The sequence below is a fragment of the Thamnophis elegans genome, chromosome Z, assembly GCF_009769535.1.
Source record: "Thamnophis elegans isolate rThaEle1 chromosome Z, rThaEle1.pri, whole genome shotgun sequence".
In the NCBI taxonomy this organism is placed as follows: Eukaryota; Metazoa; Chordata; class Lepidosauria; order Squamata; family Colubridae; genus Thamnophis; species Thamnophis elegans.
Window position 1 is genome coordinate 108,367,653 of NC_045558.1, and position 144,179 is coordinate 108,511,831.

General features: G+C 38.6%; 5 protein-coding genes and 1 long non-coding RNA gene across 8 annotated transcripts; 4 read left to right on the forward strand and 2 right to left on the reverse strand.

The window, feature by feature from the left end:
* The first annotated feature begins 10,391 nt into the window (after positions 1-10,391).
* On the forward strand, positions 10,392-39,622 carry TRIM28 (tripartite motif containing 28). Of its 2 annotated transcripts, XM_032234881.1 has the most exons (18): positions 10,392-10,853; positions 21,568-21,680; positions 21,792-21,924; positions 22,087-22,222; positions 23,655-23,771; positions 26,153-26,267; positions 28,465-28,611; positions 28,805-28,919; positions 29,125-29,252; positions 29,396-29,533; positions 29,789-29,819; positions 30,136-30,172; positions 31,258-31,456; positions 32,478-32,788; positions 34,051-34,171; positions 35,655-35,729; positions 36,224-36,358; positions 38,125-39,622. In XM_032234881.1, exons 1-18 carry the CDS (start codon positions 10,598-10,600, stop codon positions 38,347-38,349), a joined length of 2,532 nt encoding a protein of 843 aa, XP_032090772.1. In that variant the 5' UTR covers positions 10,392-10,597; the 3' UTR covers positions 38,350-39,622. The 2 variants fall into 2 exon arrangements, with proteins under 2 accessions (XP_032090772.1, XP_032090773.1); XM_032234882.1 differs by lacking the exon at positions 29,396-29,533 and having other exon boundaries at positions 10,394-10,853.
* Positions 39,623-42,630: 3,008 nt separating this feature from the next.
* Positions 42,631-54,610, forward strand: UBE2M (ubiquitin conjugating enzyme E2 M). Its single transcript, XM_032235614.1, has 6 exons — positions 42,631-43,223; positions 44,819-44,913; positions 46,867-46,905; positions 49,613-49,716; positions 50,831-50,894; positions 52,915-54,610. Exons 1-6 carry the CDS (start codon positions 43,115-43,117, stop codon positions 53,053-53,055), a joined length of 552 nt encoding a protein of 183 aa, XP_032091505.1. The 5' UTR covers positions 42,631-43,114; the 3' UTR covers positions 53,056-54,610.
* A 3,621-nt stretch (positions 54,611-58,231) lies between these two features.
* Positions 58,232-67,164, forward strand: CHMP2A (charged multivesicular body protein 2A). The gene is made up of 6 exons (XM_032235613.1): positions 58,232-58,329; positions 61,047-61,240; positions 61,334-61,513; positions 63,508-63,638; positions 64,130-64,191; positions 65,977-67,164. The coding sequence occupies exons 2-6, from the start codon at positions 61,073-61,075 to the stop codon at positions 66,096-66,098; spliced, it is 663 nt and encodes a 220-aa protein (XP_032091504.1). The 5' UTR covers positions 58,232-58,329; positions 61,047-61,072; the 3' UTR covers positions 66,099-67,164.
* A 338-nt stretch (positions 67,165-67,502) lies between these two features.
* Positions 67,503-85,685, reverse strand: LOC116521017. Its single transcript, XR_004256875.1, has 3 exons — positions 85,491-85,685; positions 68,917-69,022; positions 67,503-68,036 (listed from the first exon to the last, which is right to left on the reverse strand). It is a non-coding gene; the product is annotated as an uncharacterized LOC116521017 (long non-coding RNA).
* Positions 82,762-105,210, forward strand: LOC116521013 (natterin-3-like). 2 transcript variants are annotated; one of them, XM_032235611.1, is made up of 4 exons: positions 82,762-84,569; positions 92,155-93,604; positions 102,170-102,296; positions 104,077-105,210. In XM_032235611.1, exons 3-4 carry the CDS (start codon positions 102,170-102,172, stop codon positions 105,105-105,107), a joined length of 1,158 nt encoding a protein of 385 aa, XP_032091502.1. In that variant the 5' UTR covers positions 82,762-84,569; positions 92,155-93,604; the 3' UTR covers positions 105,108-105,210. The 2 variants fall into 2 exon arrangements, with proteins under 2 accessions (XP_032091502.1, XP_032091501.1); XM_032235610.1 differs by lacking the exon at positions 92,155-93,604.
* LOC116521014 (natterin-4-like) lies at positions 89,655-92,144 on the reverse strand. Its single transcript, XM_032235612.1, has one exon. It carries the CDS (start codon positions 91,299-91,301, stop codon positions 90,330-90,332), a length of 972 nt encoding a protein of 323 aa, XP_032091503.1. The 5' UTR covers positions 91,302-92,144; the 3' UTR covers positions 89,655-90,329.
* Positions 105,211-144,179: the final 38,969 nt, after the last annotated feature.

The following is a 144,179-nucleotide window of genomic DNA, read 5'->3' on the forward strand; positions in this document are numbered from 1 at the left end:
ACAACGTCCCTGTGCTAACGGGGACTTACCCAACAAGGGAATTCATTAGTGGTGACAGGGTTTTTGCACATAATTTGGGGGGGCAACCAAGGTGGGTTCCAGCTACCTTTATCAAAGTAACAGGGCCCTGTTCTTACAGAGTTCTTCTGAATGATGGGCGGCAATGGTGGCGTTATATTGATCACCTGTGCCGCCGCGAGAGCCCGAGGGGACAGCATAATGACGAGGTCCATCCCAACAACGAAAGACTGTACACCGCCTGCCAGCCTAGCCCAGCTACAAATCTCATTCCCCACACGTTTCCGACCGTCGATCCGCTGCTGGTTAACTTACCTGTGGAGCAACAACCTTCTCCCAGGGTGGAGTCATCACGGCTACCTGATGAGCATCATGTTCCGGAACACCAAAAAATACCAGCTCCTCCTCCACAGGCTCCTACCCAAGCCCTGCATCGTTCCGAGCAAATCCGGAGATGGCCGGCCTATCTATCCGACTACGCCTGCACGAACTTGGGAGAAAGAGGTGTTGTGTCCAAGCCATGGCGACCACGCAGTATCAATCAGTACTAGTGGGTGCCAGGATTGGCATATTCGCGAGGGCATAGTCAGCAGGAGCTAGCGTTGTCTGATTGGTTGCCAGTTTGACAGCCGCACTATAAATAGCTGTCAATCCGGAATTCTCTGTTCCATTTGTATTAGATTGTTGTAGTTAGTCAATAAAGAGTGTTGTTTCAGAAAAGATCATCTCAGTCTATTCACATTACACTGAGTATATAATATTTTTATATATTTTACATATTTTAGAATATTAATACACAACTTATTATTTCCCCACATCCAAATCATCCAAAACCTGGAATCATTGCTCTAAACCATGGCTATTAATCTCCTGCCCCATGGGTTGGATGTGTCATGTGCTGGTCACACACTGTTTAGAAAAGGGGACAACTGATATGTCACATGACATCGCTATGATGGCTTGAGTTTGACATCCCCTGCTCTAAACTATTCTACGTAGAACTCATTGTTTTATAAAATAAGCATTTTCATTTTGTTTTTATGGAATATATTGAGGAATTCTGTATAGGTTTTAAGACAGCTGACTTTCAACATAAGCAGTGATGTTGGAATTGCCAGTTTTTTTTGTTTCTCTCATCTGATTATTATAATATAAAAAACTGTTGTACAGATAATGTCAGAAGAATAGACAGCAAGTTTATACAAGAAAGTAGTATTTTTTAAAGTAATGCTCATATTTTCCAAATAAGGTGATGCTCATTTCACCCACTAGTTTATCCAACAACTGTTCACTGATTTTGCACTTACAAACTGCAGTGAGTGCTTTACCTCTTCTCAGGCATTTTGTTTAACACATTCATGAGGATATATATAGTTCACCAAATGTAGCCTTAACAGAGGTGGGTTGCTCCCAGTTTGACCAACTGCGCCCGAACCAGTAGTAAAGAAATTGGCAACCTGCCACTGGTCCTTAAGTCATATTTCTCTAGAGCAGGAGTCCTAAACATTTTGTCATTACAACTTCCTTTTCGTTTTCTTTTATTTGTATGCCGCCCTTTTCCCTGGGGGGACTCAGGGCGGCTCACAATTCAGAAGGGTGGGGGGGCAAGACAAACAGTATTCCAAACATGGAGACAATAGAACATATTAAAAGAAGGCACAACAGTCACACAATTCGGGTGGGGTTAAAATCTTAACCCCAGGCCAGCCGGGACAGCCAGATCTTTAAAGCGGCGTGGAAGGATTGGAGGGTGGCGAGGGTCCGAATCTCCACGGGGAGTTCGTTCCAGAGGGTCGGAGCAGCCACCGAGAAGGCTCTCCTCCGGGTAGTTGCCAGTCTGCACTGGCTGGAAGATGGAATTCGGAGGAGGCCTAATCGATGCGATCGGATCGGTCTAGTGGAGGTAATTGGCAGTAGGTGGTCTCTCAGATCTTTTGTAATCTTAAAGTACCTATCATGGGAAACTTTCTGAAACTGAAATGCTTGTCATGTTGCTCTTGCTCTTTAATAAAAATCTGGACTTGCAATAACCTGAAATAGGCATCTCTCTTTTTGACAGTCCCATATTTCATGTTTCTCAATTTCATGTTGATCTTTTTCTCTAACTTTGATTGTATTATTGAATAGAGAGAAATGAAATCCAGTTTTCATCAAAAGTATAATCAACAAATATAACAATTGCTGTTTGGATTAGTTCTTGTTAGAACATAAGAAAGCTTCAAAAACTTTTCACATCCTATCTACTGCAGGTATTGTAAAACATTTGAGTTTTGTTTGTTGCTGCTATTCAAATCAATACATTTTTTTTAATTTTCTTATATACATATGGAATTACTCATAAGCCTTAGTAATTAATTTATTGTTGCTTCATCAAAAGCATTTTGCATTGAACCATGGACAATATAGGGTGTGCAACCATCTCCAAATGAAATAATTCTAGGAACTAGTTCTTTCAGTCTGCAGAAAATACTGTTTTTCCATATCCTTGGTTTACCACCAAAGTTAATACAGGTAATCCTTGACAGTTCATTTACTAATCATTCAAAGTTACAACGGCAATGAAAAAAGTGACTTATGACCATATTCACAGTTATGACAAAGGTAATAAATATGAATCATGTGATCACATAAATCACATGATCAAAATTCAAATGCTTGGCAACAGGCTCATATTTATGACAGTTGCTGTGTCCCAGGGTCATGTGATCTCTTTTTGCGACTTTCTGACAAGCAAAGTCAATGGGGAAGCCACATTCATTTAACAACTGGGTTACTAACTTATCAACTGCAGTGATTCACTTAACGATTAAAGCAAGAAAGGTCATAAAATGGGGCAAAACTTACTTAACAAACATCTCACTTAATAAAAGAAATGTGGTGCTCAATAGTGTTCTTAAGACAAGGACTACCTGTATTCCAGCAATGTTATCAGCACCTAATCAATTGCTTTCTTATAAATTCTTTTTCATGAATTGATTTTGAAAAGGCCATATATATTTCTACACAAAATAAGGTAGACATTCTTCCTAGCACAAATACAAAGATTTTTACTTTCTTTCTGCACAATATTTAACAAATCATTACAGGTATTATTTTAGTGTCTTTTCTATTAGAAGTATTAATTGACATTTACTGTCCTCCGGGATTGGGCGGCCTATAAATTGATTTAATAAATTAATAAATAAAATAGAAATGCATAATGCTTATTTTAAAACTACATTCAACATAATTTAAATTATACAATCTCCTAGAGATATCCATAGTTTCAGCATATTTCTTTACAAAAGGAAAAACTTTGCATGCAACCATGCGCGCATGATGTTGGATGATAGTGCAAGAGTTATGATTTGCACAGAAAGCAAACCACCCATGACTGCTAATGTGAAGGTTTCCCCCCAGTAGATGTCCTTCCCAAACATGTAGATGTTTGCTTGTGTATCATTTGAGTAATGTTAACAGGAATGATTATCAGGAGTCTTAAATTTGATAAGTATTCCCAGTATTTGCAAATACGAGATATCGTATTTCCTCAAAAATAAGAAAGGGTCTTATTTTCTTTTGACCCCTGAAATAAACACTTGGCCTTATATTTGGGAAGGTATTATTATTTTTGAGGTGCAGGAGGCAGTGAATGTGGTCACCTCATGGCTGCTGCTCTGCTGCAATATTTTCAGGGATGGCTTATTTTTGGAGGGCTTATTTTAGTGCATGTGCTCAAAAGCCCAATTGGACTTATTATCCAGGGAGGTCTTATTTTCAGGGAAACAGGGTATTTGCCTGAAGTATCTAAAATACAATAAATTAAGTCTGGTCACTTGTGCCTTCAGTTAAAATTAAATGATCCATCTGAGAATCACTTTATTGTAGTAGTTCAGTTACTGGATTAGAACCTGAGAAACATGACCTCTAGTTTTCCTCTAAGTATGGAAGACTGTTAGATGCAGTGGTGGAGTCCTACCAGTTCAGACAGGTTCGGCAGAACGGGAGTGGTTTGGCGACCTAGATCACTGGAACCGGCAGCTACCCAGGCCTGCCACGCCCCTGAACCAGTTCTCCAGGCGGTGCAGGAGGCGCTGCCATCTTGTTTTTTGCTTCTGCACAGAACAATTATTGCACTGCGCATGCATGTGCATCAAGCATGTGTGCGCATAAGGCGCAGCCATGAGCAAACCAGTAGTGACTGCAAGAACCCATCCCTGGTTAGAAGATTTTAGGTCAGTTATTCTCTTCCTCAAGCCCTTCTGCCTTATTGTAGCAGGAAGCGAGATGGGCGTAGAATGAACAGATAAGTGAAGAATTCCAGGAGTATATGCCAAAAATATTTATTTCCAGATGATGTGGAGGTCATTCCAACTTCCCAGCCAAAGGAAGATACCACAGATAGATAATCACATCATAAATTCTTGCTGCAAAGAAGGCACTGTATTTCACCAACAAAACCCCATGGATAGATAATGTAAAAAGACAACAATGAAAACTGCTTTAAATCCTGCTTGTTGCTATGCGTGATTTATCTCTAGAGAGCGATTACAAGATCCTCAAAGGAACAAACAGTTATTTCCTTTTCAGCAATGACTTCCTTTGAAAATACACTAGTCTTCAGAACATTTAAAACATTTAAAAACGTCTGCTTTGAAATCAACATTTTTGCTACCTAGAAACATTTTGTAGGATGGATTTGTAGCATTAGGGAGAAATATTTCTTCTCTCTCCAACAGCAAACTGCTTTTCAATATAGCCCATCCTCACATGGTGTGAATTTTGAATCTCTTTTTAATCTCTATGAAAAGAAGAATGCTAGAAACTGTCTTTCAAGTTTATTTAGTAGTACCATTGTTTTAGGGGTTAACTTTATTTACACTATCCCATTTGCATGTATCTCTGCAGATCATCAACATGTTTGTTCAGTTCAGAATAATTTTATTTTGGATTCGATTTGCAAGGCAGTTGTATGAGCTTTAACCAAAGAAAAGGAAATAACTAAAGTGATTTTTCTGATTGATTTGTGCTTTAGAGCAATATTGAATAAAATTCAGAAATAAGATACAAGGATAATCTATGATCTTGGAAAATATCTGCAATTCTTAGCGCTGGCAATTCTATCTTGGGTTTCGGGAATTGTGATTCACCAACATATCAAAGTTAAAGGAATGAATCAGACAATTTGACAAAGAAATTAAGATCTATTGTGGAAGATGGCCTGGTAAATAACAAACAAGAATTAGCAGCCAGTACAGAGAACTGAACCTGAAGGCTTTACTGACTTTGCTTTTGAATTGTGTACAGTTGAGAGCTGAATCATAAAATTGTAGTCTAAACTGCAAGACTGTCCTAATTACTGTTATGTTTTTTTTTTTAAGACCACTTTTAAAGTCAGGGAAGCCAATTGATTATTTATTAATGCAATTTTAAAGTATGGAGTAAACAAAAAATTTCAACTGAAATAGACTAACTCCTTAAATACACTATAGGCTTTTGTGCATGTGTAAAATCCTTTCCCAAATTTTAGGTAAAATACCATATATTAAATCTCATTTTATACATACACACACTAAGTCTTTTTTTGCTCTTTTATGCAAGTGGCAACCCCACTGAGATTTAATAGACATTTTACTTTAACAGACTTTTCATTAGTTCCATTAAACTGAGGGTTCATTTATTTCATTCCCAGGTAAGATTTATGATTGTCTAAAAGCACTGTCTCTTTATATTATGAAGTTCAGATTCTAAACTGCAGAGTGTTGCAGGAAAATATAAACTCAGATTAATGTACCTGAAATGATGAACAATGTCTGTCTATCTAGAGAACCTAACTGGAATCCATACTCCCTGTTAATACCATCAGTGTCCTTCAGTATATAATGTTGGTCATACTGAATACAATATTCTGACATTTTATTGCCTTTTTTCACATTCCCAGAATTTGTAGCTAATATAAAGGTAAGCATAAAAGTTATGGCTTACTGTTTTAAGTTTTATCAACCTCTGACAGTTAACAAAATGTGAAGAATTGAATATAGAACTGAATAATGGAAGAGTACCTTGGATGAAGATATCCAGTGATTAATTAATTCAAATACAATGGACAGCATAGTGGATGGAGAAGTTATGTAACTAAATGCCCATTTCCCTTTTAAGTTTCTATTGCAAGCCCTGACCCATTAAGATATTCTCAAAGTTATGTAGCAACTGAGTAAAGAAATAAGAGAAGGAATGATTGTATTTCTCCTGACAATGCAAAAGCATAAACTAATCCTGATCTTTCTACTTTACTATATTAACATCTAAATAGCCTTACCTTTTACCCTGCAAGTGTACCCTGCAGATCACACCCAAGGAAATAAGAGGAAGTTATTGTGACTTGCCCAATAATTAAATGTAAGTTTTTTTTTTTAGTTGCCATCCATATAAATGTGCTATAAGGTTTTTTTTTTGCAATCTTGTAATTTTTCAATATATTGGCAAGGCAGAGACTTGTAATGTAATGTAATAAATAGTTCAAAGCAATTTTTGTTTTTGTTTTACAAGGTAAAATGGCTCAGCTAAACCCAAAGAAATCTCATTGTCTTAACAGTTAAGATTCATACATACTACACTTTGCTAATTTTAAATTTGGTTCATTTTAGGTACATTAAATTATATATCACTATAGAACATAGACTGTCATAATATATTTTACAATGCATTGGTTGAAAATGAGTTAAGTTGGATATTACTCTCAGAATGTTTTATCTGGTTTGTATTTTTCTTCACTGAACACCACTTCCTATATATTGTTATGCAAAAAAGTGATTGTTGGAAGAAAATTTCCTGTTTGTTTCCCAGCTGGGAAGCAACACCGATGCTGAGAAGAAATAGACATGAAAGCCAGCTGCCAGAAAAGGGATCCTTTAATTCAGGAAGGCAAGAAAAGTAGTGACACAGCTCAATCCTTCCTAGTTTGTAAGCGAACTTGGAAGTGTCACTCCAAAAGTGATATATGAATCCCCAACAAAACTTAGCATCTCCTGTATTGCATTCACACATTATATCAAGCGAGCCACTGGCCACTATATTGTGCGAACTCGGCTATACTGGTTTATAAATTTCTTCTTCCATTCAATTGTGTCCAATTTTCAGACTACCTGAAAAATCTCCTTGCAGTTTTCTTGGCAAGGTTTTCCAAGTGGTTTGCTATTGCCTACTGGCTATGGCTGAGTCACGTAGCCGTAGCCAGCTTTACACCTAAGATGGGACTAGAACTCATAATCTCCCCATTGCTATCTTGATGCAATAAGAGCTAATTAAATAGTAGAAATACTGGATCATATCTCCCTCTATTGTATTCCTGCACTTGGTGTAAACTCATTTCAAGAATAGCAGGATACAGATTTAAAAAATTATAGAAAATACTATGGGAGGTAGTTTATTTAGGATAACCCTAAATGGGAACGGATAGGTTGGTCAACAAAAATTATGTGTTTTTACTTAAAGGTCAAGAAGCAATAATGGAAAGGTATGGAACCACATGCATAGCACCACTTCAGAAGAGGGATTTCAAAAAAGTGAGATTTAGAAGACCACAAAAATGCAGTTCCGCAAAAATGAATCAAGCCTACAAAATAAAAATGTGTTCAGAATGTGGAGAGTATCACCATTATTTCACAGGTCATTGGAAAAGGCACCTGAAATCCAGAGCTCCCTCTCCAGCTGTTTTAACAAGAGTTCAGTCTTTTACTGAGAAGACCAGGAACACAGATAGTTTTGTTTGTAAATATTGCAGAGCCTGGTGATCTGTCACAAAAAAAGACAGGACAAAATCCTCTCAGGGTGGATTTGGAGAGTGGATTTGGAGGGGAAAACCCTCCCAGCACCAAATGTAAGCTACATCTACTTTACAGGAACAAAGGGTCTCAAACTGCAAACAGATTAATGGTTAGAAGTTATGCCCCAAGCAACTGCATACTGGTATACAGTACACCCATGGTATGGTAGGCATGCAAATTAGAAAAACATACACTAGGCAATTTCTTATTCCTACTCTGCTTTGTGCTACCCTATAGTGACCAGAAATCCCACTTTTGGCGGGACAGTCCCGATTTTTAACAATTTGTCCCGTATTCCGCGGCGTTTTAAAAAAGTCCCGATTTTTTGAAAGAATGCACGACAATCTAGAGAACGGCAGGAGATACCAGAGCTCCTGTTTCTGCGCATGCGCACACCACTTCCCCGGCCTCAATCTGGGAGAGCCACCAGAGTTCCCCAGACTGTCCCTTTCGCCTACTTCTCCAAAGCTCCGCAGCCCCCGAGTGTGACAAGTCAGCTATCGCTTTTGCTGACCTGGAACCATTTCTGCCTCAGAGACGGAAGCCGCTTTCCTGATTAAAACTGGGTTTCAGGTGTGATCCAAATAAGGCTGCGAAGACTTCCCAAATCTTTTTTTTTTTAAGAGTAATGCTATCACGGACTGGGCTGTTTGGTCCTTCCCCGACCCGCTCCAACGCCTTGTCAGAATCCGGAAGCGGGCTTGTTCCCTCTTTTAGGAGAAACAATGGAGTCGGTGGGGATGACATCAAGGTAAATATGCCAGCGATTACTCTTACCTGGGCTGGGGGGAGGGTGTTTCTGGATGTCTTAGGCATCATCCCCCCACCCCACCTGCTGAATTGTTCCGCGTCCTGAAAACTTATCCTTTGGCTCTTTCCTTCCCCTTTGACTTCCACGTGCAATTGCAAACCAGCCCTACGCCTCCTTCCGTTGCTTCTCCAGGAGAGAGAGAGAGAGAGAGAGAGAGAGGGAGGGAGAGACGGAGAGAGAGAGATATGGAGTCCTTTCTGGCCCGAGGTTCCGCTTTGAAGGCTCTGCGGAAGCGTAGATGGCACTTCTGAGCGCGTGCAAAGTGTTTTCCCTCCCCTTCCTCTTGGGGATTCCCACGGCCAGGCAGATTAAGACTGGTTCTTTCCCGTCTGACCGGGGTCAGGGGTGAATGAAGGGAAGGGAAGCTCTCGGGTGAACGAATGAACGACAGCCCGGCCTCGCTCAGCGCCTTGCTTGCGTGCAGGGGATGTTCCACTCTTAGGGAGAAGCCCAGGGCCAGAGAGTGTGCGGAAAGCCGATTTCTGGGAGTCGCCTTTGTTCCCAGGTCTCAGGTCATCACCATCGCCTGGCGAGAGAAGGGAGAAAAGCGAAGGAAGCTTTTAAATGAGTGGGGGGGATGCTTTGTCCGTTTATCAGCGTTTGCTTTCCCAGTCCAAGTGGGGCGGCTTTGGGATGCGAGCCAAGCTGGCACTGCGTGGGGAACCCCGCCGTGATGCAGCTGAGCTTCCCACAAAGGGAGACCGCAAAGGGAGGAGCGGATGTTGTAGATAATGGAGAAATACTTTGTCTCTAACCTATGTGGAGTCTCTTATGACCATATAGAAAATTTTTAATCAAGCCCCCCCTCCCCCGGTCAATAGTGTCCCACTTTACCAATGTTAAAATCTGGTCACCTTACTGATTAACCACAACAGTAAACTAGTTCTGTTTGTAAACTACAGTGTATATGTGAGCCCAACTACGTGAATTCAAAATAATCATTTAAGTTGAATGTGTGAACTCTAGCTTTTTTTGTCTAATGCTATTCATAATTTATAAACTCAGCTATCATTTTAAAAAATTAGCTCCAAAAACTAGCTAACCTCTGCTTATATTTCTCTCCCTCTCCATATATTAGTGTCACTTGAGAATCTATCTGCAGTTACCTAGGAAACAGTATAATAACCTAAAAGCTTCACCCTTTTCAGCCATTTACTGTACTGCCTGAGAAAAGGGGAGTTTGGTTTCCAACATGGAGGCTAAGAAGAATTCGCTTAGGCAGCCGCACAGATGGACTTCAATGATTGGCTCGACCCTCCAGGTAGCTTCTCAGTTTGAGGCAGTTACTGGCTGTTTTCCCGCCAATCCCAAACCCCGCTCCATTTCAGCCGGATGAATTCCAGGTTGCCATGGTTTCAATCTCTTAACCTTCTTTCGTTTGATCCTCCCCTTTTCGAAAAGGCGAACCTAGACCTTTTCCGTTTCTGATTTGTTCCTCGATAAAAATCTAAACAAATCTACTAGAATCCCATTGGATAGATACCTTTTTCTCCTTTATTTGAACTTTCCTTAAAAAAAATAACGTTGACTATTGGTTGGGTTAAACGTCTATCTGTAACGCAACACCCTTTCTGAAGATACGGTCCAATTGGGCGGAGAACAGTAAAAAAAAGAAGAAACCTCCCCCCCTTTAAACAACTTGTCCCAAATCCACGCCGCCCTCCCTCCCTCCCCCCGCCTTAAATTACCCGTGGTTCAGTCGGCGAAGTGGGTGGGGCATAAGGAGGAGGGGCACTGGAGCGAGCGAGCAGTCACAATCAGGCCTCCCTCTGTGACGGTGAGCTGCGCGCGCTGTTTTCGTTGTCTAGCGAACTCGCGTGCAGCGCCTTCCAGGTCCCAGCGGCTCCAAGGCTCGCGAGGTCCAAGTCCTGCACGCGCCTACGTTTTCGCGGCTTTTCGGCTTGGTGCCGGCAATAATCAGTAGAAGCAAACCGCAGAAGCAGACAGCAGCTCCGGGACGGCGATGTCGGCCTCTGGGACTGCAACGGTCTCTGCTCCAGCGGAAGCCGGCGGAGGCGGTGTCGCCGGGGACAAGCAACGCTCCTCCTCTTCTGCTCCGCTCAACGTGGAAGGCATCGACTTGCTGGAAAAATGCGGCGTGTGCCGAGAGCGGCTCCGCTCCGAGCGCGATCCACGGCTCCTTCCTTGCCTCCACACCGTCTGCAAGGAGTGCATCAAAGTCGAGGCCGTCTCGGGTGGCAACAACAAGGACGGGCAAGGTAAGAATAGACCTGGGAAGCAGGAGGGGAGAGCCCGGGAACTCTTTTTCCTACCCGAGGTGGAGGAAATGCAAAGGGAGAAAGACGGGGAAAGGTTCTGCAATGGGCAAACATGTTTTTGCTGGGAGCTTTTATTATTCCCCCGTTCTCCCCGCTGCGGATTTGCAGCACCGGAGATTTTTTCTCTGGATGGACTTGGAAGCGCTTCTTGCCCGCGGATTGGCTCCCGCGCCTAAAGGGAGAGAGGGAGGGAATCTGCCGTACGTGATTTTGTGTGTTTACCCGGGGGGGGAGAGGAGAGGTGGGGGTGGAGGCCCCCTGCATACTTGTCCCTTGGACGCCTGTAAGATTGGTGTGTAAAAAAAATGGAGGAAGGGGGAAAGGGGCGGTGAATGAAGGCGGGAGATGGTGGGTGGCTGTGGGGGTGGGGGAGAGAAAGCAGACACGAGGCGGGGGATGGATGGGTTCCGTCCTTGGCTCTTTCTTTCAGTTGGGCGCCTTGGGATTCCTTTCTTAGCCAGAGAACTTGTTGCCGGGGGTGTGGGGGAGGGACAGATTGCATCAGCTTTTTTTTGCTTAAGCAGGGGTGGGGGTTAGAAATGATTTTTGCTTCCCCGCGGGAAGGACGGATGTATGGCGGCGGGGGATGCAGCCAGAGAGGCGTGGCCATGCGCATTCCGACGAGTCGAGTTTGTTCAGCCCTGGAGCTCCTATCGCGAGAAGTGGAGCCCGAGAGGGGATGGGTGAAGGGGGGGCAGGCAACAGCCCCCCCCCTCCATATTTTTTAATTACTGGCTGCTTTTATCAACTGGGCGAAAGCCTCTGGAAGGGTCCGCGGCAGTTCATTTTAGGAAGGAAATAGCTTTCTTAATCCTGTGCCACCTAGTTGTATTCTCAAGACACGCGGGATGTAAAATCGCAAAACCGTGTTTTAGGTTAATTCATTGTATTTGGGGGGGGGGATGCCACCACATACACGCACCCTCAAATTTATATTGCTTGCAAAATCGCATCTTAGATTACATATATATATATATAAACGATGGAGAATATTGGACATTTTGTATGCCTGCCTAACCAGAAATACTGGCATTTTAAAGAATGAATAAATGATTGTTTTCTTTTCAGTTCTTTCCTGATTTTCATCTCCTGTATTGTCTGGGGAAAAAAATCAAGATCGCCCCCTCCCCCCCAAAAAAACCCTATCTTTAGTTGACAAAAGATTGGGTTGTTTCATGCTACAGTGTTATCCAGCATAGTGCCTCAATATTCGTTCTCCTGTTTACCAATCCTGTCTTCCTTCTGCCTCCCTTTTGAAAAGTTGCTTAATTGTATCCTGATTTTTGTTGTACCATTCCTTCTATGCAAGATTATTTCTTTTGGTTTTCTTCCTACTTTAGCTGCTATCTCTTTTCAGCACATCATCAGGTAATGGAAAAACCACCTTATCATTTAAAATATAAGGGCAGGAATTTTTTTTCCTGATTCAGAATTCTGCTAGATTTCTCTGAGCTGGTTTGTTCATCCTTCCAGCTCTCATTTGAGCATCTCCCAAGTTAAAATGATGCATAATAAAAAAGTGGTTTCAGGATCAGATTAACTCCCAGAAAGAAGAGAGACATCCTGTCATATCTAGTTCTTGTTTAGTTGTTCAATTAAAAGCTTGACTATTTTCTGGGCAAAACTACTTTCTGGAGAGATGATTGAATCTGGTATAAATAACAGGAACTCCTGTTTTGCATATTGCAGTCAAGTAAACAATGCTATAGGATATAAAGGTAAAGATATACTTCATAAAACTGAAAAAAGTTTTCACACTTATGACCCCTGTAACATCCCCACAGTCGTGATTCACATACAGATGCTCAACAACTGACTCAGTTATGATGGTTGCAGTGTCCTGGAGTCATGTGATCCTATTTTGCGACCTAAAGTCAATGGAGAAATCAGATTCACTTTACAGCCAATTCACTTAACAAATATGGTAAGAAAAATAGTAAAATGGGGCAAAACTCACGTTACAAATTTCTCACTTTACAAATTTTGGGCTCAATTGTTATAAGTTGAGGACTATGTATAGCGCTAAATGAAGTCTTTGGGTCACAAATATCCTCTTTATGTGCAGTGAAAATATAAAATATTAAAGCCCTTACTTGGATGGAAAGAAAACTGGTGGGTGGACTGTTCAAATGAGGCAAGCATGCTGTACTGTTCTCTCTTTTTCTGGGAAATACCTTCACCACCAGATGGATTTGCAACTGGCTGACAAACCGTACGCAACGTGTAGTCCTTAATGGGTCTAAGTCTACATGGAGAGAAGCAAGTAGTGGGATACCACAAGGTTCTGACTTAGGCCCAGTACTCTTCAATATCTTCATAAATGACTTAGATAAGGAAATAGAAGGGGAACTTACCACATTTATAGATGATACTAAGCTGGCAGGAATAGCTAACACTCAAGAAGATAGGCTCAAGATCCAAATGGATCTTGACAGACCTGAATACTGAGCCCTATCTAACAAAATGAAATTCATTGTAGAGAAAAGTGAAGCCCTACACTTAGGTAAGGAAAACCAAAAGTTTTGGTTTTTATATAAACTGGGTGAAACCACATTTAATAGCAAAAACTCAGGGATCTTGGATTTTTAGTGGACAACCAGCTAAATATGAACCAGCAGTGTGTAGCCGCAGCCAAAAAAGTCAATGCAGTCTTAAATTGCATTAATAGAGGAATACAATCAAGATCAAGTGAAGTACTAATACCACTCTATATAGCTCTGATAAGACCACACCTAGAGTACTGCATCCAGTTTTGGTCAGACTATTAAAAAGATGTTGAGACTCTAGAAAAAGTGCAGACAAGAGCAACCAGGATGATTAGGGGACTAGAAACTAAAACATGAACTGTTACAGGAACTGGGCATGGCTAGTCTAGTGAAGAGAAGGACCAGGAGAGACATGATAGCATTGTTCCAATATTTGAAAGGCAGCCACAGAGAGAAGGTTAAGCTATTTTTCAAAGCACCTAAAGGCCAGAGAAGGAATAATGGATGGAAACTGGCCAGAGAGATTCAGCCTAGAAACAAGGAGGAACTTTCTTACAGAACAATCCACCAATGGAACAGCTTGCCTTTGGAAGTTGTGGGAGCTTCATCACTTGAGACTTTCAAGAAGAGATTGGACTGCCATTTGTCAGAAATAGTGTAATGACTCCTGCTTGAGCAGGGGGTTGGACTAGATGACCCACAAGGTCCTTCCAACTCTGTTAATCTGTTAAAATTGCGCACACTGCAGATATTATAATGGCTGGATGCTAGTTTTCCAAGTAAATAAAGGAGTTCAAAATCCATGAAGGAAAGAAAGGATGCAATTCCCATATTCAGAGGCTTGCCCTGGTATATTCATGCAGTGGACTGAGGTGAAATAAATCTTATCTAATATACCTTAAAATGTCAAAATGCAAGTAAAGAATGTTCTGTTTGAATAATTTATACAAGAGAAAAAGATAGGCAGGGCAGTCTCTGCCTGTGACAAGATAATTTCCTAGATTACTGCCACAGAGCCATATAGAGCTTTATACAATTACTTAGAACTGCATTTGAAATCACTGATAACCAATGAAGTCCTGGTGATATGATACGACAGTAGTGAATCTGCCCAATAAACATGCACTGGTTACAACTCCTGAATGATCATATTAGAATTATTTTAATTAGCAATCTGAAATTCTGTAGCATTTCTTAGATTACACATTTTTGGCTTTTAGAAGGAGTTGAGCAATACAGAAGCCAGTCTGATGTGTTGCTGGCTTTGAGCTGAGCTTGTTCAGTTTTCTGATTCCCATCCCACTTATAATATATATTCCAGATTCCATAGCTTACATCAGGCACATTTAAAATATGACATGTTATGAATCTGTTCTTTCTCTTTCATCTAGGTCAGCAAAGGCATGTTTGTACCGGAAGAAGTAATATACTAAACAGTCCTCTAAGAGTCATTGAATTGGCTGGCCAACATATATGATTATTAAGATGGTGGAGGTTATTGCAATTGAGTAAGGGCTTTAAGGGGTGTGTATGTAAAACTAGAGTAAATTCCACAGCCAATATTTTTGTGTAACTTTAATATTTTGGATAGTAGCAGAATTGAGGGGGGAAAATCCTCGTTTTGTAGTCGCAACAGGCAAGATCTTGTTATTCTTTTATTCTTTTGAACTTTGTGTGTGTTTGTGTAAGAAAGATAAATGCAGCAGCTGAAAACTGCAATCCTACCATACCTTCACCAAGATATGCACTGTATTGTTTGGTTAATTTTGATAAGAACATGTTGGAGACAGGCTGGGAGAATAATAGATAAAAACCTTTTCACCACACAATTTTTTGGGGGGATAAGAGTAAAGACAAAGAGAAACGGGGGATGATGTGCTGGCAGGAAGATAAGAGTTGGCTGAGCTGTTTGGGGCTTTTGGAAAGAAGGAAGTGGTGGCTGGCAAATCATAATGGATTAATAGCTTTAACTGCTGAAGGCAAACTTGTTCCAAAGTCAGGCTAATTGCTGAAGGATTTCAGAAGGCTACTGAAAAAAGGAAATGACCAAGCAACATGTGGGAAGATAAACCATTGTCAGATCATTTTCAAAAGGAAAATTAAATAACAAAAGTCCTGCTAGCCCAAAGTGCCTGTCAAGCATAATTAATGTATTGCTTAATTCTTAAGAGAATGGAGGTGGGGATGGGTTTACAAATAGCTATTAACTGTATAGGCAATAGCTATTACACTGCAGGCAAAAAAATAGTTAACTTAGAAATGCTTGAACAGCTACTCAGAAATCAATTTGCTGTTTTGTTGCCTCATCACAAAAAGAGGTCGAAAGGCAGCAGGAGAGTGGAGGAGAAACAGGATGTATTTGTTTAAGTCTTGGCTGAAATGCTGCTTGACTGAAAAAATCGACACCCCAAAAGCTCTTCAGAATAGTTTGGTCTAGTGCAGGGGTCAGCAACCCGCAGCTCTGGAGCTGCATGTGGCCTTTTCGTCCCTCTGCTGCAGCTGCTTGTCGCATGTCTGCTTCACAATTAATAGGGCTTTTGGTTAGAACAGGTAGAGGAAAAAGGATGCCGTGCTAGAAGGAGACTGGTGGGGAAAGTGAACTTCTAGTCAGCTCCAGAACTAAATGGGGGGGGGGGCCTTCCATTTAGGGTCTCAAAGGAGACTCTTGAGTGTTTGAGGTTGCTGACTGCCTGTCTAGTGGTTAAGGGATTGGACTAGAAACCAGGAAACAGTTTAGTCCCACCTTAGACATGAAAACTGACTAGTGACTTTGCACCAATTGCTCTCTCTGCAAAACTCACCTCACCTACAGAGTAGTAGTTGTGGGGGGGGGGGGGGAAAGGAGAAGGACTTGTTAGCATGTTCACTGCCTTGAGTTATTTGTATAAACGAAAGGTGGAATTAAAAAAATATTATATCTTGCCTTTATTTTCATAAGTAACTCAATGTGGGGGAATATATCCAACACACATTTCTCCTATTTTCCCTACAATAGGGGAGGGGGTTGGACTGAGAGACTGACTCGCCCAAAATCGCCCAGCTGCTTTCATGCCTAAGGCAGGATTTGAGTCTCCCACTTTGTAGCTGGTTCCCTTAACCACTAGACCAAACTCTTTGCCTGTCCTGCCCCAACTTGGTCCCCTAAGTAAGAACGATCCTCTACTTCATTTGGTGTGAAGAGTTTGCTTTAGTAAAGGCCAAGTGGATTACAGTATAGAAGAGTTAGAAATGAAATTTGCACCAAACTTTCCCAGTTAACTTTCCCCATTCAGTTCTTCTCTAGTCCTCCCCCGGCAAAGCCCTTATTGTCCAATAGAATTTGTTTTGGGAACTATCTCCTCAAGGCCCTTTGCATTCCGCTTCCAGCGCTTTGTCCTTGGGATGATGTCTCTAGAAGATAAGATGCAGCTGGCGAATGGTAGCGGTTCTGACTGGTTCTCAAAACTTCCAATAATTTCCCCCCTCCCCAAATGAATGAATGAATATATATCTGGCACAGTTAGAGGGCTAAGATTTTAAAGAACACATGTTCATTTGTCCAGAGCACTTCTGTAGCAGACCAGATCACACTAGTGTGTTCTGATAGGTGGAAAGCAGCAATAAATGGAAAAAAGCAGTACAGCAATGCAGTTTATTCCTCCCACCCCACCTCCAATTCTTAAAATTTCAGGTCTAATGCTGGTGTTGGCCCTTTAATTGCATCCCCATAAATATAACTTATCTACATTGCAAGGAAAGGGGAAGCATAGAAGTCTAAAGAAGACTCTCCAACAGTTTTGATGAGAGTCTCAGTTATCTGACAGCAGAGATAACAAGGCAAGAAATGTACAATATGTCCTTTTTCAGATCAATAGCTTCCTCCTGTCAGGGACTGTATGTTTTGATAAATCTCAGAACTTCAGGCTAGACTATAGATTTGAATAGATTTTATTTTAAAAAGTATCCATTTCCTATTGTGCATGGCATGAGAAAAAAAACCCATTTTCTCATTGCAGGTTGCTATTTTGAAGAGGTAATAAGAGAAGTCTTAACTATTTTTCTATTGGGATTTTGCAGAATTGAGTTTTATCAATTTTGTCCACTTAAAGATATGTGAACTTCAACTCCCACAATTCCTGACAGCAAGCTGGCTGGAAAATTTTGGGAGTTGAAGTCTACAGGTGTTCAAGCTGCCAATAATGAGAAATGGTACTGAAAGTGGATTACAGTATAGCAGAGTTAGAACTGAAATTCGCACCAAACTTTCAGTTAACTTTCCCCATTCAGTTCTTCTCTAGTCCTTCCTCCTCCCCCCTCCCCCCCCCCCCCGGCAAAGCCCTTATTGTCCAATAGAATTTGTTTTGGGAACTATCTCCTCAAGGCCCTTTGCATTCCGCTTCCAGCGCTTTGTCCCTGGGATGATGTCTCTAGAAGATAAGATGCATAGTTAGCCTTCTCTCCTCCCAACCGGCTAAGACTAAACCTTTTTTTCCCTGTCTCCAGAAATAATAAACACATAAATTCCTGATGTAAACATATCAGGAAATTTTATTTTCTCATATTATGCTAACTGAATGTCTTTTGATTGGGAAACAATTCAAATTGGTAGAAACTTGACTGACAAGCAATTAAGCATTTTTGTGATAATATTCAACTAAAGTATGTATAGATGAAAAAGAGAGCAAAATAAGCTGCAGTTAAAGTAATTTGCATATTTACTTATACTACCTGCAGCTGTTTTTCTATTCTTTCCTGGAAGATTCAGAATTTTGTTCCTAGATCAGAAGTACATTTTGATGTAGATAGATTTGCCCCAGAACCGTAAACTCAGCCACATGCAAAACCTTTGTGCTCATATGCTTCAAACAAGAGCAATGCGTGTAACTGAATAAGGCAGGTGAGAGAAAGTGTTAAACCAAAGTTGCTTGCTCCCAGGTAAAACAGTTTGTACTTTTAACATCTTAACAATCCTAACATGATTTTAACCATTTCAACCATATTCTAAGATACTTAACCCCGTACAGTTTTGCTAAATAGCAAATCTTGGTTGCTTTCTAAGGATAATGTCTGTCTTGCTTACATTGATTTTATGAAGCTGCTTCTTACTATCTATTAGCTAGTCTAGTCTGGTGCATTATTTGGGTGTATAAGACATCTGTAGGGCTCCTTCTGCCTCTAGATAGTTTTTCTGATACTGGAAATCCTGTTTCTCAGTGTCGTGTCCTGCCCCTGTCCCCCCCCCAAGTCTTTAAAACATTTCTATGATAGATAACATTGTCCCAATTATTCCAGATGAATTCTGTGGGGTAGTGCTACATAAAGTTTAATTCTGAGGTTATCCTATCCTATTAAAAGTTTAATTCTGGGACATACATACCCTATCAGGGTTTGTTTTCTTGATTCACCTATCCAAAAATGCAGCTTTTTGCGTTGCTGAATTCATATACACGCACACTCACAAAATCATGTATACATGATTACATGCATACACACCTTGTCAGACTTCATTTTCTTGGTTCCATTGAAAATGCAGCTTTTTGCATTGCTGAATTCTGCCCCATAATCCCTTTGGGGGATAGGAGGCCATCATTTAGGTTGGGGCCACTTCTAATTTCAAGGAGGATGCAGAGCAAGATGTCTTGAGCAAGAAACCACATTTTACAGTGAGATGAAACTGAGACGCATGTACCGTATTTTTTGGAGTATAAGACGCACCTTTTCCTCCCAAAAAAAGAGGGTGAAAATCTGGGTATGTCTTATACACAGAATCTAGCATTTTTGGCCTCCCGAAACCCTGCCCCGTGCATCCCATTTTTTGCAAAAGGCCTGCAAAGTGCTCCTGGGAGCTGAGGAGGGCAAAAAGAAGCAAATAATGGGGCCATTTTTTGCCCTCTGCAGCCTTCAGGAACACACTACACCTCTCACACCCTTTGCCTACCCCATTTTTGCTCTCTCAAATCCCCCGCACATTGCATTTTTGTCCTCCCTGGCCCCCAGGAGCATTTTCAGGCCTCTCAAACTCTCTGCACGCCCCATTTTTTTTTTTTTTTTTTTTTTTGCAAAAAATGGGTCATTTTTACAAAAAATGGCATTTTTTTGCCTTCCTCAGCCCCCAGGAGCTTTGCTCTCCCCGGTCCCCAGGAGTACTTTGCAGGCCTCTCAAACTCTGCATGCCCCCTTTTCATTAAAAAACGGGGTGTGCAGAGAGTTTGGGAGGATGCAGAGTGCTCCTGGGGTCCAGGAGGGCAAAACCTTTTTTTAAAATTTATTTCAAAATCTTGGTATGTCTTATACTCTGGTGCATCTTATAGTCCAAAAAATATGGTACATGCATGTGCGTGTAAATGTTATTTGTGTGTAAAAAAAAGTTTGAGGTAAGTTATCACAAGATAGTTTAAATTATTGCAGCAAATTCTTATGCTCAATAAATTCCAAATGATTTTAATTAGATTTATATAAGAAAACACCAGACAATGTGGGTAATGTGATCCAAACATTTTTTTTTTCTAAGCAAAATTTAAAACATAAAATTGGCTGGCATGGAAATTGCCACTATATCACAGATTCTCATGGTGCTATACTTTAATTTGAAAATGAGTTATTTCCTGATAACTGCCTTTGAAAAACCTTTAAAGGATTTCTTTTGAATTTAAATGACAAAAGCCCTGTTCTAAACATTTCTTTTGTAAAATGGCTAAGAGTAAGATCCAAGTTGCTGTGTCTGACATGATGAAGATACTTTGAATGCTAAGTAATAGCAATGAATGAGGAAATAACTAGGTGGAAGGGGAGAAAAAAAAATCATTTGCTTTTTGGAGCCTACACTGTTGGATAAGTCAGTAGGGTGTACCAATGAGGGGTGAATGGAAAGAGTTAATCGCTGGTGCCTGAAAGCTAATAAACAGATAAGCAAGCCAGATGATAGAAAGTAGAAATATTGGACTCTGAATATGCGTTAAGAACATTTTAATATAATTTTATCAAGTGAAAATATTGTTTGTTTTATTGCTTTTATTTATTTAATTAGCCTTTTTGTCTGAAATACTAGCTTTTCGGACTAATAAGATAACTTTCCAGACATCTGGTTCTGTTTCTACTAATTCAAGGCCAAAAGTACGGGAAACATGGTGATAACTGGAAAGTTATCATATTTTCACTTGATAAGATTATATAAAAAGGCGCCTGAGAAGTTAGAGAAAAAGGATTTCTCATAACACAGTTGCAATAAACTATTTGCAAGGATTCTTTTGTCAACAAGAAGCAGTTCAGTTTAAAAACCATCCTGTGACTGTAGTTCATTTTATTTGCCACATCCCAATTTGCTCATTTTAGAAGAGAAGAATTGTCTTTTATTGGAATATTTTTCTGTTATGTGTGTATATTCCTAATGATGAAGATTGTGTGTATGGAAGGCAGTAGCTATTGCAGTGATAATTTGAATAGTGAGTTAGTGCCCTTTGTGAGATAATCTAGTGAGGGGGATACCCATGGATGAAGGGGTCCTGTTGTGGTCAAAAGTCGCTGAGGCCAAAAATGGCCATATTCTATGTATAAGACGCACCAACATTTCTTTTAGGGGCGGGGTGGGGGAGAGTGTCTTATGCTCTGAAAAGTATAGTACATCCAAATGGTGATAGACAGGAGGCATACAAACAGAAGCCAGAGAGTGGGCTGCACATGAGGACGGCACTCCTGATGCTTAATACTGATGGTGTATTCTGGCCAAGGCCTTGGTTAGCAGAGCTTCATATGCCTACTCAAGAAACCATTGCTAGACCCTACTATTCTACAATTTTCTTCCAGGCTCCCATCACCCCATTCTAGGAAAGATGATTGAGAAGGAGATGGCATTGCAACTGCAGAAGATGCTGGTGGAAACTGATTATCTGAACCCTTTTTAGTCAGGTTTTGGGTGCAGATATCTTTAGGAGGAGATTTCTAGCAAGAGTGTAACATAAGTATAAGTAACAATGTTATCATTGGCAATATTATTCAGTCTTTTTATAAGTAAATTTATCGAAAGCTGAAGAAATGACAGAAGAAAAAATTGAGCAGTATTTTGGCAAAGTTTCTTAACCTTATATTAAGTTTCTTGACCTTATATATGTTAAAAACTGTTGATCAAGAAAGAAGTGTTTGCTTTTGTTCTGTACACCTGCAGATTTCAAATTTCCTTTTTTATCCCCCAGTGGTTGACTGCCCAGTTTGCAAGCATCAGTGTTATCTAAAAGACATTGTGGAGAATTACTTTTTGAGGGATGGTGACACTGAAGCTCTTGGTGATGCTAGAGATGCTAACCAGGTAATGTTTACTTTCTGAATGTGACTTGCCTATTTCACATCTCCAGAGCTGGGGATGAGACCTCCTTTTTTTAATTGATTGATTGATTAATCAGTAGCCTTTTCCTATTAGTGTTGCACTAGCTGTGAAGATAATGCCCCTGCCACCAGCTTTTGTGTGGAGTGCCAAGAGCCCCTGTGTGAGACATGTGTGGAGGCCCATCAGAGAGTGAAGTACACTAAGGACCATACAGTCCGATCCACAGGTACGCAGTAATACAAAGAGAAGGCCTCATGATCCTAATCACAGAGGCTGGTATAAAAAATAATAATAAAATTGACTTGGGGGATATGCTAAACAGATAAGGCATACAAATAATAAACCCTTAGTCCACATAAGTAACCATTTTGTTACTGTTTCTCTTGAGGCTCCTCCAAATCACAGGCAAGGGAGAAGACTATCTACTGCTCTGTCCACAAACTCGAGCCTCTTGTTCTCTTCTGTGACACCTGTGACACCCTGACATGCCGGGACTGTCAGCTGAATGCTCACAAAGATCACCAGTAAGCTTTCCTATAGATTGTATAATCATATTCCTGTTAATTTTGGATGATTGTGCAGTTTCCTAGGAATGTAGGGTTCATTATCCTGGGCCAGTGGAATTAGCAGCCCTCTCAGGTCTTAGATACTTCTGTCTGTCTGTCTTTGTGCCCTATGGTGAACTTTCCTCAACACATTTTTTTTAACGGTAATATCTGCATGAGAATATGGGGATTTTAATAGATTTAGTATTTTTAATTTGAGTATTGATAAGTACTGTTTGAGGACATTGTAAATGCTACAGTTTCTGGGTAACAGAGTTTCAAGTGACCATCCTAACTTTGCTTCTCCTTTATTTATTTTTTTTGGAACACATATATGTACTTTCCATTAGATGTTCTTAAATGTGCTTTTTTAAAAACAAAAAACACCAGACTGTTTCTGTATTCAGCAGCTTTTAGTTCTCCCACTTTGTGAAAAAGGTTTTAAAAAAATCAATATAACGTGTTAGAAGATAATTGAATGTGTGTGCTGTCCAGCAGATTTGTCTGCTTTATGTCTAGCAGTACTCTTCCTTCTCTGGCCTTGGTTGAAATGAGTTATCGATACAGGTTCAGTGTTCAGTGACTGGACTTGCACCAATACTGAACAAGTTGTACTTATGACAGGTCCGTGGACTTCCAGCTGTGACAATGATGCAGCAGTCACGATCATGATTTCTGATGCTTCCTGCTGGCTCCTCACAAGCAAAGTCAATGGGGAAGCCAGCAGGAAGTCAAGCTGTTGCAGTCATGTGGGTCTGTTGTGGCCCAGATTTTGACGATGAGGAGATTGGGGAAGAGCTTGGGCCAGTTCTAGAGTTTGGGGAAGGCTCTGATGGATGCTCTGCGTCAAACACAGATAAGAACCAAGGCCATTCAACATTTCCCAGCCACCAAAGAGGCAGCTGCCTTTGGAGGCTGATATGAGTGAGGAGGAAGAACAGCTGGGGCTGGGAGCTCAAGACCTTGCAATTATAGCAAGGAACTGATAAGGTCTGTTAACTGCAGTTAGCTCCTTGAAGGATTATTTCCTGGACTTTTCAGTGGGTGAATACAATTAATTCACAAGAGGTAAATAAGGATGGATTTTTCATGACAAGGAGTCTGTTGCTTCTGCTAAGGCTGGGTCAGAACAGGGTCTTCCTTTAACTGCCCATGTGATCCTCACTTAACAGAGGCAGTTATGACTGGCGAAATTGCTATTGCTAAGTGGCACAATTACATGATGTCACACTTTATGACCGTGTCATTTAACGGTGACAATTGTGGTCTTGTTTGCTGTCAATTAACATTAAGTCCATGTAATGTCAAATAAGTTAAGAAACTTTCTCCTGCAATTGCTTAACTAACTGTGTACAAATAGTGTGTATGCTGATGCTCCATTTTGATACAGATGTTTTAATAATCTCTGTAGGTACCAGTTCTTGGACGATGCAGTCAAGAATCAGCGCAAGATGCTGGCTTCATTGGTCAAGCGCCTTGGGGATAAAAACGCTAATCTCCAGAAATCAACCAAGGAAGTGCGCACCTCGTAAGTGTCCTTTGCTAAGAAACTCTGATCCTTAAGTATTTCCATTGACATGTCTAAACCTTGAGGAAAGAGAAAGACAGCTCCTTCTGATGCATTCCTGAGGAGTTTAGGCTATAAAATTGAAAAACATTTCATAGTTATGAGTCTTAACATCTAGCATTGTAAAACTGGAAGTTTGAGGATAAAATAGTGACATTAATGGATGGAACGTAAACAACTCCACTCAGCAGCACCATAGTTCATGTGTGCAAGCCTCCCTTTCAGTTCTCATGGGACTACATCACCTCACTTCCCTATCTCAAATACCTGAGCTCCCCCTCTCCATTATTATGGTAGCCAATAGCTATTATGCAGAAGAAACCTTTGCTGGAGATCCAGCTGACATTTGTCTTGTGATGCATTATAAAGCCATGAACAAGTTTTAGGAGGTGCATATCTCTTCTTTAAAACCAGTATAATGTGACATATCCATTTATACAAAATAATAAATCAATTATAATAAAAATGTAAATCCAAGAAAGCGTCTTCCTATTTGGAAAGAAAAATATTGCTATATTCTATGTCTGCTGCTATTCTTTGTGTCAGTCTTCTGTAACTTGGCATCTTCCACTATTTTGGCTCTTTATATTCCCAGAAAAGATCTGTTTTATATATAAATTTTATGTTTATTTCCAAAGTTGAGAGAGAGACACACAGAGAGAGACTGTTTCCTCTCTTGAAAAACAGGCCCACAATTTATGAACGTCTACATCTATATTTGCTAAATTGGTATATAACATTGCCATATAATAAATATAGAAATCTATTATCAATTAATCAATTTGACCAACTAAAAATTCAGGCAACAGGCAGTCCCAACAACAAAGCAAAATTTCAAACAATACATTAACAATCTGTTATTACAATATATTTTACTTGCAGGAAGATCACAAGCAGACTGTAATCTCTCAAACTAACTGCAGCCATTGTCTTTGATCTGTCCAGGATCAAATACCATCGTTTGATTCTTTATAATAAAAACAACTTCTGGTCTATCATCTTCACTTTTCTTTAAGATTTATAAATGGGATCTTTTTAAACAGCTGCTTCTCACTCCCCCAAAATTTAAGTCTCCATTAAAGATATCTTCATAGTATGTGTTCAGTAATTTTCCCTGAAAATTGGAATATGTGTCTTCTAGTTACACATGATGGTTCTATTCCACAATGTTCATTCAACTTTCCTAAGAGTGTCCTGTTCATTAATGCCCCTTTTCAGCCTTCCCTACCAAATCTCAGGTTTTCAAGCGAAACTCTTTGCCTTTCAAATCTTTACAACAAATTCAATTGCATGGCTGATTTAACTACTATTCTTATCTGGATGTTGCCTTAAGGATGATTTGAAATTGTGACAAATTCACCAAACCTTTAATTTTTCATTTAAAGCTTGTAAGTAAGCAATTTTTTTAAACAAAAGTTTTCAAGAAGGCTTTAAGGTTGACGTCATCTTAGTCCCATCTCTTTTATATGTCTTTTGGGGGTATTGTAGGATATGTAGAATGGATACTATTCAAAATGCTTAATTTATTATTGACTGGGTTTTAATATAATCCCAATCTTCCTTATAACCAAGCTTTCACAACAGAGTAAGCTGGTCCAGGAAAGGCCGCAATTGCAATCTTTCTACAAAAGATTGTCACTAAAGATAAGTAGGGATGTGCAACACATGTGCAGTGTTTTAGACAATACAGGTAGTCCTTGACTTGCAGCCATTCTTTTAGTGGCCATTCGAAGTTACAGTGGCAATGAAAAAAGTGAATTAATGAATGGTCCTCATACTCAAAACCATTGTAGCATTTCCAGAGTCACATGATTAAAATTTGGGCACTTGGCAACTAGCATGTATTTACAGTGATTGCAGAGGTGTCACTTGATCACTAGTTGCAAACCTTCCTAGTTGGCTTCCAACAAGCAAAGTCAATGGGAAAAGCTGTATTCACTTAACGACCATGTGATCTACTTAACAACTTTTATGATTTGCTTAACCAATGAAAAAAGGTCAAAATTGGGCATGTCTCACTTAACAGCAGCTTTCATTAGCAATGGAAATTGTGGTCCAAATTGTGATTGTGTAAGTCGAGGATTATCTGTAGTGTTGGCAAATTAAGGAAGATAGGAAAAGAAAAATGCTGGGAAAATTGGCCCATGTGTGTAGGTTATGTAGAACAGAAAGATGTTTTTATTTCTGCTGTAACCTGGAATAACATCTTCCAAACAGTAGCCTACCTGAAACAAGAATAACATCTTTATTTTGGGTTAGGAACAAAATGGGGTTGTTGTTTTTTTGCATACCCCAGTTGTAAGTAATTGTAGAGTAAGAAAACTATGTTAATGCCTCAACAGGATCCGGCAGGTGGCAGATGTGCAGAAACGTGTGCAGGTAGATGTGAAGATGTCTATCTTGCAAATTATGAAGGAGCTCAATAAACGTGCTAAGGTGCTGGTTAGTGAAGCACAGGTAAGATAGGAATGAGAATTTTGGCAAGTACAGTGTGTAATGTTGAACTACAAACCTCTATAGTTGCAGGATACACTAGGCCACCCTATAAATTTGTTTGTCAGTGTCCTCATTTTATCTTTCAAAGTATTTGATTAGTTTTATTACTGCATAAGGATTGTACAAAAATAGATAAAAAATAGAAATAGCAATAGCACTTAGGCTTATAGACCACTATATAGCCCTCTCTAAGCAGTTTGCAGAGTCAGCATATTACCCCCAACAATTTGGGTCATTTTACCCACCTCCGAAGGATGGAAGACTGAGTCAACCTTGAGCCTGTTGAGATTTGCCAAATCGGCAGTCAGCAGGAGTAGCCTGCAGTAAGTAGTACTATACTCTAACCACTCCACCACCGGGGCTCAAATGCAAGAAGTAATGTAAAAGTACTTTTAAAATGTAAAAGAAGTTCAATCATTCCTTCATTTTTTTTCCATCAAGCACTCTTACTTATATATTTATATGTTAAATTTCAGTAGTTGTTTATATCAGTTTGTCATTTTTTTTCAATTGTTTTTAGTATTTTTTTAAAAAGCTACATTCCAAATTCCTTTCTTTGCCTTGCTGCATAGTCTGTTGTAAGGTAGATTTCTTCTTCTGAGTTTGGGTTGACTTCTGTTGTGAATATATATAATTTCTTCTTGGTTGTGGTTATATATTCTCCCAATTTTGGTTTTCTATTTCTGTATTGTTGGCAATGTTTTTACCCCCAAATTGAAATATTGTTTCTTGTCGCTATTGTGATACCTTACATTTATATTCGAATAATTTCTAAGAAAAATATGTAATTTCAATTCAGATTTTATTTTTAAATTCCCTGAATGTTTTGATTTATTTCCAGTATTTAAAAAAAGCCTGACCTATCAATCACTTAGGATAGATTATTCCTTTTTAAAGACATTTCCATTATTTATTGTTATATTGATTTGTCCATTGACAATGGAATTATATAACATCTATATAACATTTTGTTCCAATTACCTCTTAAATTAGAGCTTGAACTAGAGTTTACTTATTTCTCCTCCATGAATCCATTGCACTTTGTAGGTTTTTATCCAGTTTGTCAATTTTTTTTATAGTTATCGTCTCAGTGTAGTGTTTTAGTTACAATGTATAGGTACAGTCTAATAAATGATTTTGATTTTATATGTATTTTAAATTCTTTTGTCTTAAGGTCCCTTCTTTTTTAAAGATTGTTTTCTCCTCATTACTTGAAAATACATTACTGTTATAAGTTCCTTCTTTGTTCTTATTATGTCTTTAATCTGTTTCCTGCATCTGAAGATTTCAAACTGGCATAAGTGATTAAATGTTCCTTACTGAAGTTGTTCTTAGAGTAAAACAGTATTTGACTGGTGATGCTAATGGTGAAATAATTGGTTTCATCTTTCTTTTAAAAGATTCCAGATTTTTAACAACTTTACCTTACAGTGCATTGTTTCATCATTTTTGCCCTTTTGTTTGTCTTTCATTCTCTTTATTCAAACAAATGGCTAGTAATCAGTCCTCCAGTGGGTGCACAATCCCACAGTTCCCATTTCATGGCAAAAGCCTCTTTTCCTAATATTTCCCTATGCAAGAAACTTTTTGAAAGCCAAAGAATTGGATATTCCCCTTCCTCAAACTCTTGGATGCAGAACCCCAGAATTCACATTAGTTAATTTTGACGTGCAAAACAAATGGAAGATTAATATCTGATAATCTTAATAGTAGCTGACTACACAAAATAGTCTCTATTGAAAGTTGTTTCCGTATTCAGGAATTCACTGGTCTCTCACCAGTGTTTGAAGACTTTTGATTTGGTGGTAAAATAAGGTATAAACCATCCCTAGTATCCACAATCTTCAGAAATGATGTTTCTTTTTTTAATTCGATTCATCATCTCTTGAACAGCCCACATTATATTCTCCTGGGCGTAACCTTTTGCTAACCAATGATCTATTCTAGATACCTGTGCTATCTTTCAATTCTCAGAATCTGCTTTCAGTTAGGAAAAAAAAGGTTTTTTGATGTCTATAAAGTACAGGATAGCATAGAACCATGGGAGGCTACGTATACTACCATTGTAAAATTTCCAGGAAAGGCTGTCTTATCTGCCTTGATTATGTGAACTTGCCTTGCACTTCTGTTTCTTTACCTAAGTTTTGCTGTTTTCCAGAAAGTCACTGAAGGCCAACAAGAGAAACTGGAAAGGCAGCATTGGGCGATGACGAAGCTGCAGCGTCACCAAGAACATATCCTGCGCTTTGCTAATTGGGCCTTGGAGAGTGACAACAACACTGCATTGCTGCTCTCAAAGAAACTGGTAAATGTCCCTTGGTTAATAGATGGTTGGGGGGGAAATGAAGTTTAAGAATTAAGTGACTTGGCCTGCCTCTGTTTTTCTATTTTCATGTATCTAATGGCAATGTAAAACATAACTTATATTTTTGTTGTTTCACATATAATTGGTGTTTTGTCCCTCTCTTTTATCTTCTTCCATTTTTTTCTTGCTTTAGATTTATTTTCAACTGCACCGGGCTCTAAAGATGATTGTGGATCCAGTGGAACCTCATGGAGACATGAAGTTCCAGTGGGATTTAAATGCCTGGATCAAGAGTGCAGAGACTTTTGGTAAGTGATGGTGAAATTAAATTCTTCCTGCTCAGAAGATGTTGGAGTCTTTGATTTGAGCTGTATTTCCAGGGGGAAGAAAGGATAAGGATCAGCAAAGTTAGAGAACATAGAAAATCATGAGTTTTTCCAAAGCATTAATTGAGAGTTGATATTGTGGGATTGAAAATGCCAGCCAGCTTCAAATCTTTCTTCTTTTCCTCAGGTCAAATAGTGTCAGAACGGAGTGGTTTGCCGGTGACTGCCAATGCCCAAACACCCCAACAGCGGACTAACACTGCTTCTGCTGCATCAGGAGTGGCGGTCAGACAAGGTTCTGTCCCCCCTTCTCAGGTACTGGTACTTGTTTGTGCAGTTTTCTCTCCAGTGACAGCCCGGTGCATCTGAACCAGCAGTTTAGCTGGTCAACCCGTCTCTATGATCTGGGAGATGCTAACAGGGTAGTTACAGGCTTCGTGGTACACTTTTCTATGTAGGGAGTCCAACAGATGTCTCTGCAGACAAGCATAATGAATAAGGGAGCTTTGCTTCAGCCTGTGCTGCCTTCCAACAGCCAGCGGCAGGCCATCCCCGACTGCTATATCAATGATGCCAGTGCCTCTTCTGCTGGACAGGTGAGCAGAAAACAGGACAAGGAAGAGTCCTTAATGCACGAGCATGCTTGGTAGTGCACTGATGAAATGAGATGGAAGCTGGTGCCGATTCTTCCTAGAAGAGAATACATTAAATTGAAAAACTGCAGTCGGGGGCCCTGTTTTATACAAGGCCAAGAAACAACTAAAGATACATTGCTAAAAGATGGTGAGGAATCCGTTTTGGACTTAGCCGTGTATTGTATTTAATACGATATTTTTTCACATTTCTTTCAGCCAATGGACATTGGTGACGGCTTTGGTGTAGGTAAGGAATATGAAGAGGAATGTGGTATGTTCAATAAGAGTCTAGAGCAGGGATGTCAAACTGGCGACCTGCTTTTCCAATGGGAAAAATGTTACATGACGGCAGTGTGATGCCGTGAGTTTGACACTCCTGGTCTAGGGAAAGCCCATTCTTTAGTTGTTGTTTCACTTTACTTGTAGTTTGATAGAAGTAAAATGTCAGTCCTGCCTGGACAAAAAAATCACAGTGGAAATTTTGTTGGGAGGATGGAATGGGGGATTACGCATGAGCTTCTTGACACTTGTTTCTTTTTTCTTTTTTCTTTTTTTTACAACAGAAGGATCATATTCTGGTGAAGTATCTGGAATGAAAAGGTAAGTCGTGCTTATTTCTTTCGCTATGTTTTTTTTAGAGTGCTGGAATCCATCCTGAAATAGTTCCAGATGTTTTGAATATTGGGACTTAACATCCATTTTGTTTTTTTATTCTTAAGAATGCCTTCGGTTATGTGACAGAAAATAAGGTCTTGTCTTGCAGGAAAAAGTTTGCTTGATTATGGAAAGCAGTATTGGCATTCAGGGCCTCTATATTGAGAAGAAAATCATAGAGAGCAGATTGGAGTTTGAACTGTTGGATTATTTTATTTTACCCCAGAGAAACATGTCTAATTCCATATCCTCTGCCTGTATATATTAGAATGTAGGAAATGCCACTGAAGAAGCATTTGAACTATCTACAGAGAAGACTTATATAAGTTACTGTGTATTCATTGGAAGGTTCATTACCATCAACATGAACACCACATGTGAAGATTGACAACCCCCTCCCCCCCTTTTATGTCTGTGTTGATGAATAATGGCAAATACATCTTCAGATTTTTTTTTATGACAACATTCCTTTTAGGTTTATAAGATGCTTAGAACACTTGTACAGAAAAGAGAAAAGGTTAATTTATAAATAATGTTCATTTTTTTTCCTGAAAGTAGATTTGGGGACAGCCATTGAGAATAGTAAATTGCATTGCCATGGCGTAAGTTGCATAAACTTTTTTTCCTTGCTTGGCACAAACTACAGGAAAGAGTAATATATAAGATCTGACTATTCTAAAGTTGAATCAACAAGATACTCTCCTTCTCCAAAAGGTAACAGTAGTAAAAAATGTTGTACTGCTGAACTCCATGCAACTGTACAATCAGAATCTACAACCAGCCTCCGTAAAGAATCGGAAGCAGGGGTCTCTATGGATAAATGCCTTATTAATAAGATAATTTGGAGTAGAGGACGTGTCTTAAACAAAAGGTTCCCAACTTGAAGATGCATTTTGGATTAGCTACTGTAAAATAAGCCTTTTGATAATGTTTCAGTGTGGAGTTTAATTTAGCCCTGTGATTTTGGAATTTTTATTGTAGTAGAATTAACCCTGTCCTATTAACCTAACATGATCCCTGCGTGTACCTAGAACCCGTGTCCAGGATGGAGAAACTGGTCTTGTGCGGAAAGTGCCCCGGGTTAGTCTGGAGCGGCTGGATGTGGATTTGACATCAGATAACCAGCCACCTGTCTTCAAAGTCTTTCCGGGCAATTCCCGTGAAGATTACAATCTCATTGTGATTGAACAAGGAGGTCAAGGTGTAGCGGGGCTACCAAATGCAGTGAAGGTCAGCATTGTTTTCTTTTTAGAATAGTCTATTTCTGGGTAAGTTGGCAGAAAGCAGTCTTGATTGCTTGATAAAAGCTCTTATCTGTCGTATATATTATGAAGTGCCAGCACCAGCTCTTGCAGCATGGAAGCAGGAATAGGCCACGGAGGTTGGAGCAATACTATGTGTGTGGCAGGGAGGAAGAATGAGTGAGAAAGGAAGCAGACATATGAGATCTTTTAAAAATTGTGTTAAGGGTGTTCTGGAATTTGATTTCTAGGATCACCAGGTAACTTGAATTAAAAAGAAATGGGGGGAGGGGGAAGGTTATAATTGTCTAGAACCATGATGATGAACCTATAGCATGCATGCCACAGGTGGCACACGGAGCCATTTGTCAGGGCACGCGAGGCGTTGCCCTGTCAGCTGGCCAGCTGACCTGACTTCTTTTGAGGCCGTTTTTTGATCTCCGGAGGCTTCCCTGAAGCCTCCAAAGCACAAAAAACCAACCCTATGGGCAAACCAGAAGTTCAGGAGCAGACTTCTGGTTTGCTCATAGGACCGTTTTTCGCCCTCCAAGAGGCTTCAGGAGGCTTCCCTGAAGGCTCCGGAGATCAAAAGTCACCATTCCCAAACTTCCGGGTTCCCCGTAGGTCTGGATGGTGGTGGTGGTGGGGAGTTGAGGTTGTAGCCTCAACTTCTTACAATATCTCAAGATACATCTAGATTGAATTACATTTGGCTGAAATGGGTTTCTCTCTGGGTTTGGGCTTGACAACTATTTTACACAATAAGAAAAGGATCTTGCAGTGATTCTTTAGGGTCTGTTCTACCTTGAAGATAATTATCCATAAAGAAGAATGACAACAAATCATGAAGGTAACATAGAGATCTCCTTAAGGGTAATAAAACTACCAAGTTCATGCCAGGGATGCCGTTTAAATTATCTGTCCTAATGAGTTTCCTTTTGTTTCTTTTTTTCCTTTGTCCTGCTTTTTTTGCCTATTTTTCTTATGCGTTGTCTTTTTTTGTCCTCCAGGAGGAGCAAATGGAGGCAGCTATAGAGCATCCTACTTCTGCTGTAGAGACTAAAGACACCAAGCCAGTTATCTTGCCCCAGGATGCCCTCCTTCCAGAAGGCTCTGCAGCCCCCCGGCTGATCTCCCCCACTGGCAGCACCAGCTCTGCCATGGAAATGCAGTCCGTTCATAGCCATGATGGCACAGCTAATGGGGAGGAAAATGCTTGCTGCAGGATCTGCCTGAAAACTGGTGCTGTAGTCATGTGTGATAGTTGCAGAAAGTGCTACCACTTGGATTGTCACCTGCCTGCCCTTCAGGAAATCCCTGGGTACAGGCTTTTGTATACATAGTTTTCCTTTTTGTGGAAGGGTAGAAAATGTAGTTTTCAGCAAATCTAGTATTTTCATCCTTGTAACATGCAAAACCAAAAACCCAGAAGATAAGCTGCAATATCTGTGTCATTATAATTATTGCCTTTTCTCTCCTTTTGCCTAACCCTCTTAAGTTCTTTTGCCTGATCGGAACTCATGTGGTAGAATATTACAATTGCTGTTCTGTGTTTCATTTTTTTCTAAGCCAGATAAGATTTGGAAATGAAACAAGAGCACTCTTTTCACACACTGTAAGAATTGTTGTTCTAATGAGATCTCAGGCACTTAGTGGTGGTGAGAAAAAGTGCAGTCATGGCTTGCTATGAAGTTTGGAGACCCAGTTGGATTAAATGAGTCATTGCTTTAAGTCCCCTTTCTTGTACAATTCTTGCAAAGGTATAACAAGAAACAGGGCTCTTGGAAAAGTGCTGTTCTCATATATATTAATAATTAAAATGAAATAAGAATTAAAACCTCTTGTAAAGGCAAGCTTCATAGAATTAGAAGGCATAGTGATTGATTGATTGAACTATCATCTCAACTTTGGGAAACCCTGAAGTTTCATGATACTTATGGGACATGCAGTAATCGAGATATGAAATACTTTATATATATTTTTTAAACAATAAGATATTTTAAATGTTAAGGTCAGAAATGAGTAGTATAACAGAATCACTGTTAAAACAAAATGTTTGGGTAACATTAAAAAAAGCAATTGTTCATCCACTAAAAGCAAATGCATAACTTCCTATTAAAATTCCACTACTATGCCTTTTGAACATTTGGCAGTATAGTGACTGTTGGCCTGAATAGAACAGACTGTTAGTGTAACTTTTTGGGAATCAAAATGACAACAGTGTTGACAGGTATATAGCACCGACCTAATTTTTTTTAGTTCAGAATATAATTGATGTCAGTGCAAATGGGTGAGCTCATATATTTAATAGAAAGTTAAATTGGCCAGACAAAAGAACAGGTTACCTGAATGTAAAACCTCTTTCTACAATTCTTTTCAATAGAAGCATTTTCTAGTTGTGTCTGGGTTTACATAGAAGGCCTAAAAGCATTATTTGGAGAATAAAGATTGCAACTTGACTTTAAAGCAGTCTTTAACGAACAGTTAACGGTTGCTATAGCTATCTATCTGCTTATAGGTGCCCTGTGGCCTACTTTGCTGCTTTAAGTTAACTGTATATTTAACATGCTTTTTATTTTGCAGCCAGGATTGGAAATGCCTACTGTGTTCTGATCCAGTAATAGCCATTGGAGAAGATGGAACTGAATTGGCTGCAGTCTTCAAAGATGGAGAAGCAAAAATGCTGTCAAGTGTTGACCAGAAGGTTGGTCTAACTGAGAGATGGGATGACACTGATTGCAGGGAAAAGAGTATGCTCTAATGTTAAATGCACTCTTCAGAAATTGGTTTGAGACAATGAAAGACATCAAATGACAGCCTGATGCTGTTCATATCTAGGGGCCTATTGGAGTATGATGGATGGATCAACTGAAGATTTAGAGTAGGTTATGTTAGACTTCTAACTAGTCTCTTTACCCACACACATTCCAAAACACAAGGCAGGACCTAACGGAATTTGCCCACAATAGAGTGCATTTTAGTTGTAGAGCAGGAGTAGGCAATTTCCCAAGGGGCAATATGAGAAACGGACTGTTGTGGAGGGCTGAATCAATAGACTGAACTTACTACTGCTCAATACTAATTTTATTGCTTTATAAAAAGCAGAAAATTATATGGTTTTGATTTGCTGCCACTGGTAATACATGTTACCCTAAAGCTAAAGCTATGAAAATGTGGCCTAGATCAAATACCAATCATTATTTTATTTTTAACATAATTTACTTTTAACCTTCACAAAACACTACTAGAAATGGGCATTTTGTTGCTAAAGAGCAACAGTTAATTAACTTTATACAAAAAGTAATGGCATTCAGTCTGTCTGTTTCATTCTGTATTTCACCAAAATGTTCAATTACTTCCTGTTGCTGTCGGTGATGATCTCAGCCCGGTCACAGTTGGAGTTGGTTCATTTAATTCCTAATTCCCAATTGATATTATGCATGCTGGACAGGGATAGCCAAAGCCCTGGGCTGTAAAATGTCCAAGTCTCTTGCAGAGGGACCAGGTCAATTTTTTGCTTTGAATCCCATAATCAAATGGGACAGTGCAACATTGGCAAGAAGGAAAATAAAGCTAAAGAGGATAGAAACTGGGAGATGATGAGTTCTAGTTTATCTAGCCAGTTGAGGTAGTCATTCTCAATCCTAGAAAGTAGGCAGTATAAACTGTTTCTGGAAATTTTGTCAAAAGAACTTCAGGGGCAGTCCAGAAAATTGCCAGATGACAAGAATGATTTAAAGATGCCAGCTCCCACTCGCAAATTATTTTAAATACTGGGCAGCAAATGTGAATGTAGGATTTCTACATCATAGAGAAAGGAAGCTTATAAAATTCTCTGATTAAATCCTGGCTAATATATTGCTTATAATTTATTGTTTAACTGAAATGTTAATTGTAACCTTTTATAATACATAAAAGCCATGAAGACTAGAAAAGAAAAAGAGAAATTTCTGATAAACGTGTAGGTTCTCCTTGAAGTGTCTCTGAAGTAGAAAGACTGTAAAAGTCAAGCAAGTCAGTGCTTTAAAAATAACAGGGTGGAGGCTTGTTTTGATTTTTGTTTATTTAATTCAGCTGGCAATTGTGTCTGATTATAAGGAAGTTGTGTTTAATATAACACGTGATCTCCATTCATTGGTAAGACCAGATGATTCCCAATAATCTACCTTTGATCTTGTTTTTTACAGAGATGTGAACGAGTTCTCCTTGAGCTTCTTTGTTCTGAACCATGCAGGCCTCTTCACAGGCTTTCCAATGCTCCAGTGAGTTTTTCCCATTGAGTTGTATTTTATGAGTCAGAAAGTATAAATTTAAATAACTTGGATTCTAGCACAATTTATGTAGGTGAAAAAAATTAACCGGTGCTTGGCAAGTATTAATTATTTTTCTTAGTGCCAAGCAGTTCAGTTCTTAATGAAATCATCTAATTCTGGGATTTAAGCTTTGACTCCTTGGTTTCTGTCCTTTTGGTCTGCTCTTACTAATCCACACACATACACACGAAGTTTACAGTAATATAAGTAGCATGGAATATTTTACAAACATGTCTATTAAAAATAGCAGCGTGTTAAGAGTAATTGTTATTAATGAAACACTTGTTTTTAATACAGCCTTTTACAACCACCTTTATAAATCACCATTACAAGTTTTTGAGAAAAGCTAGCTTTTGGCTATTAAAATGCATATGTTTGAAACAACTTTTGATAGAAGATTTATGATAAAACCATAAAATTTTCCTTTCTGCTTTATTTTCCAGGAGGGGCAGAACACAATTGACTTGACTTTGATAAGAGCAAAGTTACAGCGGAAACTGTCACCACCCTATGCATCTCCTGATGAATTTGCAGATGACGTTTGGAAGATGTTCAGGCAGTTTAACAAGCTGACTGAGGTGAGGCTTTCTTCTGCTTGGAAGAACAAAAACAAAAGTCGTGTCATAAAATTCAAAGAGATAAACTGGCAAACTGTAAGCCAACAATCCTTCACAGGTGTCTGGAAACTTTAGAGCAGTGGTTCTCAACCTGTGGGTCACGACCCCTTTCGAACGACCCTTTCACAGGGGTCGCCTAAGACCATCGGAAAACACATATTTTCGATAGTCTTAGGAACTGAAACCCCTGCGTGCCAGTGTTTGGAGCCAGGGGAGCAGTGGCGGCAGGTGCTGCCTTGCGAAAGGGAGGGGCTACCTGACGAGCGGCGGCACGAGGACAGCCAGTGCCCAGCTAATTGCGACACAAGAAGCACCGGCGGATGGATCAGATGGCTGCGCTTGATGAGGGGAGGGGAGAATGGAGCGCCGGCGAGGCAGCGCCCTGAGAAGTGGCTGGGCCGAGCTCGGTCTCCCAGTGGGGAGGGGAGGGGACGCCAGGAAGAAGGAGCCGAGAACTGAGGCAGGAAGGATGTCCCTTCAGTCCGCAGCCTCCTCCTCGGAGACTCTGAGGCTCTCACAGGCACTATGCAGCAGCTGGCTCCAGACGTTTGGGTTTTTCCTTTTCTGTAAAAACCTGTGTCCATTCACAAGGAGAGACCCACCTTTGTTTCCTTCCCTTTATGATAAATCATAAAGAACCAGTAGGATGATGAAAAATAGGAGGGGATATCCAACCTAGTACTATATTTCTCTTGGATCCATTTTTTTTTACTGTTTTTCTTCTCTGTTTTATTTTTATTTGTTAACAACTGAAATGTTTCATGGACTTTTTGTAACAAGGTTAGAGATTATATTATATTACATATATTATTTTCATTAGCAAAGCATTTCACAATATATAATTACATATTGTTTTTGTAATTAATCACTATGCTTTAATTATGTTCAATTTGCAATAATGAAAATACATCCAGCATATCAGATATTTACATTACAATTCATAACAGTAGCAAAATTACAGTTATGAATTAGCTACAAAAATAATTTTGTGGTTGGGGGGGTCACAACAACATGAGGAACTGTATTAAAGAGTCGTGGCATTGGGAAGGTTGAGAACCACTGCTTTAGAGGATGCGAGATAGACCAGCTAGGCAATCACTTAGTGCATCATAATGGTATTGCATGATTCCTGTGTTGAAAGGCTTCTATGGTTGCTAGTTGTTTTCCAAATCTAATTTAAGGTGTGTATTGAGACTATCTGAAGGATAGCCTGTTATATTATGAACTTGTCTGGATGCTAAGGAAGGAAGGCTCTTAGAAACTTTTATAGGCCACTGGCCCATTAATTAGGCACACATTTATATGTAACATTCTTTGGCAATGTAAAGTACTTTCCTGAGAATTGCATAACCTTTTCCCCCCACTGCTTAGAGAAGATCCAATTCCTTCCCAATCATTTTTTTAAAACCCTGTTTACATTTTTGTACTTAAATCCCTATTATATTTTGTAATGTAAATTATTTATCTTTTTATTTGTTGGCCATTTAAAATACTTAGTTGAATAGAATTTGAAAAAAATAAACTATCAAATGCACCACTACATCTGTTCTCAAGGGGCTACTTCTGGCACTAGCCAACAGCTGCTGATTTTGATGTAATACGTGTTATGTACGTGAAGATTTATGAGATCTGGGAACGTGTAGCATATTCCTTGCACTGATCTTGGCTGGTGGTATCAGTTGGGCAGGATTCCAAATGTTTTACTCCCCACCCCCTTTACTTTTTAGGATAAGGAGGATGTTCAGTCCATCATTGTTCTGCAACGCTTCTTTGAAGCCAAACTGAGTGCTGCCTTTGGTGACCGGAAATTTTCAGCCCTGCGTGAGCCAATCAACATTGATGAACCACAAAAAGAAAACACACTTGCTTCCCGTGTTTCCCCGGTCACTGATCCGGGTGAGGCCATGTCTTCTAAGGCTGATAGCAGTGGGGATGAGGGAATGGCAAGCTAAAAGGTTACTTTTTTCAATGGACCACCATTGAAAATGGACCACCATTCCATGGAGACGAAATGAGGGAGCTGCCAATTTAACTCACTCTCACCCACCCCCCTCCACTCTTTCGGTCCCCTGGTCCCCCTTTGACCTTTTCTGCACCTCTCTGCTTTTTTTGGAGAGTTATTGTAGATCTTGACTGGTTAGATCAGTATTTCTCAACCTCAGCAACTTCCCAGCTAGCATGGTACTGGGAAATTCTGGGAGTTAAAAATCCACACATCTGAAAGTTGCTGAGGTTGAGAAATACTGGCTTAGATAATGTTATAAATGGTCTGAACAGTTTTTTTCTTGATAAATTTTATCCCTTGTTCTCACAGAGATACTTTGTGGTTTTCTTTTTTTTTTGTATTGAAAGGATAATTAATCTGAGGTAATCTAGAAGTCTATATATCATGTTTTACAGTTGGATTTTTTTTGTCAAGTCCTAATGGGAACAGTATAGAAGTTCCCTTTATTAACACTTTCTCAAATTTTCACTAAGGAAAAAAACTTGGTGTTAAATATCTCCATTTTAAATTGCTTCTCCTTAAAATGACTACTTAGATTAAAAGTTATACAGATTTTAATGTCTCACCTGGTTTTTTGACAGATTTTATGCCCTTGTTCTGATTTTTTTGGTAATATGGTAATAGCAATTAATAAAATTGAGCTAATTAATGCTCTCCAATTTAACTCCTTTTTGCTCCTGATGGGAACAATATAGAGATTCGTTTTTTTAAAACCACTGAGGAGGAAGCTGTTATTGCATCCTCCAATAAGGAATCACTGCCCCTTCAAATATACTGGACTACTCTTGGTGAATTCTTAGACACTAATTGTTTTGAGAATCAAGATCAGTCTTAATCTCTGTTTCATAAGAGGATAAAGAACATCTTGTTTTGGTATAATTGATGAACTTCCCAATTGTGGTACCAGCCTAGATGGACAGCTGACAAAAGTAACAGTTGGCCCGCCAAGACAGCTTTCTTCTCAAATGGTTATTGCTTTCTCTGAAAATGGAATTTTTTTGCTTTTGTTTGCTCAAGAAGAGTCACGTCTGTTTCCATAGTTCAGGATAGTTGTAGATTTTTTAAGCTGCCTTTCTGGCTCTACATTTCTTCAAAAGCTTTCTGGCCCAGTAGTTTTATTCATTGTCCCAAGAAACGTTTTCATGGAGATGTGCTTTTTAATTTGCTTATGTATAGACTTGGCTTCTTTCATGTTTAAAAAATAAATGATGTTTACAATTTCTGTGTCTTGTCAATTACAAAACATTTCATAACTAACTAATAACATAATAACTATAAATGTAAGGGGGTTGCTGAGAGATAATAATTTGGTTTTTAAGTGTAATCAAGTCTGCCTTCATATGATGCCATTCTTAAATGATGTTTGATTAGATCACTCTTTGTACTTTTGTGTTTAACCTTATAATTACCATTTTCCCAATTTAGCCCTGTCTTGAGATGTATACTCCAATGTTTCTGACTTCATCTTTTGTGGAATTAACAAAATTAAACAGGATCTTTTCTGTGCATATTTGGATTAAAGACATGAGCTAGACTTAAACTTTCTTTCTTTTGGTTAAGTTCATCCTGTTTCTTAAAAGATTAAAGCAACATACTAACTTAACTACAAAGCAAACCAACAAGATTTCTTTTTAAATCAAAAAGTGAAGACAAGGTATATCATGAAATTCCTGGCTCAAGATCTCCAAGCTCAATTCATGCTGGTGAAAAGAATATCTGCAACAAATATGCCAGAACTGTAATTGTGTAAAAGCAGCACACATAAAAAGCTGTTTTTCCATCTTGACTTCAGAATAAATACAACTTATTCCATAATAAATTAAAAACATGATTGATGAAATCATACATATAATATCTATACAATTAAACTATAACTATAAATAATTAATTTATATTGTATATAAAATACCGGTAAATGGAAATGAGAGAGCTAAGGAAGGGGTTACAATGATTTTAAGATATAAATATTTCATATGGGTAAATGGGGGCAAATTTGTAGATCACGAAATTTGGTGGCAGAGGCACTGCCAGGAAGTTTAAAAAGTTAACTGAAGGTTTTTACTATTCTATTTAGTAATCTTTTTACTAAAGGACATGGAAGTAATGTTGGAAATGGAAAGAGTAGTTTCTGAGAAAACCTCAAAGATCACAATAGGACATTACATTTATTAAATTGTGAATTCTATAAGAATTGCTGTGGGAACTAGTAGGTTAGTGTGAAGGCCTGCTAAAGCAAATGTAGAGAGCATTTCCAAAATGGAAAATACCAGTTCTGGGGGGAAATGATAAAATAGTGGCAGAATACTATGAGACTGAGATTGGCATATCCTTGGGAAGGCTTGCCTACAGCCTCAAACAGAACTGAAAAAATGACTTATGACCAATCTTTGTATTTACTGTGGTTGACCAGTCGCATGATCAAAATTTTGGCACTTGGGCAACAGATACGCATTCACAAGAGCTGCAGCATTCCAGGGTCATGTGATTGTTGTGTGGCCTTCACAGCTGGGGGAAGTCAGATTCATTTAAAGATAGGATCCTCTTAAATGCAGTGAGTTGCTTTACAAACCTGATGAAAAAGGTCATAAAATCAAGCCCGTCACTATACAACTGCCGTGCTTGACACCTGAAACATCCCAGTTGTCATAAGACTGTCTCCAGGGGATCAAAACAAGCTGTGACTAACAAACTTGGCCAAATCTATTGTGGCTTCAAGGGTGTTTCTATTGTAGTTTCCTTGACTAGGATACCAAATTCATTTCCGTTGCCTTTTGGGATAGCTTTGTCACTTCATAGTCTAACCTACAATGCTGGGATGAACTTAAAAGTAGTAATTTCTCACAGAAGTACTAATCAATTTTACTTAACTAGCGCCAAGAATTACATATTGCCGTCTAGCTGGGCCCCCTTAATGAACTTAGACAAAGGGGGGGGGGCTTAAGCATTTGAAGCACCTCAGAAACACCAAATTTTCTGCAGAAGAAAGTTTCCAGGTTTTACCATTCAAGCTGAGCCATATGCGACTGCAGAAAACAAATACAGGTAGTCCTAAACTTAAAACAGTTCATTTAGTGATCGAAGTTACAAAGGCACTGGAAAAAGTGACATGACTGTTTCACACTTATTATCATTGCAGAATTCCCCATGGTCACATGATAAAAATCCAGGTATTCAGCAACTTGTTCCTATTTATGAAAGTTGCAGTGTCCTGGGATCATGGGAACAGCTTTTGCACTCTTCCAATAAGCAAAAGCAAATGGGGAAGCCAGGTTAACTTAACAGCCGTGTTACTAAGTTAACTGCACTGATTCACCTAGCAACTGTGGTAAAGGTTGTAAAATGGGGCAACATCCTCTTAAGTTTAAGCAACATAAATTTGGGGCTCAGTTGCGGTCATAAATTGAGGATCAGCTGTATATAAAGTAGTTTCAAAATGTTAGCACTAATAGTGGGAGGCTCATTAAAAACTACCGAATGTAAGAAAGCGGCAGAAGAAATCTTGAAAATAAAGCTATTTAAACCCATTTGACAAAATGCAAGGATTAGGAGGCTCATGGATGTAACAACTACCCCACCATACATACTATTGTTAAAACATGAAACAATTGGGAAGCTAATCTGTGGGGAAGTAGAATCTATATATGGGTTTCTGTGGAAACCTGCTGTACCAGCTAGATGGGCAAGTTAAAAGCAGAAACGTTTCCCCATTAACTGCATGAGCACAGTTGAACGTAAAAGAGACAAAGCAAGACGGATTTCCTCGCAAACCCTTATTTCCGTTATGCACGTGGGCGACTTTATTAGGCAGGCTCAAGCGCTCTGCGCAAAACGGGGCTGGCAGAAATATATTCGCTTCTCTTTCAGCATTCGCGGGGCATTTACTGAGACGTGATTTTAAGCAACTATATATTAAAATAAAAACTTCCTGGAATAGTTGTTTTCCTCCTCCGCAACGCTTGCCCCGCATATTACCATAATCAATTGGGAACCGGACATTTTAAAAAAGCGCCATGACGCTGTGACTCTTGAGGGAGTCCCAGAATTCTAAGAGGAGAGCCGAATGCCGGGCGGAAATCCCTGCCTCGGATGCTTTAGCCGGAAGCCGCCCGAGGAGATTAGAAAACAGAAAGCCGAATCGGAAAACCACGAGGAAAACTTAAAAAAAAAAAAAAAACCGCCTCGGCTGAGCCTTCAATTTGGAAAGCTTTCCAAAGCGTCACTCGTCTCCGAGCGAACGCGGCGGAGTTCTTTCGGAGAGTCGGCAAGTGGGCGGAGCTTGAGAGCAAAAGACGGAAGTTGCCGACGTTCTTCCGGGAAGGGCCGAAGAGGGCTATCCGTTGCCGTCCGACTCACACACCGATCCCGCAAATAGGGAAAGCGGCGGCGTTGGCGGCGGCGGCGTTCTGAGGCGGGGTTGCCCCGGTTGCTTCGCCCTTTCCCTGACTCGTTCTCCTCTCCTCCCCGTCTCCTCTCCCCCCCACCCCTCGCCCGGCTTCCCTGATCTTCCCGTCCCGTTCTCTCGGCCGGCCAGGCAAGGCCAGGCCGCGGGAATCGCCATTCCCCCCTCCCCCCGGTCCTACTTTTCCCTCTCCTTCTCTTTTTCCCGAGAGCCGAACCTAGTATTGGGCTGGGCCTGGCTGCGGTAGCCAGTGGGGGACAAGTCGAGGCCAGGGGTCAGACGGGCGGAGGAACAGTTCGCCGAGCCAGCCAAGATGATCAAGCTATTCTCGCTGAAACAGCAGAAGAAGGAGGAGGAATCGGCCGGCGGCACCAAAGGCTCCAGCAAGAAAGCCTCTGCCGCTCAGCTCCGCATCCAGAAAGGTTAGGTGGGGGGGAGGTATAAAGGATGGGCAGCTAAGCTTTGGCTTCTAAGGGCAGAGAAACAAAAGCCAGGCCGGCGAAGGCAGGGCTCCTCCTGTTTCTCCTCCCGTACCGCACAAGGATCCTCCGATATAGTCCTATTGTGGCTCTCGACAGGATGAAAACTTTGCCCACTCAGGGCTTTCCCTTCTTCTCCTTGTTGGACATCGCGGTTTTGCATTTATTTTCACTTTTTAGTGCCAGTGGTTTTTTTGTTTTGTTTTTCTTAACGTATATTTATCTAGTGATCCCCTGCAGTCCCTTAAGAGAGGTAAAGTGTGCCTGGAAAGCCTTTCTTGCTTAGTGAACGCCCCAGCATAGTACACAAAAATATCTGCTATAACGTCCTACCTGTAAACAATTACCTCAACTCCACTGCAATAATATATGAATACACAGGCAAACAATAGATACAAACTCAAAGTAAACTGCTCCAAAATTGATTGCAGAAAATAGGACTTCAGCAGTAGAGTGGTCAAGAGTGCCTGGAACACTCTACCTGATTCCTTGTTAGTTCCTCAAACCCTTTAACCTTAAACCTTAATCTTAATCTTTAACCTTAAACTGTCCACCATGGGCCTTGCATGTTTCCTAAGAGGTCCCTAAAGGGGCGAGCATAAGCGCACCAGCGTGCAGACTGTCCCTGTCCTATTGTCCCCATTAATATGCACTCTTTTTATGTGTTCATGGCCATGTTATACTATTTATATCCATCTATTTGTAGCAATCCCATGGGATAACGTCCATGTCTGTACTAATACCTGTTATTTTGTACATGTTGACAAATAAATAAATAAAGTGGCTGCTTAAGGAGTTCATGGGAAGATCCTGATTCCTTTTGCTGCCAGAACTCTTTGGTTAATCTTAAGAGTCTGGCTTTTCAGCCTCACCAAACCTATCTTCTTTACATGATTAGTTATAAACACTATAAATGGCCTGAAGTGATTTGTAGATACCTGAATGCTTCTCAAACTGCATATTGCTGTTTTTTTTCCTTGTCCTTCCTCTACAAAGTTTTTGGCTATTGAACAACTCCACTTGTTTTACTATAAACGTTGAAGTTAGAATAAGCTATGAGGTGTTTTCTATAAATTACCTTGTACACATGTTGTATTTTATAATTTCAAATTTTCTGTTTAAAATAACTAATATTCTTGTCTTTCATTTTAAATCATGCCTATAACATACTGTCTTACGGTAACTTGGTTGTTCCTTAATAGTTGTCAGTTCTTATGTAGAAGCAGATATTGTTTCTTTTTGTAAGATATATAGTGAATGCAAATTTCCAAAAAGCTCTCCTCGATCCATTTTAAGAAGATTAGAACATCATGAGATTGGATCAAATTTGCCTTGTGGTCTTGTCAGGAAACTCTTGATTTAGGTTTATTTTCTTTTTTTCTAAAAGTTTGCAGAGAAATGTATCAATTTTTACTTAATGATCAACATAAAGAGCAAATACATATTTTGGTTTGGGAATAGAGATGTACTTTTCCACTGTGATGGCTCTAACCATCTGTCTTCTCTAAACTGGCAATTTCTTCTGCTTTTCCTGACAGATATAAATGAACTGAATTTGCCGAAAACATGTGAAATAGACTTTTCAGACCAGGACGATCTTCTCAATTTTAAGCTAGTTATCTGCCCTGATGAGGTGAGTGATGTCCGTGCAGTAGCTATACATACTGTGCTATTTGAACCTGAAGCCCCATTATTAGTGAGTTAATAGGTTGTGCCCAGTTCTGGTGGATTTTCTCCCACCTTCCCTTTTGTACTTTCCTCCATTATACAAAGGGATGGTTGATATAATTTATTTGGAGAAAAACCACTTACTGAAAATAGCTTAAATCATTAGAGCTCTTGTATTTGAAATTGTGAAGAGTAATATCAGAGGGATGATATTGTCTGGGAAATTCCATCTTGATGTTATTCATTACATCCTGCCATATTTTTTATTTACTTCTTATACATTCCCTTCTCAGCTTGCCAGTGCACCATAAATATTAAATTGTTTATTTTTTGTTTTTAGGGTAACGATAGTATAATATTTCCCAAAATTGGCTCTTTTTAATTTAAATGTGCAGAAGGCGAAGTGTGGCTTTTAAAAATATATATATGGTGCATATAAAAAGTCTGCATACATATTAAAATGTCAGATTTCTGAGATGTAAACAATCAGACCAAAATTTGATTTATCTTGGGCTGATATTTTTACATCTCAAAAACCTTCCAACAATAAGATATCTTTGATTCTTTGTTAAATCTATTCAGACTATTGTTTTGGCTGTAAAAGGCAACTGAGTAAATGTCAGAAAAATCTTACTAGAACACTTGAATTTTCTATGGCCTTGCTCAGAGTCATGGAGATGTATACTAATTAACATCAGCTTGAATGTGATTGTTAATACTGAACACAGCCACCTCCCTACTTACAAGAGTGTGCATGTTTAATGTAACCATGTTATATATTTGATATTGTTATTTCACCCCCCATCCCACCCAACACACAAAAGAGATTGCAGTTCATTTTTCAGTTGAGATGCACAGCATATAGTAAAGATGGAAAAATTTTTGAAAAATCTTGGTCTGATTTTTTTTACAACTCAAAAACCCCAGCATTTTAACAGAGGTGTGGAGACTTTTTATATCTACTATAAATGGCTTTGTCCACACATGAGTATTCTATTTCTTCAGATGCTGGTCTTAAGTAATGATTGATTGGGAAACTTTGTGAGTGGGATGATTCAGTAAACCTGGTATGTCAAACTCGCATCATCACAGTTGCATCATGTGACTGATTGGGACTTTTTAACCTTCACTAAACTGGGGGTGAGCTTGGCCAGCATCCGGCCCACGGACCGTGAGTTTGACAGCCCTGCAGTAGACCAATGTATCCTATTATATTGGTATTCATATCAGTATATGTGATATTTATACTTTTGTACTTTAAGTCCATCATTATTGCTTAAAATTGTTCACATTTTGAATGCAATGTGCTGCATTCGTACAAAGGTAGGCAAAGTGTCTTCACAAAATAAGTTAATCTAAAGCGAGAATGTTAGATGAGAGGATGATAAGGAGAACTTTTAAAATAATTCTATTTTTAATCAATATGATGCAATAACCTTAAAGCACATGTATAAAAATACACAAGATGAATCTCTGTGACAACTTTTTTTGTGAGAAAAAATTCCCGGATTACTTTGATTCAGAATAATGAAGCATAATCCCATTCAGAAGTCAGAATGTTTGCAAATAAAGTCCTCTTCTGAGTACAATGTCCTGTCTGCTACCCTTTTTGCTTCTTTATTTGCAGAAATGCATGTAAAGCTAAGCAGCAAAGAATTCCCAATTTTCCATGTATTTTAGGCCTATTCTAGATTGGGTAGCTGATCGTGTTTCCAGGATTTGGAAATGTGAAGTAAAGATATATAGCCTAAAATGATAAACATCTGGAGAAATTGATGGTTTGTGTTAAGGGATTGGAAAGAGAACTGCTTTGTTGTAACTTTAGTGCTGTCAACCTCCCATTTGCCCACAGCTGAAATTTATTAGAGTTGTTTATTGAAAACATACTTGCTTAAATTATCCAATGTTTGTCTTACAGGGATTCTATAAAGGTGGAAAATTTGTGTTCAGTTTTAAGGTAAGCAATCTATCTGCTTGCTATCTAAGATATCCAATAGGATAAATACTATATAATTTAGCTTTTTTAGTGCAGAAAACAACATGGATAATAATACCATTTCTTGGATTTCAGCCATTCCTGTGTAATTTGGGTAGCAACATACGGATGAATGATGTCAGCATAACAACAATTTAATTCAGGGCAGAGATTGGGAATTATAGATTGCCATAAATCAAATATGTTTGGTGCTTCATGTTTTCTATTTAGAGTGGAGCTGGGTTTTGCTTCTGAAGTGGGGAAAATCTCTTAATTGTTTGGGACTCAATCAGTAGATTGATTACTTAATGAGCAATTGTGTAGAATCCCAAGTATGCTTGGAACTATGATAAAGAAGAGGAGGAGTCCTCAACAAAGTTTGCTCTAGATATTTTGCCTGTTAAAGGGTGTTGATAAAATAAATCACTTGCTGAGAATGAAACGAATTTTGGAAAAGAGTAATAATAAGAAATAGTCCTAATTATTGTGAATGAAACTGTTAATAGTTACTGTCTGAGCTTCTGTGTATGGATTTTCAGAACTTGACATGATCTATCTTTCAAAATTAATTGTAAGTTAATTGGATATGAAAAAATGGACATTTTATGTTTGTAATATAACATACTTACAAATTATGGATTATTTGACTGGTTTGCTGCACTTAAAATATCATTGTGATTCAGATAACATGTCCTAAAAATTGCCTGTTGGGTACACATGGTAGTCTATGACAACCGCCTATGTGACTTCACAACTTTCTGTACAAATGATGAGATTAGAAATCAGATCCATTATAATTTTTGTTTCTTAAAATAATACCTGAAGAAATTGCTTCCATGATGTATTAACTGTCTGAAATATAAGCTGGCTTGCTAGGCAGATATGCCACAGTTTTCTAATAAGATAGTCGTACATATGCTCAGCATATACTTCATAGGTGTATATTGACATTGCAATAGCTTCAGTTTTCATTTAAATAAAATCTAGTAATGAATATTAATACATGTCTGAATACGTAGGTTGGTTAAAGCACAGGACAGCCAAAAATTGCTTGAATTTGAATTCCTTTTATATATTAGAAGAACTTCTGCCAGTCTTTCTAATAAAAATACTTAGGATAAACTATGTATACTTTCCTTTGTGTCAAAAGTTAGGCTATAAAAATTTTAAAACAATTGTGTTAAAATACTGTATTTTTTGATGCACCTAGCTTTTGGGAGGAAAACAAGAAAAAAAGAATCTGCCTCTGCCTCCTTGCAGCAAAGAACAAACAGCATGGTCAGCTTCACACAACCTAATTTAGCACAAGCAGCTGATTGGTGGTTGGATCAGCCTCCTGGAATATTGCTTATCAGCTATTTCAGGCTGCAGGGATCGCCACTGCAGCCCATCACCGCTGCCCATCGCTGCCTCTGCGTGCCCCATTTTCAGCCTTTGTGAGCTCCATTTTTTTGCCTTCGCATGTCCTGTTTTTGGCACATTCCGGGCAGCCGGGATCGCCATTGCTGCAGCCTGGAATGGGCAAAAATGGAGTGTGCGGAGGCCAAAAACGGGGCAGGTAGAGATGGCAGATCCAGCTGCCGATGCTCAATCTGGCTGTGCTGAAGCTAACCAGGCTGTTTTCTATTTTCTGCAAAGAGGCAAATTGATGGGAAGCAGAGGCCAAAAGGTGGGAGCTTGTGAGTGGCTGAATGGCAGCAACATTTGCTGTATAAAATGCGCAGACATTTCCACCCACTTTTGGGTGGTTGCGGGGGGAAGTGTGTCTTACACCAAAAAATACGGTAATGCTAATATAGAAACTTTAGAAAACCTGTGTCTTTAATTGGAGATTAAGAAAGCAGGAAACTTCATGCTGTGGCAGTATCTGCCATTTCTTTCTTAACTTTGCTAAAAATCTGTTCAGTGAGTCAGAACTACGGTACAAATACAATTAGAACATTTTATGGCTGTTTATCAGAAGAGAAAGGAAAGGGTGTAATATTCACATTTCTGCTGAGAATTCCAGAGAAAATTAGTCTTTCTTTCCTGAGGTGACAAAAATGAAATATTAAAACAGTTTTAAATAAAGTGATTAGACAAAAGGACTCTTATGGGAAGCAACTTGGAAAGTTTTCAAAAATTCGCAGTACTTCAGGGAAAGTATTTAAGATTCCTGCTTTTACACTAAGTGCTCATGAAAAAATGCTACTGTCTTTGAAACAATTGCATTTTTATTGCATCCTTCCAAATTTTCATAATGGTATGTATGGTTCATTATTTTACTCTATGGTTATTATTTGGATCTTTGGTCAGTGTTCATACTTATAAGGATTTGAAGCTCATAGTTTCAGCAACTTGGTTGTACCAAAACAGCCACATAAACAAATGTTTCACATTGAAATCTTGATTGAATAAGTGGCTATCAGTTATCTGGATACATTGTATTATATACATTGATAAAAAAGCCAGGATTCCTCTCATGTTTCTCCATTCTAGTTTGGGGCATAGCATGCCTCAAAATATAACTTACCTTCTGTATCACTCAGATATGGCAAAACCCTAAATCTACTGGCAAAAAAATAGTGAAAAATGGCAAACCATAGATAGTTATATAGATTGCCCAAAGTTTTGGTAGGAACATTGAATGGACAATATTGAACATGAAAAAAATGACACGGTGTCTTTCTGTTTTGTGTTTTGCTTGCAGGTCGGGCAAGGTTACCCACATGATCCTCCCAAAGTCAAGTGTGAGACTATGGTGTATCACCCAAATATAGATTTAGAAGGCAATGTTTGCCTAAATATCCTCAGGTACAAAACATATTCTGATGTTCTTATATATTCTCTTTTCATTATTATATATAATATTTTCTTATTTGCAGGATTAGAGGAAGTTTAAGAACAAACATTGCAGAAATATCAAACAACTTATAAAATATTTTTATATAATATAATAATAGTATATAATGCTTTTTGAGGCAAAGTGTATTCACTGACTGATGAAATGAATTTACTGAATAAAGCATGGTTCACAGATTGTAGGAAACAAGGGGTGGGCAAATCTTTGCCTGTAGATTCTGTGGCTCTCAGAGTTGCCTTTGACCATTATTTGCTGAAAATTGGTGGCACAGTTTCTTCATCATCTCAAGGCAAATGCATAAAATTTACTGCAAGTTCTACAATTTATCACAATTAATCCTTTCAAACAAACAAACAATTTTTTTTAGCATCACTCACTTTGCATCATTGCCCATTCATTGTAGCCCTTGGTTTTCACACAAAATGTTACGTATGATCTCCAGATTTCAACAGTTGTTGACTTCTGTGCTAAACTATGTTGATTGGATTCATGTAACAGGGAAACCCAAAGACATTGCATTATAATTTTGTGCTTATGAATCTAGTTATACTAAGGAGTGTGGAAGAGGGCTTGCAAAGGTCATGCCAAACCTTATGCCCCCAGGATGTAGTGAACTGGCACTGCCCTCAGCTGCAGCCAGCATAGATTAGGGAAGGCAGTTTTCCATTCTAGTGGGTGTATTTCTAAATACTGCTCATTTTTTAAAAAGTATTTGGAATGTTAAAAATATTTGTTTGTTTTTTTAAATCTTGTTTTGCCATAGTAATTAAAAGGGTAATGAACAAAAAAACTTTTTAGAAGCTTGACAAAAAATTTACTCATGGGATATTGTCACTTTTTAATTACAATTTTATGTAATTAGATACTGCCTTCTGTTTCAAAGGTCTAAGAACTGTTGACTTCATTTTTTAAGGATTTGGGATATTGAGGATATTTCGATTTGGATCACTTTTCATACAATTTTATTTTATTTTAACAATGTGAATTTAAATCAATATTATTTTGTTATTTTTCATTTGGGTAAACTTTCCTGCGCTCATTTTTCATTATCTTTCTGGCCGACAGAGAGGACTGGAAGCCTGTACTAACAATAAACTCTATAATTTATGGCCTGCAGTATCTCTTCTTGGTAAGTATATGTGGAAAGGAGGTGTGAAACAGTGGTACTAAGACTAGAGCACTATTTTCCTGCTCAATCTGGGCAGGAAGAATTAATGTAAGATTGAGGGGAAGAAATGTTCCTCAAGATCTGTAGTGTTCTAGGTTTAGGTGGATTGTGAATGAAATAAAAGCAAGTTTGTATCATTACATTTTGGGAAGATTATCTGATGTACTGTCTACCAGTTGGAAGGGGAATTTCCCTGTACACAAGATTATACTTGATAATAACTGCAAAATAAAACAGTTGGAAGACCGTTTATAGGGTGTGGCTAATATGAGAACGTTTGCACTCAAGTAGAGTGCTTTAAATCAAGTTTTTAGCTTTTTAATAGTTTTTTCTGAATAAATCTGACTACTCAAAATTAAAGCATTTATTTCCAAAAAGATGGAACTTTTCTACACTATCCAAAAGTGTGATCTCAAAACCCTTTTATCTTGCTCCTTCTGTTTTTCAGTATAGTGTCTTTGAATACTGTTTGTATACTGTTAACTAAAATGTTATGTTCACAGAATGTTACATCAGTGCATTTATTTTTGTGAAATAAATTAGAAATGTAAAAAATATATGGCCCTCTGAATTTCCAAAATGGCATCATACATTTGACAATTCAGAAAGTTCCACAGTGAAATTTTTAATCAATATATTAATTCTTTATGACATAAGTAAATATTCATGTGATTGTGGGATACCCTTGAAGTGGGATGGTAGGGCTACACTCCCAAAAATTATTTAAGCAGAGTTTAATTTAAATTATTACATCAAATATAATATTTATTAGGTTAAATATAATACCTAGTTTTGTCATTTCAATTTGAGAAATACAATTTGGAATGTTTAGAACAGATTTAGATTTAAATCCCTTTGGCCTAAATATGTATGGCTTATATGTAAAGGGCACTCCATAACCTATCATGTAACAAATGCTTAACAGCCTGTTGTATTAATAACATATTGTCTTTTTTCATCTACAAAAATAAGTTCAATCATTTTAAAGAAGATGGATGAATTGTCTATTTGTGGCATATCTATAGAGCCTTGAAGTATAATTAAAATTAAGTTATTATAAAGTGGGAAGTAGTATACAGATGTTTTTTCATAAAAATAAGCAATTCACATATATTTTTAAATGTATTTAAATAGAATTTTTGACAGCCTGACTTGCACAAATTATGTGAAGTAGTACAAAAATTTCTCTGGGTTTTTAACTTCCTAGTTTATTGGCAAAAAGAGATCATTTTCCAAAAAGTAGTTCCATTCTATAACAATAGTAACTTTCATATATTGGGTTCTGGTTCATCTTAACAGTTTTGATTGATTTGTATCAAGATATATGAGAATGACCTTGGGAGATCAGATGAAGAGAAGCTACCTAGGGAATGACCAGATATGAGAAACCATAAGCCACATCTGCTTATAGAGGGCAGAGCAAGACCTCTATAGGAGGGATTCTCCTTAAATTATCAAGTCTGTAAAAGTGATAGCAAGAAAATTATACTTTTGAAACTTGTAAGATTATTTTAATGTAGTTTTATAATAAAGTAGAATTAGCTTATCTGGTGATACTTTCTGTTTGATATACCCAGTAAGGCTGACATTAATTTTGCTAATCTCAATGTGGAATTCTCTTGCCCTCACTTTTATAGCTCAATAATTTAGGAAATAAACTTCATCTTTTCTCATATGGGAAAAAGTTAGGGGCTCTTAAGAGAACATTGGTGTATAAAATGTGAAACTCATCTATTGAGAATCAAGTTAGGAAGGGTCTGTTCTTTTGGAGCACTGCTTATGCTAGTTGGCAAATACTAGCTTATGCTAGGACAAAATTATAGTGGGTGAAAACTGATTTTTTTAAAACAGATAGTTAAATAATCAAATGGGAGTAAGATGCTATTGCGTATTTTTGCAGCCTGATTAAAATAGACTTCTTGTACATGAAAGTCTTTAACCACAAACCCTGGTATTTAATGGTGTTTTCTTCCCTCTCTAGGAGCCAAACCCTGAAGACCCCTTGAACAAAGAGGCTGCTGAAGTACTCCAGAACAACAGACGCCTGTTTGAGCAGAATGTCCAGCGCTCGATGCGGGGTGGATATATTGGTTCCACCTACTTTGAGCGCTGCCTCAAATAAAACTGACTGGCTCCGGGCACAAACTTGCTCCCCCTCCCCTCCCCTCATCTCCCTTCTAGCTCTTTTAAGGGACTCGGCCAACACCGCTGCCTTCAAGGGGGCACAGGAGTCAGAAATGGCAGGGGGCCCTTTCCATCTTTTTTCTCCCCTTTCCTCCTCCCATCTGCTCACCCTACTGCCCCCTGCCAGCCTGGAGCTTCAGCAGCTACTGCCTCACCAGATCCTTGTACCTCCCTCACTGCTCTCTCTCTGCTGCTGTGGGGTGAGGGCTGAGGTTACTGCTGCTTCTTTGTCTCACTCCTTGTGTTGGGGTAGCCACCTGTTTCTGACTGTGTGGGACCCAATCAGTCTTTCTGGGAGCTGTGGTTTTGCTGCTAAGAACAGAAGGCTCCCTATGTGCTCTGGCATTCCTTCCTGCAAGTGCAGTGTTATTCAGCTGCGAGATCTGCAGGCCACTTTCCTCTCCTGCTGGGCACCATGGCTTCTGACCGTAACTATTTATTAAATGGGGGAGGCTCTTGAGGACTGGTGGAAGGCTGGAGCAGGGTGCTCAGCTGCCTTCACTCCGCCCCAGGTATTGTGGCTCAAGGGGGAGGGGCTTGGCCAGGCCTGGGATATTTCTTCTAGGATCAACTCACTTGGATGTTTTGTTTTTAAGGAAAAGCTAATAAAGCCACCACCATCACCATCAAACACACCAATGCTAATAGTAGTAGTAATAAAAGTAACAGGGACACTGCTGATCCTACTGTTGTCAACCAGGGCCTGCCCAGCAATGAACTCTACTCTGCCTCTCCAGTGACTCCTGCAAGTCCCTGGCCAACATAAAGCCACTGTAATTCTAGTGTGTCGGGTTATTAAAGGGGAATGTTAGCACATTCAATTTGCCCCCTTGCCTTTCATTTTCTGCTTCCTTCTTCCCTGGTTGGTGCAAGGGTGGAGTGGGCAGAGGAAAGTAATATATATTGGTTTGAACAGTGGTCACAGTGACGTTCTGGGCCATCCAGAGAAACAGATGGAAGAAACTGGAGGTGAGTGCTGAAGAAGTGATGGGAACATTTTGACAATGTTGACTTTGACATACTAGTTAGACACATTTTCCCCATAAATAGAAGTATAGTTGCCACAATTGATACAGAATACTATGCCTGCATATCCGGACATCTCAGTGTAGTTGTTAGAGCAGAATTGATTTTATGACTGTTCTATGATGTAGGATCTAACAAAGATTCTGACCTTCCACCATAATAAATTCTGCTTTGCTGATAAAATCCATTTCACAAACTGCCTCTAGAAAATTGCATTAGTGATACTACCGATTCGTTCTAAGCATATGCATCTAGTGTAGCTTTGCTGTGAGCTTAACCTGATCTGGGTCTATGCTACAATTGATGTGAGAGATTGCACTTTTTACTAGAATTGGAGATAAACTGATAGGAGATTTTACACAAAACTAAATGTATCATAGCCTTCCTTGAGCTCCCACATTCAGAAAGGAAAGTCATTGGTACACTCTATACAAACATATATTCAGTGCCCGTGTATACAATGAAGAAAGAAGGTTGTAAGAAAATTTACTAATAAAAGTTCTATTTAGCAGCCTTGTACATCTTTAACATTTCCCAGTTCCCTCCTGCTTACGTTTTGAGAATTGTTCTTTAAAATTGTTAACTATGCTAATGAAAATTTCTAGTGTAGAGATAGTTCTAAACTAACATTTTAGTGACTGTCAAAGTTACAATGGCACTAAAAAAGTGACATGACTTTTTCACACCATTGTAGCATCCCCATGGTCACATGATCCAAATTCATATGCTTGGTAACTGGTTCATATGACTTGCGATGTTCTGGGGTCATGTGATCCCCTTTTCTGACTTCCTGACAAGTGAAATAAATAGATTCACTAAGCACCCTTGCTACTAACTTAACTACAGCGATTAACTGTCAAGAAAGGTCATAAAATGTGGCAAAACTCACAACAAATGTCTTTAACAACAGAAATTTTGGATTCAATTGTTGAAAATTAAGGACTATTTGTGCTATTTATGTAATAAAATACATGGTGCCTTGCAGCATCTGGATTGGGTGAATTTTGCAACTGCATGCTATGTCATCAAATAATTGTTTTCAGAACCGCATACTTTAGAAAATGTTGGGTCTTTTCTCAACTTTCCTTTCAATACAGGCTGTTGTTTCTAAAACTTCAAATGAAAAAGTAGAATATGTCCCATTTTCATGGTGTTGTACTAGTAGCTGAATGAAACACAGACAATCCTGAGTGTGTCTATGAAGTTTCTGCACTTCTGTTGTGAAGGTGTGGGCAGCGGATCTGAACATTTAAGTCTATAACCTGTCCTACATGAAACACTACAAATTCTTTTCAACAAATTTATTAGTGTGATCAACTGGAAATAGTTAATGATTCAGGATTGCAGAAAAGCAAAGTCTTTTCTAAGCCTATAAAAATAATTTATAGACTGAAACATGCCTATCTATTTAGCCCTGAAGTGTCTTGGTAACCAATAGGCCATGACCATAATAAAGCACTAGTGCTTAATTGCTGGTGGTAAAACAGAATTGATACTTTTCTGTCTTTCCCACCCTTTCCCTCTTTCAATTGTCATTTTTATTACCTCAGTTTGTGATAGTATAAGGCATGTGTCTAAATGACACATGCTAGGAGCCAAGAAGACAATAGGGAAGGTCAGCTGTCATCACCACCTTGCTTCAAGATTCTCAGAAGCTTCTGTTTAGCTCTTACATCATTCTTTGGGCATTTTGTACTAACAAGTCATACAAAACACTCAATTGTCCCCTCTTCATGCTGCCTAATGAGATCATTCTGCTTATGTGCATCATGAATCCTCGGCTTGGACCAAATGTTATTTAATCATACTGGGCCTCTGCATTTATGAATGTGCATGCTTATGCATATTCCTGGCCTGAGTGACTGATGCAGTTGAGATTTCATTCCGACCATCTCTAGCCAGCACAGCTGCCAATATAGCTAACTAGAAGAGTTGTAGTCTGGCTTCTTTTAAAAAAAATTGACAGTGGCAAGGATGGAGCCAGGAATGTTATCTATCCAAACCATATTGTACTATCACAGGGTATTTTTAATGCAGTGTTTTTTAAGAAACGTAATCTTAAAGAGCTCAAAGGAAATAAGTCCTGAATACAAAGTGGAGATAGTTACTTTCCTTCTTTATTCCTCCAAAATAAAGAATATGGCGTGCTTTTTGGCTATGAGCAGACCTGCAATGTACAGTAAATGATAAATGTTCCACTGATCACTTTGTTTTCTGGCCAAGTGAGGGAATGACCGAAAAGCAATATTCTTGTCCTTTTTGCATAGTTAACAAATTTCAGCCCAAAGAAGTGATGTCATGGACAAATCCATGTAATATTGACAGCATCATGGAGGTGGAATACCCTTTTAAAAAATTCAGAATTTGTTTTCAAGTACAAAGTACATTCAAGCCTGCTTACCTTTTGCTTACCTTTTTTTGAACTCAGAGCCAGCTATGTGTTATCATCTAATACATTTTTATATAGTTAACTATCATATGAAATGAAATTTCTAGCTGGTTAAAATGATGGTTTCATATCATTTTACCTCACTGTGATTTGTGGAACAAAACATCAAAACTTGGCCAAGCTCTGCAGACTTAGCCAATTTTATGTATTGAAGTCTTAATAAATATATTGTGGCAAAAATATTTGTGTCAGAAAAATCAACATGTCATATAAATATGCAAAAGTGACAGACAGGAACAACTTTGTAAGCAATTGGAGCAAAAAAGATGTGCAGCAGAGCGCATAGAAAAATTTCCATACAGAAGAAGTGGTAGGTTCATTTGCAAACTGTAGTAATCTAGTCCAGTCTATGGCTAGGCACTGGCAATGTAGTTTGGAAAAGTGTTAACATTTGTTTTTATTCTAGGCTGCCTCTCCTTATCTGCTGAATTTGGAGATGTTAAATCTCCAAACTACAAAAGTTGAAGACTAATACCAGTAACATGAAGATGCAAAGAAGAAGAATGAATTGCCATCTTCAAACTTTCAAAATATTTTTGGTGCCATTTTTTAAAAAAATCAAGTCTTCAACATGTAAGAGTTTGGCTTTCCTTCAACCATAGAAACAATTTTAAACCAATCATTTCACCCAATCTATTTCTCAAGCTGGCAGTTGGGGGGGGGGGGCTAATTTTGAAAGAAAAGTTATAATACTGAACTACTATTTTATGGCCCAGTGTTTTGATGTCATAAGCCATACTAAGATATCAACAAAATTGCATATTAGCCTGTCAGAAAAAGCTATTCAGTTTTTAAAAATTCAAAATAAGCTTGCTGATTTGCGATTTTATTTTTATTGCTGCTATTAAAGCTGAGTGACAGTTTCATTTAAATTCCTACATCCCCATGTACTACAATTCGTACATTTCCAAATCCCATTCCTCTGAAAAGTCTGGATCCAGTTGGATTTGTACCACATACTACATTCTTTAAGTCACAGTTTACATAAGCTTTTACTGAACGTATGGTCGATGTGAATACCAATGGGACAAATACCAACGCTTCTATACCCTCCTTCAGAAAGCGGTTCATTGATGGTAGCACCAATTTTTTATTATTTTTGGAAGTGCTTTCAAGTCGGTCTTGACTCCCGGCAGCTGCCTGGAGAAGTCCTTACAGTTTTCTTGGCAGGATTTCAGAAATTGTATGTTGCTGCCTTCTTCCTAGAAGATATCCAAATTGGCTAATACCCAACTTTTCTTTTCTAGCATAAATGCTGTCCTTGATTGCTCATCATCCATCGGAGAGGAGACTCTACTGACCAAGAATGATGATGATTAAAAGTAGCGTTTCCTCTCCATCTTTCGGTGTTGTTTTTTTTAACACGGCTCACTTTCGCCTCTAGTGGACAGTTTGGAATAGGAACTATGGAAACCATGGGGCGGGAGTGGGGCTAGAGTCCCCTCTGTACTTTTGAAAGATCTCTAATATAGTTGGCACCTAAAATTTCCAGGAAGTACCAACAAGGGCAGACAAGACTTTAATCTATCGTTTCTTTCCCTTCCTTCTGTCTCTATATGTAATTTCCGGTAGCGCCCCCGCCTCCTATTCTCTGCGCAAATCAGGGAGGCCTCCGGGTTTTTCTAAGCCGCGTGACCATGACGCTAAAATGCCACTCCCGTGACGTCAGTGGGCTGAGGCGGAAGAAGAGCGTAGAGGAAATATCGAGTTGAAGCGACAGTGTTAGGCGGCTGCTCGGTAAATTGTTGGGATGGGGGTGAATTTCGGAGTAAGGTCTCGGAAGCTTTTATTTTTTTTGGGGGGGGGGACAATCCTTTTCTGCCTTTCCTCCTCTTTTCCACCGTATTCCCCTTTGTCGTTAAAATTATATATATTTAAAACTGTGTTTGCGCTTTCCCCTTGCTAGTGCTCCCTGCCGCCCACCATCGCCGCCCTATGATTTAGGCATAGACCTGCGCCACCTGGGCGACTTTGTCTCTTTGCTTTATATTGCTTGTCCTATTTTTGCCGTGCTATAAAGTGAGCTCATCTAGTCTGTCCTTCAGCTGTGACGGACTATCTCCTCCTACCATCACCATGAAGTGATGAAGAAGGGTGGGTGGGAGAACACATCCGGAGTATTGGGTGGTTATGGGAAGTTAACAGATTAGCAGTAACAGTTGGAAGGGATCTTGGAAGTTGTCTAATCCAACCCTTTGCTCGGGTAGGAGACCTGTATTGTAAAGGTTCCCATTTGTTTGTTGTATTAGACGTTTTTAATGACTGGGATTTGATTGGAAGGACATGGTGATTCAGTGGTTAATAACTGAGCTTGTCAGTTTGGTGGTTCGAATCCTTAGTGCCGCATAATGGAATGAGCTCCCGTTGCTTGTTCTAGCTTCTGCCAACCTAGAAGTTCGAAAGCATGTAAAAATGCAAATAGAAAATAGGAGCCATATTTGGTGGGAAGGTAATAGCATTCCTTGTGCCTTCGGCATTTCCGGCCACATGACTAGAGAGATGTCTTTGGACAGTGCTGGCTCTTCAGCTTTGAAATGGTGGTGAGCACCACCCCCTAGAGTCAGGAACGACTCTACATATGTGCGAGGGGAACCTTTACATTTACCCTTTATTTGATTGGAATGATGTATTGAATGCATATGCTAACCGTTGGGTAAGGAAGGATGCTTTTTACTATTCTGATAGTTTGTTATAATTTATTACATTTATATGCCACTCAGCCCCTATTGTCTCTGAAAAATAAACCCGCAGCCTGTTAAAAGTAAAGTAACATGGCTTAATATTTGTACTCAAAAGCTTCTTAGCCAAGCAGGTTCATTGTGACTTATGTTTAAATTTGTTTTGGCCCAAGGTGAAATTGATTTGGTTTGATTCTCTTTATAATTATTTGCTTTGTCGAGGGTGGATTAGCTGATGCTTATCCTATTGATGTGTAAATGATGGTATTAGCTTTTTTTAAAATTAAAACAGTTTCTGAAGACAACTGAAAGATGTGAGGCTTTCCAGACTGGTTAGCAAGTCACAATCTTTAGTAATTATTATTAGTATGGCTTGTACAGTAACTTATTTGGGTGAATATTCTGTATGCCAAAGATGTAGGTAGCTGAAAGTTGCTTAACAACTCTCACCTGTCTTTTCTAGCTCACCTAATGATGACTGATGCTGGGTGTTGTATTTCAGCCATGAGGTCCCCATCTCCCTCATGAGGGTTATAACTCTTATGAGTCCAATATACATAGACCATTACTTATATAGAAATATGATAGATTATAGGAAGTTTAGTCCTTGCCCAACCTGAATATAGATGAGTGGACTTTACCGCCAAGAATTCCTATCTAACATATCCATACCTTTGAAGGGTGGGATTGCATTTTCATTTTTTGTTTGTAACTAAACAAGCTCTGCCCTATTTTTGATCTCTCTGACAGAAGTAACAGTAAGTTACATATTGAGATTAGGTTTTGGAATTGGCACCAATATGGATTAGTGACCCATTGCCATAGAGGGATCTTCCTTCAAAAGTGTAGGTTTTTCTCTAAATAACAGTCCATTTCAAAATATAACTGGGTAAGTCTGGTTGAATTAGCCAGGAACTTAAGCTGGACTTGTCATTTCATTCTTCTTCCTACTTTCTTACAATATAAATGATTTCTCTTAATTTGGATCATTTTTATTTGCTCAGTTTGCTTGTTCACCAAGCAGCAAACTACAGAGGAGAAAGATACAGAGGCTCTATAGAGGATAATGAGTTATGAATAGTAAACAGATATTGAAGAGTGCATAATGTAGAGCAGTGATTCTCAACCTGTGGACTGTAGACCCTCAGGAGGAGGGTGCAAATATCATCAGGGGGTTGACGAAATGTTATGATTTAAATCTTGAGTTGTCTTAGGGGTCCATGACCATGGTCCATGAGCACAAAAGGTATGTAAAGGTGAAGAAAAGATTGAGAACAACTGGTGTAAATTGTAATAAAATACAATTTAATATAATTCATACAGTATAAAATACAATGTAATACAATACAATATAACACAAAGTTTTAAAGAGTAAACAGAGGGTTTTTTGTTCTTCTGTAGACTTTTTGATACATAGTTAGGAAAATAAGAAAAGTTGATATAAAAACTGTAGTAAAAAACCTCTGGCTTAAGCTTGCTGCCAAATAATAGAAGTAACACATAACACATACAGAGAAAATGGTTTGTCTCCAGAACAGTGAATGTTTTCTGTCTTCATTCTCTAGGTCTAGGTTGTTCTCACTCTGAAATGTAATGTACTTATCATGAAACTTTGAATGTAATTTTAGTGATCTGATTGGGGATTTCTTTGGTCTTTGACTATATATTTTAATAAATTAGAGTTTCTTGATGTATTGGCCAAACCTTGTAGTTTTTATACAAGGATACTTTGCTCCTATGTGTTTTATATTTCTGCATTGTTATTTTTCCCAACAGTGTAGGCTGACTCATTTTCTGTCAGGATGGATCTGTTGTTTGGGCGCCGGAAGACCCCAGAGGAGATGCTACGGCAAAATCAACGGGCTCTGAATCGTGCCATGCGAGAATTAGACCGTGAGCGGCAGAAACTGGAGACCCAGGAGAAAAAGATCATTGCTGACATCAAGAAAATGGCCAAGCAAGGGCAGATGGTAAGTTTGGAAAGAAAGGACAAATATGGTTTTCGAATACCACCAGAAGAAAATCTATGTATCTGCTTTCTAACCTGGTTCTCCTCATCTTAGGATGCTGTGAAAATCATGGCTAAAGATCTGGTGCGAACAAGGCGCTATGTCAAGAAATTCGTCCTGATGAGGGCTAATATCCAGGCTGTGTCCCTTAAGATACAGACACTCAAATCAAACAACTCCATGGCTCAGGCAATGAAAGGTGTCACCAAAGCCATGGCTACCATGAACAGACAGGTGGGTGAGCTGTAGAAGTATTTTTGAACTGCTCCTTTTGAGTCCATATCTTACTCACTGACCAAGCATCTGGTTGCATTCAGAAGGTCACACTTTCAAATTGATTTGCCTAAACTTCTGAACAGCCAATGCCAGTTAGATTAAGCATCTGGAACTAGGAAGCCAAATAATTTGACTTCACAAAAAACAGCTTTCTAAAAACTATTTCTTTTAATAGTATGTGTGGGATGTTGAATATATATTACATGTGGTGCTTGTTTAGCGACTGCTTCGTTTTAGTGATCATTTGCAGTTAAGACCAATGAAGAAGTAATTTTGCAGTCCTCTCATTTATGACTTTTGCAGGTATATAAAGCAAAGGAAAATGAATATACCGGGTACGGGCTCTGGGAAGTCGGAAGGGGGGAAGGGAGGTGGGGTCATAGGGGGGAGGGGGGGAGGGGGGAAATATAGTTTGTGCCAGTTTTTAAAACAACATGAATGCACTTGTATACTGTTGCCTTTTTTTAAAATTTTAGTATAAAATAAGAAGCTGAATATATCGATGAATAGTAGATATACACCGAAGTGAGGAGCAGAGGGAAAGAAGAGGGAGGGGCAGAGAGGGAGCGAGAGAGGAATGGAAGGAGGGTGAGATGGAAGGGAGTGGGAGAAAGGAGCGTTAGAGGGGGAGGGGAAGTAGGAGAGGGGAATGTTGGAGGGGAGAAAGGAAAGTTGGAGGGGGGAGAAAGAAAGGGTGTATGGAGGGTTGAAGTGCTATATTGGTTTTGTATTTTGGGGAATACAAGGAGGGTTGTGTTTATTGCTCAATGTTATATGGCCTCAATCATGCACAGTATATATGTGAATGTATGAAATGAAAATGAAAAATGAAATAAAACATTTGAACATCAAAAAAAAAAGAAAATGAATATGAGATCATAAATATAGTGGTAGTTTTATTATTGATCACTTAACCACTGAGTTGTTGGCAACCAGTTATGGTTGCTAAATGAGGACTACTTGCAAAATCTGTTTGTTTATCAGAAAGGGAATGAAATTGGAACTGCTAAATGTGAGGAACTAGACAATGGTGATATCTTATCAGTGGCTAGGCAAAAAATGTGGCACAGAAGCATTTTTTAAATTACCTAATGCAGAGAATGTGCCACTTAAGGTATCATAACAGTTTGCAGATACTTTTTTTCAGTTCAGCAGCTGAAGTGTTTTTCCAACAGGATTCTCTAGATTGGGTGCAATCTGTCACTATCACTTGGTCAATTAATACTTTAAAAAAAAGAACATTCTATTTTTAGTAACAGTAATCTGCTACTCTAAGTGATGTTACTCTACTTACTGTTGCTCATCATCCCCTGATCATCTCCAGAATATTTTTCTATAATGTGGTCTACCTGCAGGTGACCTTGAAGAGCATCTGGAAGCTTTATTTGGTGCAGATAGCAGCTCTGTGTGGACTGTTATGTGGGTGTCTTAAAATGGCTTATGGAACAGAATATAATCATCTGGGTGCAATTTAGGGTGCCATTTTTGACCTTTAAATGCCTACATTGGCACATGATCAGGTTATTTTAGGAAATGTCTTTTCTATCCATCCCATCAAGTCCAGCAGAAGAGGTATGCTCTGCATCTCACCAGCTAAAGAGTTCTATCTGATGGGATTCAGGAGAAATACATTTTCTGCTTCAGATTTTTCCCTCTGTAACATCATTTCCCATGTGGTGAGATTAGCCCCATCACTGTTAATTCCACAAAGGGCTTTTATGTTTTTATGTTTTATTTTTGTTACTTATGTCTGGTTTTTTAAAATTGCAATATTGTTTTAACTTTTTTGTTTGTAAGCATCCTACAATCACTTTTTGTGACATTGGCAATGATATAAATATACTAAATAAATAAAATATTCCCTTCCATTCCTTTTTGAAAGGTAAAAAGCAAGTGATGGTTTATTTCCTTTTCTAAGATTTTGTAACAGTGTTACTTCTTGCTTCATTTAGCTCAAGTTGCCTCAAATTCAGAAGATCATGATGGAGTTTGAAAAGCAGTCAGAGATCATGGAAATGAAGGAAGAGATGATGAATGATGCTATTGATGATGCGATGGGAGATGAAGAGGATGAGGAGGAAAGGTAATTAGCATTGGGGACAGGAAAGTTCATAAGGGTTGCATATTGAAGTGACAGTTTGGCATCTAAGTGGTAGCAAGTGATACCCTGTTTCCCCCAAAATAACGCCTCCCCAGATAATAAGCCTAATCCGGCTTTTGAGCACATGTGCTGAAATAAGCCCTCCACTCCAAAATAAGCCCTCCCCCAAAATATTGCAACACAGCAGCAGCAGCTATGAGGTGACTACACTTGCCGCCCCAAAAATAATAAGACCTCCCTGCAAATAAGGCCAAGTGCTTATTTTGGGGGTCAAAAGAAAATAAGACCCCATCTTATTTTCAGGGAAACACAGTAGCTTTTTGACCTTCAAATCCCTCCCTGAAATCCAGAAATCTGTGCACAGTAAAGCCAAGCCTTTTAATTCAGCCTGAAGTTGAGATAAGAATTGAGATTCAGTTAAGGGAAGTGGTGGATTAGCCATGCAAACAAGTGCATTTTTTTTCCATTCACAGTGATGCTGTTGTCTCCCAGGTGTTGGATGAGCTAGGTCTGACATTGACCGATGAGCTGTCAAGTAAGTATTTGCATGAAATGAACATTAGGAAAGAAGTACAGCAAGGGAAGAGGCACTTGATCCACTTTGTGATTCAGCAGCCTTAGAAAATGAATGAATGAATGAATGAATGAATGAATGAATAAATAAGAAAGAGGCAGTTCACGTGATTCTTGTAAATCCCAGATGGATAAAATTATCATTATTTATATCCAGTTGACTCTAGGTAGCTAAAAATATATTATCATAAAAATCCAATACACCTAAAACAAGATGAGATATGGTCGCTCTATACAGACAAACAAAAATAACAGAAAAAACATTAGTTCATAGTGTTCCAACACATAATTTAAAAACAGGCGTTTCAACAAACATTAAAAACATATAGTGGTAATGTTTCCAGTTAGACTGGGACTCTTAAACTTTATGTACTGTAACTCCCTAATTATCCTGATACTACAACTTCGGGAATTTGCCCTAAGTAATGCAATTTTAACTGAAGTCAAATGGAAACTCTTGAGAAATGCAGTGGTCCCCTTTGGAATGAATGTCATTTCTTAATTGTAAAATTAATTGTAGAAAATGTGATCTTGGCTGCTTTATTAAAAAAAACCAGAATAAAATAGATTGCTATTTATGTTGAGAGAAGACACTGAAAGTACATAGAGGGGGATTTATTTTAAAATTTGACCGTATTCCCTTCCTTCCTCCAATTCAAATGATGGTGCTACGGGGTTCTGCCTTGGTCTATGTATGCACAGTCCAGTCCTGTCTTATAGCCTCTGGATTTTCCACCATATTTCCTTGGATTAAACAGCTTGTCCAGACAGAGCAGGTTTTAGGGTATCTCTAATATGTTCAAAAGTCATTAGTAAAGTGCATTGCCCCTCCCTCCCCCCAATCTGTTCAGAACAGCAAGAAGCAGTTCTGCTCGAAGGTTTTCAAACTTTATTTTAATCTATTTGGGAGGAGAGCAAGACCTGTGACTGTGAGAGAACCTCTTGGTTCAGGAAAGTGCATACACAGCATTAAACAAAATTTTACAAATGTCTTCTTGGCCATGGCTTCTACCTGCTCCTTGAATTGGAGATGTGGATCCAAGAGGACACCCTGATTTCTCACTATTTCTGTTTGAGGTACTGCAATCTCATCCAAACCCAAAGCTGGAAAAAACATTGTATCCAGGAAGCCTTAAAATCCAAAGTGACTCAGTCTTACTTGGGTTAAGCTGAAGCCTGTTCTTCCCCATCTGGATCCTCAATACTCTCTTGACACTGAGGCAGGACCCCTCCCAGGATCTCTTGGTTGTCCAGGAATGGAGATGTAAAGCTGGGTATCATTAGCATACTGATGACACCTTACCCATTGCTGCTGAATTACTTCATCCAGCACTTTGTTTAGTTAAAAAAAGAATAGGGAGAGTGTTAAGGTAGACTTTTCCCACCCATCAATTCTATCTGGAACTGCCGTCTGGAAGGACAGTCAGCACACCATGCCTCTGCTCTCAACCCTTAGCCCCAAAACCAATAATCAATATCAAAGGTTGCTGAGAGATATGGGGCGCAAAGATGTACCATCTTCATCCTGCTTTTGCCAGAGGTCATCCGTAAGTGTGATTAATGCTGTGGTTAATGATATGATACGTGAAACTTTGCCCACAATTAACCTAACCGTGATAAGTATGATGCATGAACCCCATATCTACAATAATCCTGATGCCACAGTCTTGGGCAGAGAGAACTGGGAGGGAGATTGATGGGTAACAGTGATATTGGGTTGTTGCGGACTTCATTCTCTTCCTTGCAGATTTGCCTTCCACGGGTGGTTCTTTGAGTGTGGCAGGAGGAAAGAAAGCTGAAGCCTCCGCAGCCCTCGCTGACGCAGATGCCGATTTGGAGGAGCGGTTAAAGAACCTACGGCGAGACTAGAAGAGCAGTGCCCAGCTCCCTTGCCCTCCCCTAGCATGGGTGCCCTCCAGACACTACTGGTGTTAGGATTGCAACTCTGCTGTGTCAGGGAGTCCTAGCTTTGTAAGCTTGTGGGGTTGACCGTGGGTGGCATAATTGGGGGAAAGAAGGGTTAAACCAAACCATGTGGTGCTTTTATATTCCCCTTTAATTTGAAAGGACTTTCAGCATCACTTGGCAAAAGTATAAGGTAAAATATTTTTTTCACACTACCATAAAATGCTTCCATTTCCATGAGGCCGAATAGCCTGGGATCTAAAGGAAGGGGGGGGGGAGGGCAGGAGTGGGTGCCATTCCCTATTTAATACCCCATGTTCTTTTGGTGATAATGGCAAGGTGCGGGGGGGGGGGGCGAAAAGGGAGAACAACAAGCTGTACTGTGACTGATATCTCTGCCACTAAGAAGTGGCCAAGGACTTTATTATTCTTTTTCCCAGTAAAGCTTTATATAAAACCCTGTCCCTAGAGGCAGGCAAATACATAGGCAGGCTGGCCTCCACGTTTGATTCTTTGTCTCTTGTAATAAAGGTTGTAGTTTATACTAAGAGTTCCTCTGGCATCTGCTCTTGCCCCTGAAATGGAACAAACTGAAACTGTCCCCTGACAACTCTAGTCCTAAGACATTTGTCTCTCTTTGTTGTGCATCTGGGAACTTTTGGAGCAGGGCATGTTTTATGTGAGAAATGTAGGCAGATTTCCTTGGTTCTAAACATTTCCCTTTGAGTCTGGGAGTATATGAAGAGCATTGTAAGTGTCCTCTTATGCTCTACCTATGTTTGAAACTATGGACCCAGTTAGTGAGTTGTAGATAAAATAGGCGGGTTAAAGCAAAAGGAAGACTCATACAGTTTAATTTTGAATAGAGAGCACTGAGGCAATACCTACTTATACAGTGCAAAATTAAGCTATGGAATTCCTTTCAGCAGGATGAAGTGATAGCTTTAACTTTCAATGCAAGGGAATTTATTTGTCTTCTCTAAATTTGGATGTTAAATCCAGCAATCCTGATAGCTGTGTGGTGACATCAAAGGCAGAAAAGGGCTGAAAGAGAGGAAGATTTCTCTTGAATCCAGTCAATGGCATGGCACAGGAAATTGAGTGTCTCCTGTGGAACCAGGTTGCTGGATGAGAAGCTATTTGGCTGATCTAGCATGAATGTATTTGCCTTACTAGAATCCAAAAGAGGGTGTACACAGCTGTGCCAGGGAATCTTTCAGATGGAATTGGGGAAGACCAGAAGATGAAGGGAATTTTGTGAGGCCTACCGAACATATGACATGTGTCCTGGGGTGTATAGACGATCTAGCTTCATTCTAGAACGCAACGAGGAGGAGCAATTTCTGAAATTTCTTCCATTTTTGTTCACCTGATATATCTATTGACTTTCTGCAAATGATCCAAGGAGGCTGATTTTCTTTTTCCTTGTCTTTATTTTTAATTACTATTTTTGGAGGAGGGATGCTTCTGATTCCCAGGATCCAAGGTGGAATGTCATCTGAGATCTGAATTGTTTGGAAACGCAGTGTCCAGGATGTCCCAGGGATGGTGGAAGTGGTGATTCTGAAGGATGCCCGATCATGGGATGGCTCCAGCAGGCTGTTTAATGTAAAGCTCTTCTGCGGATTTATTTTTCCTTGAGTGCTACTGCACAAAGCAAATATGGCAAAGGTGAGGGTTCCAAAAATCTGAGAACATTATGCCAAAATCAGAAGATTTCCAACTCAGTAATTTAACATGTTCAGTCAGAATAAAATACAGGGGCTTTATTGAAGTTGGGAACTCCTTCTGTAGTGCCTGCTGAGAATGGTGAATCAGTGCTGAGCTTTCTGTTGGTTGAGCATTCTGGAGTCCCTATGGGAAAGGAAACATGGCTGTCTGGGAGTCCCAGTGATTTGGAGGCTGTAAATGTAATAGAAAATCATAGAGTAATGTCGGTGTATCCTCCCATTTCTGTGGGATATAATGTTTCTTCCCTTGGGCTAAGCCATAGCTTTCCTGGCAAATGGGTGGGGTGGAGTGCCAGCAAACAATTAGATTCACATTACAAACGAGGATAAAATGGAGTATGGTGGCTTGTAATCAGTATATCAGTATAATCATTATATGGTGGGAACCCAACCATTGGTTTCCAGTGTTCCAAATTGGGTCGTCAAATAGTATATGTGGTTTATTTAGATATAACATTATTTGAACACAGCAACTGTTTTGGGGGGCTCCTGTGTCAATATCTGAACTTGGATTAAGTATTGCTAATGTTTTCTCTTTCAGGAACCATATGTTTTTAATATACATTGTCTTGCATAAATCTACTTGATGAAGTTTTTGCCTCTCTTTTTATCTTCTTGTGTAGAAAATATGCGTGGAGTCAAGCAAATCTCCTGTGTTAACACCTTCCCACTAGTGCCAATACTATTTATCTTCAGAAATTCCCTAGTAACAGAGATTCTCATTCTTCCCACATTCCTGATATTCCTATCCATCTATGGCTTGTTTTCCTTGTTAAGCACCCTGATACCATGGAAGCTTGCATTTAAAAATGGAGTCAAGGGATAAAGTTTCATTGCAATAACTGCTATACTTCTATATACCTTTTGTCTTTTAAATAAAGAGGAAAGTGAAATCTTTTCCTCCAAGATAATATAATTGTTGCACACTCCCTCTTTCTGACTAAGTTAATTCCCTATAGCCCAGCTATTCTGTATTGAACTTGTCATATTCCCACTGAATGCTGCCACCAATCCTTTTACCCCTGAAGTCCAAACAGTATAGGGACACTCACCTAGGGACCATTTTTTAGATCCGGGTGAGCTATGCCCAGTGCCCGCAGGCAGGAATGATATGTCTCCAGCAGCTCCTTGCATGCCTCTTCTCCCTTTTCTTTAACACTGCAAAGGTAAAGAAGTGGTAAAGCAATGATAATAATACTACTGGTTTGTCTTACAATTGAACAACAGCACAGAAACCTGGAGATCTTGAAGCTCTCCCTGCAACTCTCAAGAGGTGTGATGCTCCTGCCACACCCACAGCAGGGGTAGTGACTTGGTAGCTTGATTACCCCAAGGCAGTCACAAGTGCCCACTTTGAAATAATAATGAAATCTTTTATTGCATCTTTCCAGATTTTCCCCAGTTTTATTCTTTTCCTATTATAGGTTTTGCTCAGTGACATAAGGATTATAGTCCTTGATATAAAGAATGTTTTCAATATGAAACTTAACTGATTTTTAATTGTTTTTTCCTTTCCTGAAGTACTTATTTCTTCTTTCAAAAAATAATAAATGCATCTGTCCAATGTCTCAGTATTTTTCACATTCTTCTGTAATGGGTGAATGGTTGTGTCCTGTAGTGGGAGGAATCACATTTAAACTGAAACAACAGAAAGGGGAGGATGGCTTATATTTTGGTTTTTAGGCTGGTAATGAGGTCCATTGCAGAAGAGAAGAATGTATATCGTGTATTTTCAACTTGAAGCTTTTGGACTGGTTCAGAGGTTCAGTCCATTCAAAAGAAGTGGAAAGCCTTTAGAACCCTTGGAATTTCTTCTGTGAAATGGGACTTGAAACCCATTCTGCAATACCAGAACTCAGATTGTATATAATTCTAGGTCAGGGAACATAATTTTTATATTTGTTGCAAGTTGTACTCTTGACAACAAGCTGGAGATACAAAGAGACACTTAAAAAAAAAAGATGAGGCTGAGTCAAATGCTACTTTTCATTATTTAAATAATATTCTTGGAGACTTAAAAGATGCCAAGTTTGAAAAACACTGATCTAGAACACGTCTAGGATGTGAAGGCTGTCCTGGAGGATTCTGTGTCTTCCTATCCATTGCTGTTAAGAGCAGAGGGTGCCCATTGACCGATTGATATAATTGGACAATCTTTTAAGATAGTCCTCAGCATAACAATGGTAACTGAGCCTGGAATTATGGTTCAAAGTAGCTGCTGCCATTATGTGACTGCAATGATCATTTGACATTGTTTGTTGCGGTTGTTAAATGAATGCTGCAGTCATTAAGCAAATTTTATGGTGGTTAAGTGAATCAGTTTGCCCAATGGGTGGTGGGGTTTTTTTAACTGCAAACCGGAAGTAAATGCCAAAAATAAGCAAAAACCCAAAAATTTCAATTTTGTGACCATAGGCATTGCAAACAACCATAAAGCCAGTTATCAAGTGCCAAAATTGTAATTATGGGACTCTGTGGGTGCACATGCGGCTATCAGTCATAAATAGCTTTTGGTGGGAGCATTATAACTTCAAATGGTCGCCAAGCAATGAGTCATAAGGACTATTTAGTTAACATAGAACAGTCTATCAGCTGTGAGAACTCAGACCAAGTGTGTTTGCTGGTTGCTTCATGGATCAGAGATTTCAGTAAATAGAGTAAGCTATGGTTAAATATGAACATAGACATTGTCTCCATGCTAGTAAAAACTTTAATTATTGGTTTTTGTGTAAAAGAGCAGAAGAGACTACAGTATTCATTCCCTGCCCTTATGCAACTTGAATATTTTAGAGGTAGATAATTAACAGGATTAGTTGGAGTGATTTCACTTTCTTTCACCTACTTCAAATGGTCCCATTTTCTTAATTTTACACATTCTCAGTTCATCAGGGCACAATTTCGTTTACCTACTTTTGAAATCGATTCCTCTGACCCCGTGATGGCAAACATGGCATGGGTGCCACAGGTACCATGCGTAGCCATATCTGCCAGCACGTGAGCTGTCAGCTCCAGCACACATGCACGCACCAGCCAGCTGATTTTCTGCTTTCCTGAAGGCTGGGGGAAGGCGATCTCACCCTCCCCAGGCTTCAGGAAAGCCTCTGGAGCCTGGGGAGGGCGAAAAATGGGCCGAAAGGACCTACTAGAAATTTGGAAATGATCCGAAAAATGTGCCCAACGGGCCAAACGGATGTTCAGAAGTGAACTTCTGTTTGGCTCTTTGGGCCTGTTTGCCTTTGCCTTTCCCAGGCTCTGGAGGCGTTTCTGAAGCATGGGGTGGGCAAAAATGGCCTCCCCCGGACCACCGGCGGAAATACCAAGCTCAGCTTGGAGGCGTGTAGTGCTGCACGCGTTTGGGGGGGGGAGGGTTATATGTGTGTGTGTGGGTTGTGTGTGCACTTTGCATTATGCTTGTACGCCTTCACATTTTTGGCACCCAACAACCACAAAGGTTAACCGTCACTGCTGTAACCTGTTCCCCTCACCCAAGCACCATTTAAGCCATGTGTTAGACATAGCCCGGCATACTCTTTTTTTCCCCAGAACTATTTTAATTTTTGAGGATGGGGAAGGGGAATGCAAATGGGAGCTGCAACAAGAAATTGTGCAGGTTGAACATTCCCGTTCAGGGTTCCAGCCAGCTGTATCCTTACGTGCATTCTATTTTTCTTCCCCTTTGATTTTCCTCCTTTATTTCACAACAGTGAGCCAGTGTTATTCAGTGGTCACAGAAAATTTAGACCAAGATGGGTGGTAGTCAAATTTAGTGGCAGGCAACTTAATTTTTAAAATGTATTTTTAAAATAAGTTTTTTAAATCGTTTGATTAATGATAAAAAGAGTTTTAAAATTATTCATCTGCGATATTATGTATAAACTATATATGATATAAAAGTAATTGTGAGGGAAAACACCTATAACAGATGAAATGGTGAAAAATAAATTCTATACCTACCTAGTTTGGAGGGGGGGGGGAAATCAGGGGAAAAAGAAAAGGAAAGAGAAAAAAACTTTAAAGGGTTAGGCGATTTTGTGCTTTTGAAATGTTTTGGACTTTGAGTCCAAACTTCTGTTTTCTAAATGTTTGCCCAATATCAGCTTATTAGCCTGGTTTAAATTACCGGAGTAGAGGAACGTCTATATTCTGAAAACAAAAAAAGGAGGGTGGGTGGGCCATAACAAATAGCCGTCTTCTGTCTGCACGCAAGGTTTTTTGTGGTGATGGAAGCATTGAGCCACGTACTGTATTGTGCAGCAAAACTCTTGTGTTGCTTTTGGGAACTGGCTACATTCTTCCTTTCTGGCTCTGCAAAAGCGCCTCAGGCTTGATTCCAGTCCAACTGAGCCCTGCTATTTCTCTGCCTCTCCCTGGGCTTTGCATTCCTCGTGCCTGCCATTTTCCTGACTTAGCTATGGTTGGATGCATCTCAAATAAAAAGCCCCAGAGTGGCAGTTGGAACCTAGAATATCATTCTATTCCCAGCCATTTTAAAACAATGTGGAGACAGTTCAGATGTCTTGCTCCCAACGTCCTGAAGGTGTTGGACTGCCATTTCTCACATGTCCCATCAAAGCAAAGTATGTAATTTATGGTATCTGTTGTGTAGGGGCAAGTGGGCAAATGGTTAAAGAGAAGCAGGCAGAAGCCAATGATGTTCACATGGGCTGGGCTCATGTGGGTTGTCAATCTTGGTTTGCTGAATAAATCACTTTTGGCTGGATTTCAGGCATAAACAACACTGAATAATTCACACAGTGGTTGGACTTGCATTGCATTTCATAACACCAAGCCCAAGATCTCATTCTGATTGAGTCCAGCTTACACAAGATAATCTACTCAGCTTGAATATTAAATTGTTTTATACCACAGAACTGTTATTCAGAACCTCTATATAAATAGTCAAATACCAGGAATACGCCTATGTTCCAATGCATATTTCCATTTTACAATATAATGCCCTCCACCTCCCATTAGCACTGTACATAGTCTAATTCACATAACATGGCAAGACTGAAAATTTAGTTTGAATCCTTTGAACTCAGGCAACAGGGTTAACAAAGGTGTCTTTGGCTGGGATTAAACTACTTATTTTTATTTATGTAATATATAAAGCAGCTTTAATCTTAAAAAGACTGTGTCACAGAAAAGGCAGTTTCAAGATTTTAATGATGTAAAATCATCCAGAGTCACCTTGTGTGAATTGGGCAAACTTATAAGTGTATAAACAAATAAATAAATATGCAAACAACAGAATGCAGAAAAATAGAATAATCTGGAATGACATTGCAATATATTCTACACATTTGAGAGCTAGTTTGGTCCAGTGGTTAAGGCTCCAGACTAGGAAATGGAAGATAGTCCTAGTCCCGCTTTATGCATGAAAGTTGGTTGGGTGATTTTGAGCCAGTTATTCTTTCAGCATGTATCAGACTCGGGTGACAATCCGGTCAGTCAACTATTGGCTACCAATTGCTTCCAGAATAGCTGTCTTTGCAAGCTAATGGCAGGTTGTGAGGAAGACATTATCCTTGACCTGCAGGCTATTCAGAGGAGAAGGAGAAATGCAGAGAATGCCTGTTTCTGAGCCTTCTCTGGCCATTCTTTCTGGGGACCTTCCACAGGCATTCCCTGTTTTCTCGTTAGGTAGGCAGAATTTGAGATAAAGTTCGGAGCCATACAGGACTTTCTAGCTAGTGCTTTGATGCGTTTGAAAACGAAATGGTAGCTAATGCAGTTCTTATAATGAGGCTGCTACAAGGTCATCCTTGTGATAAGGACATTCCATAATCACCCTAGATGCTGTACTTTATGGCAGTTGAATTTTCTGGGTAGATTTCAAAGGCACTTCAGGAAAAGCAAAAGTATAATTAATCCATACAAGAGATGACAAAGGTGTGTTTGAACATCTTTTCATTTCTTAAGATAAGGCCACAATGATGCACTAGTCAAATTGAGCAAAGATCTTCCTGGCTATGCTTTCACCTGCTTTTCCTGCAAGAGCCATGAAACCCTCAAACGTCAGGCACGGTTTCCATGGGGAAACACCACCCTGTGGAGAGCTAAGCATGCAAATCCAGAATTAGAAGTGTTCTGAATAAATAGCCATTCTGTCTTGCATGGGTTGTCTCTGAGCTGGTTTTTCTTAATCCAGGCCCTAACAACCCCTTTTGAGTAATGTATGTGTTTTTGCCATCTTTTTGTTCTTTTGTCCTTATTTTATTGTCATGTATTTTTACTTTCTAAACACCCCTCTGCCCCAGAGTCGCTGGAGTTGGCCACTGTAGAAATTTAATAAACATGAATAAATAACAATAACTGTTGGAAGAGACTTTGGAGGTCTTCATGTACAATCCCCTGTTCAAGGAGAGGCCACATACCATTTCTAATAAATAAACAAGCAAACATGCATTCTTTCCAAATCCCAGATGTGCACACATTTTCAAATAAACAAACAAGCAAACATGCATTCTTCCCAAATTCCAGATGTGCCCATTGGAAAAGCTTTGAATCCTGAGTTTGTGTGTGTAGCTCCTTTCTGATTGCCAATCTGAAATGTTTTCTTTTAATAAGGTGACTTGAGATGTCACCATATGGTAGCAAGGAAACATTTAGGATAGTCCTCTTTCATATTTTCTACTTATTGTGCCTATTTTAAATAACACCCTGCAAACAATGTTCAGGATAATTCAAGAGCTTTGAAATATGGCTAGCCAAATTGAAATATTTATAGCTCAGGTTGACATGAATTTTATATAGGAGCCTCTGGCAGGGAAATGGTTCCTTGTGAGGACTGTAATAATTATTATTAATAATAATAATAATAATAATAATAATAATAATAATAATAATAATGAAAAGGATTTGGAGAAGATCACAAAGTATTAAGATCTGAAAATCAAATGGAAAGATCATGGCTGTGATGGTCTCACTAGTTATTGGTGCCATGTCAAAAAAACTTGGTGGGCACTTCATTTAGAAAATCTAGGCATTGACAACATTTCTATCTTCAATTACAAAAGGCTACTCTCTTGATCCACACTTCGAATGCTACAACACTTCCAATGTTACAATATCCCAGGTTCTTGGAAAGAACTCATTATGAATGAAATATGACACCGTTTAAAGAAGTGGCAGCTGTGATTTCACAGGGTTGTGTATATAATAATAGATTTTATGTCTCTTGTTGATATACAATTTAAGGTGGTGAACGTACTCCTGCCTCTTATTTTTCCTGTAACAACAACCCTATGAAGTAGGTTGAGCTCAGATTGGCTAATGTTACCCAGCCAGTTTTCATGTTTAAGGGAGGCCTAGAACTTACAGTCTCCCAGCCAGTGTCTTAACCACTGTTCCAAACCGATTGTCTCAACTATTGCAAGATGGCTACGCATTCTGTTTTCTTGCTCCTTTTCTGCAAAGTAATCAGTTCAGGAAATGATTTTAGACCTCCCACGTCCCCTGTTGCAAGTCTCAGTAAATGAAGAAGATGGCCATGACACATGCCAGCTGGATCCCATGTTTCGTTTCTCCTATGGAGGTCTTTCTCAACTTGGTTATTTATTACATAATGGCCTTCTTCAGATTTCTCCCATCAGTGAGGCTAATACTGAGCTCCCAAAATTGTAGCCTGCACTTCTGGAGAGAGTCCAAAATGGGAGAAACTGCCTCATGCTCTTTATAAATCTAGGGAGAACAGATGCCTTGAAGGTTGATGGTGGTCCTTCATAGTCAGTCTTTGCATCCGAATCACAAGGTCCTGCCTTGAAAGCATTACAGGAAAAATTGCCTGAATTTGGCAAATGCCAAAATGCAAGAAGAAGGAAGACGAAAAGATTTCAAAGGGATTTTCACTCCATATTTCTCCCCCTAACTCTGAAGATCATAATGAATGGGGATTCCCATTTCTAAAAGCAGATGCTCTGTGCAATGTACAGCAGCCATGCTAACATACCAAATTAGTCGGACAGGAAGCTTCATTAGTTCAACTGTAAAACATCCCACAGAGGGTTCTCACAAGCTTTCAGCGCATGCTTGTTGCTTTAAATTGGGCCAGTTACCAGGGCAACGCAGCAGGAGAGCCCAAATGTGGGTCAGGAATACGCTGATGGCAATGGATTAGACTGGCTGGGCAGGGGCCATGTAGAAGGAGGAGCTGCTGGCTTCCTCTGCCTGTCACTTCGCATCACTTCCTTGGAAGCCTTGTGACAAGCTGACCTATCAGAGCTGCGCTGCAAATAAGCTGAACTGAAGTCATGTTCAAACATCCATGTTAACCTCTTTATTTGCAATTTATTACTTTGTACCCTTGGCTAACCGTTGCAAAAATAAGGATCTTGTCCAAAGATGCTGTGTGATTTCCTACAATTTGAGAGGGAAAACACACAAACTCTGTATGGGAGCCATTAAAAAAACATGAGGGTTTTCTCTATCCTTCAGAACAATTTAACATGCCCAGTTGTTTTTTCAACCAAAGGGGTAAACTGCGATTGCATGTTAGGCCTCTTTCATTTAATGCCCATTTAAACTCATGAAACATGAAGTTTCTGATTCTAGCTTCCACTGCCCAGCTATGCCTTTCCTTGCTGTATGCAGATGGTACAAATATTCTTTCATTCTCAGCTACAGAGCTGAAAGAGCCCTCTGGGTGTTCCCAAAGATGGTTTTTCAAGAGGCAACTGGACTTTTCTCAAAAGGCAGCTGGATTTACCAGATAATCCAGTTGCCTCTTGAAAAAACACTTGGGACAACCGTGACCTGGATGACTGAGAATCTCCATAGACCTCTGGGTATTATTTCCTTTTTTTAACCTCTGCCCTCCCTCCAAAATACCCAGAGGTATTTGAAGACCAAACATGCAGGCTTCTTCAAGCATGTAATGAAATGTGGCTGGCAGATAAATATGCATAAATTAGAGTAAGTAAAATAGTTTAAAAATCTGAGCATTATTTTCCAAGTTTCATTTCTTGTTGGACACAGACTATGCATTTTATGTGTCTAAGAGATTTCATGATTTCCAGATTGTTTTTCAATAATTAATCTTTTTCAGAGTACAGTACTGTATTGCTAAGATGATATGTAGTGCCACAGGTCTATGGTACTGCAGATGTAGTTAAATTGAAACTCCACAGTTCAAATTATTGATTGAATTTTCATCAATGGTGGAGGCTGGCAGTCAGAGTTCAACAACATCTGCAGGATGAGAAATTACCTCTCCTGTATCAAAATCATTTTAAGAGATTGTCTTTTTGAAAATCCACAACTTCTGGGGAAGGAGAATGAATAATAAATTAGTCCAGACTCACCATTAAAAATAAATACATCTAATAGATTCTTACCTTTTATTCAAGATAGTATAATAAACCATTTAATCTAATAAACCATTTAATCTCTCTCTCTCTCTCTCTCCACCTCCCTCCCTCCCTCCTTACCTACCTACCTACCTACCTACCTACCTACCTACCTACCTACCTACCTACCAGTGATGTGTGATGAGGTTTATGGCTGGCGAGGCATTGACAGAGGGGTTTCAAATTTTTTTAGACTTGTGGACTTCAGCTCCCAGAATTCCACAGCCAGGAATCCTCAGTTCCGATTTAAAGCAACAGCATTTGTTTTTCTCCTTTGCGAAAAAGTTTTCCTTCATTCTTTTTCTTCTCCCTCACCCTCCTTCCTCCCTCTCTCCCTTCCTCCCCCCTCTCTCAAACAGACAGGTACCTACCTACCTACCTACCTACCTAGCTAGCTAGCTAGCTAGCTAGCTAGCTAGCTAGCTAGCTAGCTAGCTAGCTAGCTAGCTAGCTATCAGTGTGAGGTCCTTAGTGCTATTGAAGTTAGTTGTTTTATTACCCAAATGGGTAACACCATCAGTGCAAGTAAATGTGGGGTTTGCTCCTTGTTTACAAACTGGTAGGGCAATTTACTATATATAAACAGGGAGCAAACTTCATACTCATTTAATCTGATGCTGTTACCCAGTTGGGTAGTGAAACCTTTGCAAGCAAAGCAAACTTAGAGAGCACCAAGCACTCAACAGTTCAATCTTGAGTTACATATATTCTTTTCTATTGGAGATATATCAATATTTTGTGATTTCCTATATGCTCTGATTATGTGTCATCATTATCATCATCACCATCATCCAGAAAAGAAATACCCAGGCGTAGGAAGTAGTGAGAAGGAAGTTGTACTTTTGTGTATTAAATGAATATTGTGTCTACTCATCTTCTGGGGATCTTAAAAGGGTCCTAGGATCAGACTCAGATATAGCAGAGTCCACAACTTCTCTAAGCAATACATTCCACTACTAGGCTTATCATGAGTCCTGCAGCTCATATTCCTTGTTGTGACCTTTCATTAGCCCAGTGTCCTTAGCTCCCTCAGTTATGTAATTGATTGTCACTGCTGATTTAAATTGCCTGTAGCTTCATTAGCAAAAAATAATGTTCTCTTCTCTGCTTCTTTCAGACCTAGCAGATAGTAGGTCTCAAAGTATTCCTATTGACCTGCATTATTCCTGTGATGCAAATCAGAACAGCCACCTTGCTTGTTTGGAAATGTTGCACAGAGAACACAATACTTAATTCATTGACTTGATTCATTTACAGGGATTTACATTTCAGACTTTCTTGTCCAAGAATTGATCTATTGGAACAGCTATAAATATAATATAATGTAAATTGTAAATATTAACAAACAAAATATACAGCCATCATAGAATTGAGCCATTGATCCCAAGATAGTTCACTCTTTCTTGACTTTGGCAACTTTTAAGGTGTAATATTCAACTCCCAGAATTCCCCAGCCAGTATGTTTTTATGTACTTGCATGCTGATATCAAGTCTCCCCCTCAATCTTCTTTTTTTTCCCCTCAACTGAACACCTTAAGTTCTTTAAGCTTGTCCATAAACATGAGTGCCTCCATCTGTATACTGGACCCGTGTCCCTCCTGGCTGGTTGCCAACAGCAGTGAGGTGACACGAGGCTGGATCCAGGCGGTTGTTACCGCCTCTCTTCGGGAGGGGTACTTCCCCACCGCTCTTAAGGCGGTGGTGGTGAGGCCCCTCCTGAAGAAACTGTCTTTGGATCCAGCAGTTCTTAATAACTACTGTCCAGTCTCCAACCTCCCCTTTGTGGGGAAGGTTGTTGAGAAGGTGGTGGCCTTCCAGCTTCAGCGTACCTTGGAGGAAGCTAACTATCTTGACCCCTTCCAGTCCGGCTTCAGGCCCGGTTAAAGCACAGAAACCGCTTTGGTCGCATTGACCGATGATCTCTGGAGAGCCAGAGATGGAGGCCATGCGTCCATCCTGGTTCTCCTTGACCTCTCAGCGGCTTTCGATACCATCGACCATGGTATCCTTCTACGACGACTGCGGGAGGTGGGGGTGGGCGGCACTGTTTTGCAGTGGTTCTCCTCCTACCTCTCGGACAGGTCGCAGTCGGTGTTGGTGGGGGGGCAGAGATCGTCCCCGAGGCCCCTAACTTATGGGGTGCCGCAGGGCTCGGTCTTATCCCCCCTACTATTCAACATATACATGAAACCGCTGGGTGAGATCATTCGGAGGCACGGGATAAAATACCATCAATACGCGGACGATACACAGTTGTATCTGTCCGCCCCGTGCCAACTCAATGAAGCGGTGGACGTGATGAACCGGGGCCTTGAGGCTGTTAAAGACTGGATGAGAGCTAACAAACTGGTACTCAACCCGAAAAAGACCGAGTGGCTGTTGTGTTTTCCTCCCAACAATTTGGCTAATGTTCCATCAATCAGGCTGGGGGGGCAAAATTTATACCCCTCAGACAGGGTCCGCAACTTGGGAGTCCTCCTGGACCCACAGCTGAATTTTGACCATCACTTGTCAGCTGTGACCAGGGGGGCATTTGCCCAGGTTCGCCTGGTGCGCCAGTTGCGGCCCTACCTGAACCGGGAGGCCCTCACAACAGTCACTCGAGCCCTTGTGCTCTCTAGGCTGGAATACTGCAATGTGCTCTACATGGGGCTGCCCTTGAAGAGCATCCGGCGACTTCAGCTAGTCCAGAATGCGGCCGCGCGAGTGATCGTGGGCGCACTGCGGTTCGCCCACATAACACTGATCCTCCGTGAGCTGCGCTGGCTACCTGTTGATCTCCGGGTGCACTTCAAGGTCCTACTTACCATCCACAAAGCGCTCCATGGTAGTGGGTCTGACTATTTGAGAGACCGCCTTCTGCCAATTACCTCCCTGTGTCCCATCAGGTCGCACAGGGTAGGCCTCCTCCGAATTCCATCCGCCAGTCAGTGCCGACTGGCGACTACGCGGAGGAGAGCCTTCTCAGTTGCAGCTCCGACGCTATGGAACAATCTCCCCGTGGAGATCCACACCCTCACCACCGTCCAGGCCTTCCGCACGGCCCTTAAGATCTGGCTATCCCGTCAGGCCTGGGGATAGGACTTTACTCTCTCCCTGCCCAAATGCCGAGTGAATGTTGTGCTTTTATTGTTAATTATTTTTACTCACATTTTCTTTTATGTCTTGTCTTGCACTCCCCTCCCTCATTATTGTAAGCCGCCCTGAGTCCCCTCAGGGAAAAGGGCGGCCTATAAGTGTTTAATAAAACCATAAAAAAAAAAAACCATGATGCTTTCCAGAAGAGTTGGGATGCTGGATAGATGTTTCCCCAACAAACTTCCCTGAATGATATGAATTTAGGGATTTGGGGGTAGTTAAACGGATGAATTGACAGAAATAAACAGAAACCATTACCTAAGTAAAAAGGCTGAAACATTTTTAATACCCAGAATTGATGAGAGCTGGACAGCATATAAGTGATGATGATAATGATTGTCCAAAGATAACATTTGCAAATGGCTCATGCAGACACTTCCCTGATTTTAGTGGACTACAGTAAGGAACAATTGGTACAGCACAATCAAATTTACAAGATTTTGCTATTTTAGCCAATCTCAGTAAATAAAAATAGTTTAGCTTTCACGTGGAGTTCATTTCCTGATCTGGTCACCTACTGGAGCTGACATGTAGAATATGCTTGCACAACATGCTTAGCATGTTGGAATGAACCGTGGGTAAGTTACATATCCAGTCATCCAATCTCGTAGGGAGTGGATATTTTGGATAGCAGCTCAGCCCTTTTCATGTTTTTCATATTTATACCCTAAAATGTCGAAGTCCATGCCCCATAAAGCACAGCAGCGGCAAAAAATACAGAGAAAAACAAAATGTCTGCCAAAGACTTATTTTGCAGCTGCCACAATCATTACCGGTAATCTCTAGCTGGAGATAGGAAAATGGATTGATTTCAGAATAACCCTGGGTGAAATTCAGATGTAATAGGGAACTCAGAATAAAGTTCTTTATGACTCATCTCAAGTAGAAACAATGACGAAGATATTTGGTGTTAGCTCAATTTTGTCCCAAGGTCTCAAATTGAGTAATACAGAAGGTACTGATAAGTATGTGTGTCAGGTGTTGGCTGAGTAGCATGATTTAACTGCCTTAAGAAGGTGGAACAGGAAACACTGCAACAGCCAGGGCACTCCTCTTAATCTTTCATTCTCCAGAGCTTCAGTGGCAATGAGGGAGGCCTCCCAAGGAGGACTTGTGATTGATGTTGTCTTAGGTCTGAGACTGTAAGATAAGAGACCCGAAATCTCTTCTCATGGAGTGACTGTTAAGAGTGAAGGAGACAGACCACTGATGCCATTATAGATGTTTCAAAATGTGGTGGCCCAAATCCATGATGGGATAGTTGCACTGGAATATAATTAAACTTATCTTGAAATTGCTGAATTTGTTGCTGGTATTTTTCAGAGCTAACTTGGAATACTAAGTATTGTTGCTTCTTCTTTTTTTTTAAAACATAATTTCATTAATAAAGCAGCAAAAATAAAGTACATGCTAAAAAAATATGAAAAGGGTGCAAGAAAGCAACTTCCCCAAAAGTGACTTCCTACAATGTTTATGACAAATGTAACTTCCACATCTCTCCATGACTTCTTCATCGCAAAACTCACGTGTTAACAATAAGCAAAGCAAATTAAGTAACCTCTTCTCCAATCTGTTTATCAGCAAGACAGAAATCTAAAATATTTAGCTTAACTAACATAAAATCAACATTCCACATCTTAATTCTTAGCTATGACACAATCCTATTTATAAAGCATAAAATATCTTGATGTAAAAAAAAAAAAAAAAATCAAAAATCCAATTTAATGTAACATAGAGAAACGATTCCTCTTTACGTGTGAAAAACCCCAGTACTTAAATATTAATAGTTCCCTGAAAAAAAGCCACTCTAAATGCAACATATCCCGTTCAAACATTTTAAATCTTAACTATAAATAAATTCACAATTCAAAAATATAAACTAATTCCATTATCATAATAGAAACAATGGATTAAAATATAACGAGAAATGACTTGTCTTTTATAGACAAATGTTCATTAAATTTCTTTACTTAGAATAAAAAACACAAGTATTATCAAAGCTAAGATTATAAAATAACTATAAGGGGGGAAATGATAACTTCTTAAAATATAATCAAATTTAGTATGCAATATTTTCCAATTACAATATCAATAAATCCCAAAAGAGCCACCCAAAATAATAACATATCCCATTTTTATCCCTGGTCAAATAATCCAACAATGTACAAAACATCACTTCTAAAGCCCTTCATGGCATTGCACTGAGTTATATGAGGCAACATTTTTTGCTACTTTCTGATTCAAATAGCAATAGCAATAGCAGTAGACTTATATACCGCTTCATAGGGCATTCAGCCCTCTCTAAGCGGTTTACAGAGAGTCAGCATATTGCCCCCAACAATCTGGGTCCTCATTTTACCCACCTCGGAAGGATGGAAGGCTGAGTCAACCCTGAGCCGGTGGGATTTGAACCGCTGAACTGCTGATCTAGCAGTAGCCTGCAGTGCTGCATTTAACCACTGCGCCACCTTGGCTCAAATCCCTAGAGAAGGTCTGTCGGGGCCTTCTAGTTTACAAGCTCCATGAGGTAAGAATCAGATAACAGGTTTTTTCAGTGGTGGCCCCCATTTTTTGTACTACCTTACCCCCAGAAGTGAAAATAATTCCCCCTTTCCCTATATTTAAGGGACATATCAAAACTATTTTAATATAGCAGTTATTTGAACCCTGGTTTGGGTTGGTATCTTTTATTTTATTTTATTATGGTTTTAGTTGTGTATAGTACCATAGCTATGTTGTATGCTAAACAGGGTTGATTAAGGTGGCTTGGAAATACACTAAATAAATATTAGTTGCTGAATGACAATGGCTATTTGTATCATCAGAACAATGGCTTTCATTTTTTCCTTTGGGAGGGAGAAAGAAACTCAGATGACATACTGCAGGCTTCAGTTATAAGTATTGTCCAAGTATATACGGCTGAGTATATAGGCCTATGTAGAGTATATAGGATTTCATACAGGATTTGAAATCCAAAATATGATTTCTTAAAAATGTCTGCTTATTTATAATCTTTGTTTCAATGGTGTTTCTATATAAAATGACCCTTGGCATTGTCCCTATTATTTTTCACTGGGCATCTGGCTTTCCCAGATTAGGATCTTTCTATTTTTATGCCTATCATAGGGAAAAATAAAAAGGAAACGATAAAGACCTTATGTCTGACAGGTCCAGAACCAAATCCTTTTCCTAGGAGCGCTAGGATTAGTTTAGTAGATGGAAGTAAATAGGAGATTATGAAATCATTGAAATGTCACCAAAAGGAAAAGTGGGGCTCAGTAAAAGTGGGAAGGTATGAAGAGGAGAGATTGTTCCTGAAATTAAAAAAAAACAAAAAACAAAACAGAGCAGGATGTTGTGCTGAAAATGAAATGTGCTATACAAAGTTATCCAGGTCACTTAGCAAACAAGAAGGAAAGAGTCCTTAATGCGCACTGGCCTATCTCGATCATAAAAATCCCATATTGCGTGTGACTGCATTTGCTTCCCACCCCCCCAATCGGTGTTTTGTTTTTGCCTGAAATGCAACTGGAATGAAGTCTGAACCTAATCAGTACAAGATGGATTTTCCTCCTTTTATCTTTATGGCTTCTCTTGTCTTCACTATAAGCTTTGTGGGGTGAGATCTTATCTTGTTAATAAATTGTTGTATATAATGATTGTGCTTTAAATAATTGTATATTTACAAACGAGGACTGGTCACATGTTTATTTCTTTTTTTGAAGCTTATACCGCCATCCATCTCTTAAAACAAGTGACCATATATAGCGGATGTGAACATTACACTGATTCAGAAGAGAGTATATTGAGATCAGTTCAGTACTTTATCATTTATATCCTGTGCTCTTTATTACGCAACACAAACCAATATATTTATTTAACACCTCCTTTAATTCAGTGAATTCAGATTCAAAGTAGGTTGCTGGCAAAAATAGCTAGTTGTTTTACCAATTCTACTCTTTAAAGAAGATTCCCATGAACATGAGAGGTTCAACTACAGTTGATAACTATGATGATGATTATTTTTAAATTCATGTATTCTGTTCTTAGGTGGAGCTTCCAGTTATCTGCCATCCAGAATGTTTATCAGGCTAACATCTGCTCACTCCAGCTGCGGGTATTTCCAAACTGTTTAATAGCTGTTCTTGCATCAACTTTTCCTTTGAAAAGCTAAACAGTGGGTTTATGAGGTGAGATGAGTGGATATCTTGCTAGCAAAGGTAAGCAAAGGCCTTGCATTTTCTTCTCCCAATAATTTCCAAGTTGACCAGTGGCTTGATTCTAGTACTTTCTCTGAAGAGACGCAGTTTTGCAACGTGATATTTTGTGAGCAGAAAAACTGAGTTCCTGAAAGTGCTTTTTCAGGTTAATTCTTAATCAAAGGAAGATCAGGAGAATGGATGTTAAAAGAAGAAAGAGAGAGAGAGAGAGAGAGCATTGCTAAAACTGTTTGGAAATGGGGGGGGGGGGACTTTGACAGAGTTTGGTGTTTACAATTCTCCAGTAAAAAAAAAAAAAAAAATTCAGGAAAAGAGTTGGTATGTAGCTGTTTCGACTTGGGGTCAAAGTCCTGGGGCTGTCTGGGAGGCCAAGCCTGTTTTTCATAATCAATGGATGCCAATAGTTAGTGACCTAGTTTATATATTTAATAGTTTGGCTTATAATAACGAGGACTTTCACATGGCATTTTCTGAAGGCACCAGATACCAATGATCATAAACCAGCCCCGGGACTCCTGTTCGATGTTGCTGGTGGGGCACCCAGACTTATCTCTCTGCCTCATTTTCAAGAAATTGCTTGGATTCCTTCATGTTCTCTCCTCCCCCCTCCCCCACCTCTGCTCTGGGCATCCAAGCCATCTCCCCATGTGCTGCATGAAAACCCACATATTAAATGGCTGCCTATTTACCCTTGAATAACACTGTGGCTCACCTCAGAAATATGGTGAAGTGGTCAAAACAAGGGGTGTGGAGTGGAAATCAGGACATCTCATAATGGGCTTCAGTTTCCCACTAACCCCTTTTCTTGTTAGCACCTGTCTCTTTCTCCAAATCATCCTGCTTTCCTTCACCAGCATTTCCCCAAATCCAAAAAAAATTCTACACATACCTCACTGCTGGTATCTTCCATGCCCCACTCACCATTTTTCAAAGTTGGCTTTCAGTTCAGCACAGGGGGGCTCCTCTGGGGGAGCATCTGGAGTGCCTTGTCCTTTTGCAGGGACTTCTGGCTGGCTGGGACTCTGTGACATGTTGCAGCTCCTGGTCTCTGTGTGCTTGAAATCTGTCCTGATCAAGGGGAGCGAGGAGCATTCTGGCTGGAGGCAGCCCTGCCCACCAGTCATGCGGGAGGGGTAGACAGATAGGCTGGGTGGGTGGATCTTGGGTATGGGAGATATGCTTCAACAGCCTGCACCGCCTGGTTTAATTTGTAGAGCTTAGTTGGGAGAGGCACCATCTCTCCCACGTGAGGATGGATCTGCTATGTGGGAAGAGGGGGGGGGGGGAAACGATGGATGGTGTCTCTGGCCTGGAAATGGCCTCAGGTCAGATCCAAGGAGACCAGTCCCTGTGAGCAGGAAAAAGAGTCTGCATGGGGAGAAGGTGATCGGCAGATGCTTGCTTGGAATTTTGTTTTTTTTTGTACAAGTTCAGAATAATCACTACGACTTATGGAGGAATGTCAGGGTTTCCAGCCATCATCCCAAAGGAAGCTTATATTAGCCGATGGGTTGGGTTCAGTTACTGACTAAACTTCAGTTATGATATGTGGACATATTGTACCGTGGAATATATGTGGGTCAGTGTGCAATAACACAATGCCCGTGACCCATGTTATTATTTCATCTGGCGAAGTGGGGATGGAGAATTTAAGAGAGGCTGGAATCATACATTTACCTAAAGAGGAAGACAGGGGCCATCCTATCCCACTGTCACGACAGCTGTACACAGAGACTGGCAGGCTGGAATTACTCCATAGTGAATAGTGCCACTCTGCACATGCTCAGGTTTTAATACATAGCACTGAAAGCAAGGAACTTAGATTAGATACCAAGACCAGGGACTGCCTCAGGGAGAATGTGCTAGTGAAATTTTCCATAAACTTTTAACCTGCCTCAGATTGAATCTTGAAAGTTTGGTTGCTTCTGTGTGAGCATTGCTAAGATCATGAAAGAGAGGGGGGGGGAGGGGAGAAGGAGGAGGAGGAGGAGGAGGAGGAGGAGGAGGAGGAGGAGGAGGAGGAGGAGGAGGAGGAGGAGAAGAAGAAGAAGAAGAAAATGTGAAGGAGAATTTCATGTTGGTATAAAGCCGGGAATTTTGGTGCATGGCAGTTATGCCCTGTTAACTCTGAGATGGATAGATCACACCAGACTTTTCTACTGTGCATAAAAAATTGTACAGGTAGCTTTCAACTTATGACCACAATTGAGTCCAAAATTTCTGTTGTTAAGCGAGACATTTGTTAAATGAGTTTTGCCCCGTTTTACAACCTTTCTTGCCAGTGTTGTTAAGTGAATCACCCACAGTTAGTAACCTGGTTGTCGTGAATCTGGCTTTCCCATTGACTTTACTTGTCAGAAAGTCACAAAAAGGTGATCACATTCTGTGACCTTGGGATGCAGCGTCCGTCATAAATATGAACCAGTTGCCAAACAGCTGAATTTTGATTACATGATCATGGAGGATGCTGCAAAGGTCGTAACTGTGAAAAACAGTCACTTTTTTCAGTGCCATTGTAACTTTGAATGGTCACTAAATGAATTGTTGCAAGTTGAGGATACCTGTATTTGGGTTGACCAAAACAGTCCAGAACGATTGTTATTGTAGTAGTTTGGAAGTTTATTTAAGTTCAAGGAGAAAAAAAAAGAGTGCATAGGTGTTTGCTCTGTGTTTTTATTAGTTGCATAGCCCATTTTCCTTTAGGAGCTCAAGGTGGCAGGCACGGCAGTCTCTCCTCCCTCCCCCGCCCCCCTGGCCCCCGCCTCTACAACAACCTTTGAGGGAGGTGGGGTTGCTGGGAGACTGTGATGAGCCCACATCCACCCAGGGGCCTTCAGCCCCACCTTCTTTCCCTGGCCTTGACGTACAGGTGGCTTGTGGCCAGAGCCTTCATTGGATCTACTGTCTAGGAGCGGAGGGGTGCCTCCCAGGAGAGATAAGCAGCTTTGTGTTCATAGCTTAGCCATGATGTATATAAGGATTTTTAAAATTGGTTAATAGACAAATTATGTGGGCGGATCTGGCAGCACCGCAAGATCTTCTTCCTGTCTACTGAGTATTAAGACTGATTGAATTCAGTAACTCCTGGGTACATATGCAGAAAAGGGTGATTCCATGAAGTGGTCTAATTGTTAAAGGGATGTGTGCTGCAAAGATTGCTAATGCAGGTAGTCCTCAACTTACAACAGTTCATTTAATGACCTTTCAAAGTTACAATGGCACTGGAAAAAGGTGACTTATGACCGTTTTTCACAGTTACGAACTTTGCAGCATCCCCATGATCATGTGATCAAAATTCAGAATGCTTGGCAACTGGTTCATATTTATGACCGAGGCTGAGTCCCAAGGTAATTCAATGGGGAAGCCAGGTTCATTTAACACCCGGGCTACTGACTTATCAACTGCAGTGATTCATTTAACAACTGTGGCAAGAAAAGTTGTACAACGGGGCAAAACTCATTTAACAAATGTCTCTTAACAACAGAAATTTGAGGCTCAATTGTAGTCGTAAGTTGAGGACTACCTGTATTCAATTCAATCCAAAGTTGTGCACAATTTTGTCTTAAGACTGAAGAGAAAATATAAATATTCAACAGTATCCTAATACCACCACCACAACAACAACAACAACAAAAGCAAAGAGGAAACAATAGACATTATCTATTGTTTGGAAGAATATTAGCTTATCTTTGGACACTAAAAAGAAATGGGTTTAGGAAATGAGAGAGAAAAGCAGCGTAGGACAGTGTGAATTTATATGATCAACATCAGTGCACAAACTGTAATTGACCAGGAGTGCGTGTGTTACATAAAAGCTCCATGTTTTCATTTCCTCCTTGACTCCTGGCCAGAGATTGAAATTCAGCTACCATAAAGAGATTGTGATTTTTTAAAAAATATGGGTCTGTGCTGACCTCTGGTGGTCAGGAAACAAAAATGTAACGTAAACGATTCTAAAAAATATTTAATCGGGTATTCAGAAAAGCTTAACTTTTGGTGACGTGGGAGGAAGGCGGAATTATTGTCTTCTTAAAAAAAATATTAGGAATGGAGTTGGGGGGGGGTACAAATATATTCAAAATACAAAGAATACAAATATGTTCAGTATATCAGCATAAGGGTATTAATTCCAGTTGCAGTAGCAGTTATAGGATTAGTGACAAGAATCCCACAAAGTGTCTCAAATTCAAGTTAACCAAACACTGCAATGAAGCCTTTTGCAAGTCTGTGTTGAAGGTGAATATGATTTGAAATTTTCCAGCTGAGATTTCAAAACATTTAGTATTATTAGCTGCTTAGAGTCATATTCATTTATTTATTAAATCTATTTGCTGGCTATCTTGCTATGGGACTACTCTTTTCACATACTTGAAATGGGTAGCCATAAAAATCTACCAAATGAATGTCCCTATGCATTAGATTTACACTCTGTTCATTTAAGAGTACAAGATGGCATAGAGAGCATTCCCTTTCCACTCAATTACCACTAACCCAATAAAGAATGCAAGTCAAAGTTATACTCAAAGGCTATAAACCAGAGGTGGTATTCAATTGGTTGTGACTGGTTCTGGTGAAGTGGTAGTGAAAATTTTGAGTAGTTCAAAAAACCAGCAAATACCACCTCTGACTACTCCTGCCTCTATTTGTTGCCTCCTCTCCGCTGATCGGCTGGGTCTTCTTTTGTTGCCTTCTTTTGAACAGAGTTGGAAAGCAGGTTAATGGGGTGGGGAGGGAGTGGGGATTTTGCAGTATTCTTACCCTGCCATGCCCACCAAACCATGCCACTCCCACCAAGCCACGCCCAGAGAACCAGTAGTAAAAACATTTGAATCTCACCACTGCTATAAACCATAATTGTGGGTTAAATTCATGCCCTGGTTTGTGCAACATGCTGAGGCATTGAATAGGATCCTGTTCTGCTCCGGGCAATGAGGGTTCTGCTCGGGCAGCCAGTTAACTCCACGCTTGGGAATATTTTTCAGATCAAGTTTATTGTCAGGAATCCTTAATAACAAAACTTACAGTTCAGTAATGAGGTTCTTCTGACTTTCCCTGATCTGTCCCTTCACGTGGTGTAAAAAGACATTAATTCCTCTAACCCATGCTGCTGGTACAAAGCTGCTTCTGCTAGTGCTGACAGGGATTCAGTGAGTGCGAAGCAACAAACAATTTCCCGGGCAAAATACCCACTGCCCAATCAGGGAGCACAGATGTGGTCACATGTTTAGATCCTCTAAAACTGGGTCACAAACTGGCTTCTGTGTAACTCAGTCTACCATTTTTGCAAAATCCAATTGTAAAGTTGAAAGAAGTCATTAAGAAGCCACACTTAAGAAGAGCTTTAAACCATTTTTGAATATTTTTAATGTTACTTTTGTACAGAAGCAGTATTGCACTAGAAATGAAAAGAAAGTTCAACATAAAATCAACCGTTGGAAAAGGAGGACAAATAAAGAGTAGAAAATGTACACTGAACACAAAAAGAAAATAGCTTCATGTTGTAGTGGAACTGTGATGGTTATTAATTCCAGTATTACCTTCCTCTAGTATAGTTTATTCAGAATGTCAGCCGTAGTTATAAAGACTTAAGTGGCTGCATTCATATAAAATGCGATTCTTGATTTTAATTAAAAAAAATTAATGGCTAATATGTTGAACAAGCCCAGTCATTTGATAAATTCAATGTAGTGAGAGAATCCATGAATTAGATTATTTCATGAACTAGGTTGAGCATGTATGAGAACCCAATCATTAACCTGGCTAGAAGATCACTTCTGGGATTTGTGTACTACATGGAAGTGCATCTGGGATAGGTTCACACCTCTTGACCACTGTTCGTACTTGAGCCACAACTGCATTGTGACTGGTACCTTGGATGGGGGCAATTCGGGTTGCTCCGCTATGATAGTAACGAGTAGCAGTGGCATTGAAGGGAATATTTGCTCTCATTTTCATGCCACCCATTTCCAGTTCACAGTGGTGGTTGGGTGGGACTTCAACTTCAACTGTGTCAGAGTAAATGATTGATTCACTCCGTGTGTAACCTTTAGTCCAGTTGAATGTTTTCTCTGATGAAATGCCCCAGGATATTCCTAAGACTTCAGGTATCCCTGCTGTCATTGTAAAGCCTATGCCCTGAGACATGGACATGCCAACATCCCAGCTATGTTCAGAGGTCACTGTTCCTGATAAGGTGGTTGACTTCTTCACTGTCCTACAATCATAGTTGGTAACTTTGCTAGAGACTATGGATATGCCTGATTCAGTGAATGATCCATGGTCTAGAAAGTACTTGACATTGGAGATGCTCTGTGAGCGATAGTCTTTATTAATGGTCAGGACATCATAGTATTTATAATAGTACTCCTTACCATTCCAGCCAAGGAAGAAAGCTTGGTTTTTACTATCTACCTTCCCTAATCCATACTTATTTTTACCAACATATAAATTTATACCTGCACATGTGTTGATGGAGTTGGGTGGGACCTTACCCCATGAACCCGCTTTCCAGCTTAGGGATTCAAAGTCATGTCCATTCACCAAAATCCAGAACTCAGAAGTGGAATATTCTTTGTTTCCGAATGGGTAATAGCAGTAAGGACCCTGGCTGGGACTGTAGTAGCCAGCAGCACAGTTTTGTTCAATGCAAGGATATTCCCATCTGCCAGCATAACTATTCCAGTAAGGCACAGCTTCAGAAGGTATAGATCCTGGGAATAAAGTCCAACTCATAGTAGTTTCGTAGAAAACGCTAACATTTCTACTAGAATGTTGGATGTCATCATTCTGGTCTTGAGCACTGTTGGCTTTATCTGAAAAGTGAAAAAATGTCAATCAGTTAATTTTAATGAAGAAATATAAGCATATTTTCTGGAGATCTTTCTCAGACATGTGAGTAGTCTATTACTGTATGTCTATGGAGACTCTCAGTTGTCCAGGTCATGTTTGTCATAAAGATGCTTTCTTTCAAAAGACAAGAGCGTCCAGTTGCCTTTGGAAAGAAAACACCTTTGGGTCTGTTACTGTAGGATTCTAACATAGTTCCAATCTATCTGCTAAATCATTTGTTTATATATTGATATTAATGCATTACTAAACTACTATGTCCAAGACTTTCTCATGGCTTCATGAAATAAAAACTGAAAAATCATTTGTAAAAATATTAAACAATGCGACTCTGCTCATCATTTTTATTTGTTAAAACATATAGGGTTTTTCCCCCCCATGAAAAACATTTTCAATTGATATCTAAGGTCTTTCTGGGTCTTCCATAACTTTTATAAGTGGGGACATTCTTCAAAGAAAAAATATCAGAAACATTGATCTACTGCAATTTTGGATATTATTTTTGTAGGTTTCTGTTAATTTTAATGGATGAAAGTTATACTCTGGGCCAGAATTTGTATATGACCCTTATATATGCATACACTATATGTACAATCTATTGCTTGTATTTTGTTTTGGTTTGTAATTGTTGTTCTGCCTCCCATTTGAACTTCAATTCATAAAGTATATAATCCACACCCTAGATGAGGAGAGGGCAGTGTCTTCACTTCACTTGTACTTTCTCTTTCTCTATTGACAGAGACTTGCCAACATACAATCAGTATTTAAGATTTCAGCACTTGAGATTCTTTATAGGGAATAGTATGAGACCTGCTTCATCCAAATGCTCTACTCCTGGCATTGATGTATGGAAACCTTACTTATATGGATTTCAATTACCAGAATTCCTCAACTAGCATGATGCTAACCCAGAATTTGATGATTTGCTGGTCACATAAGATATTTTGGGCAAGTAAACTTTAAACAAAACAGTTGCAATATTTAGGACATCTTGGAATGTTATGACCACCATAGTCTGTCTTGCTTCTGTCCACAGTGCAATTTCATTTGGTTGTAGAACGGATTTCAATGAGATCAACTCAATACGGTTCTTCAAAAAAGAAGCTCAAGATGAAAAAATTTGTAGACAAAAGGAATTTCTCCATGGATAAAGCTCACTTTATATACCTGGGATCAACTGAGGAGGATTTTTCTTCACTGTTCTCTTTTGGAGTTCAAGATTACTGTTGACTTCAATGGCCAGGGGCCCATCTATGATCAGTGAAAGGAAGAGAGTGCAGAACAGTAGATGCATCTGAAACACAAATCAGAAGATCATTTCAGATTTTGGAAACATTGCCAATAAACTGCTATTTTATTAATTCCCTTCCCCTCTGTCCCTGCTAGTGCTCTTACGTTTTAAACACATATTAAAAAACAAAGAATAAACTTTTATTCAGGCACTTTTAAAATATTTAGCTATAGGTAAGTATGGCTGGAGCTAGAAAAATGTGGTCAGTTTGAGTAGTAAGAAATGAGGGGAGGGAAATGCCAGGCTTTTGAACATCAAGCGAAAATGATTCAATGCACATTGCATAAGCTATTTTTGAAGACAAGAATTCCCCATTAAACAAGTCACCAATTCAATTTACTCTTAAGTAACTGTACAAAAAATCATAGATTGAATGACTACAGCGAACTGGTAACTTACTATGATTGACTGATTGAACTGAATTATATAGTATGGAGGAGAGACATTTATATTTGTTCAATTTACCTCCCCCCCCTTTTCTGCAATTCTTGGAGGAAAGGAGTATTTCCATTACATGCCTTGTTGCCAATTAGAGTGGAGAAGTTGCCTATAATGAGATGAAGCCCAGGTGTACTAGATGTGGCTGCTAGGGCCAACATAACTTTAAAAAATGACATTTTGATCTCTAGCAGAAAAAGATGAGTGGAAGTTTGCCTTCCTGGGCATATGAAGATCAGGCATTTCAGACTCATATATAAGATGTAGCTCAATTTTTACCCCAAGAAGATGGTTTTTAGAGAAATCACCGTGTCACTCTACTACAAATAATAAACTACAAAGACAAGGCTACTGAGCAAAAATAGAGGCACTGATTTTAAGCCGAAAAACATCAGTAAAATGTCACCAGGATATTTATCTGCCCTTCTTCTAAAAGACATCTATCCACAAGTCACGTTAGGTAAGCTGCATGAAATACTGAACTCCTACTAATTATATTTATAATGGAGGCAACTTACCTTGGGATCTCTTTCAGAAGTCCAAGGCTTTTGATGTGGCAATTGCTGTCCTATTTATATAATTTACAGAGAAAAAAATAAAAGGGTTACGGGGTGGGACTCGCCTTGCAAAGAGAAAAATCCTAATTGAGTAGTGATGTGAGTTTCATAAGTAATTGAGAATATCCATTTTTGATTATCACAAAGTGGCACCTTGAGAATGATTTATGGAAAATATATCTCATGAACTCTCCAGTTTCTAAAGTAAATATTTGAGTAGAAATTTCAGGTGTTCGTTTGACGCTCTGTCTCATACTGAAGCCATCTAGATGTTTTCGGAAGCTTACAACTGGAGCCCTTTTGTCCTAGTCTTGTCTACCCCAATGACATTTGGTGCCACACAGGTTCAGAAAATGCTTGTTTTGTAGAACCATCTTAATTAAAGCATCTACAGAAAAACGAACATCCATTTATTTTATTCCCTTGGAAATACATCTTGTTAATGACCATTATCATATCTTCTGGCAATGAATTCAATAAATATGTATTGCATTAAGGAATACTTTCTTTTATCTGGATCAAATCAATTTCATTGCATGCTTCTGCTGTTCCTGGAAAGAATTAGAAAAATTCTGGTTAATTTCTTTTTTTAATCTTGTACCTAATTGATGATTTTATTGTTGTATAATTGATGGCTTTATTATTGCTCTAAAATGGCAAACATTTCAGCCCTTTATTATAGGAAAACTGCCCCGAAGACTCTGACTTTTTGCTCTGTTCTGCTTCTCTTTGCCACTATGTGTAATGTGAGTTTTCATCTTATAAGAAAGAAGATAACAAAAAAGTCATTTGCCTGGATATTGTAACAGAAGGGGCAAAGTCTAACTTTTATGGAAACCCTATAAAAAGTACAGTACAGTAGAACATGCTGTATTTTTAGTTTCCCCAAATTCACTATTTTACCTCTCCCACAAAAATATTTTTTCTGTCTGCGAAAAGTGCTTAGTTGCAGGTACATTTTTCAGCCCATGTTCTTCTAAATGGTGTAGAATTATCAGAATGAGATTAATAGAATCTTATCTTCTAATTGTCTATAGAGATTCTCAGTCATCCAAGTCATAGTTGTCCTAAAGGTGCTTTTCGAAGAGGTAGCTGGACTTTCTTGTTTTTCTTTGAAGACATTTCACCTCATCCAAGAAGCTTCTTCAGCTTTGACTGGATAGTGAGGAATGGAAGGATTGCTTGCAGGCAGATAATCATTTGCATTCTTTTAGAGAGTTGTTGAAGCCACTTAGAGCTTTGTCTGTTTTCTCAAGGTCACCTGAGTAGTGCAAATGGGTGTGAAACCTTCTTGCAACTGCTGAACAGACTGTGTTATGTAGTTGTGCATTCTGCACAGGATGTTTTTTTTCCGCTGTCCCTTTACTATTGAACAGGCTGTTGTGGATGAGTCTGTGTGGTCTGCATATTCAACCATTGATTTCCAACATAGAGGGTACGGTAGTCATCTGGCTGGTAAATAATCACATACCTAGTCCATATGTCAGGCATTCTGATCTTTCTGTGCGATACATTATATGCACACCAAAGGATACCAAAATTATACCTCAGGAATTGCTGACTCAAGCTGTGGTGGAGGGTACATTAACCTGGCCACCTGGCTATATGCCAACTGCCTGCTCACATTTGACTAGAAGATGCAGAACCATTTTTTTTGAAAAGTTTTTATTTTATTTTAATTGAACAAAAAAACAAAAAAGGAATCATCCTTCATTACATCTTGTAGAAAGTGTGTTGATTGGTTACAGATAACTTTCGTGCATTTCTTCCACAGTCATTACTTATAGTTCATATTAGATTATATACTTTATATCAAAAATCTTTGTATATCTTACTATCGATGTACCACAATTCTTATTTGACTACAATTATGTTATAAGATTATCATATAAATGTGCTAGTTTCTAAATGTTCAAGGACAAATTGTGTGAATCTGAGTGCCTAACGAGGGCTTCTATAGATTCTGCAATGCATATATCAAATGAATTGAAGTCAACAAATAGTCTAGAGCATTAAAATTGTTAGTGGCAATGAACATCCCTTAATTTCCTTGCTAGTTTTCTTTAGAGAGACTTTTTCTTTTCTCACTGTTTAAAATTTGTGACTTTTCCTGTCTTGCACTTATCACTGTTATATAACTTTTACATAAGAGTGATCTTTAGTTAATTTTATACATATTAAAAAAGTGAGTCAGTGGAAAAGTTTTAGATATAAATATCCTTGGAAATAAATGAACTTGGGAGCAGGAAAGATCAAAATATTTGAATGCAGATAACAGTATGAATTTATCTCTTTATCCAATGAAGGCTATACTTGATACTGTATATTCTAGAGCTAATTATATGATCAATGTGTAGAAGTTGTTTAAGCAAATAAGATATCATATGGAGAGGAGAACTGGAGTAAAATAGTAGCTCTTGGGGAGTTGGGTGTAAAACCTGATGAAACATTTTTTAAAAACCCAATTTCTAGTTCCAGGTTTTAAAGAATCCTAGATATGTTATTAAGATGTAAGAGCTGGCTCAGAGAAAAAAAATCCAATGGCTAGTGGAAGGAGAACAAGTTCTATTTAATAAGACTGAGACTGAGTTGAAACTGGATTTACAAATGATATACTATAAAAATGACATGGAAAAAGAAGCTATACCGGCATACAAAAAAAAATTGGCTAATGAAATAAACTGAAGATTACCTGAATAATTTTTCTATATTGGATTTACAAATTAGATATTAAAATGTTTTAGGATATCATGAGAAATAACAATTAAAAAGTAAAAATAAATTAAATTCTATGATATTATTTGAATGAACCAAGGATTAAGATTGTTAGAAGTAAAAGGAAAGAATATAAAGTTGGTATATTTGAACAAGATTAAAATGGATTTGTTGTTATTTCAGGTGGCACTTAATGGACTTTTGCTAACATCATGATAATATTTTATGGATTTGTTTGTAAGCAAAAAAAATGGGCCATAAAGAGAAGACATTATTTGTTGATTTTAAGAAAAGATTACTAAAATTGTTTATACTTGTTGGAATGAAGTGGGAAGCTACATATTATGTATATGTATATGTATATGTATATGTATATGTATATGTATATGTATATGTATATGTATATGTATATGTATATGTATATGTATATGTATATGTATATGTATATGTATATGTATATGTATATGTATATATTGCTTTATTCTTTATTTCTTTTCTCTTTCTATTTCTTCCTACTTTTTTCTGTATTTCCCCTATTTTTATTCTTTTATCTTTTTTAGTTTGCATTGGTTTTAGTTTTGTACATTTATACTCTTTAATAAAATTATTACATTTAAAAAAATGAAAATTCAATTTAAAAACTTTATGGAATCAAATTTTAAAACACAATATTTGCACACCATACATAAATACACTCATTCACCTACACACATTCATATACATATACATATACATATACATATACATATACATATACATATACATATACATATACATATACATATACATATACACACACACACACACACACACACACACACACGTGTGTGTATGTGTGTAAATATATATAGCAAAGTACAACTGATACAAGTTAGATTTTATTTTTGTGTGCCCTAGAGTCAGTTTTGAGACTGGCTGGACTAGTCCTTGCAGTTTTCTTGTGAAGATTTCAGAAATAGTTTGCCACTGCCTCTTTCCTACGGCTGAAACAGGGAGACTGAACCAACGTTACCCAGTTACCTTTGTGCCTAAGGCCTCCTTGTTTTTTGTCTGTTGCTTTAACCACTACACTAAACTGGCTCATTGTAGAACACAGGTAATAATAATATCACAAGATGCCTTTTCTTACAATATCTCTAAGCTGAGCTATGAGTGTAGGTACCCTGTGCCCAGCATCTTACAGGTAGCAAAGGGTAATCAGTTGTCATGACTACTGTATTTTTTGGAGTATAAGATGCACCTGAGTATAAGACACACCAAGGTTTTGAAGAGGCAAATTAAAAAAAAAGTAGGTAGGTAGATAGAGGGATAGAGAGGGAGAGAAAGAGAGGAAAATACAGTAGGTAGATAGGGAAAGAGAGAGTAGTTAGTTAGTTAGTTAGGTAGGTAGGTAGGTAGGTAGGTAGATAAAGGGATATATATATATATATATATATATATATATATATATATATATATATATTATATATATATATATTATATATATATATATATATATATATATATATATTATATATATATATATATATATATATTATATAGATATAGATATAGATATAGATATAGATATATAGATATAGATATAGATATAGATATAGATATAGATATAGATATAGATATAGATATAGATATAGATATAGATAGATAGATAGATAGATAGATAGATAGATAGATAGAAATAGAGAGAGAGAAATAGAGAGAGATAGAGAAATACAGTAGATAGGGAGAGAGAGAGAGTAGGTAATTTGGTAGGTAGAGGGATAGAAAGAAAGAGAGAGAAAAATATAGTAGATAGGGAGAGAGAGTGTGTAGGTAGGTAGATAGATAGAGGGATATGAGAGAGAAATAGAGAGAGAAATACAGTAGATAGGGTGGGAGAGAGAGAGAGTAGGTAGGTAGGTACTTAGGTAGATAGAGGGGGGGAGAAATACAGTAGAGAGAGAGTACAGTAGGTAGATAGGGAGAGAGAGAGAGAGAGAGAGAGAGAAGGTAGGTAGGTAGGTAGGTAGGTAGGGAGATATTTCCAGGTGTATTTATCCATGTGCTGGAGAAGGAAATCGCTGACAATCTGCAACACCTAAGACTTTGTTTCTGCTGGCACAGCACTTGATCAATGTAATTCTCATCAATCAAAGAGCTTTCAGAAAGTGGAAAAAACTTTTTTTGCACTCTGCAAACCTCCCCAAAAAGACCTGTTTTTGTCAAAATGGGCCCGTTTCCCCCCAAAAAAGACACGAATAGCCTTGGAAGGACTTGCAGAGTGCTCCTGGGGAGGTGGGGAGGTGGGGGAAATCAGCAAAAAATGGCCCTTTTTTTGTCAAATTTTTTTTTATGCTTAGCCTTATGGAGGCTTATAGAGTGCTGCTGGGGGCTGGGGGGGAAACAGCTCATTTTTCCTTATTTCTGTCCTTCCCAGCCCCCAGGATCTCCCTGAAAGCCTCCATAAGGGGATGCATGGTCATTTTGGTGAAGGGGGTGGGGCTTCGGGAGGCAAAAAAATGCTGTATTTGGTGTATAAGACACACCCATGTTTTCAGCTTCTTTTTTGAGGACAAAAGGTGTGTCTTATACTTCGAAAAATATGATATATTCTGATGGCCATCCCTGACCAGGGTGGAGATTCCCTGAAAACTAAATGGGGAACAAGCAGAGGTGGGTTCCTAACAGTTCGCACTGGTTCAGGTGAACCAGTAGTGGTAATTCTGCCTGGGTCATAGAACTGGCAGTGCCCAGGCTGGCCACGCCCCCAAACCAGTTCCCTAGTTGCTGCTGCTGCTGTTGCTGGCATGTTTTTTTTTCTTACTGTTTTTTGTTCTTCGTGCATGCGCAGAACAATTTACAGAACAATTTAGACTTTGCACATGCGCAAAGCACGGACAAAGCGAACTGGTAGCAATGCCGGTAGGAACCCACCTCTGGGAACAAGGGTCCATTTGAATCTTCATTCTGTGAACACTCATTTTATGACTAAAAACAGATTACAGATATACCAAGATCTCCAGGTATCTTCTTGTAAGAAAACTGAGTCCTATGAAATCTTGCCTTGAAATGTATCATTGGTGGAATAGAGGGCATGTATATAACAATATCAAAGACATAGAAATGATATGGAAAGAGCAACTACAATTACCAGATTGAGATCAGCATCTTGTCTAGAATCTTTAGCTATAGCACATCCCATCTTAAGAGATAAGATATGGCTAATTAAAAAAAATTACACAGAATTAAGAAGTTAAAGAACCAGAATTTTTCTAATCTTCAGGAACAATATGACCAGCTACTAGTGCAGAAATTTTAGAAGCTTGGAGGCAAGTTTTTTATCAGGTTTCTGTCTAACTTTAAATCACGTGAGTTCTCTAAAAACAACAGATTCATATTTCTCAGGAGATCTGAGGGCAGCCAAAGTCACCAAGGCCCAGCTGTAGCCTTCCACAAAGCCTTTAGATATTGGGAGAATCCAAAATATAGTAACAGCTGCATAATCTGCTCAAATATTTGCTTTATAAACTAGAGATAGCTACCTGATAGCATTAGCATAAATCATCCAAGTCCTCATATTTTCTAAACACACAACTTCCCATCCCACCTCTAAAACAACCCACTCATTTTATTATAAATTGCACTCCCTTCATTCCATTGGGTCAAATATCAAACAGAGAAAAGGAGTAAAGCAGCAACTAACTAAAGGATTGAGAAGGTGGTGGCCTTTCAGCGCCAGCGGTCCTTGGAGGAAGCTAGTTATCTTGATCCATTCCAGTCTGGCTTCAGGCCTGGCTACAGCACAGAAACCGCTTTGGTCGCATTGACCGATGATCTCTGGAGAGCCAGGGATGGAGGCCATGCCTCTATCCTGGTACTCCTGGACCTCTCTGCGGCTTTCGATACCATCGACCATGGTATCCTTCTGCGACGACTGCGGGAGGTGGGGGTGGGAGGCACTGTTCTACGGTGGTTCTCCTCTTACCTCTCGGACAGGTCGCAGTCGGTGTTAGTCAGAGGGCAGAGATCGACCCCTAGGCCCCTAACATATGGGGTGCCGCAGAGTTCGATCCTGTCCCCCCTACTTTTTAATATCTACATGAAACCGCTGGGCGAGATCATTCGACGGCACGGGATAAAATACCACCAGTATGCGGACGATACACAGTTGTATCTGTCCGCCCCGTGCCAACTCAATGAAGCGATGGACGTGATGAGCCAGGGCCTTGAGGCTGTTAGAGACTGGATGGGAGTTAACAAGCTTGTGCTCAATCCGGATAAGACCGAGTGGCTGCTGTGCTTCCCTCCCACTAATTGGCCAAGTGTTCCATCTCTCAGGTTGGGGGGTCAAATACTACGCCCCTCAGACAGGGTCCGCAACTTGGGAGTCCTCCTGGACCCACAGCTGACTTTTGAACACCATTTGTCAGCTGTGACCAGGGGGGCATTTGCCCAGGTTTGCCTGGTGCACCAGTTGCGTCCCTACCTGAACCGGGAGGCTCTCACAACAGTCACTCGTGCCCTTGTGACCTCTAGGCTGGAGTACTGCAATGTGCTCTACATCGGGCTGCCCTTGAAGAATATTCGGCGACTTCAGCTAGTCCAGAATGCGGCCGCGCGAGCGATCGTGGGTGCACCTCGTTTCACCCACATAACACCTATCTTCCGCAAGCTGCACTGGCTACCTGTTGATCTCCGGGTACGCTTCAAGGTGCTAGTTGTCACCTACAAAGCCCTTCATGGTATTGGATCTGGATACTTGAGAGACCGCCTACTGCCAATCACCTCCACTCGACCAATTAGATCCCACAGATTAGGCCTCCTCCGAGTTCCATCAGCCAGTCAATGTCGACTGGCAACCACGCGGAGGAGAGCCTTCTCTGTGGCAGCTCCGACCCTATGGAACGAACTCCCCGTGGAGATTCGTACCCTCACCACCCTCCAGACCTTCCGCATAGCCCTTAAAACCTGGCTGTCCTGACAGGCCTGGGGCTAAAGACCTTAACCCTGCCCGAATAGTATGTATGTTGTGCTTTTAATGATGTATTGTCTTATATGTAACTTGGTTTGTCCTCCCCTCCCCCTGAGCTGTGAGCCGCCCTGAGTCCCCCCAGGGAAAAGGGCGGCATACAAATAAAGTATCTTATCTTATCTTATCTTATCTTATCTTATCTTATCTTATCTTATCTTATCTTATCTTATCTTTGTAAAAAGCTGTAATGGATTCTCAGGTAAGGTGGAAATCAGTGCAAATGGTTGGTGGTCATGCAAAACTTATTAACAACTGAGTTTAAAATAGTCTTAACAGATTTTTTCCCTTGATGTTTTCTCAAAAAGCAACATACGCTGAAAACACTGCAAATATTTAGGACTGAACATGCCATAGACAATTTCATAGACATTAGTGTGGGATTTCGAAGTATTATTTTTAAATTTATTTTAAAATATTGAAAGATGCAGTGATAAGTGATCCTTTCAGGAGAAAACTCTTGTAAACTTCATGTAGGAAGGTGATTCAACTGATCAGATTCAACTGATCTGTCTTAGAATTGAGATTCTTCCAGCATGAGGGATTCACTTCCTAGAAAAAATGAATGGATATTTTACACTAAGATGCCACATGTTGGAATTAAATATAAAAATATCTTCCTGTTTTTATGTCATTGAATTATTCAAAGTCTAAATGTTTGAACAAGTTGAATATTACATGGTGGCAGTTTCATTTCAATTTCATCTTTTGAAAATATGAAATACTTTTCTGATCTTTGTTTTAGATGTGTCGTTTACTCTCTGCTCTCTTCCTGTTCCTAATCATCAGTGAGTCAGTGGCCAATGATGTGAAAATTAGCTTTAAAGTCCTAAACAGAACGATGGAGAAAAACATTCCACAACTAAAACCAGGTACTTAAGATTGGCACATGGAAAGATCTCATTTAGCATCGGAGCTAGTGGTGGGTTAAAAACTTGAGCAAAGAAGAGTCTATAATCTCAAAGATTATTTGTTCCATTATTGAAAAATTGTTAGGACTTTTTTCTCATATCAAGATTAAGTATGCTTCCATATAATACAAAACCTGTTGTGTCTTCAACTTTTCTATGTAACAAGCCTTCAGATACCTGAAGATAATTTCTTATGAACAGTCTAAACATCTGCAATGCTTCCTCTCTTCACCTACATATTTTTTGTTCTTTTCCAGGCTTTCCATGTTCTGTAGGGAGAACGAGGCAGGCAGGAACTGAGGCAAGGCAGGTTGAAGCTAACTCAACCTTTATTAACAGTTTAACAAGACAAAATGCAAGGCAAACCTTGAACAGGCAAAAAACAACATTTGACAGCTGATAGCCCTTTTATACCAGAGCTATCAGACACTGAACCAATAGAATGGCTGCATTCTCCCACCAGCTGGCTGCTCGCGTCTTAACCAATCAGGAGCCGGCAATGATAATCAATGGCATTGTAACCTCAAGGACTTAACACTTAGCATATCGTTTACTGTCTTCTAGAAAGAATCCAATCTCTCAAATAACTTTCTAAATTGTGGTATCTAGATATGGACAGAATAATTTTATCTATTTGGGAAGAGAAATTCATGTTATTGTTAATTTAATTTAATGTAATTTTTAATTTAACATATTTTTTAAATTTGTAAGATCACCCAATTCAAAATGAATCTAAACAGCATATAGTATTGTTACTCCTCATTTTAAGAATATAGATTGATGGATTAAAAAGTGCATTTGACACTGGCAATATTATTTATGCATGCATTTATTTATAAATTTTTATCCCACCTTTATTATTTTATAAGTAATAAGCAGGGGTGAAATTCAGCAGGTTCTGACAGGTTCTGGAGAACTGATAGTGGAAAATTTGAGTAGTTCGGAGAACTGGCAAATACCACCTCTGGCTGGCCCCAGAGTAGGGTGGGAATGGAGATTTTACAATATCCTTCCCCAGGAGTGGGGAGGGAATGGGGATTTTGCAGTATCCTTCTCCTGCCATGCCCACCAAGCCACACCCACAGAACTGGTAATAAACAATTGTGCATTTCACCACTGGTAGTAAGCCAGTGAATATAATATAACACTCCACCTCTTTTTCTCCATAACAATCTTTGAGGTGGTCTGAGCTGAGGCAGAGTGACTAGTCCAAAGTCATCCAGTTGACTGTCATGCCTGTGGCAGAACTAGAACTCACAGTCTCCTAATTTCTGGGTCAGCAACTTTAACCACTACACCAGACTGGCTCTAATCTATTGTAGATATTCACAAGTATGAATAGCCAGAGGAGTCTACTGTTCTCAGAAAACATTAATCTCATTGCAATTCTTTATTTTTCTGCTTCAGTTCAGCAGCACAGACCAGGGGGAAAATATTCATTACAATTTCTGTGGGTGATCCATCAGGGCTACAAGGAATTGAAAACATTATACAATGCCAAAACAATTGTTTTGCTGAACTCACAATCTTTAATTTGTCTTCATTCAGATGGATTTCAATTTCCCCTGTTCAACTAGGATAATTTTAGAGTGTGCATAGAATATATGGAAATTTGTGCTTTGTCTGGAAATTTTCAAAGGGCTTATATTAGGGAAATAATTTACATAAACTCCCCCTCCACCATTTCTTTATGAAATATTAGCTGATTTCCTTTTGTTTCTATTTCATTTTCTTCTCCCAGGCAATGCAATTAGTAGGAGTGCAGCAATGAAAGAGAAACAGCCTTCCAGTAGGAGCGTTGGTGTTTTCCATGAAACAACCATGAGATGGGCTTGGTTTCCTGGCTATCTCCCCAATGGAGCTGTGTCTTACTGGAACAGCTACGCTAACAGAAACGAATATCCTTGCAAGGTTTCAGACTGTTCTGCTGGCTACTACAGTCCCAGCCGGGGTCCTTACTGCTATTACCCATACGGAAACAAAGAACTCTCCAATTCCCAGTTCGACATTTTGGTGAATGATCATGACTTTGAATCACTGATCTGGCAGTACGGTTACCGGGGTAATGTCCCATCCAATTCCATCAACACTTGCTCAGGTGACAGAGTATATGTTGGTAGAAATGAGTATGGATTAGGTAAAGTGGTCAGTAAACATCAAGCCTTCTTCATTGTTATCAATGGTAAGGAAGAGGATTATAAAGAATATAATGTCCTGACCATTGAAAAAAACTATCAGTCTCAGAGCATCTCCAATGTCAATTATGACCTAAATAAGGGATCCTACACTGAGGCAGGCATGCTATTAGCTTCCAGCAAACTCATCAACAAAGATTGTAGGGCAGTGAAGAAGTCAACCACCTTATCAGGAACGGTGATTTCTGAACATTCCTGGGAAGTTGACATGTCCATCTCTCAGACCGTCAGCTTTGATATGACAGCAAGTATACTTGACATCATTAGAGGATCATGGGGCATTTCATCAGAGAAAACCTTCAGCTGGAAAAAGGGTTATACATATAGTGATCCGGTCACATTTTCTGAAACAATTGAGGTTGAAATTCCACCCAACCACAGCTGTGAGTTGGTAATGGATGGCAAGAAAATGAGGGGACAGGTTCCTTACACTGCTACAGCCACCCGTTATTACAGAGATGGAACTTGGAGGAGTGCCACCATCCAAGGCGTCAGCTCCAATGTAGTTGGGTTAAAAGGAGCCACACAGGTTGAGCGCTGTGTCCCGATCCCAGATGCTGTCCCTTGCACTGCCTAGATTGGGCTTCCTAAAATGCCTTTGTAGCTTTATTAGTTTGCAGCAAGAATTAAAAAATAATTATTGTTTAGCCTTTAGAAGGATTCATTGAAAATTGATGTTTGTAATCCAAAATAGTGATGTGCACTAAGCCAATCTTTTTGCTTTATTAGTATTAGTAAACAACCCTTTGAACCAAATTGTCTACAAAGCAGTTCTTAGAAATTGTTCTTAGACTTTAATTCTAAGTAACAGTATAAATGCAAATTGTGCTCATCTGTTCATAGCAAAGAAATCTCCATGCAAATAGTAGTGCTATCAAGAGGAAGAGTGTTTTATTATTTGAGCACTGTAATCTTAGAAAAAGTGCTTGAGGTTTTGTGAACCTGACTTTTTCCATTAAGCTAATATCACTATCAAATAATTATTGTCCATGATCTCATTATAAAGAAGCTAAGTTGAAATTAATGTTCTTAATTCCTTAAAAATAAAAATTGATCAGACTCAAATACATGGTATGTCTAGTTTTATTTTTTCCACCAGGTTTTTTTTTGCTTTGAAATTTGTCTTCTCTTCCTCTACTGTTTTTCTGTTCTATTATAATATTCCTATTCTTAAATTATAATAAGGACTCTTACACAAAAGTGATATAAGGTATTACATTGTAGTTTGAAAATACATATTAAAGATCAACCATGCTTTTAAAAAGTAAATGGATGCTTTTCTTTCATTATTTTTATCTGACACATTCCCTATCAATACAGATAGTACTTGAATTATGGTCATTTGATGAATGATTTTTCAAAGTTACAGCAGGGCTGAACAAAAGGACTTATGACTGGCCTCCAGAGTTATGGCTATTGGAGTTCCCTCATGGTTACATGATCAAAATGTGGGTGCTTTGCAGTCCACCCACATTTACAACCAGTAGTGGGATTCAAGAAAGTTAACAACCAGTTCACCCCAGGTCAGGTTGGCTGCCATGGGAGGCATGGTCTATACCCATCCTCCAGGTCCATCACACATGTGGGATGAGCCTCCCGCAATGGCCAACATGACCCTGGGCAAACTGGTTATTAAATTAAACCTACCTACCCCTGTTATCAAAGTGGATCCTGGGCACTCCACTGTAATATAGAAATGGGAAATGGAGCAGCCGGCATGAGGGGAAGAGGAAGAGTAGTGAGAAGAAAGGGAAAGTGGTCTCCTTCCCATGCACCGGCTGCGCTCTTTCCATTTCTCCATTGCAGGGCTGGATCTTGCTCCACCCACCAACACTCAGATGCCCTTGCTTCCTCCAAGAAAGTTGGTCAAGGAAAGAGGATTCCATCACATGCTGAATGCTGTAATAAAACCATGGCTTCCTAAGATGCCATCTCTGTCACTGTATAAAGCAAGGAAGGTGACTCAAGGCAGCAAGCAACTCCAGCCCCAACAAAGTGAAAGAAGAAGAAATGTGAAAGCAGCATCTGCCTGCCTCTCTTTTCTGCCCCTGAACTGTGCACTTCTCTTAAAGGCCTCTGGTTTGACGCGCCTGCCCGCTCTGTCTCTTTCTGCAGCACACCTTGCCTTCAGTAGGTCTGCAATTTTGTCATATCTGCGAAGGATGGCAGGGTGGCTCCTGGTCTGTGTGGTGGACTGTGATACTGGATGAGCCCCCCACACCCACCCATAAACAGGGATGACTGGATGATTGGGCACATGGTTGGCTTCCAGGGATGGAGAGGGTAGGGAAGGGAAGCGGCCGAGCTGCTGCTGCCTTTCATTGGGTCACATGGAATAAGACAGGGCTCCTCTTGCCCCCCTCGCCAAACGTGTCAGGGCTCACTTCAGCTGGTTCACCAAACTCCAGAAAAATTGAGTTACTACTTCTAGTGAACCGGTGCAAACTGGCTGAATCCCACCACTGCTTACAACTCTCTATCTCCCTCCTTAATTACCTCCTATCTATACCCTTTTGGACCCTTGCACTCCATGGCCTCTGCCACTCTAGCTGACTTTCCTGTCTTCTTACTCCCTCTGCTGACCAAGCATGTCTGATCTGGCCCAACAGCCCTCATGTATATGCTGATTACATGAGATTTTCTTCTCAAGGTTATGCATGTCATCATAAGATCTGGGGGAAATGGTCTATGTGGTCAGCAGCTGCCTTGTGCCAGGCCATGGTGCACATGCCTCATCAGTAGCAGGAACAAGGAGACAGTGGAGGTCAATTGGCATAGCATGTAAGGTGGCAGAGGGTAGAGTGGCAAGGGAATCCCTGGAGGGTAGAGTGGCAAGGGCTACTACAGTTGGGACCAACCCTGAGGCAGCTGCGGTTCCTGGGGAAGCAGGATTTTCCAAGGTGGCTGAGACTTCAAACCATGCTGTGTTGTTGAACCAAGTTGGGGGAGCTTCTAGGTGCATCTGTGGGTCATGCAGCTCCAGGGGTGTTTTGCAATCCCAGGGCTGCAATGTGCCAAGAATCCTCTAAGCCACACCTTAGAGTGGCAAAAGAGCAAAGATCCGGTGTGTGTGTGTGTGTGTGTGTGAGAGAGGCATAGGCATTTGAGAGGGACTTAATGAGAGGTAGTCCCTTAACTTGGAAGAATCATCGCTTGAAACTAGGAAGAATCAAAGCAAACATAGTTTGGTTTGGAGCAGATTGTCATCTCAAAACAGGTGCAATTCAGTTAACAATGGCAACGGGAGAGCTGGGATGCTATTGCTAAGTGATATAGTCACATGACATCATATTTTGTGACTGCATTGTTTAATGATGAAAATTTCAGTCCCAATTTTAATTGTAACTAGTTGGCTATCTGTACATGCTTTCTTGTTGCATGCCCTTGGGTGAAATTAGACTTAGAATAATTTTATTGTCACTTTGAATGTACACTAATCAGCATAGATTAAAATGAAACTTTGTTGCATAAATCTGTCAAAGGTTTCTACCTCTAATATACATTATACAAACTGACAAAATAAATACATAAATATAAAAATATGCATATACCTACATATATTATATGACAAAGAGAAACAGCATAGTCTAGTTCAGATGTATACATGTACATCAGGGGTGGGTTGCTGCTGGTTTTACTACTGGTTGGCATGCACATGCGCCAGACGCACATGCGCTATTCTATGTAAATAGTTCTTCACACATGTGCAAAACAATGCACAGTGAACTGTGCACATGCAGTCGCTAAAAACAGAATGGTGGTGGTCCAGTGGTGTTGCGGGAACCGGTTTGGGGGTGTGACAGGCCTGGGTCGCTGCCAGTTCTATGACCCAGGCCTGAATTCCACTACCGGTTCAGCTGAACCGGACTGAACTGGGAGCAACCCACCTCTGATACACATAGCAAAAGAACAAAAGTTTACCAGATGGCTGGCAAAGATGCTAGAAATACTTTGAAACATCCTGCCAGAGGAGAGCAACAGAAACTGACTGTGAAGTGGATGTGTGGGGTCTCTAACAATGCTTTGAGGCCTAAGCACATAGTGCTTATAAGCAGTTTCTGTATAATTGTGCCTAGATCACAAAAGATGTGAAATTGATTCTTGCAACACAACTAATGCAACTACAAACTCATTCCTGTTCAGAAATCTTTGGGGAAACTCATGTATTAGAATGAAAGCCATCAATGATAGCAGTTGCCAAAGTATTGTTTCCAGTTTTCTATCTGGATGGTTCTAGTGGATTTGCATTTCGCTAATTTAGTTTGCGGTTTCTGCTTGTTCTTGAAAGAGGATCAATGGAATTGTACTGTAATGCAGGGACAGTGGCTATGAAAGGTGAAACTGCTAATAAAAAAATAGGTAGCTGCATTCCCTTCATTATTTTTCTTTGAGACTTCTTTTGTTAGCTTAAAAACAACAAGCACATCAGGGCAGCAAGGATCTGTACTTATTCTGCAGCCAGGAAATGCATGAAGAAATGAACTAAAGGGCAGCAAAGGGAAACAGAATAACCCTTCTGTGTTGTTGCAACATCCACAAAAAAAATTGTTTACAGAATTATACTGTCCACTTGTACCAATTTTTCTGGAGATCCTCTAACAATATTTGGAATAGTATATTTACTCACATACTTATCGGCTTTTCGCCCACGTAAACTAGGGAATGACCCTAACAGTTTGAGAACGTGTATGTTCTTAACAGGAATGTTATTATCCACTATTAATGTCAGTGCTATTTTTTTTTAATATATTGTAATAAGTGATGTCTATTGCTGGTCTATGATTGTAATAAAGATCCCATCCTATCCTATCCTATCCTATCCTATCCTATCCTATCTTTCAACTTTCAACTTTAATAAGATTTGTATGCCGCCCACTCTCTTGGGACTCTGAGCGGCTCACAACAAAAGTAAGAACATTTAATTTTTTTTTAAAAAAAATACAATTATTAAAATTAATACAACATCCATTCAATCAAGTGGGGCCGGATATTAATCAGCATCCTATCCTATCCTATCCTATCCTATCCTATCCTATCCTATCCTATCCTATCCTATCCTATCCTATCCTATTCTAGCATAACCCTTCAAAGTTTCACGCAATGAGCTTGAGGATGAGTTACAGAAGTCTGACTCATGCACTCCTGGCTCTGCCTCATTCCAAATGCCTGCAAGAGATTCCAAGGTCAGTCTCAGCCAAATCAATTCCATACTTGATTCTGGGGGCTCCAGAAATGTATTAATGTAGCCTTGGCTACCCGGGACAAAACCCCTGTGTACCCACCGCAAGTCCTGTGCAGGTGGAAAGTCAGTTGCCAACTAATTATTCAGCATTGCAGGACATATACTTGGCAAGGAAGATGCTGACCACCCCCTCTAATATTACCTCTACAATTGTGGCATTGCTTAGTTCTGGAAGTAGCAATCCTAAGGGGTCCACCATAAGCCCTTCTGAGCTGGAGGCAGAGATCACAATCACCTCATTGTAAAAAACCTACAGAAGGCTTCTGGAATGACATCCCCCAATGAATCATATAACTCGCATTCTGTTTTTAGTTAGATTAGCCTTTAAGATTTGGTACTTTTCTCAGGTCTTGGGTAGGAGTGAGTGATAAGGTGTGGGTTGTCTGACATTTTTTTTTGTTGGTGGTCGTTTCTTCAGACAGTCTTTTTTATATTGGGTGGAATTTTTTTCTCCTAATTTCAATTTTGTCTATGTTACACACTGCTCAGAATTATAATGGAACCAGTGTCTTATAAAATTAATAAATATAATAAAATATTATTAATAATTTAATGAATCTGCTCTACCATTTACTATGTGTTTGGGAGCTTCCTGACCTGGTGTACTTCTAATTCTTGAAAGATGGCTTTCACAAGCTGCGCTGCTCAATTAGGGATTGCATGATAAAAGTGATATAATTTCAGAAGTACCATCTTTTAGCCATATAACGTTGAAATGTGTAGCTTGGTTTGTGTATTTGCTCTGCGTTGATTGAAGGGATGATTGTTTTTCCTGTTGTCTTTTATTGGTTACTCTATGTGAGTGTGTGTGTTTATTCTTTAATATATGTGTACATGCATGTGTGTGTATATCTATATATCTGTATATCTGTATGTATGTATGTATGTATGGATAGGTGTGTGTTGTGTGTGTGGTGTAAAAATTCTCCTTTTAACCCTATCAAATAAGGAGCTAAATAGAGAAATCTACAAGTTATGAATGCAATCTTAAAAGAATCTGTAACAGAAAATTATTTAGAGTGAATTTATTGCTGTGGGCAGATCATGAAATGTCATTGGCCTGTGGAAGAGGACTTTCTCCATCTAAACATCCTGGTTGTATCCTGAGGATGATGACTATAATTACCATTGGAAGACATAAGATGTCTACTGAGCCAGTGGAGGAATTGTTTCTCAGTAATTTCTTCTTTAGCAAAATTCTTAACTGTTGGGCAGCTGATTTTAATCCATTTCCATATACAAAAACTTTATTAGTCTGATTAAAATATATTTACTGCTTATGTTATCAGTCAAAAGAGCAATGAGGAGCAATGAGAACTGAATTGAAGAGCAATCCAGTTCTGCATTCAGAACTGAAACACAGGAGAAGGCAAAAGTGGGTAAGCTTCTTATAGCAGAGTCTTACATTTTTGAAGAGCGGGATGTCAATAGTGGGGTGATGATATAATTTCCATGCAAATAGGATCCCCCCCCCCGTTTGCAGTTGGGGAGGGTAGTTGGTATATTGTTTTTTGTCATGTTTAAATTACATCATGGCGAATGTGTATTTACATATTTTTCATTTTCTTCAAAATGTTGGGAAACTTTATTAATAATTTTCAGTGCCTTAAGGTCAGAAGAATTCTGAAGGATTGCTCTACCCTGCATGTGATTTAAATAAGATTATTTTAAAAAACAGAAGAAATATTTTGAAGATAATCTTATTGCCAGAAGCTCTATTATCTGATAACAGAGAGAGGGTCTTGGTATAGAATGCTGTCCCCAGGGAAGTACTTACACCTTTTTTCAGGATTCAGTAAGGTGGAAAATTAACAGTTTTTATCTGTTAATTGATTTTAAAGTATATTGATTTTAATTTCATGTTATATAATGTATGTTTTCATTTTAAGTGTTATCCCTTGCAAATTAATAAAAGGGGCCCTTTTACTGATATTTGCAATCAAGTGTCCAAACCAGAGATCAAATCATGAAAATAATTTATTTAAAATAACATAACACAAGCAAGAATAAAAAAGTTTAATTTCTGAGTTGAGGCAGGAAGTTCAATCCTTGAATGCATGGAAAATATGCATTCATACCTCAGACATTCAAACACCGCTATAAAAATGATGATAACAAAACCAATGAAATCCTATAAATGTTATCTCTATTAATGTTGTTAGATTATTTTAGATAAATATTTTGTGGGAAGCCAAATATCTATTAGAGGAGGGGTTCCTACCTTTTCTATACTCTGCACCCCTAGAACCTTCTGATATATTGTCACACCCCTTTAAAAAGTAAATACTTATATGCATATAATATGCATATACACTATAATTTTGAAACTTCTAACCCAAATTTTCACACTCCCTGGAATATCGTCTTGCACCCCTGGTTGGAACCCCTTATTATGTAGCTTAATAACCTGATCTACTTCAAAAAAATTACTCTTGATTAAGATTTAATCAGTTCACATTTCTTCTGTTACCCACATAGTAGACATGTGTGTTTGTATGCATGCACATGTATACAATCTATCTTGGAACAAAGTCATTGTTAGTGCTCTGGCCACTGGAGAACTGTTTTTCATTTCACGATTCCCTAAACATACAGTTATCAAGCATACCTAACTGTCTGCAATGCAGAAATAAGGCAATAAACAAGTCTTATATTGTTTACTTCATACTAATCTATAGAAGAACAATGCAAAGTAAAGAAAAGAAAGACCTATATTAAGGCAAAGTTGAGTCCTTGACCAATATTTGTTTCAGAAGTATTGTGTTAATTGTCTAATCTATTGTTTAGGTTTAAATCTTATCTGTTTTTTTTTCTAAAAGTCTATCATGGGAAATCAAGCAGTCTGTGAAGACATTTGACATCACTATCTAATGTGCTTTGGCTACCATTAAGTAGAGGGAGCAGAATTTTGAGGATTCCAACTATTCCATGGAGCATTAAGCCCCAGGGCAGCTGTGAGTCTAAGAAACAATAGAAGCCCTCAGGAGTGGAAGGAAGAGAAGTAGAATTCCAGAAAATCATTCATCACTTGATCTGCTGAATGGAGATGTGGTTGACTTGGCTTCCTGAAGTTGAGGTGACCTTTCTTCATTTTTTGTTCTCAGAACAGCTCCCCCTTTCAATGGATGATCTATTGATTTGGTTTTTGGAAATACAGTGCCTTGAGCTTCTCAGGAGTCTGAGACATCTTCATGTGGCCTTATCCAACACTTCATTAATGGATATTAGTATGAATTTGAAATCAGAATCTGTCTACAGCGATTTGGGGACATTTGACTGTAGCTGGATTAAATATCCCATCATCATGTACATCTCCATCTTTAGAAGCCTCAGTGTGGGAATAACTGGCTGGAATAAATGCCATATTATTTATTACTACTGGGTAATTCTGGAATCACAATCCATGTCATGATTTCATGTGATCATCAGTGCATGGTGATCTGAAAAGTCCAGGAGATAAGGGCAAACAGTCACAGCTGCTTTGTGGGGGAGAAAACAATGAGAAAAATGTTCAGCTTTTATGCCTCCAGAAGGGAGGAAATGTTTACTTTGTTTAGGATAGTGTGGGGCAGAAGTTATATAGGGAAGGAAGCATTTTTATCTTTCACTTCAGCTTGTTGGGGGACAAGAAGCAATGGTTGCCTGCCTGCTTTGCCTTCTATTTGCCTGCAATCTTCTGCCAGTTCTCTTGGCTGGTAAAGGTAATACTGACACTGTGGTTTTAGAAGATGAAGGCGCCTGGGGCAATCTGCTATTAAATCCCATATATGCTGTTGAAAACTCTTCCAGTCTCTCCTCCTCAGTTTTCTTATGGGTACTCTCTCTTTCTCCTCCTCATCTCCTCTCTCACTCGTGGTCATTTCTTACCATTTTCTTCTCTCCAGCTTTATCAGTTAATAATATTGGCATGTCATTGAACTACAGGTCTTCCAGCTTGGAAGTCATTTGGTCCTAGTAAAATCATTTCATTAGGGCAAGAGATATTTTTTCATCTTATCCTTTCATAGAGGTGCAGCTAAGGATTGTATGATTGGCATGTGTATTTCTGAGATGATTTTAGTTGGTCCTTAATTGGTGTGTTATAGAAGGAGCAATGCCTGACATCAAATCAAGAATGGAAGAATGTACAGGTAGTCCTTAACCTACGACTACAATTGAGCTGAAAATTTATGGTGTTAAGTGAAATTTGTTAAGTGAATTTTGCCCAAGAAAATATGACTTCCTTGCACATTGTCAAGTGAACCACTGCAATTGTGAAATTAGTTGTTAAACAAATCTGGTTTCCCCCATTGATTTTGTTTGTCAGAAGGTCACAAAAGGGGATCACACGACTCCAGAACAACCATCATAAATGGGACTAAGTTGTCAAGAATCCGAATGTGAATCACATGACCATGGGGATGCTACAATGGTTGTAAGTGTGAAAATAGTCATGTTATTTTTACAGGGCCCATTGTAATTTTCAAATGGTCACTACATGAACTGTTGTAAATGAGGACTATCTGTATTTTCCAAATTTAATCCATCAGTATAAGATGGAGTTGTTAACACTAATTATTTTTTCCATAAGACTTTTCTCCTATATTTTCATCTTACTTCCTTCCTTTAGATCAAGATTCAGCTTCTATCTATATTGTGAAAGGCTTTAAGTTTTATATACAGTTAAAACAAATCAAGGGCATTATTTTTTTTGAAAATTTGCTTGGTAAATTGCATTTAAAAGAAGTTTTAAGTATTTGTTCTGGAGCTTTTTTATGTCTGTGAGATGTCCACTTCTACCATGCTGACTTAAAGGTGGGGAAAACTTAAGAAATAATCTATTTCCACACATTTTATCATATTTAATTGCTAAATCACTCTAGACTGTCCAAATCATTCTACAGAGGATGTTATTTCTTCTGTTCTCCATCTGAGCTTGAAGCACTTAGAAGAAGAAACACTTAGTGTGAATGCTGTTTGTTGACTTCAGTTCAACATTTAAAACAATCACCCCTCTGCATCTAGTAGAAAAACTGGGCCTTTTAGGTTTCAATATTCCTTTGTGCAACTGGATCTTGACTTTCTTACTGATAGGCCTCAATATGTACGAGTTGCGACTAATATTTTGAACACCATTTGTTTGAGCACAGATTCTCCTCAGGGCTGTGTCCTAAGTCAGCTGTTGTTCACCCTGTTGACTGTTGTGCTAGTTTACCACCAACTCAGGGGTGAAATCTACTTACCTTCGCTACTGGTAGCAAATGTGGAGCAGTGTGCAGATTGGCTGCCCTGATGCACATTTAAATGTCTCCACAGTCAAGTGGCCAGGGAAAAATATCCCTTAATGAAATGCCCAGAATAAAGAGGTGAAGGAAGAGCACTGGCTGACCAATGGGCAGGAGAGGAGCACCAATGTAGAGCCACCTGAGTAAGAATGGCCATTTTGGGTCAGCCATGGTGGGGTGCCCGAGTAGAAGTGTTAAGACAGCCATGTTCAATTGTCCTAGACCCGTCCTATAATTTAATGTACTGAAAACCTCTACTTTGATAACTACAAATGAATCAGATGAATCCGGGTAATCACTTTTCTTGTATTAATTTTCCAGCCATTGAAATTCCAGACATTTTTAATATACTGATCCAGTGAAAGGTGTACTTTAGTTTCCTAAGATTTGCAGTTCCAAAATGGGAGCACAAAACAGGAACTGAATCAATCCCTTAGGATAAGTAAGAAATAAAAATAAAATAAAATAAAAATAAATAGTAGGATTTGCTGGGCAACATATTGCATAATCTTTCCTTGGAATATCACCTCAGGATCCACAAATATGATTCCATTTAGCTGATCACTTAATCAGAAAGAGAGGTAGGATTGGTCCTTTCCTCTCTCAGTTCTTGGCATAATTTACACACATATTAGTTTGATTCCAGGCATTTAATCATTGTCCTGTGATTCTGAGGCTTTAATAGATTCTTTCCTCATTTTAATCATAGTATTCCCCCCTCCAGATTCTTCTTCCTGTGTCTTCCCTTTTGTCTTTAATGGGAGGTCATATTCATCTTGCACTAGAGATGGATCCATTGATGAGCAGCTCTGGTGCAGTACAACATATAATTATGATACAGATGGCCGGTGGAAGCACTGCATTCTTCAAGGTAAGTAATCCAGAATCCTATCAGAAATGAATCATTCAGAATTCAGCTATCTTCTTCTCTGGGCAATGGTTTTATAGGTTACATTTCAATAAATGGTTCATGGCGGACTTCCTGGGAGGAGCCTGCTGGTGGTGGCAGCAAAAAATCAGCTGCCTCCGAATTCCTGGCTACGTACCTGTTTAGAGGATCTTCCATCTGACGTCTTATCAGGTTTTCTTATCCTTCAGGCAAGAAGGAAAGAAGAAACTGTTTTGCTGGCAAATACTCTTCGATTTTTGCAGCTTTGTGCTTGCAAGGAAGGGGGGCTAGCCCAGGCAGAACGTCTGTCCGTGCTGGGAACTTCAAACTGCCTTGTGCAGGACAAAGTAGGTCTCCCCCACTCTGCTCAAAGTTTTGTTGGATTTAATCTTATCACGAGCCTGAATCAGTTTACTGCGTGGACAATAATTGTTTATCAACATTTTAGCCTTCTTTTCTTTTTCTCCTCCGAAAAATTATTACTTAGAGGCTTTTAAAATGGCGCCGAGCAGGCTGGTTTCTCCGGTAATAACGAACACTTTGTTGCTAATCCTCACAAGAATTCAAAACAAAAGAGATTGCTTATCATATGTTTTGCTTTCACAATAGAAGAATTTTACTCCTTCATTAACCTTGCTTATCTGGAAGTTAAATGGTGATGAATCTGCTGAACGGTCTCGTTACAATGTTTACTCACTGAAGTTTTGCCAGCCTTAAACTTCAAAATAAAAGCCTCTTTACTTAAAGCTGCATATTCAGGCATAGAGTTTTATTAACTGCAGGCAGATAAATTCTGAAATGGCCTCAAAACCAAATATTAACTTGAAGTCGTCACCCTCTACTTCCAGGGGCACATCCTCAGTGCCTGGCACAAAGCTGCAGCCTCTGCTTCCTACGCCCCCTGCTGGGGATGTGTTAACGAAAGAATTTTTCCTGAGTAATCTAAGCGAGGCTCTTAATGCACAGACAATTAAATGGAAGATAAATTTAGAGATAATAGAGAGGAGAGAAAAGAGGAAATAAAAGAAATGAAAGAAGAAATTAAAAGTGAAATAAAAGGACTTAAACAGGAGCTGTATGAGAAATTTGAGGCTAAGGTTGATAAAATTAGAGACGACATGCTGAGTCTTGTAACTGTATTAACAGAACATATTTCTGGAGTGGAAGATACTCTAGAGGTTCTTAATGATGCCAATGCTAACTTGACATTGAAAACAGAGGTGGTGGAACAAAAAGTGGAAAATGCTGAAAAAGAAATTATTATGATACAGTACCGACAAATGGAGTTCGCATTAAGAGTAAGGGGGCTGCGTGAGGAGAAACAGGAGAACCTGAAACAGATCCTATCGGAAGCTTTTGACCACCTGATGGGAAGACCAGGGACCAACCAGACTGCAAATTGACAAAGCTTACCGCGTTAACTCCTGGCTGGCAAAGCAGAAGCAGCTTCTCGAGACATCGTTATATATTTTACTACAAGAGAGCTTAGAAATATGGTACTGCAAGCGTCTTATAACACTAAGCTTCAAATGGCGGTCAAGACCTGGCTGTTTTGAAAGAGATACCACCTCAAATGTTAAGAGCCAGGAGAGACTACGCTTTTTTGATCGAAGAACTCAGAAATCGTCAGATACAGTATAGATGGGATGCACCATTTGGCATCATATTTACATTTGATAAGCAAAGGTACCGCCTCAACTCTGTATGGAAAGCCCGAGATTTTTATTATAATATATTGAAGGCCGGACACCCTGCAACCATCTGGACCTAGAGAAAGACCACAAGAAGGACAGGATAGACAGCAACTACACAACCACCAGACAAGATGGAGCATCTCTCTTCTCTAGAAGTGCAAGGTGCTATGGAACCAAGACCTAGCCGCATGACTACTAGACGTATGGAGAAACAAGCTAAAAGCAACAGCATCAACAATCATCGGCCATCGATCAAGGAACCTACACTAACAAATCTGGAAGCAGTGGGAGGAGCTAGGACCTAAGGTTAAACAGGCCGTGCAGGAAGCTCTAAAAATGCTTCAACCAACCAAAGATGACAACTAAGATTTAACATGGAATGTCAACGGACTGAACTCTCCACAGAAGAGGAAGAAAATATTTCATTATCTCAAACAGTTTAAGAACGATGTAATTTGTTTGCAAGAAAACTCATATCAAGTCAACTGATCAAAAATATTTGATCAACTCAAAACTTGGTCAACATTTGGCAGCTTCTGCTATGGAAAAGAAGATGGTATAGTTGTATACTTAAGAAAAGATATGAAAGCTGAATTAATAGAAGCAGATCCCTTCGAAGATATATTGCTTTAGACTTAATCTTAGAAGGGAAAAAGACATTACTTTTGGGAATTTATGCTCCCAATCAACAGCAAGATAGATTCTATAGAATCTTCATGCTAAATTAGTATGTGGGACTATAGTTCCTGTATACTATTGGGTGACTGGAATGGAGTGATAGACACTAAGAGAGATAAGAAGATTTCCCGCCTAAATACCAAGATGCGAGCAAAGTTACCCAAATCTTTCTTTGACATTATGGATGATTTTGAATTGAGAGATATTTGGCGAGAAAGAAATGCAGAGGAATATGACTTCACTTTCTTCTCGGACAGGCATCAATCCCTCTCAAGGATTGATTTATTCTAACCACTAATGATTTGCTTTCTAGGGATCAAGAAAACAAAGATTGCAGCTAGGGTCCTTTCGGACCATAACCCAGTTTGGATGGAGTTGGAAGGGTAGTGCAGGCAAGAAGGTCTTGGAGATTGAATGAAAACTTATTTAGATATGAAAAGTATATTAATGATTGTAAAAAATTACTATCTGAATATTTTGTTTTGAATATGAATAAGGTACATCTATGGAATTTGTATGGGACGCAAGCAAAGCGTATATGAGAGGAGTTTTGATGAATATAAATAAAACACATAGAAATAAGCAAGGGTTAAAACGAACAGAACTGGAAGAGGAAATTAAGAGAAAAGAGCTGGAGTTAACAATGAACCCAGACGATACAAGGTTAAGGAAGCTATTAACATATTAAAATCTCAATTTGACATGTTGATCTCTGACCAGGTAGCTACTAATTTATTATATGCAAAACACAATACTTTTGTAATGCAAACAACCTGGCAGATGGTTAGCTTATCAGATTAGGAAAAAAAGGAAAACTCGAAATATATCTAAACTGATTTACTAGAGGGAAGGGAGGTGTTTCAACCAGGAAGAGATTCAAAAGGCTTTCTGGGAATTTTTTACAGAACTGTATAAAGGGGATAAAATTAATGGTTTAGACATAGACAAATATTAGACAAAGAGAAAATACCTTCAGTTAGAGAAGAACACAGGCAAAAATTGAATCAACCAATAACCTCGGGGGAAATCCTGCAGGTAATTAAGCAATTAAAGTCAGGGAAAGCACCAGGTACAGATGGCTTGACAGCGGTTTATTATAAAAACTTACAGTTAGAAATGGTAGAACCTCTTAGAGAATTATTTAATATGATTCAAACGGAAGGTAAAGTCCCTCCATCTTGGAAGACAGCGTTTATATCTTTGATACCCAAAGAAGATCAAGATACTACTCAACCCAAAAATTATAGACCTATTTCATTACTGAATGTAGATTATAAAATTTTTACTAAAATATTAGCAAATAGGTTAATGTTGGTCATTCAACAATTGATACATACGGATCAAACAGGTTTTACAAGGGAGACAGATGAAAAGTAATGTTAGATTAATTATTAATGCATTAGAATATTTGGGAAAGAACAACCAGATCCCTGCTGCATTATATTTTTGGATGCTGAGAAGGCCTTTGATCGAGTTAACTGGCAATTTCTGCTGAAGATACTGCAAAAAATGCAGATAGGAGATAATTTTTTACAGTCAAATTAAGCAATATACCAACAGCAAACAGCACAAATCATAGTCAATGGACAGTTTAACAGACTCTTTTCAAATTGAAAAGGTACAAGACAGGGGCTGTCCTTTGTCCCCATTATTGTTTATTATAACTTTGGAAGTATTGTTGAATAAAATACGGGGCTTGGATGGTTAAAAGGGATCAAGATTAGGCAGCAAGATATAGAGTCCGCGCTTTTGCGGATGATTTGGGTCATAATATTGGAACAACCGCAGGAAATCCAGTATGGTTTTAATGAATACGATTAATCAATATGGTCAAGTGGTCGGGCTTTAAAATAAACTTAGGAAAAACCAAAATATTAGCTATAAATATGAATATTAAACAAAGGAAGAATTAGGAGTGATGCTAGGATGTGAGTTAACATTAACATTTAACTTCAAATGGGAAATTATATAAGCATAATTATGAACACTTTGGCATAGCATACAGACAGAGATGAAAAAAATGGGAGAAATTGCACTTATCTTTGCTGGGTAGGATAGCGGGCAGTGAAATGAACATTTTTACCAAAATTTTTATTTCTTTTCCAAATGTTACCTATACTTAAAAAAGATGCGAACCTTTTAGAATGGCAGAGGGTATCAACAAATTTGTGTGGGCAGGAAAGAAGCCGAGGGTAAAGATGAAATAATGCAAGATGTACGTGAGAGAGGAGGATTGAAACTACCTAATTTAAAACTATATTATGATGCAGTGGCATTATCTGTAATTAGTGATTGGACCCATTTAAACCAATGATAGAATATTGAATATTGAGGGACACGATCTGGTATTTGGTTGGCATGCTTACCTGTTAGTCAACAAAAAATTGGATAAGAATTTTTAAAAGTCATATTTAAGAAATGCTTTATTGCGGGTTTGGAAGAAATACCAATATAAATTAAATGACAAGATACCCATGTGGGCAATTCCTAGAGACGCAATTGAAAATATGAATACAGCACCAAAACAGGACAGAATTACTTACAGACAGCTTCTTACCTCGGAAAGGGGGGGTATTACAATTAAAATCTTTAGAGGTATTAAAAGAGGAGAAGGTAGTTCAAACATGGTTCCAGTATGGGCAATTACAGGCTAGGGTGGAAAATAGACCAAAAAATTGGTTTTATCCAAGTTGAGGATAATCTGTTTAAACAAATAAGAGATCAAAGCTTAATGCATATAAAGAGGATATATAATGTATTAATACAGATGGATTCGGAAACAGAATTAGTTAAAGATTGTATGATAAAATGGGCTCAAAATATTGAGGAACCAATAATGTTGGATACATGGGAAAGAATCAGGGGTAAGAAATGTGAAATTTACACAAGCTCAAAATCTGAGAGAAAATTTTTACAAGATGTTCTATAGATGGGCATTTAGATCCTAAAAAGTTGGCTTCTATGTATCCGAATGCACAGCCTAAATGTTGGAGGTGTGGTTCTCTCGATGCTACATATTATCATATATGGTGGACCTGCCAAAAGGTTAAGGCATTTTGGATAAAAATATGGTGGGTCATGCAAAATGTTTTTAAAAGAAGGATAAAGTTTATTCCTCAGTTATTTTTACTAGGTATATGTACTGACTTTACAGTGGTAGAGACCAATTTGATTCTGCACCTGATAACTGCAGCAAGACTGTTGGTGGCGCAATATTGGAAGAAGGAAGACTTGCCTACAATCCAAGAATGGACATTGAAAGTAACAAACTTAGCCGAAATGGCTAAAATATCGGCATATCTGCAATTTTTCTCTGGAAATCCATTCCTATTCTCACACCCTTCAAGGGTGTTCATCCAAAATTGTACAGCTAAAAGTCTGTAGAGATTCTTCCATCTCCAGGTCATGTTGTTCCAAAGGTGCTTTTTTCAGGAGGCAACCTGGATTTTTTTGGTTTTTTTTTCTTTTGAAGATGTTTCACTTCTCATCCAAGAAACTTCTTCAGCAACCATGACCTGGATGACTTAGATCCCTGCAGACTTAGATCTGATGGAAACAAAATGCCCAATTGCAGCACTCAAATGAAAAATTATCTTTCACTATACACTATACAAGTGTAATACTTCTATAAATAAATGGAGAGGCAGTACCATTCTTTCATCTCAGTAGTAAAAGGTTTCAGATCAACCCTTAAAAAGTAGTCCATGTAATTTCTAAACCCAATAGAGATCAGAGATCCTATCCTAATTTGGAGTCTGAGTCTGGAATATTCTGTTTGAAACAGGGCTGGGCAATTTGCAATATAAGCCATTTTTAGTGGCCCTTAAACCTTAGAGATTTCAGTGACAATATGCAAATTGTCAAATCACAGAGGCATAATTTCATTTTACTCTTTTACAACATAAAGTAATGTAAAAAATCCCAAATGTAAAAACTTCCATATTGATTTAACGTACTATTATTATGTACGGTATGTGTAATTGATAGATTCACAGTCTAAAATTGATGGGAACTTAATAATTCAAATTCTAACCAAGGATGTAAGAATTATTAAAGTAGTGTCTATGAATATAAGTAGTTCCAAGCAGGAGGGAGGGTTTGTGTGTATGTGTAAAATTAGGGATTTGGGTATGATGATTTCAATAATTTCACATATTGAGGTAGTGTTTTAGGTATTGTTCCAATGTGCTCCAATCATGATTGGTATAACATCATCTTTTTCTGTAGATGTTCAGTTCAATCTGCAAGTCCTGGTTTTTGTAATTTTTCCATTGGTTTTTCTTTGACATTAGGATTGAAAATGTCACTAATGTAGCAGATTCAATAAACAAGTTTTTTTCCTTTTAAATAACTGTGTTATCAGGCATGTTATCAATAAGATGTCTGTTTATTTGGATTTTAAACTCTCATAAAATCTTAACCCACTCATTATTTCTAAAACCTTTCCAACCTGACCCTCCCATAATTTTCACTACATTTGAATTCAAAACTGACAAAGTTTTCAATGAATAATTTTGGCAACTTGGTCATGATGCTATTTGTAGTCAGTTTGTGAAATTTTGCTTCAGCAGTTGATCAAATGACCAGTTGCTTCATCCTTTTTGCTACAAAGGCAACATTTGCTATTATTTGTTATGTTGAAATTTTACCTTCATGCAATTAGTTAGTAAAGCTTGTTCTTGAGTCAGTAGAATAAATTCTTCAGTTTCTTTCTTTAACACTCTTGATCTGATCTTAACTAACTCCATGTGGGTTAAGAGCATTCTTCACATAAGTCTAAAACCATTTGTTTGTCTTTAAGTCACTCAGTTGACAATGATGAATGGAAAAGACAAGATGTAGTATTGAGTGTTACAGGAATTATATAAGCAAGCAAAGTTCTTAGCTATGTCTTGTTCATGTTTCTTTCCATCTACATCCATACTTTCCATGTTTTCAGAGCATGGAGGCAATTCTGGAGGCAAATCCTGTGTGTTTCCCTTTGTCTACAAGAACCAGACCTTTTACACATGTACCAAAATGGAGAAGGGAAGATTCTGGTGTGCCACCACAAGAAACTATGACAAGGATCTTGAGTGGAGCTACTGTGCTGACACCAGTAAGAACAAGATATTGAGTGCTGTAATTATTTGTCCTACAAAGGATATAAGAGATCAAGATCTTCAAGTCATGTTTCAAAAGCTTCTTTTCATTGTTAGTTCAGGCCTGAGAGTACTAAGAGGCACAAACTGCCTGCTAGAAAACATTTAGCAATGTGTGAAAATTCATCTGCTGTACAGCTAAAGCAATATGACTAAAAATGAGCACAGGATAGAGAGAACAATTTAGAGAATATTTCAGTTTCAAGGATTAATTTAGTTGGGCAAGGGATTTGGAGGAAGAAAATCTAAGGCTTGCCTTAGATTTAGATTTGAAGGACACCAAGAATAATTTTAAAAAAATATTAAGGAAATAGAAAAACTCTATTGTTATTTGAGAGCAGAACAGCTTGATATATGGAAGTTGAAGCAAAGGGTATAAGATAATGGCAAAGGGAAGTGGATCTTGCTTAGCCATGGAGTTTTGAAAGTTAAAAACAAACAAAAATTTGTGGCCTAATTTTCAATTTTAATCCATATAAGAAATTTTATGTTTGCATTGTAAATTGAAATTTGTGCACTGGTGCCCTACAATGTCTGTTTTGCATAATCTGTATAGATTACTAGATTTAACTATTGGTTAATTCAGATGCTGATGTAAACTTGTAAAGCCAAGGAGGATGATATGCTTCTCTCCTTCCTTCTTTATGGATCCTGGGAAAATGAGGTGTGAGAGGATTTTATTTTTTATGATGACACCTATCTTGTGGAATACTTTGTCCAATGAAATGTATCAAGCCACATCACTCTGGGAAAGTGTGGGACTCTGGGACTATTCACAAAATAATATTATGGGATTGTTATTTGATCTGTTTTAGAAAAATACATGCAATATATATTTCTTTTTGTAAATAATGCTTTAACTGCTTTGAATTTTTTATTATTCATATTCTTTAAAAGTTTTAATATATTTTTATTTTAAAAATAGATGAAATTTGTCCCCCAACCCTTAAAAAGGGGAACATTTTTGTTCTTTGTCTAAATAGGCTTGTTAGAGGAAACTAATATTCATTTCTGTACAGGATTAGATGCCAATCCTAAGGGACCCTGTGTCTTTCCTTTCATCTTCAACCACACGTCTTATTCATCATGCACAACAGATGGAATTTCTAATAAGAAGCCATGGTGCTCCCTTACCAAGAACTATGATATTGATTTTCAATGGACCTATTGTGAATCTTCTGGTAGGATGGTGGCATGCAAAAATTTATGGTCTTTTTCTTTGTGCTGTGTGAAAGGAAAAAGTTATGTGTACATGATGTTGGATAGTAGGGGGTTGGAGAAGGAGTAGGATATTAAGACAGGATCTAAAACAACAAATGGAAAATCTGAAGCAGGCAATTCTTTTTGTAAAAGGAGTTTAAAAAATATAGGAAAATATAGTAGTTACTTGGGACATAGGATCATGAGAAAGCAGGCATGTTGTTTCTGCAGTGCTTGGAACATTAATTTTTTTATTACTTTTGCATTTATTGGATGGTCAGCATTGAGGTATCAAGTTTAATATAAATGAAACTAATTTTTCCATGCCCCTTAAAGGAATATTCATTTGCAGAGGTTACACGGACAGACCCCATTCAATGACTGCCCTGTGTAGCAATGTTCATAATTACCATGTACTGAAAAAATAACCATGACTGGTCCTTGCATTTATGACTATTGCAACATCCCTGTAGTTACATGATCAACATATGGGTGTTTGCCACCAGTGAGTGCTTATGACCATTGCAGAACCTTATGGCCACATGACTGCCATTTGTGCAATTCACAGCCCAGATTTCCACAAGTAGAATCATAGAGAAGCCATGGTCTTATGTGTCTCTTAATGACTGTGGATGATTTGCTTAACAACTGCAGAAGAAATGGCATTGTAAGTCCAGTGTAATCATATGATTAGTCTCTAAACAACGGTATCATTTAACAATAGAATTGTCTTTTTAAAATAATTTTTATTAAATGTTTTGATCCTTTAAAAACAATAGGAAAGACACAGCAAAGAAAAAAAACACAATAAGCAAACACAGAACATACATAACAATATACAATAATTTTACAGCTTTCTATGTCATCTTTCCTTCTTAGCTTTATAATTCTCCCTTCTGCATTGCCTTCCTCTCACTATAACCTTGTCCTATAATGTAACAATCATAATATTAACACTTATAATAATTCATTATTTATATCTCCATATATTTGCATTCCCTATTTTCTCTCTTGCCTTGTTTTCTAGTCACTTGTACATTTTATTCCATACTTTACAGAAGTCCGATTCTTCTCTTCTTTTAGTTCTATTAATTAACAATAGAATTGTCAGTCATTAAATGAGGTATATCACCTAAATGACATTTGGTTCTTCCAGTTATAACTGAGATGGGAGGAAGGAGGTGGAAGAGAAAATGATTCATTTTGTTCAATACCTAAAGACATGGAGAAAGATAATTCTAATGTAAAATAGATGATTAGAGTTCCATGCCTGAATGCTCACTCAAGAGCCTAAATGCTCACTTAAGAAAATTAGCTATTGAAGTCTAAGCACTACTGATGCCCTGAGACTGGGTTAATATTCAGATCTTGGATGAAAAAATGATATAAAAAGTTTTTCCCTGCTATGCAAAAAATCTCTCTCTCTTTCTTTTTTTCTTTCTCTCTCTCTCTCCTCCCGTCCCCTCCCTCTATCTCTATCTCTATCTCTATCTCTATCTCTATCTCTATCTCTATCTCTGTCTCTGTCTCTGTCTCTGTCTCTGTCCTCTGTCTCTGTCTCTTTTTCCACCTGATCTATTTCAACCAAGTTACCATCTGGCAAAAGTAGGATGGTGGGAAAAGTCTTTAATATAAAATGTGCTACCATAGTCATTCCATACCCCTATTACTCTTTCCTTATCTTCTTGCTAGAACATTCCTCTCTTTTATTAGTCAGTTGATCTATGGTGTGATCGTGTGTGTGTGTGTACATTCAATATCAGATGTTATTTTACACGTTCAATATGTAAAGATATGAAAATGGCAAGACACTGAAGCAACTTCTTGCCTTCTGTTACATCTAGTTTTGGCTTCATTGCAAATTAAGTTTAGGCTGTAGACTTCTACACTGCAAAGTTATCCTTGGCAACTGGTATTCTATTTACTGGTATTCTATTTCCCTATTTTAATTATTAACATCAGAACCAAAAGAGAACATGGAGATCTATCTTGCGTCTTCCCATTTGTCTATGATGGCAAGCTGTATTTCAGCTGCACTACCGAGGGGCGAAATGATGGGAAACGTTGTGTGCCACCACTATCAACTATGATCTTGACAAGAAAAGAAGTTCTGTCCAGAGGAATTAGGTAAGAGACGAAAGAAGAGGGGGAAAAAAAGAAACAAATCTTTCCTCCAAATCACCTTTGAGGAAATAAGCTATTTTAACACAGGATTTAATGCAGGGATCATATGCTACTAGTTTGTTTGGCTCCAATAACAGTAGCTTTTTAGTTGTTAATTAATCAGCCATTAACATCCGCAATTAACACTAAAAGCTGCACACAATCCAGAACAGTATAAATAATAAATACAACCCAGTGCACATACTTTGGAGAGAAACGAAGTTCCCTGATGATGGACTTCAGCATTAGCCAGAAACCTTGGAAGACTAAATCTTTAGATCGCATGACTTACTTGGATTGGATCTATCAATATCTCTATATTCAGTGGCCATATTTTGCCACTGAAATATCTGAACATTGCCATTTGATGCCAAAGCCATCTGAACGTACAACACTAACTGATTCTCTTCTGGAAAGTCCATATATCTTTCTTCATTGCTTTTTATTTAACATTTAACAGGAGAGAGCCACAGCAAGATGATCCAACTTGTGTCTTCCCATTCATCTACAAGGGCAAGTTCTACAGTACATGTATTGATGAGGACATGGATAATGGGAAGTTCTGGTGTTCCACAAGTAGCAATATGACAAAGATAAGAAATGGAAATATTGTAATGTCACAGGTAATAAATGTAATGAATACTTTGTTCTGTATTTTCAAGCGTGGGTCCAGATAGATCAAGGAATGAAGGCTAGTCTTTAAAAAGTTATCCTACCAAATATATGGAATAGAAACCACTTGAAGGAACTTATGTGTCTGTATGCGTATGATGTGGTATTTCATGTGCATTTGTTTCTTATTTATAGTATCCTCATGACAATTATGAAGAGATAACTTCTATAAACTTTGAAATAGAGGCCCACAAAAGTTACATATGAACAAAGATGCAGCATTTAACAAAAATCTCTATTTAACAAAAAACCTGAACTGTTTAACTGATACTAACGTATACAGAATAATCCAGAAGTCTATTCCATGAATTATGGTGAAAGGTATATTAGCTGAACATAAGTTTGATAGAGCCGTAACTGTGCTACATGCCTGGAATCTATAGGTCCAGGAAATCTATATGTCTATAAGAAGTCTATACAGTAATCCTACTATGTATGTCTATAAAGCAAATAGGTCTTTCATCACAAATTTATTTAGGAGGGAAATTGTAAAATATAGATCCTGTTCTCTAGTATACTCAGTCTTATTCTGAGAATATAAGCAGATAAATATTTTTCCATTCTGTGTTAGTTTCACAGTATTTACAATTGAACAACATAATGTGAAAAATATTTTTCACCTTTTTCTTTTAAGATCCAGACCTTATCTAATAATAGTAAATCCACTTTGTGTATTCCCATTCATCTACAAAAGCATCTCCTACAATACATGTACAGCAGAGGGCATGTGATGGGAAGCTGTTGTGCCACTACGAGCAACTTTGATTTGGATAATACATGGGCATACTGCAATATTACAGGTAGGATTAAAACCAGACAAATTTTGCAACAGAAGTGCACAACTTCAGTTATAGGTTCATGACTACATATTGCTCTGGACCTGTACTCAGAATAATACTGAGTTTTTCTTTTGTTTGTCTGAATATTTGATATGGCAGGTATGGATTGTATTAAATCACTGTGAATAAACATATTAACCAATTGCAGTTATAGTACTTTAGGTAGTGGATTATTTAGCTCACTGAGTGACTCTCTGGCCAAGAGTTTTCTTATTCCTCTCCCATCTTTCCTTGAGCTTTAAGAAAAAGCTAAAATAAACCAAAATGCAACATTTAAGCATTTGATCTTTGCCTGATGTATTGAAAAGAATTTATTTAATATACCAAGTCATCCATTTACGACTGTAACTGAGCCTGCTATTAACATAATAACCATGATGGCCATTGTGGGTTACCCCATGATTGTGCTTGATTTTACAACTTTTTTTACCTAGTGTTCATTAAGTGAATATGCAGTCCTAAGGTGCATGTCCCGCTTCTTAAGTGAACCTATTGTTTGCTATGGACTTTTTTTTTTTACTGGAAATTGGAAGTAAATGCTGATATCTGGCAAAAAACATTGTAAATTGTGGCCACATGACTGTGAGATGCTGCAAATGGCCGATTGCAGGCTGGTTGCTAAGTGCCCAAAATGCAGTCATGTGACCATGTGGGGGGGGGCGGAAACTGTTGGAACTTTGAATTAGGAGCATAAGTAGCTTTTGTGGTGTCTGTCTTAATTTTGAATGGTTTGCTAAGTGACCAGGCCATAATGAAGAACAATCCTACTGTATATACAGTCCTGATTCCTCCCTCTATAGTGATGGTGCTTTACTTTCTTATTTAAAGTTTACTTTCAATATATATATATGTATGTATGTAGTGTGTGTGTGTGTGTGTGTGTGTATGTGTGTATGTGTGTGTGTATATATATATATATATATAATATATATATCTATATATATCTATATATATATATATATATATATATATATATATTTCTGAGGTTTTCGTTGGGTGTTAGTATTGTAGGTCTCAGTTGTTCAGCGGTTGCTCCCGCGTTAGAATGGGAGGATGTCATTGGCGACGTTTCGACGAAGTCACATCGTCATCTTCCGGCTGCTGCTGACTACTTCAGTTTCCTGGAAACACCAAACCTGAAGTATCAAGCAGCAGCCTGAAGATGACGAATGTGACTTCGGCGAAAACGTCGCCAAGACATCTCCAATTCTACGTGGGAGAAAACCCGAACACTAGAGACCTACATATATATAGATATATATATATATAATATATAGATATATAGATATATATAGTGTGTGTGTGTGTGTTGTGTGTGGTGTGTGTTGTTGTGTGTATGTGTGTGTATTATATATATTGGGTGGGTGTGTGGTGTGGTGTGTGCGTGTGTGTGTCGCGTGTGTGTTGTGTGTGTGTATTTTAAAGTCACAACCCATGGTATGCCCAAATATGGGATGAAGTTTATGCTTCCATTCTCTGTCTATCGGCTCATCAAAAGAGACCATACAGACAGAAACCCCACTATTTTTATGTTGCCCTTTGTTACATTTGTGTGTATTTGTGCTGACAAATAAATAAAGGGAGACAGTATAGATCTATTTCAAGCTATTTAGCTTCATCAGATCCAGTAAGGGTAGGCTAGCTGCTGAGAGCTAAATAGCTTGAATAGATCTATACTAGTCTCCCTTTATTTATTTATCAGCACAAATACAAACCACACACAGACCACACAGACACACACAGACACACAGACACACAGACACAGACCCAGACACATACATACATACATACATACATACATACATACATACAGTTTCTAATGCCCCTCAAATGTGAGATTTGAATCCATAAACATAAAATGAACTATATTTCGATTGTACAGTGTAAATTAAAAAAAAAATCAATGGACCTTAGTGACCTGATTTCACAAACCTTATTTTCATATACTCTGTTCAATGCTGATCCCAAAGAAAAGTGTGTCTTTCCTTTTTTTACAACCAAAATTTCTACTTCATGTGCACAACAGATGGGATGTTTGGCAGACATCTTGGTGCTCCTTCACCCAAAACTATAATTCAGACCTGCAGTGGACTTACTGTGAGCCATCAGGTAGGAAGAATAAGCAGTAGCATTTAGACTTTCCATACCACTTCAAGTGCTTTTACAGCTTTCTCTAGCCAGAGGTGTTAAACTCATGATGGCATGGCATCATCACATGATGTATTGGGACTTTTTTCTGCTTCGCTTAAACTGGGCATGGGCATGGCCAGTGTGTGATGCATCGGGCTTGCGGGCTGGGGAGTTTGACAACCTGGCTCTAAGCATTTACAGAATCAGTATATTGCCCCCAACAATCTGGGTCCTTATTTTACTGATCTCAGAATGATGGAAGGCTGAGTCAACCTTGAGCTGGTGAGAATTGAATGGTGCAGAAATAGAAGCAAAACCATTTTTTGTGCATGGAATTTCATAAGGGTCGATGAAACTGATGATAGCATTTGCCTGAGTTGAAATATTAAGATATGTTATAGCAAACCATGTCTAATTTTAAATGAAATAATCATTTAAAACAATATCAAGCACCCAAGTATATCCCCAGAAGTAAACACTTTCCTTCCAATTAAGTGCTGTCTGGTATTGGATACAAATTACAAAAATAGTCCGTATATAGGCACCGTTTTTCTATTAAAACCAGATACTTTGTTTACAGTATCTTTCTGAGGGACTTCCAAAATGTTATGAGTTAACTCAAATTTTATAAAGTGAGGAGATATTTTTCTGTCTGAAGAATTTGTAGTGCAGAATGAAAGTGACCATTTTATTGACTATTTTCTAGGGGGAAAGAGATATTAAAAAAAAAAACTTTTGTGGGCTTTTTTTTCTTCACCCCGTCGAAAACAGCATGTTTCCGCAAGAAATGGAGAATAGTATGAATAAGGAAATACTCAGAAATAGTCATGGGAAATAATTAGCAAATTAATTTAGTAAAAATGACCCCAATCATTTCGTGTTGCCCAAAAAAGAAACTAGTACTGAAATATGAACAGTGCACACCATGTTCCTACTTCCATTATTTAGGGCAACATTTTTATAATGCAGAGGATGAAAACACATGAGTGTGTCACCATCATGTCAGTCTACTGAGTTGCATGCTTACATCAGATATTGTGATAGAGTACATCAACATGGCATTCTATATGGTTTTTCGTGTTTCATGTGTAGTCATTTTTACAACTTTGTGCTTTGTTATGGAAACAGTTGTTCAGAATATTGTGTTGTACTGCTTGCTTCATCAAAAGTGAATTATGTTAGATAAAACTGAGGAAATATCAGATGAAATCTGAAACAATTTTTATATTAAACAAAGGTATTATAGGTATTGGAGAGAAAGAACACGCAACAGAAGTCACTGCATCTTTGTTTATGCATGCATGATATATTTATTGAATGTGTGGGATAAATTGAAATTTTGTATATTGCTCAAAGCAAAGGTCTAACATGTGGAATTCTCTCTGAAGTTGGCTGTTTCTTGCAGATTTTTAATTACCAACTAGGTAAAATTATCACTGCTAATAGCAACCAAGCTCAGAGGGCACCACAATTCAGCCTTGAGCATAAATGTTATCTTCTATGGGTCTAACTAATTCTTATTCCTATCTATATTTACAGTATAGGACCTCTAGAACAAATTAAGCATACAAACATCTATCCAAACTTTTCAAGAAAATGAAAGAAGCCCAAGCAGGGTACCTGCATGTGATCTCTCTTCCAGGCATTTAATAAATCCACCGGATAAATGGAATGACTATGTGCTTTGGTGCACATTCTTCTATCTTCAGATGACTGAAAGCTTGTCTCAGCGGTTACTTTGCTGCAAGGATAATTCTGATTAATTTCCTTCTTCTTTTGTATTCTTAAATATTAGGGCCTGATGAGATCATGGAAAGTCCACCGTGCATTTCCCATTCATCTATCAGGAAAGCTTTACAGAAATTGTACTGCAGATGGACGGAGAGATGGGAAGTTCTGGTGTGCAACAACCCAGAATTATGATGTTGATAGGAAACTGAAGCTCTGCCAAGATTTAGGTAAAGCAGTGAAGTGTTACAAGAAGAAAATAGGGAGGGGTCATAATGAAATATATGAGGGAATATGTTTGAATTGAATGACAAACGGATATTTGAAACGTGTTTTTGCACATTCTATATGTTAACCAGAAAATGGAATCATGTCTTTGATGCTGCTCCTGTCTGTCAAGAGGTAATTGAATATAAGCAAGTGCTTTAGAATTAATGCTTACCGTTAGTAGTGTCTTTCTATAACTTCTACAAGAACTCCTAAGGATCTGAAGCACATTGTAATAAGGCAGTGATGGTGAACCTTTTTGGCACAGAGTGCTGAAACTGGAAGATGCATATGCATGTGTGTGCAGGCGTGCACGACCAACAACCAGCTGGCTAGTATGCATGCACATGTTGGAAACCTGATGACCAGCTGGCTGACCTGGGCAACGGCATGCCACCTCTGCATAGGTTTACCATTACAGTGATAAGGGCTTGCTCATATTCAATTGTTCCTCAGTAGATGTCCATAGGAATGTGGAAAGAGAGGGGGGAGGTAACTTTGAGTGCATGGGATTTTTTTTGAATTTTACATGTGGCAAGATAGCTACATACTATACACAGAACATATTGTTGACTGAACAGAATGGAAATGTCAGTGAGCCCCAAAGGTAGGTAGATGTCAAACAGAGCAACAGAAAATGTCCCAGAATGTTACCTTGAACTAAGAATGAGGAACCACTTTTAACACCAACAGCAAATTATAAAATAATATTTGGCTATCAATAAGAATAAAATGAGTAACATGGTGCCTCCTGTAGTCAATGTAACTGAAAACATCCCACAGGATATATACTGGATAAAAATAGAGAAATCTTTCCTTCCAGGAGAGGTTGACGAGATCATTTATAATTCTGTACATGGAAGAATGACATAATGCAAATTGTATGTGTCTTTCTGCCTCTGAGAGTTTAAGAAAAGATGGCCTCTATATACCATTCTGATACTATCTGTTTAAAGGTGGTATATCTAAGAATGAATGACAGGATATGTCCCTGGAACACCCAAGGAACAAAGTACTCAAATTTTGTTCCACATAATTTGTAAACATTAAATGACTGAATAAATGTCTTTTTGTTTTCCCCCCTCTGGGTAAATGGAATAGAAAAAAATTGAAAAAGAATAGCTAGAAGATGTATGGATGGATGGATGGATGGATGGAAAGATGGATAGATAGATGGAAGTATGGGACCTACAAAAGACATCTAGGATCCTTCCAGTCCCATCAACAATTAATACTTACTTAGCTGTTGAATCCTTACTATGCTTGAGGTAGAAATAAAGTAGAAAAATGAATGCTTGAAAGCATGTGAGCACACTGTTTCAATTATGGGGACTGAATTTTGGTTTTATTTATGGACTTTTTGTGGAATATAAGTTGGCATTCACTATTTGTAAGAATGGATCACGTATCCTTGTATTCACTTGCCTTTTTGTTTGAAACCCAGGGCCAAATCCAATGATACAAAGTCCATCATGTGTATTTCCATTCATCTTCAACAAAAAGGTCTACAGTACATGCACTAATGAAGGCATGAGTGATGGGAAATTCTGGTGTGCCACCACCACCAGTTATGATGTAGATAAAAAATGGGCATATTGTAATGACACAGGTAGGAAAAGAAGATCAAGTACAATGTAAAGATTGAGAATGAATAAATAAGAACAATTTTATAATTGTAAAGGAGAATAAAAGGAGCTCTGAAGGTCGATATAGAAGGACAGTGGAGCATCTGTAGGGACCATCAAAAAAATCGAAAGTATGTCCAATGCATGTGTGCATGGTAAACATCCCCAAAACTATGACTGACTGGATATTTCCATCATCTTGAGTCCCCTGTGCAGACTCAAAAAAGAAAGATAGATCCTCTGGTTCTCTTCTCATGCAGACTTCCCAGAGTTTTGTGCTATGCTTCCATAGGATAGGAGAGGACAAATAGATCTTTTATGTGTGTGCACTTACATGCCAGTTACTGTATAGCAACCTAGTATATATTTAAATAAGCATTGTAGAACAGGTGTTTTACCTCAAAATACAGTTGATACATTTTTATTTAAAATATACATTTTCAAAGAAGATTTTGTTTTTAAAAAAACTAAAAATATGTTGGAATATTCAGTAAATGCAAAAATAAGCATTAATTTTCATGTTAATCGGGAATGCATTATTACAATGCTTGCAATCTTCACTCTACGAAAATACACCATTTCCTAATGTGATTAGCTATATTACTGTCTCAGCAGTGGTGTACAAAATGCAGCAGCAGCCATTTTATGATTGCATTTTGATATAGAAGGTTTCATGGACAGACTGGGTATCTTAAACTGCAAATACTTACAGTATTGCAAACACATATCTGAAGCCCCTTCAGATAATAGACAGTGGCTTGTACTTTGGGGTGTATTCCTAATGAGCTGTACAAGTGTGGGTTTTGAACTGATGGAACTTGCATGACCATGATCTAGGGATTGTGGGACATAGTCCATTTTCTTTACAGTAAAATGGGTAAAGCATTGTTTGGTAAAGCAACTATAACTAAGACTCTAAAAAAAAACTTCTGAAAATAAGAAAAGAATACGTTGGAAAGAGTTTTTCAATAATTACAAATTCTTCTTTCTTATTGTCAGGACCTGATGAGAATGTGGAAAGTCTACCTTGCGTCTTTCCATTTGTCTTCAAGAACCAGGTTTACACTGGTTGTACCACAAATGGCCGGAGTGATGGAAGATACTGGTGTGCCACCAGCAGTAACTATGATATTGACAAAATGTGGAGGTTCTGTTCAGAGGAATTAGGTGATCTCATGAGAAATAAATATAATTCCATTGGAAAAAGTGTATAAAAAAGTATATGTATATGTATATATGTATATGTATATGTATATGTATATGTATATGTATATGTATATGTATATGTATATGTATATGTATATGTATATGTATATGTATATGTATATGTATATGTATATGTATATGTATATGTCAGGCTTCTCCCTTGCTAGATAAGATTTTCATAAGATAAATTCTAATCTCTGATTGTATGGATTTCTTTTAGAATGTTTCTGGTATTTTGGGAGGTATAGGAAATGGAGAAAGAAATGCTAGGGAATTATGCAAGAACTACAATCATATCTACTTTAAATGATGAGGCTTAAGATAGGACTATGCGACTTGATGTCCTACAAGTATTTTGAATTTTATGTACCATCATTCTCACTGCTTGATTAATGACTAATGGTAAGCGATTGTGAGGATTGGAACCCAAACTATATGGAGGTGCAGTTAGCACATAGTTGATATGGAAGGAACTATGTATAAATATTGTTTTTGTCCATGCAGATTTTATTCTTAATAAACATGTTGGCCATCAATGTAAGTGGCTTTTGCAAGAGATTGGGTACATTCCAGTTTCATTTCATTTCATTTATTAAATTTATAGGCCACCCAATCCCGAGGACTCCGGGTGGCTTACAACGAAAAAAGAAAAGCAAAATAAGTAAAAAAAAAAGTTTAAAATTCACAACACACATACGTTCTAATCGGGGCTGGACCTTAACACTAAGGTCAACAGCCCCAGGTCTGCTGGAACAGCCAGGTTTTAACGGCTTTCCTGAAGGCCACGAGAGTGGGTAAGGCCCGGACCTCTGGGGGTAGCTGATTCCACAGTTGCCTACTACCCTTCAACAAAGGCATGTCTGCTGCTATGTCTTTAGTATGATGAGCATAATAAAACAAGGATTTTTTTTGTGTTTCAAATATTTGTATGGATTTTTTTTATTAGGGCCAGATCCAAATATTGAAGATCCAACATGTGTCTTCCCATTCATCTACAAAGATAAATTATATACAACATGTACTGCAGATGGCATGAGAAATGGAAAATGCTGGTGTGCAACCACTAGCAACTATGATGTAGATAAGAAATGGACATACTGTAATATCACAGGTAGGACAGCAGCATTGCAACAACAAACACCTTTCTGGATGCAAACTTATAATACGAACTTATAGGCAAAATCAACAATCATAAATGGAAATACTTGTAAAACAATTTAAAAATAATTTGTTAAATCTATCCCTGTGGACAGTAGGTGGCAGTGGCTGTAGGTTTATTTTTTAAGAGCCAGTATAGTGTGATGGTTAAAGTGCTTTTTAGGTGGTGTTTATTTGATTTCTCTTATTTTAGAGATTCTTCTTACAGTAGGGAGGAACCTACAATTGGTAGGTAGAAGTCCTTCCAGAGGGAAGAAACAAAAATGTTGGAATAAAGAAGCAAAAACAAACAAATATTGCAATATCCCTGATTGCATTTCTAATGTCCTTGATTTAATTTACAAAAAATACAGCAAAATCCATTATTTGAGAAGAATCCTGACTTATTAGAAAATACAGGCAGCTAATTTAGAATGAAGGGCTGCTTCTCTACTTAGCAGAATATATACTGCATGATTTTAAGTGAGACATGACTTTTTGAATCTCTTTGCAAGAAAAGATACTCAGGTGTCTGCTGGTGGGAACTTCTTTGTCTCTTTTTATATTTTCCAAAATTAATACATTTTTGCTTTGGAGAAGAAAAAAGAGACTAGATGCACTGCCATTCAAGGATTCTGATCCCTAGGAAGCACCAGTTCCAAAGTGTTAACAGTATTGAAAAGCTGAAATCAATGTATTCTGGCCCAACATGCATTTGAAATAGTAGCAAAATTAGGTGCGATTTTTCCTTTAGATTTTGCATTTTCACTACTTGATATAGTATTTTATTCTCTCTACATGACAATTTTAAGTTATTCCTTTGAATCCAGTGAGTATTTTTCTACTGTGGTCTTTTAAAATCCAGATCCAGATCCAAAGATAGACGGACCAACTTGTGTTTTCCCATTCATCTACAATGGCAATTCCTATAGCACATGCATCAGTAATGGCATGAGGGATGGGAAGAAGTGGTGTGCCACTACTGGCAACTATGATGTGGATAAAAAATGGATGTGCTGCAATGACACAGGTACAAAAGAGTAATGGAGGTGTTTTAGTTGCCCTAGAAAAAGGTCTATTTTGAAAAACCTGAATGACAAAGATTCTACAGTTGAACAATGGAAGGCACTTTGTTGCAACAAACACCCTTTCATTTTCATTAGTTCCCACATTTTGCACATCTTTTGAACTTTGCTTTTTCACCTTTCTTTTTTTCTTCTTCTTTCTTCTTCTTTTTTTCTGCAATGCAGGGCCAGGCACAACTCACAAATGTGTCTTTCCATTCACTTACAATGATAAGAGCTACAACAGCTGTACAAGCGATGGACGAGAAGATGGAAAACTCTGGTGTGCCATCACCAAGAACTATGATGTAGATAAGAGATTCACTTTTTGTACTATCACAAGTAAGAGAATGAAAAGGGAATGGTGAAGAGAAGCAACATTTTTCATTGATTGATTTTCACCCATGAGAATTCTAAGTTCATATTCATTCAAAATGACCGAGAATTGGTTTTGGATGGTATAATTTTGTTTTCATACAATTATTAAACTTCCCCGTTTCCCCCAAAATAAGACCTATCCTGAAAATAAGCCCTAGCATGTTTTTACACATGCATAAGCCTTAATCCCCAAATAAGTCCTAATTAACAGCCTGCGCAGTTTCCCGGCTGCCCATTCTGTCTCTTGGTAACAGCACCAGCAGCCATGTGCAGCAGAGCCCACATGGCCATCGCACCACGTTTTCTGTTTTCTTGCTGCAATGCAGTTGCAATGCAGCAATGCAGGAGGCCCGAGCAGTATGCTGGTGCTGTGGCTGCTAGGCAAGGCAGGTGTGGGGGAATGGATGGCCTGGCTTCAGGGGCCCTCAGGTAAGCCAGTGCAGGATGCACAGGACAGCTCCACCTCCCTCGTGGTCAAATGACTGGCACCTCACTTAGCCTCCTGCTCTGAACAAGCAGAAGAAGCAGGCTGGTGGTCTCATAGGGTCCTGCTGGATGGGGCTGCTGGAGCTGCCACTGTGAGGTGAGGTAGGTGTCGGGCTGTGAGTGGCCTGGCTGTGGATCACAGCCTCAGAGCAGTGGCACTGTCATGTTGTATGGCCTCCTGCCCAACCACGAACAAGCAGAAGTGGGCCTCCCATATATGAAAAAACAATAAGAAAAAACCTTTGGTGCTTATTTTATGGCCCAAAAGAAACATGAATGTTTGTGAAGTGGATTTAGTAAAGCAATGCATAGGATGAATTGCTCATCATGATTTATCCCATTATCATTGAAATGGAGAATCTTGCCTTTTCTTTTTCTCTTCATTTGTGATTATTCTTCAGATGTTGTATTCCAGAGGGGGAGAATATTGCTGTAATAGGTTCTCTCAGTATCTCACCACAATTCTAAAGAAACATAATGCAAAAATTTTCTTTGTATGTAGACATTTAATGGTCTGCCTGGAATTAATGCCTGGTGTAATTATATTGTTAACACATTGAATAACTTACATTTTAAGTTATTCAAGAGCTTCCCTGACCTTTCTAAGTATCCTGAAATGAAGTCCAGTACCAGCACCATATGGCAGATGATAGGCAGGGAGCAGGAATCCGAGAAAAATCTGTAGTTTTAAGGGAACTTTTCCAGGCTAAAACTATCCAGATATAATGACCTACAGTAGGCCAGAACTACTGCCCTCTTGGACCATGCTGACTTGGTATTGTAATTGGGAAGAATTAGAAGATCACATTGAAAAACCTTGTGTCATCTTGTCTTGTTCATTTCTGCCATATAATTTGAAGAAAGAGATTTCTCCATTACAGATAATTTTCTATTTATAATGGAAAAGAGGCTCTTTAGGGATGGACTCATTGCATATAAATTGTACAGACACTCCTTTAGTGGGAGACAGTTGCTGACTGCCATTGAATGAATAAAATGAATGGACAAATATTTTTTACATAGTCACATGCAGGCATTTCTTTTAGTTTTTGCTAGTTTGTGTTCTCTGTTGCCACCTTGTTTTAAAAATCTTGATCTAATTTAATTAAATGGTTTTCACTAAAAAGCTGAAATTTTGTGTGAGAAAATAAATTCAGATTAACCAAGATGTGGAGACTCTAGAAAGAGTGCAGAGAAGAGTAACAAAGATGATTAGGGGACTGGAGACTAAAACATAAATAATGGTTAATGGAAGAAGAACTCGGGGGACATAATAGCAGTGTTCCTATATCTCTGGGGTTACCACAAAGAAGAGGGAGTCAAGCTATTCTCCAAACCACCTGAGGGCATAACAAGAAGCAATGGGTGGAAACTAATCAAGAAGAGAAGCAATCTAGAATAAAGAGAAATTTCCTGACAGTTAGAACAATGAATCAGTGGAACCACTTGTCTACAGAACTATCCAACACTAGAAGTTTTAAAGAAGAGATTGGATAACCATTTGTCTGAAATGGTAGAGGGTTTCCTGCCTAAGCAGGGGGTTGGACTAGAAGACTTCCAAAGTCCCTTTCAACTCTGCTATTCTATTCTGTTCCATTCTGTTCCATTCACAGATGCATTAGGCATCCCAGCATTAGGTGACCACAATAAGATTCATCAACACCAGAAATCTCATTATGTGAAGCTGTTGCTTTTCATTTTCTCATTTGTCACAGATAACCTCCACAGTTCTGTAAATTAATGTATGAAGTGACATAATCTATACATTTTACCAATTAATTCATTAAAAACAGAAGCATAAAAAGTATTTCATGTCAAAATAAACATTTCTAAGTCATGGAATAAAAGAGGCATTCAAATTCCTCCATCTCTGTGATTACGTTGGTGGAAAGAGATCCTCAAACTGGACTAAAACAGGATTTTCTACGAATAATTCAGAATATTATTCAGAATATTTTTTTAAACTGCATTTAGGCAGAACTCACATGATTTATTAAAGGGAAGACTGAATTCAAATTAATACTGATTGCCCTTTCTCTTCTTTTTTCTTTTTTCTTTTTTTTAAAATTCAGAAACAGGCTGTGTTTTTCCTTTCATCTATAAAGGAAAATCGTATGAAAGCTGTACAACTATGGATCACAATGAAGGAAAAACTTGGTGTGCCACCACTCCAGACTACAAAAGTGGTTTGAAATGGAGATTCTGCAATGGTGAGCCAAAAGGAAAGTGCTAGGAAATTATTTTATGTTTGTATTGTTATATCCAACTGCAACCTTCATATAACCAAGATGTAACATATGCTTTTATATATACTTACTTTAAAAAAAAATGTCACAATAGATTACACATTACCTAACACCATTCCACCAGTATTTAATTTATGTATTCCTATTTTCATATACACACGCTGCCAATTGGTACATTTTAGGACTTCCTGCCATATTTAAATCTATACTTTCCTGCATGTATTCTTCATCTTCGTTCCACACAATCAAATCATTTTCATGATGTCTTTCCCTTTTCCTTCAATTTTTCTTGTAATATATGTTTTTTTAAAAATAATATAGAAGTTGCCTTGCTTGTATGCAATTAAATGTAAGGCATCTCTCCTTCACTTCATTTTTTTAGAGTTCAAATGAATGCTCCACATTTAAATACTGGTGCTCCTCAACTTGAGCCTTCCCATCACGGTCTTGACAATTGTATAGAGCAGTGGTAGTCAACCTGGTCCCTACCACCCACTAGTGGGCGTTCCAGCTTTCATGGTGGGCAGTAGGGGTTGCTGCAACTCTGCTTTATACATTTTATAAAGTTACTTCCCTACTTTATAAATCACCATTACTGTGGAACTGGTGGGCGGTTAGAAAATTTTAATACTACCAGAAATACAAAAGTGGGCGGTAGGTATAAAAGGTTGACTACCCCTGTTATAGAGGGTCACCCACATGACCAATCCAATTTTATGACCTTTTTTGCAGTGGTCATTAAACAAGTGTCATGGTTGTTAATCAAACCAATTGTTTGCTATGGATGAATTTTGGTGAAAACTAGAAGTAAATGCCATTTTTTGGGGGGAAAAACATTGTAACATGTGGTCATGTAACTGCAATATGCTGCAAACTTCTGTAAATGTGAAATGGTGGCCAACCACTTGACATAGGTCACATTACTGTGGGTGGTGGTAGTGGTAATGGATGTTGGATCTTCGAATTTGGGTGTAAATAATCCTAAGGAGGGACATTGTAATTTTGAATGGCTGCTAAGAGACCAGTCATAAGTCAAGAATTACTTGAATCATCATATAACAAATATTTTATGATTTGAATTGATCATCAGTACAAATGGGCAAGAAGACTGAAGGAAACATGAATTATATTAGTTTTTATTTTTGAATTAGTAGCCTCCACATTTTGCAGATGGTTTAAAAAAATGTTTAAATTTTTCATTTTGTAGAGAAAGAAGATATGTAGACCAAGAAAATTAAAAAAAAACACATATTTTATTTTATTCTTTTTATCATCTAGAAGCGGATTGTGTCTTTCCTTTTATCTTTCGTGGACAGTCATATGACAACTGTACCAGCGATGGGCGTGCTGATAACAAACGATGGTGTTCCCTCACTGGCAATGCTGATGCCAATCATAGTTGGCTTCTGTGTTGAATTGAACTGAAGAATTTCAGGTGGGGATTGAGAAAGTTTTCATTAGATGGGGATGGACCAAAGGTATCTTCATTTCAGCAGTTTCTGACATTACCCATTTATTGTCCTTCTGTTGTCAGCTGATTTTCTACCTGTTAGAGATGCACTTTTTATCTGTGAACATCCTGCTATGCTAGTGGGTTTGACACCATAGGTCTGTTGTGAAAAATAAATGTACCATTCATTTGGATAATACCTATGTTTTGAAATCAATTTTCTCATGGAGTTATTAAAAAGATTAGAGCAAGATTGTAGAAACAATGCTCCTGAGATTGCACGTATTTCCTATGGAAAAATCTGGAGCACTTTCATAACCTATAGCCTATTGCCATTACTTTTTAGCAACGTTACTAAAGCAGGAAGACATCCAGTCTATTTTATGCTTCCTCTGCCCTTGGCCTTCATTAGCTGAGTGGCTAATTCCCATATTTGAACAAGGCAGACTTCTTCCATCCTTCCTCTAGTTCACCTTTGAGGACTGATCAGACTGGAAGAGGTACATTCTATAATATATTGTGCTTATAACACACTGATCATGGACCTTTATAGACCTTTCTTATAAAAGACTGGTAAAGAGTGACTTGGGAAATTTAAATGCTACTTAGTAGTTCCATATTATTAATGTAGTATTGGTCTAGGAGCAATTATGAAACATTGTTTTTAATAGGAATTTAATGCAGTGAAGGAACTATAAGAAAAACTCCATGAGTGCATGCAATTACTTTAGTTGTATCATCAATGGTAGTCTGATCATTAATAATTCAAAGTTTTAAGCAGAAATATCCTAGCCTGGCTGAGAGGAGCTGTGTTGGATCCTTTCATTGAAAATGCCAAGAATTACATCTGACAACTTCCAAATGAAACCACATCTTCTGCCCTGAGACGTGATAATATGATTTCACAGTGCATTTCATTGGAAAAGCTATATTTTGCCTTGTATTTGAGATGTTAAAGGATTTTATTTTATTCCTCCTGGTCTGTCCTGAATTACCCAGTCTGCACTCTTCCAGATTGAGCTATGTATAGAGTTGACACTTTACAACAACAAACAGGCTGACTGAACATTCTTTTGTATTTTTCAGCTCAAAGGTAGACCAGCCAATCTTCAGGCCTTGCTGAAACTTATCAACAGCCAATATACTAAAGAAGTTGACTTTTCCTTGCTTTCTAGATCTGGAAATAAATTTTTTTTGTAACTCTTTGGGGAAATTATTATTATTATTTGCTTGTAACTGCCACATGGTTGTGGCAGGGAAATGTGTATATTCCCTAATTGATATATTTCAGAACAGGAAACAGACATCATAAGGATTACTTGGAAATTCTGTTGTGATGGAGCTTAATAGCAGAATTTTGCCTAACATTTTCCTGCTGTCTCTTCTTATACTAAAGATGGCAATGTTATCTTGGCTTTGTCTCTCATTTCCTGTTCCTTCTCAGATGCTTTCTAGATCATTTATTTTTCAAAGCTAGCTCTTTCTCTAAGGAAAGAGCTAACTTTCCTATGAAAAGAAATAACTAAAGATCAATTGCACAACTTGCAGCTCTAAAACCATGTACTGTACATACTTTCAAAATTTTCACTGTTTTGTCCCCAGACAGTGGGGACAGACAAATGGAAGTTTTTACATTTATAACACTAAACCAGGTAGGGAGAATTCATATTTATGCCACATGGTGAAATTAAATCTGATCATAATTATACTTTGTCTTGGCCTTGTCAATTTTTTTGTGACAAACAATTCTTTGCATGCCATTTAAGACTAAACTGGATCTTCAGCATGAATAAATAAATGAATAAAAATCACACACATTTGTGGTATATGCAACTTTGTAATTATATCTGGCATGTCTGTCTTATCCATAAAAACTCTTTGGGTATCTTTAGGGTAGACATTCATTCTTGCCCAACTTTATGGGAAAAATGAGATGAAGATGTGCTATATATACCACTTTAATTCTTGAAGGAAGGGCAGGATATACATAGTAATTTAAATAGGATGGAATGGACTGAATCACTTGACTTCATTTGTAAAAGGGGATGGCATCATGTAATTCTTACTAGTATTAAATAACTAAAAACTAACAAAGCCCATCACTAAATCATACAAACAACCCCATTACAGAAAATAGGATTGTAGGTCAG

Excerpts from the sequence above, each read along its gene's own strand:
- TRIM28 (XM_032234881.1), top strand. The coding sequence starts at position 10,598 with ATGTCGGCCTCTGGGACTGCAACGGTCTCTGCTCCAGCGGAAGCCGGC. Across the intron at positions 21,681-21,791 it reads ATGCTAGAGATGCTAACCAG|TGTTGCACTAGCTGTGAAGA; the intron begins GTAATGTTTACT and ends TTTTCCTATTAG. Across the intron at positions 32,789-34,050 it reads GCCCTTCAGGAAATCCCTGG|CCAGGATTGGAAATGCCTAC; the intron begins GTACAGGCTTTT and ends TTTATTTTGCAG.
- UBE2M (XM_032235614.1), top strand. The coding sequence starts at position 43,115 with ATGATCAAGCTATTCTCGCTGAAACAGCAGAAGAAGGAGGAGGAATCG. Across the intron at positions 43,224-44,818 it reads TCAGCTCCGCATCCAGAAAG|ATATAAATGAACTGAATTTG; the intron begins GTTAGGTGGGGG and ends TTTTCCTGACAG. Across the intron at positions 50,895-52,914 it reads GCCTGCAGTATCTCTTCTTG|GAGCCAAACCCTGAAGACCC; the intron begins GTAAGTATATGT and ends TTCCCTCTCTAG.
- CHMP2A (XM_032235613.1), top strand. The coding sequence starts at position 61,073 with ATGGATCTGTTGTTTGGGCGCCGGAAGACCCCAGAGGAGATGCTACGG. Across the intron at positions 61,514-63,507 it reads TGGCTACCATGAACAGACAG|CTCAAGTTGCCTCAAATTCA; the intron begins GTGGGTGAGCTG and ends TGCTTCATTTAG. Across the intron at positions 63,639-64,129 it reads GAAGAGGATGAGGAGGAAAG|TGATGCTGTTGTCTCCCAGG; the intron begins GTAATTAGCATT and ends TTCCATTCACAG.
- LOC116521014 (XM_032235612.1), bottom strand. The coding sequence starts at position 91,301 with ATGAGTTGGACTTTATTCCCAGGATCTATACCTTCTGAAGCTGTGCCT.
- LOC116521013 (XM_032235611.1), top strand. The coding sequence starts at position 102,170 with ATGTGTCGTTTACTCTCTGCTCTCTTCCTGTTCCTAATCATCAGTGAG. Across the intron at positions 102,297-104,076 it reads CATTCCACAACTAAAACCAG|GCAATGCAATTAGTAGGAGT; the intron begins GTACTTAAGATT and ends TTCTTCTCCCAG.